General features: G+C 43.7%; 1 protein-coding gene across 1 annotated transcript; it reads right to left on the bottom strand.

Moving 5' to 3' along the window:
- Window positions 1–25,427: 25,427 nt before the first annotated feature.
- HPCAL4 (hippocalcin like 4) lies at window positions 25,428–124,762 on the bottom strand. Its single transcript, XM_077296165.1, has 4 exons — window positions 124,459–124,762; window positions 27,955–28,123; window positions 27,594–27,809; window positions 25,428–26,005 (listed from the first exon to the last, which is right to left on the bottom strand). Exons 2-4 carry the CDS (start codon window positions 28,114–28,116, stop codon window positions 25,808–25,810), a joined length of 576 nt encoding a protein of 191 aa, XP_077152280.1. The 5' UTR covers window positions 28,117–28,123; window positions 124,459–124,762; the 3' UTR covers window positions 25,428–25,807.
- Window positions 124,763–144,179: the final 19,417 nt, after the last annotated feature.

Here is a 144,179-nt window from a genome sequence, read left to right as displayed (position 1 = left end):
AAGAGAACATAGCATCAGCATATATAGGAACTAGCTCTTGGAAGATGGGAACTGAGCTGACCATGAACTAAACCTAACACACAACTAGCAGTGGCCGGGTAGCATGCCTACGTTGATTCTAGATGCCCAGCACCAGCCGGAGGACTAAATAATGCTAGCAGAGGAAAATAAGTCCTAGCTCACCTCTAGAGAAATACCCCGAAAGGAGACAGAGGCCCCCCACATGTATTGGCGGTGAATTAAGATGAAATAACCAAACGTAGTATGAAAATAGGTTTAGCAAATTTGAGGTCCACTTACTACATAGCAGAAGACAGAAAGAACACTTTCATGGTCAGCTAAAAACCCTATCAAAACACCATCCAGAAATTACTTTAAAACTCTGGCATTAACTCATAACACCAGAGTGGCAATTCCTGTTCACAAGAGCTTTCCAGACACAGTAACGAAACTACAGCTGTGAACTGGAACAAAAATGCAAAAACAAACATGGACAAGAGTCCAACTTATCTAGTAGTTGTCTAGGAGCAGGAACAAGCACAGAGAGGCTTCTGATAACATTGATGACCGGCAAGCAACTAACAAAGCAGCAAGGTTATATAGCGACTCCCACATCTTGATGGGAACAGGTGAACAGAGAAGATGAAGACACCAGTTCAATTCCACCAGTAGCCACCGGGGGAGCCCAGAATCCAAATTCACAACACCTTCACAAATAAGGCATTAGCACGCAGGACCTGAAATACCATCCTGACCTGCTTCACATGGGACTCCCAATCCTCAGAAAAGACCAAAATGTCATCCAGATACAAAATCATAAATTTATCCAGAAATTCTCGGAAGATGTCATGCATGAAGGACTGAAACACAGAAGGAGCATTAGAGAGTCCAAAAGGCATCACCAAGTACTCAAAATGGCCTTCGGGCGTATTAAATGCTGTTTTCCATTCATCCCCCTGCTTAATACGCACAAGGTTATACGCACCACGAAGATCTATCTTGGTGAACCAACTGGACCCCTTAATCCGAGCAAACAGATCAGACAATAATGGCAAAGGATACTGAAATTTGATTTGACCGTGATTTTATTTAGAAGACGATAATCTATACAAGGTCTCAGAGAACCATCCTTCTTGGCCACAAAAAAGAATCCTGCACCAAGAGGGGATGAGGACGGCCGAATATGTCCCTTCTCCAAAGACTCCTTTATATAACTCCGCATAGCGGCATGTTCTGGTACAGACAAATTAAAAAGTCGTCCCTTAGGGAACTTACTACCAGGAATCAAATTTATAGCACAATCACAATCCCTATGAGGAGGTAGGGCACCGGATCTGGGCTCATCAAATACATCCTGGTAGTCCGACAAAAACTCAGGGACCTCAGAAGGAGTGGAAGAAGCAATTGACACCAAAGGAGCATCGCCATGAATCCCCTGGCAACCCCAACTTGACACAGACATAGCTTTCCAATCCAGAACTGGATTATGGGCCTGCAGCCATGGCAGACCCAAAACGACAACATCATGCAAATTATGCAGCACAAGAAAGCGAATCACCTCCTGATGTACAGGAGTCATGCACATGGTTACTTGAGTCCAATACTGAGGCTTATTCTCAGCCAATGGTGTAGCATCAATTCCCCTCAGTGGAATAGGGAATTTTAAAGGCTCCAGGACCAAACCACAGCGCCTGGCAAACGACAAATCCATCAGATTCAGGGCAGCACCTGTATCCACAAAAGCCATAACCGAGTAGGATGACAAAGAACAAATTAAAGTAACAGACAAAATGAATTTAGGCTGTATAGTACCAACGGTGACAGGTTTAGCGATTTTTTTTAAGCGCTTAGAGCATGCTGAGATAACATGAGTAGAATCATCACAGTAAAAGCACAACCCATTTTGACGTCTATGACTTTGCCGCTCAATTCTGGTCAGAATTCTGTCACATTGCATAGACTCAGGTCTCTGTTCAGAAAACACCGCCAGATGGTGCGCAGATTTGCGCTCCCGCAAACGCCGATCAATCTGAATGGCCAAAGCCATTGAGTCATTCAGACTAACAGGCGTGGGGAACCCCACCATAACATTCTTAATGGCTTCAGAAAGACCTTCTCTGAAATTTGCAGCCAGGGCACACTCATTCCATTGAGTAAGCACCGACCATTTCCTAAATTTTTGACAATACACCTCTGCTTCATCTTGTCCCTGACAGAGGGCCAGCAAAGCCTTTTCTGCCTGGTTCTCAAGATTAGGTTCCTCATAAAGCAGTCCAAGCGCCAGAAAAAACGCATCCACATTCAGCAATGCAGGATCTCCTGGCTCCAGGGAGAAAGCCCAATCCTGAGGGTCGCCACGTAACAAGGAGATAACAATTTTAACTTGCTGAGCGGAATCACCAGAGGAACGAGGTCTCAAGGAAAGAAATAATTTACAATTATTCTTAAAATTCAGAAACCTAGATCTATCTCCAGAAAACAACTCAGGAATAGGTATTTTTGGCTCTGACATAGGACTGTGAACAACAAAATCCTGAATGCTTTGCACCCTTGCAGCAAGATGATCCACACTAGAAGTCAGACTCTGAATATCCATGTCTGCAGCTGAACTCAAAGCCACCCAGAGATTAAGGGGATGAGAGAAGCTGGACAGACTGCAGCAAAGGGAGAAAAAAAAAAAAAATTGCACTCAGGACTTCTCTTATCCCACTTCTGCGATGCATTAAACACTTTTTGGCCTGCTGTACTGTTATGATCCTTAGTGGCTGAGGATCACCGAACTGACTAGCTAAGTTACAGAACATAGAATGAGCTCTAGGGAGGTGGTAACTGGACTGACCGCAATTCTGATCCTAACCGAACACACTAAAGGTAGCCGGTGAACGTGCCTGAATTCCTAGACGTCTCGACGCAGCCTGAGAAACTAGCTACCCCTAGAGAGAAGAAAGTAAGACCTCACTTGCCTCAGAGAAATAACTCCAAAGATATAGAAAGCCCCCAACAAATAATAACGGTGAGGTAAGGGGAAAATACAAACGTAGAAATGAAACAGATTCAGCAAATGAGGCCCGCTAATACTAGATAGCAGAAGACAGATAGGAAACTGTGCGGTCAGTAGAAAACCCTATACAAAATATCCACGCTGAGAATTCAAGAACCCCCACACCAACTAATGGTGTGAGGGGAGAAACTCAGCCCCCTAGAGCTACCAGCAAGCGAGGAAATCACATATTAGCAAGCTTGACTAGGACTGATAATAAACCAGGAAACATATTGAACACTGATGATCAAAAAATGAACAAACAGAAACTTAGCTTCTCTTGGAGAGACTGATAACGAAGGTAGTCAAGAGAGATCAAAATAGCACTGAATACATTGACAGCAGGCAACAACTGAAAGTCCAGGTGAGCTAAATAGGAAACCAACCAGCAGATAACGAGACAGCTGATCCCAGCCACAGACCTGCAGAATGACAAAAAGAGCCACCAGAGGGAGCCCAAAGATAGCACTCACACAGTACCACTTGTGTGTGACCACAAGAGAGAGCCCAAAAACAGAGTTCACAACACTGCCCCCAGTAACAGTGCTTGCATCACAGCACACCTGGAGTTCCAGCAGACGGCCCTCTGTGGATAGGGGACGTAGGCAAGTGCCTTGTCTGCCTACCCCTAACACTGGCCCTGGTGTTGTGAATTTGCTTTTTGCTCCCTCTAGTGGTTACTAGTTTTTTGACTCTGGTTTTTCTGTCATTCCTTTTATCCGCACCTGGGTCGTTAGTTAGGGGTGTTGCTATATAAGCTCCCTGGACCTTCAGTTCAATGCCTGGCAACGTAGTTATCAGAGCTAGTCTGCTGTGCTCTTGTCTACTGATCCTGGTTCCAGTTATATCAGCTAAGTCTGCCTTTTGCTTTTTGCTATTTGTTTTGGTTTTGTATTTCTGTCCAGCTTGTTCCAAATCTATATCCTGACCTTTGCTGGAAGCTCTAGGGGGCTGGTGTTCTCCCCCCGGACCGTTAGACGGTTCGGGGGTTCTTGAATTTCCAGTGTGGATTTTGATAGGGTTTTTGTTGACCATATAAGTTACCTTTCTTTATTCTGCTATCAGTAAGCGGGCCTCTCTGTGCTAAACCTGGTTCATTTCTGTGTTTGTCATTTCCTCTTACCTCACCGTCATTATTTGTGGGGGGCTTCTATCCAGCTTTGGGGTCCCCTTCTCTGGAGGCAAGAAAGGTCTTTGTTTTCCTCTACTAGGGGTAGCTAGATTCTCCGGCTGGCGCGTGTCATCTAGAATCAACGTAGGAATGATCCCCGGCTACTTCTAGTGTTGGCGTTAGGAGTAGATATATGGTCAACCCAGTTACCACTGCCCTATGAGCTGGATTTTTGTATTCTGCAGACTTCCACGTTCCTCTGAGACCCTCGCCATTGGGGTCATAACAGTTTGCCAGGCCAGTATTAAATGTTTAATGCATTGCAGAAGAGGGATTATAAGAAAGAAGATTCTGAGTTTTTTTTTTTTTCTCCTTCCCCTTTACCTCAGAGTGGCTATGCTTGCTGCAGACATGAATGTCCAGACCTTGATTACAAGTGTGGACCAGCTGGCTACTCGTGTGCAGGGCATACAAGACTATGTTATCAGAAATCCTAGGTCAGAACCTAAAATACCGATTCCTGAACTGTTTTCCGGAGACAGGTTTAAGTTTAGGAATTTCGTGAATAATTGTAAATTGTTTTTGTCCCTGAGACCCTGTTCATCAGGAGATTCTGCTCAGCAAGTAAAAATTGTTATTTCGTTCTTACGGGGCGACCCTCAGGATTGGGCTTTTTCGCTGGCGCCAGGAGATCCGGCATTGGCTGATCTTGATGCGTTTTTTCTGGCGCTCGGTTTACTTTATGAGGAACCCAATCTTGAGATTCAGGCAGAAAAGGCCTTGCTGTCTATGTCTCAGGGGCAGGACGAGGCTGAAGTGTATTGCCAAAAATTTCGGAAATGGTCCGTGCTGACACATTGGAACGAGTGTGCACTGGCCGCTAATTTTAGAAATGGCCTTTCTGAAGCCATTAAGAATGTTATGGTGGGTTTTCCCATTCCCACAGGTCTGAATGATACTATGGCACTGGCTATTCAAATTGACCGGTGGTTGCGGGAGCGCAAAACCGCAAATTCCCTCATGGTGTTGTCTGAACAGACACCTAATTCGGTGCAATGTGATAGAAAAACCGCAAATTCCCTCATGGTGTTGTCTGAACAGACACCTGATTTAATGCAATGTGATAGAATCCTGACTAGAAATGAGCGGAAAATTCATAGACGCCGGAATGGCTTGTGCTACTACTGTGGTGATTCTACACATGTTATCTCAGCATGCTCTAAACGTATAGCTAAGGTTGTTAGTCCTGTCACCGTTGGTAATTTACAACCTAAATTTATTCTGTCTGTAACTTTGATTTGCTCACTGTCATCTTATCCTGTCATGGCGTTTGTAGATTCAGGTGCTGCCCTGAGTCTCATGGATCTCTCATTTGCTAAGCGCTGTGGATTTACTCTTGAACCATTAGAAAATCCTATTCCTCTTAGGGGTATTGATGCTACACCATTGGCAGCAAATAAACCGCAGTATTGGACTCAGGTTACCATGTGCATGACTCCTGAACACCGCGAGGTGATACGTTTCCTGGTTTTACATAAAATGCATGATTTGGTCGTTTTAGGGCTGCCATGGTTACAGACCCATAATCCAGTCCTGGACTGGAAGGCTATGTCAGTCTCAAGTTGGGGCTGTCGTGGTATTCATGAGGATTCCCTGCCTGTGTCTATTGCTTCTTCTACGCCTTCGGAAGTTCCGGAGTATTTGTCTGATTATCAGGATGTCTTCAGTGAGTCTGAGTCCAGTGCACTGCCTCCTCATAGGGACTGTGACTGTGCTATAGATTTGATCCCAGGCAGTAAATTTCCTAAGGGAAGACTGTTTAATCTGTCGGTACCTGAACATACCGCTATGCGTTCATATATCAAGGAGTCTCTGGAAAAAGGACATATTCGTCCGTCTTCTTCCCCTCTTGGTGCGGGATTCTTTTTTGTGGCAAAAAAGGACGGATCTTTGAGACCTTGTATTGATTATCGGCTTTTAAATAAGATCACTGTCAAATTTCAGTATCCTTTACCGCTGTTGTCTGACTTGTTTGCCCGGATTAAGGGTGCCAAGTGGTTCACCAAGATAGACCTTCGTGGTGCGTACAACCTTGTGCGCATTAAGCAAGGTGATGAATGGAAAACCGCATTCAATACGCCCGAAGGTCATTTTGAGTACTTGGTGATGCCTTTTGGGCTCTCCAATGCGCCTTCAGTTTTTCAGTCCTTTATGCATGACATTTTCCGGAAGTATCTGGATAAATTTTTGATTGTTTATCTGGATGATATTTTGGTTTTTTCTGATAATTGGGATTCGCATGTGGAGCAGGTCAGGTTGGTCTTTAAAATTTTGCGTGAAAATTCTTTGTTTGTCAAGGGCTCAAAGTGTCTCTTTGGTGTACAGAAGGTTCCCTTTTTGGGGTTTATTTTTTCCCCTTCTGCTGTGGAGATGGACCCAGTCAAGGTCCGAGCTATTATTGATTGGACTCAGCCCTCGTCAGTTAAGAGTCTTCAGAAGTTCTTGGGCTTCGCTAACTTCTACCGTCGTTTTATCGCTAATTTTTCTAGCATTGTGAAACCTTTGACGGATATGACCAAGAAGGGCTCCGATGTAGCTAACTGGGATCCTGCTGCCGTGGAGGCTTTCCAGGAGTTGAAACGCCGGTTTACTTCGGCGCCTGTTTTGTGCCAGCCTGACGTCTCACTTCCCTTTCAGGTTGAGGTGGATGCTTCGGAGATTGGGGCAGGGGCCGTTTTGTCGCAGAGAGGCCCTGGTTGCTCTGTTATGAAACCTTGTGCCTTTTTCTCTAGGAAGTTTTCGCCTGCCGAGCGAAATTATGATGTGGGCAATCGGGAGTTGTTGGCCATGAAATGGGCATTTGAGGAGTGGCGTCATTGGCTCGAGGGTGCTAAGCATCGTGTGGTGGTCTTGACTGATCACAAAAATCTGATGTATCTCGAGTCTGCTAAACGCCTTAATCCGAGACAGGCCCGCTGGTCATTGTTTTTCTCCCGCTTTGATTTTGTTGTCTCGTATTTACCAGGTTCAAAGAATGTGAAGGCCGATGCTCTTTCTAGGAGCTTTGTGCCTGATGCTCCTGGAGTCGCTGATCCTGTTGGTATTCTTAAAGATGGAGTTATCTTGTCAGCTATTTCTCCGGATCTGCGACGTGTGTTGCAGAGATTTCAGGCTGATAGGCCTGAGTCTTGTCCACCTGACAGACTGTTTGTCCCGGATAAGTGGACCAGCAGAGTCATTTCCGAGGTTCATTCCTCGGTGTTGGCAGGTCACCCGGGAATTTTTGGCACCAGAGATCTGGTGGCCAGGTCCTTTTGGTGGCCTTCCTTGTCAAGGGATGTGCGGTCATTTGTGCAGTCCTGTGTTGTGAATTCGGTTTGTGGGCTCCCCCGGTGGTCTGTTATGGTAGTGTCTCTTATTTGCCTTCCTCCATCTCTGATTACCTGTCGCCACCCTCTAGGGGAGTTTCCTATTTAAGGCTGCTTGGCTGTTAGTCACATGCCGGCCAACAATGTGCTAGTAGCATTCTGTTGCATTCACCTGCCTCAAGTTCCAGTTCAGCTAAGTTGTATTTTGTTTCTTGTTTTGCTATTTTTGTCCAGCTATCTGCAATGTGACTCTTCAGTGCTGGAAGCTCTTGTGGACAGAAAATTACTACTCCAGTGGCATGAGTTGTCACTGGAGTTTAAAGTAATTTCTGGATGGTGTTTTTGAATAGTGATTTTTAGGTCGACCGTGAAGTAACTCTTTCCTGTCCTTCTGCTATCTAGTAAGCGGACCTCACTGTGCTAAATCTGCTGTTCATCCTACGTATGTCATTTCCTCTGAACTCACTGTCAATATCTGTGGGGGCCTACTATCATCTTTTGGGGTTCCTCACTGGAGGTAAGGCAGGCCTGTATGTTCCTCTTATAGGGGTAGTTAGATCTCCGGCTGGCGCGTGGTGTCTAGGGCATCGTAGGTACATCCCCCGGCTACTGTAAGTGTTGGGTCAGGTTCAGGTCACGGTCGACCTTAGTTTCCATCACCCGAGAGCTAGTCCGTTTTGTATTTTTTTCCCATGGTCATTGGGGTAACCATAACAGTTTGGCCGGCCTGTAAAAAATCTATGTGTTAAAATATGCACTAAAGTAGGAAGGAGAAGAAAAGGTTTTTTTTTTTTTCTGTGTTTGAAAGTGCACCTTAGTTTGATCATTTGTATTCCTTGCTTAAACTGCAGTCTTCAGCCTTTTTTTTTTTCTCCTCTCCTCTTAACCTTTGAATGCTTGGGTTACACCCATTTGAAACATGGATCCACAGAGTTTAGTTGCAGGTTTGAATAACCTTGCGACAAAAGTACAGAACCTACAAGATTTTGTTATACGTGCTCCAATGTCTGAACCTAAGATTCCTCTGCCTGAATACTTTACCGGAGACAGATCCCGGTTTTTGAGTTTCAGAGAAAATTGCAAATTGTTTTTGTCTCTGAGATCTCACTCTGCTGGTGATCAGACTCAACAAGTTAAAATTGTTATCTCTCTACTGCGCGGCGACCCACAAAGTTGGGCATTTGCATTATCGCCAGGGGATCCTGCGTTGTTAAATGTAGATGCGTTTTTTCAGGCTTTGGGGTTGCTTTATGAAGAACCTAATTTGGAGATTTTGGCTGAGAAAGCCTTGATAGCTCTTTCCCAAGGGCAAGATGAAGCTGAGATATACTGCCAGAAATTCCGTAAATGGTCGGTGCTTACTAAATGGAATGAGTGCGCTTTAGCAGCTAATTTCAGAGAAGGTCTCTCTGATGCCGTGAAGGATGTCATGGTGGGGTTCCCTGTGCCTACAGGTCTGAATGATGCCATGAAATTGGCTATCCAGATTGATCGGCGTTTGCGGGAGCGCAAATCTGTGCACCATATGGCGGGGTCTTCTGAGGAAAAATCTGTGCACCATATGGCGGTATCTTCTGAGCAAAAACCTGTGCACCATATGGCGGTGTCTTCTGAGCAAAGACCTGTGCACCATTTGGCGGTGACCTCTGAAAAGGCATTAGAGCATATGCAATGCGATCGTGTTTTGTCTAGAGGCGAACGTCAAAATTACAGGCGCAAAAATGGATTGTGCTTCTACTGTGGAGATCCAGCTCATGTTATATCAGCATGCTCTAAACGTATAAATAAGGTTGATAAAAAGGTTGATAAATCTTTTTCTACAGGTACCTTGCAGTCAAAATTTCTTTTGTCCGTGACATTGATTTGTACCTTATCATCTGTGACTGTGAATGCTTATGTGGATTCTGGCGCCGCTCTGAGTCTCATGGATTGGTCCTTTGCCAAGCGTTGTGGTTTTGATTTGGAGCCGTTGGAAGTTTCTATTCCCTTGAAGGGTATTGATTCTACACCTTTGGCTAGCAATAAACCACAATATTGGACACAAGTGACTATGCGTCTTACCCCAGACCATCAGGAGATTATTCGTTTCCTTGTATTATATAACCTACATGATGTCTTAGTGCTTGGATTACCATGGTTACAGATTCATAATCCCGTCTTGGACTGGAAATCTATGTCTGTGTTGAGCTGGGGATGTTCCGGTATTCATGGGGATGCACCTTTGGTTCCTATTTCTTCATCTACTCCCTCTGAGATCCCAGCATTTCTGTCAGATTTTTATGATGTCTTTCAAGAGTCTAAAGTTGATTCTCTTCCTCCCCACAGAGAGTGTGACTGCGCTATTGAATTGATCCCCGGTAGTAAGTTTCCTAAGGGTCGCTTGTTTAATTTGTCTGTACCTGAACATACTGCTATGCGGGAGTATATCAGAGAATCCTTGGAAAGGGGTCATATTCGCCCCTCGTTGTCTCCACTAGGGGCAGGATTTTTCTTTGTAGGTAAAAAGGATGGTTCATTGAGACCTTGTATCGACTATCGACTTTTGAATAAGATTACAGTTAAATACCAGTACCCGTTACCTTTACTGACTGATCTGTTTGCTCGTATAAAGGGGGCTAAGTGGTTCACTAAGATCGATCTACGTGGTGCGTATAATTTGGTGCGGATTAAGCAGGGGGATGAGTGGAAGACCGCATTTAATACGCCTGAAGGCCATTTTGAGTATTTGGTAATGCCTTTCGGTCTCGCAAATGCCCCTTCCGTTTTTCAGTCCTTTATGCACGATATTTTCCGTGAATATCTGGATAAGTTTATGATTGTGTATTTGGATGATATTCTTGTTTTTTCGGAGGACTGGGAATCTCACGTTCAACAGGTCAGGAGAGTTTTTCAGGTTTTGCGAGCTAATTCTCTTTTTGTAAAGGGCTCAAAGTGTAGTTTTGGAGTTCAGAGAATTTCCTTTTTGGGATATATTTTTTCCCCTTCATCTATGGAGATGGACCCTGTCAAGGTCCAGGCTATTTGTGATTGGATGCAACCTACTTCTTTGAAGAGTCTGCAAAAGTTCTTGGGTTTTGCTAATTTCTATCGCCGATTTATAGCGGGTTTTTCTGCCATTGCTAAACCTTTGACTGATTTGACCAAAAAGGGTGCTGATGTTGCTAATTGGTCCTCTGCGGCTGTGGAGGCCTTTCAAGAGCTTAAGCGCCGCTTTTCTTCCGCTCCTGTGTTGCGCCAACCTGATGTGTTACTTCCGTTCCAGGTTGAGGTGGATGCTTCGGAGATCGGAGCAGGTGCAGTTTTGTCGCAGAAAGATCCTGACTGCTCAGTAATGAGACCATGTGCGTTTTTCTCCCGAAAGTTTTCGCCCGCTGAGCGAAATTATGATGTGGGAAATCGGGAACTTCTGGCCATGAAGTGGGCGTTTGAGGAGTGGCGTCATTGGCTTGAGGGTGCTAGACACCAGGTGGTGGTCCTCACTGACCACAAGAATCTAATTTATCTTGAGTCGGCCAGGCGTCTGAATCCTAGACAGGCGCGCTGGTCGTTGTTTTTCTCCCGATTTAACTTTGTGGTGTCATATCTGCCTGGGTCCAAGAATGTGAAGGCGGATGCCCTCTCTAGGAGTTTTGAGCCTGACTCGCCTGGTGATTCCGAACCTACCGGCATCCTGAAGGATGGGGTGATATTGTCAGCTGTCTCCCCAGACCTGCGGCGTTCTTTGCAGGAGTTTCAGGTGGATAGGCCTGATCGCTGTCCGCCTGGTAGACTGTTTGTCCCTGATGATTGGACCAGTAGAGTTATCTCGGAGGTTCATTCTTCCGCGTTGACAGGTCATCCTGGAATTTTTGGCACCAGGGATTTGGTGTCTAGGTCCTTCTGGTGGCCTTCTTTGTCTCGAGATGTGCGCATGTTTGTGCAGTCTTGTGATGTTTGTGCTCGGGCCAAGCCCTGCTGTTCTAGGGCCAGTGGGTTGTTGTTGCCCTTGCCTATTCCTAAGAGGCCTTGGACGCACATCTCTATGGACTTTATTTCTGACCTTCCGGTTTCTCGTAGGATGTCTGTCATCTGGGTGATTTGTGATCGTTTTTCCAAGATGGTTCATTTGGTACCTTTACCCAAATTGCCCTCCTCCTCTGAGTTGGTTCCTCTATTTTTTCAGAATGTGGTGCGTTTGCATGGTATTCCTGAGAATATAGTGTCTGACAGGGGTACTCAGTTTGTGTCTAGATTTTGGCGGACGTTCTGTGCCAGGATGGGTATCGATTTGTCTTTTTCGTCTGCATTCCATCCTCAGACTAATGGCCAGACTGAGCGTACTAATCAGACCTTGGAGACTTACTTGAGGTGTTTTGTGTCCGCTGATCAGGATGATTGGCTTGACTTTTTGCCATTGGCAGAGTTTGCCCTTAACAATCGGGCTAGTTCTGCCACTTTGGTTTCTCCATTTTTTTGTAATTCAGGGTTTCACCCTCGGTTTTCGTCCGGTCAATTGGAGTCTTCGGATTGTCCTGGAGTGGATGCTGTGGTTGATAGGATGCATCAGATTTGGGGACAGGTTGTGGACAATCTGAAGTTGTCCCAGGAGAAGACTCAACAGTTCACTAATCGTCATCGGCGTATTGGTCCTCGTCTTTGTGTTGGGGACCTGGTGTGGCTGTCTTCTCGATTTGTTCCTATGAAGGTCTCGTCTCCTAAGTTTAAGCCTCGGTTTATCGGCCCTTATAGGATTCTGGAGGTTCTTAATCCTGTGTCCTTTCGTTTGGACCTCCCAGCATCTTTTAATATCCATAATGTTTTCCATCGGTCATTGTTGCGGAGGTATGAGGTACCGGTTGTTCCTTCTGCTGATCCACCTGCTCCTGTGTTGGTTGAGGGTGAATTGGAGTATGTGGTGGAAAAGATCTTGGACTCCCGTGTTTCCAGACGGAAACTTCAGTATCTGGTTAAGTGGAAAGGTTATGGCCAGGAGGATAATTCTTGGGTGACAGCATCCGATGTTCATGCTCCCGATTTGGTTCGTGCATTTCATAGTGCTCATCCAGGTCGCCCTGGTGGTTCTGGTGAGGGTTCGGTGCCCCCTCCTTAAGGGGGGGGTACTGTTGTGAATTCGGTTTGTGGGCTCCCCCGGTGGTCTGTTATGGTAGTGTCTCTTATTTGCCTTCCTCCATCTCTGATTACCTGTCGCCACCCTCTAGGGGAGTTTCCTATTTAAGGCTGCTTGGCTGTTAGTCACATGCCGGCCAACAATGTGCTAGTAGCATTCTGTTGCATTCACCTGCCTCAAGTTCCAGTTCAGCTAAGTTGTATTTTGTTTCTTGTTTTGCTATTTTTGTCCAGCTATCTGCAATGTGACTCTTCAGTGCTGGAAGCTCTTGTGGACAGAAAATTACTACTCCAGTGGCATGAGTTGTCACTGGAGTTTAAAGTAATTTCTGGATGGTGTTTTTGAATAGTGATTTTTAGGTCGACCGTGAAGTAACTCTTTCCTGTCCTTCTGCTATCTAGTAAGCGGACCTCACTGTGCTAAATCTGCTGTTCATCCTACGTATGTCATTTCCTCTGAACTCACCGTCAATATCTGTGGGGGCCTACTATCATCTTTTGGGGTTCCTCACTGGAGGTAAGGCAGGCCTGTATGTTCCTCTTATAGGGGTAGTTAGATCTCCGGCTGGCGCGTGGTGTCTAGGGCATCGTAGGTACATCCCCCGGCTACTGTAAGTGTTGGGTCAGGTTCAGGTCACGGTCGACCTTAGTTTCCATCACCCGAGAGCTAGTCCGTTTTGTATTTTTTTCCCATGGTCATTGGGGTAACCATAACAGTCCTGTGGGACTTGTGCTCGAGCTAAGCCTTGCTGTTCTCGTGCCAGCGGTTTGCTCTTGCCCTTGCCTGTCCCGAAGAGACCTTGGACACATATCTCCATGGATTTCATTTCTGATCTTCCGCTATCTCAGGGCATGTCCGTTATCTGGGTGATATGTGATCGCTTCTCCAAGATGGTCCATTTGGTTCCTTTGCCTAAGCTGCCTTCCTCTTCCGATCTGGTTCCTGTGTTTTTCCAGAACGTGGTTCGTTTGCACGGCATCCCTGAGAATATTGTGTCAGACAGAGGATCCCAGTTCGTTTCCAGGTTCTGGCGATCCTTTTGTAGTAGGATGGGCATTGATTTGTCGTTTTCGTCTGCTTTCCATCCTCAGACTAATGGACAGACGGAGCGAACCAATCAGACTTTGGAGGCTTATTTGAGGTGTTTTGTCTCTGCTGATCAGGACGATTGGGTGACATTCTTGCCGTTGGCTGAGTTTGCCCTTAATAATCGGGCTAGTTCCGCCACCTTGGTTTCGCCTTTTTTCTGCAACTCTGGTTTCCATCCTCGCTTTTCTTCGGGTCATGTGGAGCCTTCTGACTGTCCTGGGGTGGATTCTGTGGTGGATAGGTTGCAGCAGATCTGGAATCATGTGGTGGACAACTTGAAGTTGTCACAGGAGAAGGCTCAGCGCTTTGCCAACCGCCGCCGCGGTGTGGGTCCCCGACTACGCGTTGGGGATTTGGTGTGGCTTTCTTCCCGCTTTGTTCCTATGAAGGTCTCCTCTCCCAAATTTAAACCTCGTTTTATTGGGCCTTACAAGATATTGGAAATCCTTAATCCTGTATCTTTTCGTCTGGATCTTCCTGTGTCGTTTGCTATTCACAATGTATTTCATAGGTCCTTGTTGCGGCGGTACATTGTGCCTGTAGTTCCTTCTGCTGAGCCTCCTGCTCCGGTGTTGGTTGAGGGCGAGTTGGAGTACGTGGTGGAGAAGATCTTGGATTCTCGCCTCTCCAGGCGGAGGCTTCAGTACCTGGTCAAGTGGAAGGGCTATGGTCAGGAGGATAATTCCTGGGTGGTCGCCTCTGATGTTCATGCGGCCGATTTAGTTCGTGCCTTTCATGCCGCTCATCCTGATCGCCCTGGTGGTCGTGGTGAGGGTTCGGTGACCCCTCACTAAGGGGGGGGGGTACTGTTGTGAATTTGCTTTTTGCTCCCTCTAGTGGTTACTAGTTTTTTGACTCTGGTTTTTCTGTCATTCCTTTTATCCGCACCTGGGTCGTTAGTTAGGGGTGTTGCTATATAAGCTCCCTGGACCTTCAGTTCAATGCCTGGCAACGTAGTTATCAGAGCTAGTCTGCTGTGCTCTTGTCTACTGATCCTGGTTCCAGTTATATCAGCTAAGTCTGCCTTTTGCTTTTTGCTATTTGTTTTGGTTTTGTATTTCTGTCCAGCTTGTTCCAAATCTATATCCTGACCTTTGCTGGAAGCTCTAGGGGGCTGGTGTTCTCCCCCCGGACCGTTAGACGGTTCGGGGGTTCTTGAATTTCCAGTGTGGATTTTGATAGGGTTTTTGTTGACCATATAAGTTACCTTTCTTTATTCTGCTATCAGTAAGCGGGCCTCTCTGTGCTAAACCTGGTTCATTTCTGTGTTTGTCATTTCCTCTTACCTCACCGTCATTATTTGTGGGGGGCTTCTATCCAGCTTTGGGGTCCCCTTCTCTGGAGGCAAGAAAGGTCTTTGTTTTCCTCTACTAGGGGTAGCTAGATTCTCCGGCTGGCGCGTGTCATCTAGAATCAACGTAGGAATGATCCCCGGCTACTTCTAGTGTTGGCGTTAGGAGTAGATATATGGTCAACCCAGTTACCACTGCCCTATGAGCTGGATTTTTGTATTCTGCAGACTTCCACGTTCCTCTGAGACCCTCGCCATTGGGGTCATAACACTCTGGCACTCAATAGTCACTCACATGCCATTGGAGTTGGTTGCATTGGATCATGTGAAACTACAGCCTAGTGCAGCAGGAGGCTCCTACGCCCTTACTTTCATCTACCACTAGCTAAATTTGCTTTGGCAGTGCCAGTCAAAGACCTTACAGCGAATATGACAGCCAAAATCTTCTGGAAGACTTTTTTCAACGTTATGGATATCCAGAAAACATATATATATATATATACAGTGGGGGGGGGGAGTATTTAGTCAGCTACCAATTGTGCAAGTTCTCCCACTTAAAAAGATGAGAGAGGCCTGTAACTGACATCATAGGTAGACTACAACTATGAGAGTCAAAATTGAGAAAACAAATCCAGAAAATCACCTTGTCTGATTTGGCAAAATTTATTTTTCAAATTATGGTGGAAAATAAGTATTTGGTCATTAACAAAAGTTAATCTCAATATTTTGTTATACATCCTTTGTTGGCAATGACAGAGGTCAAACGTTTTCTGTAAGTCTTCAAAAGGTTGGCACACACTGTTGGTGGTATGTTAGCCCATTTCTCCATGCAGATCTCCTCTAGAGCAGTGATGTTTTCAGCCTGTCGCTGGGCAACACGGACTTAACTCCCTCCAAAGGTTTTCTATAGGGTTGATATCTGGAGACTGGCTAGGCCACTCCAGGACCTTCATATGCTTCTTATGAAGCCACTCCTTCATTGCCCTGGCGGTGTGCTTGGGATCATTATTATGCTGGAAGACCCATCCACGTTTCATGTTCAAAGCCCTTGCTGATAGAAGGAGGTTTGCACTCAAAATTTCACGATATATGGCCCTATTCATTCTTTTATGTACACAAATCAGTCGTCCTGGTCCCTTTGCAGAGAAACAGCCCCAAAGCATGATGTTGCAAGTCCCATGCTTCACAGTAGGTATGGTGTTCTTTGGATGCAACTCAGCATTTTGTCTCCTCAAAACACGACGAGTTTTGTTTCTACCAAACAGTTCTACTTTGGTTTCATCAGACCATATGACATTCTCTTCTGGATAATCCAAATGCACTCTAAAATCTTCAGACGGGCCCGGACATGTACTGGCTTAAGCAGGGGGACTCGTCTGCCACTGCAGGATCTGAGTCCCTGGGGGAGTAGTGTGTTACTGATTGCAGCTTTTGTTACGGTGTTCCCAGCTCTATGCAGGTCATTCACTAGTCCCCCCTGTGTGGTTCTGGGATTTTTGCTCACCGTTCTTATGATCATTTTGACCCCACGGGGTGAGACCTTTCGTGGAGCCCCAGATCGAGGGAGAATATCAGTGGTCTTGTATGTCTTCCATTTTCTTAATATTGCTCCCACAGTTGATTTCAAGCTGCTTGCCTATTGCAGATTCAGTCTTCCCAACCTGGTGCAGGTCTACAATTTTGTTTCTGGTGTCCTTCGACAGCTCTTTGGTCATCACCATAGTGGAGTTTGGAGTGTTACTGTTTGAGGTTGTGGACAGGTGTATTTTATACTGATAACAAGTTCAAACAGGTGCCATTACTACAGGTAATGAGTGGAGGACAGAGGAGTCTCTTAAAGAAGAAGTTACAGGTCTGTGAGAGCCATGTTTTTAGGTGACCAAATACTTATTTTCTTGCCAAATCAGACAAGGTGATTTTCTGGATTTGTTTTCTCATTTTGACTCTCATAGTTGTGGTCTACCTATGATGTCAATTACAGGACTCTCTCATCTTTTTAAGTGGGAGAACTTGCATAATTGGTGGCTGACTAAATACTTTTTTTCCTCACTATATATATATATATATATATATATATATATATATATATACACTGTATATATGTATATATATATATACACTGCTCAAAAAATAAAGGGAACACTTAAACAACATAATATAACTCCAAGTAAATCAAACTTCTGTGAAATCAAACTGTCCACCTAGGAAGCAACACTGTTTGACAATCAATTTCACATGCTGTTGTGCAAATGGAATAGACAACAGATGGAAATTATTAGCAACTAGCTGAAGAGCCCGGCGTTGCCTGGGCATAGTAAATATCTGTGGTTAGTTATAGCACCTCACTTCTCTTATTTTCCAATCCGCCTCTCATTTTCCCCATCACATCTTTCATTTTCCCCCTCACATCTCTCATTTTCTCCCTCACACCTCTCATTTTCCCCCTCACTCCTCTTATTTTCCCCCTCACTCCTCTCATTCCCCACTAACACTTGTCATATCAACCTCACATCTGTCATTTTCCGATCACTCCACTATTTTCCCTCACTCCTCTCATTTTGCACTCACACCTTTTCATTTTCACCTCACACCTCTCATTTTCACCTCAGTATATACATGTTTGTCATCTCCCTTATATATAGTATACACCTGTATGTCATCTCCTGTATATAGTATATACCTGTATGTCATCTCCCCTGTATATAGTATATACCTGCTGTGTGTCATCTCCCCTGTATATAGTATATACCTGTATGTCATCTCCTCCTATATATAGTATATACCTGTATGTAATCTCCTCCTATACATAGCATATACCTGTATGTCCTCTCCTCCTGTATATACTATATACCTGTAGGTAATCTGCTCCTGTATATAGTATATACCTGTGTGTCATCTCCTCCTGTATATAGTATATACCTGTATGTCATCTCCTCCTGTATGTAGTATGTACCTGTATGTCATCTCCTCCTCTATATAGTATATACCTGTGTGTCATCTCACCTATATATAGTATATATCTGTGTGTCATCTCCTCCTGTATATAGTATATACCTGTATGTCATCTCCTCCTATACATAGCATATACCTGTATGTCCTCTCCTCCTGTATATACTATATACCTGTAGGTAATCTGCTCCTGTATATAGTATATACCTGTGTGTCATCTCCTCCTGTATATAGTATATACCTGTATGTCATCTCCTCCTGTATGTAGTATGTACCTGTATGTCATCTCCTCCTCTATATAGTATATACCTGTGTGTCATCTCTCCTGTATATAGTATATATCTGTGTGTCATCTCCTCCTGTATATAGTATATACCTGTGTGTCATCTCCCCTGTAAATAGTATATACCTGTGTGTCATCTCTTCCTGTATATAGTATATATCTGTATGTCATCTCCTCCTGTATTAGACCTCGTTCACACGTTATTTGGTCAGTATTTTTACCTCAGGATTTGTAAGCTAAATTGGCAGCCTGATAAATCCCCAGCCAACAGTAAGCCCACCCCCTGGCAGTATATATTAGCTCACACATACACATAATAGACTGGTCATGTGACTGACAGCTGCCGGATTCCTATATGGTACATTTGTTGCTCTTGTAGTTTGTCTGCTTATTAATCAGATTTTTATTTTTGAAGGATAATACCAGACTTGTGTGTGTTTTAGGGCGAGTTTCGTGTGTCAAGTTGTGTGTGTTGAGTTGCGTGTGGCGACATGCATGTAGCGACTTTTGTGAGATGAGTTTTGTGTGGCGACATGCGTGTAGCAACTTTTTGTGTGTCGAGTTGCATGTGACAGGTTAGTGTAGCAAGTTGTGTGCAGCAAGTTTTGCGCATGGTGAGTTTTGCGTGTGGCGAGTTTTATGTGTGGTGCCTTTTGAGTATGTGCAAGTTTTGTGTGAGGCAACTTTTGCATGTGTTGCAACTTTTGTGCATGTGGCAATTTTTCCACGTGTGCAAGTTTTGCGTGTGGCGAGTTTTCCATGAGGTGAGTTTTGCACGTGTGGCGAGTTTTGCATGTGGAGAGTTTTGCGCGTGGCGAGTTTTGAGCGGCGACTTTTGTGTTTCGACTTTTATGTGGCGAGGTTGGTGTATGTGTGGTGAAATGTGCGCTGAGGGTGGTATATGTGTTCGAGCACGTGGTAGTGTGTGGCGCATTTTGTGTGTGTGTTCATATCCCCGTGGTGGTGTGGTGATTATCCCATGTCGGGGCCCCACCTTAGCAACTGTACAGTATATACTCTTTGGCGCCATCGCTCTCATTCTTTAAGTCCCCCTTGTTCACATCTGGCAGCTGTTAATTTGCCTCCAACACTTTTCCTTTCATTTTTTCCCCATTATGTAGATAGGGGCAAAATTGTTTGGTGAATTGGAAAGCGCGGGGTTAAAATTTCACCTCACAACATAGCTTTGACGCTCTCGGGGTCCAGACGTGTGACTGTGCAAAATTTTGTGCCTGTAGCTGCGACGCCTCCAACACTTTTCCTTTCACTTTTTCCCCATTATGTAGATAGGGGCAAAATTGTTTGGTGAATTGGAAAGCGCGGGGTTAAAATTTCACCTCACAACATAGCTTTGATGCTCTCGGGGTCCAGACGTGTGACTGTGCAAAATTTTGTGCCTGTAGCTGCGACGCCTCCAACACTTTTCCTTTCACTTTTTCCCCATTATGTAGATAGGGGCAAAATTGTTTGGTGAATTGGAAAGCGCGGGGTTAAAATTTCACCTCACAACATAGCCTATGACGCTCTCGGGGTCCAGACGTGTGACTGTGCAAAATTTTGTGGCTGTAGCTGCGACGGTTCAGATGCCAATCCCGGACATAAACACATACACACATACACACATTCAGCTTTATATATTAGATTATCAAGACACACTCAATAAAGGAGTGGATCTGCAGGTGGGGGCCACAGACCACATCTCAGTACCAATGCTTTCTGGCTGATGCTTTGGTCACTTTTGAATGTTGATTGTGCTTTCACACTCGTGGTAGCATGAGACGGACACAAGCATGAGCCACTTATGTGGGTTGTAGAGTCCGTCTCATGCTACCACGAGTGTGAAAGCACAACCAATATTCAAAAGTGACCAAAACATCAGCCAGAAAGCATTGGTACTGAGATGTGGTCTGTAGTTCCCACCTGCAGAACCACTCCTTTATTGAGTGTGTCTTGCTAATTGCCAATCATTTCCATCTGTTGTCTATTCCATTTGCACAACAGCATGTGAAATTGATTGTCAAACAGTGTTGCTTCCTAAGTGGACAGTTTGATTTCACAGAAGTTTGATTTACTTGGAGTTATATTTTGTTGTTTAAGTGTTACCCTTATTTAATTGAGCAGTGTATATATGAATCTGAATTGTTCCAATAACTATGTACCCTCTATGGCTGTAAGAAAGTGCAAATATCTGCATATCATCCACAGTGTAATGGGCTGTGTGAGCAGATGAACCAGACTCTCATTGACATGTTACGTGTAATGAATAGGGTTGAGCGACCTTTAGTTTTTTAGGGTCGAGTCGGGTTTTGTGAAACCCGACTGTCTTAAAAGTCGAGTCGAGTGAAATCGGCCGACCACCGTGAAAAGTCGGGTTTCGGCCGAAACACGAAACCCAATGAAGGAATTTTTTTTTTTTTTTTTTATCTCTCTCTCTCTCTCTCCCCTCCGTCCCAGCACAGAAAATTTCGTATTGCACATTCCAAATCACTACTGCGCACAAGCGATAACATGACGATAGGCGTTCACTCCCCTAAGACCTATGTCATCACTCTGCCCATGCTCATTCATTGGCTGAAAAAATGGCGCTAAACGCGTCATACGAAACGCGACTTTAGCGCCAAGATCGCGTACCGCATGGCCGACCACGCACAGGGATCGGGTCGGGTTTCATGAGACGCCGACTTTGCCAAAAGTCGGCAACTTATGAAAATGCACGACCCGTTTCGCTCAACCCTAGTAATGAATACTCAGCAAAGAACTGACTGGCCAAATCAAATGCCAGAATTGGTCTATCTCTACAATAACAATGTCCATTGTTCCACCAGGTATATCATTATTACCTGATGTTTGGTTGACAAGGAAGACTACCAGCAGATGTTGCCTTGGAAGTGCGAGTTCTAGAGACAGTCAATCCTCTATCACACGCTGATTGGGTCACAGAGCATCAGCGATGACAAGAAGAAGCTAATGTCATTGTGGAAAAGAGAATAGAAGTTGTTCGTTGGAGACAAAAAGAGAAGCACAACTTGAATGCCAAAGTAAAACCCCTGACAGTCGGAAATTGAGTCTGACTTAAAAAGAATTATCACACCAGCAAGATGGATGAGAAGTAGGAGACTTACCCATACATTGTTTGAGCTATACCTCTGCCTGGTCTAGAAATGTACAAAATCTCTAAATAGAATGATGAGCTAACCAAGGTGGTACACCTTAGCCAGCTGAAGCTTTGCCTGACACATGATGTCCGAGATCCCTCCAGAGATGACATTACTATCCACTCACAAGATGACTTCAGAGTTGATCCCAGGAAGAATCCTGTGGAGAGTGCCGTTTGACGAGATACCTCATGATGAAAGGTCAGAGACAGCTCCAGAATGTAAAGGTAATATGTTTCCTGTTGGATGGCCGTTTGGTCCCTGTTTGCAGTGGTCCTTCCCACAACCTGTTTATCCATAGTATGAACTTGTTGATTCTCAGTCACCCCTTTGATTTGGCCTATTAAAAGAGGAAATAGCCCACTACAGGATACTGTGAAACAGCAGCCCTAATGTTCTTCATTTTCTGCAGACATTTGAATGATGTTATATTTTTTCCAAGTTACAACATTTATACAGAGACTCATGGACTCCCGATATTCCACAGTTTGCATTTTTGTGTTTTTCTCTTCCTGGTTGTCCTAAACACAGTAAAAGCTCCAGATGCATGGGAACATGCATGATTTTAAAGTGGGTGAATATGTAATGCCCCAAAAGTTGTAGTGTATGTGCCTTTAAGTTGTAGCAGACCTGGCAGCTACCTCATTATGTTTGCACTATGTTTACATTTCCTTTTGCAGATAATGTGCATGAGGATTCAGTACATAGAAGTGGTTTATATCTGCACAAAGTGATGTTCTTATTATGTTCTATTTGGAGGTTGTAAAGATTTAACAAAGAAGCTCTGCTTTCCATATATGGCCACAAGGTCAAATGGTTAGACCATATGACGGGTCCTGGACTTAGCAGTGAAGGCTAAAGAGACATTTTGTGTATGTGTGAGTCTTCCTAGTGAGGCTGAAGGAGCAGGTAAGGGAAAAGCTTTAGCTCCTGTATATGAGAAATCACAGCCTCAGCTTCAGACACCTGTATGAAAAGGACTATGCATATTAGAAGAAGATGAAGCTCAAAACTCTTTGCACCATTTATGTATCTGGCACTATCTGCATTATTATACTTGAAAGTAACTGTGATTCCTGCATAGGAATTGAATATTCAATCATCGTTTATTTGGATGTAGCTGTGTACTAGTGCAACAAGTAAAAGTTATCAACAGCCCCACTGTTCTCCCTGTTTTCTGGACTATTTAGAGTGCACCACATTACATCACGCTACCAAGAAGATGAGGTTAACTAAGTGCAAATCGCAGCGTTTTGGGCAGGAAATCTGCAGCAAATACGCAAACCTTTTTACACCTGGATTTTTGCTGCAGATTTGACTGAATTGAAGTCAACGAGTCAAAAACGCTGCAGAAACGCAAAAAGAATTGACATGCTGCAGAAAACAAAAAACGCTGCAAATATGGACAGAAATTTACTGATCATGTGCACAACACTTCAGGATTGTCATTGAATTACCTTGCTTTAATATTCCATTGCATTTCTGGACCATTTACGCACAGAAAAAAACAGCGAAAACGCATCAAAAATTCATCATGTGCACATAGCCTTAATGTTGACCATTTCTTGGTTCTTCTTCAAACGAGCTTGAACAACACATCATGAAAACCCAGTCTGCTTTGAAAGTATGCAGTGTAACTACCACGTGTATTATTGCTGAGGTCAGTCTTCTCATGGTGTATGACCTGTCACTTGAAACTGTCTTCCACCTTTGTAGAACAGTTTGGCTGTTTCCCAGGATTACACTTCCTACTCAGCTGTTTCAGTTTCAGATATGAATGTGTTTGAACCTACAAATGAAAACGATCATCACTGTCACCTGTTTGGTGTATGTATATATAGATAAATAGATAGACAGATAGATACCATACAAATATACACACTTGAGGATAGAAAAGATATTATAGATATATATATATATATACAGTATCTATCTATCTATCAGCTATTTGGTATATATTTATACTGTGTATGTCTTCTGTCCGGAAGTGTAACACTGTGAGCATTACTTTCAATTTCTTATTTTAATCAAAATGAAAAATAATGTTTTCATCATTTTAATATATTTTATTTTCAATTAGAAAAATATACCAAGTCAACTTGTACTGTTCAGACTATACACTCACACACAGATCAAGCAAGGGTTTAGGAATCTTCTGCTGGGACAGTCATGGGGACAGTTAAAGGACCGACAGGCCCAAAAGTGCGGACATACAATTTTTCGGCATAATTGCACCATGTTAACCATAGCAACACAATTAGGGCTGATTTTTTTTTTGCTTATCATTTTATTTGGCACATAAGGGAATTCATGTTCGTTGAATATTGTTGCCATAGAAGTCTTGTTACAAACAAATTTCTGAGCCTGTCTCTCAAATCACCTAGCAATGTGGTAATAATGCTTCAAATACTGTATGTATCTGCCATGCACTTGGTGGTTTGAGATCTCTATGAAAAAAGAACAGTTCATCAATCACCTATGTGGTATTTACCACAAATTCACATTTAACAACACTCAGACACTCTAAGCACTTTACACATAAAAAAAATAGTGGTAATAAATAGCATGTTTGTATTCTAACTATGTAACATGCAAATTATTCATATGTAAGCAAAATAAAAGCGCATGCCATGCATCCATAGCCAATCTATTGTGATTTATATGACATAAATAACATTCAGTTCACGGACATATTTGTAAACGTTGTTGTTTTTACCTCCTGTGTTCCCACCCATGTCTAAGGCCATGTTTCCATGTAGCAGAAATGCTGCATTTTTTCATAGTTTCCACAAATGTATGCCGCCTGCTCTGTTTATTGTATTTTTTTGTTTTAGACGTGTTTTCCTTTTTTTTATGTAGGCATTTTAGGCAAAATATTTTTTATGTGCTTTTAATGCAGAAACAATATGATTATGCACTTAAAAACGCAATTGCGATTTTCCGTGCGTTTTTTAGACTCCCCATAAGTGCATAGGGAAAAAAACCACACCAAAGAAACAGATACACTGGGTCTTTAAATGCACAATGGGTATGAGTTATGAAATCACAACCGCTTTGCTTAAACAGTTTAACATAGTGGATTTACAGCACAAAAAATGCATTTGAAAAATTGCAGCGGTACACGGGAAAGCCATGGCCTAAGTGTGATTCATTTCAAGTATATATTCACTAAATCCACTTGCCTAAATAGCAATATCTCCAGTTTGTATGCACACACATCATGTATAACAAAATTAGATCATGTATAAGAAAATTCCACTGTATCAAATAGTTTGCTATTTCCTTATACACTTTCATGAGCTGAAATGCTCATGCTACAAGCCGGAGAATTACTGTGTTAGAAGCACTCCCTGCAGGGAATTTGTTTTTCCTACGACTTTTAAGCTTCAGCTCACAATTGCTCCTGCAGCCCCATTTAAAGTCTGTTGGACTCCCTATGACAGCACTCAGGTACATCTGTCACTCTCATAGATTTTGGAGTGATGGTCCCAATGTGCACTGCTGCTTGATTCATTAACACATGGGTGTTCATATCATTGATGAAGCCAGTGCATCCGCAAAGGGCCCAAAAGGTAAAGAGGGCCCATTTCCACCTCTAAGGCATGTTGAGTTGTGCATTATGATGACCTATTTGGCTACAAAGGGCCCATGTATTGTTCTTGCACAGGGGCCCTCTCCTGTCTGTGTCCACCAGTGCATTAACACATAGGCTTTGAAAACCCTTGATCTCATGATCATGTGGGTCCCAACTATTGGACCCTTAGTGATCAACAACTTATAACCTATTCTATGGGTAAGTGCTACATTGATATTGTGGGACATCCCCTCTAAGCAATTCCCCTATTGATTCAGGTAGGGTGGCCAAATATAACCCCACACTGTAGGCTGGCCGATGGAAAGCATTACAATTTTTGATAGCAAAATAACTTCTCCTTTCCCAGTGCATAGCTTCAAGCAACTGACAAAATATATAATGTACACTGCTTATATATCAAGCGCCAAAAAAATTTCATGAATTCATCCATGACCAATCAAACAGTAAATAGAAACATTTTTACTGTGAAGACCTAGACTGTTCTTGTTACCTTATGAATTGACAGAGACAGATGGATTTACATGTGTAGTATTAAGCTAATAATATCTAAACTTTAAGCCATAAAAGATTAGGAGAGAGCTGAAATCCTTTACACAATGAAATTGTGTACCGATGTGTGTATCTTCCTGTGCGTGTATGTTACTGGTCAGCATTGTCAGTCTCATATCATCATTTGTCGAGAAGTTGATTCACCACCTCCCTCTTTCATGACAGCAGGACTGTTACTGAATAGGAAGAAAGTCCCAGGAGGATGTGGGATGGGAAAGGTAGTGAGGTGCATGCAGGGTGCTCAACAGAGCTGTGAAGGTGGAGAAGAGGCTATTTTTGCATGTCACATTGCAAAAGAAGCACTATGGAGGGGTCACTCTTTGCTGCCTCTTTAAACTCTTCCAGGGTGATTTGATCATCTCTGTCTTTGTCCATCTTTGTGAAGATTTTGTCAACTCTCTGTTGTGGAGTTAGGCCATCCTGATTCATGCGCATCATAATTACAGTGCCCACCATTTTGTAAATGGCCTAAGGGTTAAATGGGGAGAGAGAAAAGATAACAATTAATGAATTTACACATAACCCATGCTGAACGCAGATGTGAACAGAGGCTAAATAACCAGGATAGTAAATGTTTCCTATAAAACTATTCCCATCCAACCATAATATTGATGTGTGTTTAACAGTAATTGTTCCGCTAATTAATTAGTTGGGTATACATTTAATTGTAGACAAGTGGTAGGCAAAGCAAGGTTTCTATACTGGGTACAGCAATAGATGATGTTTAGTCATCAGATATGTTCTCTAGACTCGAGAAGCTCCAATTGTCTAAACTGTATATTAAACTTCAATTAGCATTCCACAACCATTGATTTTCTTTGTCTCAGATTACTGCAGTTAAACATTTTATACACTCCTCAACATGGAAATTCCAACACCAAGAAGGTAACGTCATGGAATTATTAAAATCAAGGGATTGATGAACATGTTAAAGATATGGAAATGATGAAAAATTTGGAAAAAAAATTCAAAATATCTAAATTTATTCAATATTAGGTATGATCATCACCCGCAGAAATACCGGCACTTACACGTCTTGGCCTGTTGTCAGTGAGGTTATTAATAATTGTCTGAGGAATGTTCTGCCTGCAGCTCATTACAATTGACAACCATTGATGTCCAGAGACGCTTAATGAGAGAAAAGTCTGGAGATGCTGCAGGTCATGGTAGCACGTTTAGCCCATGCAGCCTGATCACAGTAGCACGAGCAACATGTGGCCTGGTGTTGTAGTGATGAAAAACAACTCCTAGGACACTTCTGTGAAATGGCCATACCACTGGCTCCATGACCAAAACACAAAACTGTTAGGGTACCTGGAAGGAAGATTATAGGGGTTTGGCTATTGTATATTAAGCCACTCTACACCATAATCCTGTAAGTAGGATCAGTGGGACTTTAATGACATTGCCCATGTAGTCTCTAAATGGAGGCTGGAATGGAGCAATAGAGGCTGAAATGTAAGTCTCTTATGTTCAGTGATGGATTCTTCTTTTTCCATTGATAGAGATTGGTCAGGAGATCACATAGTGGCAGTAATCACCCAAACATTTCTCGACCATTATCTTGACTGTAATTATGAATGAGAAAATAATTTGTGCAGCTATATGCACTACAGAGATTGCAATAACATCTACATCCCTGTGCTTTAAGACTCCATAAAGGTTTTTCTGACATATATGAAAGCATCAGTTTTAGAAAACGCACTTAAGGCATTTAAGGTCCCATTTAAAGATTTTAAATTTAGGCCCAAAATTCATTTGCATAAAATATTTTGATTATTGCTGTAACTTGATGAATATTTAACTTGCACAATTTTCAGTTATGCAGTATAATCGTATATATTTATCATTATCGGTCTTGACACTAGAGAGTCTCTTTTTATTTCTACCTTAACAAGATGTGGTGCCATTTCCTATTAAAATCCCTATTTTAATGGCATGTTTTTCTTAGATTTGCTTTAGATAAGATAAAAAATTTATTAAATATCTGTTCATGCATTTACTTTTTTCTTCCCGTATCATTACTCAATACAATCCAGCATTTAATGTTTCATACCTCAATAATCTCAAGCATTTCCAGTCTAGTAATCTTCCCGTCTCCATCTAAATCATACATTTCAAATGCCCAGTTTAGCTTTTGTTCAAAACTCCCACGTGATGTGACACTTAAGGCGCAGATGAATTCCCGGAAATCAATAGTACCATCTCCATTTTTGTCAAAAGTACGAAAGGCATGTTGAGCAAATTTGGAAGCATCACCATATGGGAAAAACTGGAAATACAATATAAGAAGATACTTGGTAAAGTTTTATTTGGTTTCATTTACTTGCTTTCATATACAATTTTGTGTTGCAGACAAATCTGTGGTCATGGATATACTACTATATGCTATAACATGAGTAGCAGGTAATAAATACCTTAATATAAAGCTGCTGGAATTCTTGCAGGTTAAGGATGCCGGATGGACAATCCTTCAGAAATCCTTTATACCAATGCTTTAATTCTTGCTCTGAGAATTCCGTGCTTTGCACTAAATCTTGTAGCATCTCTGGAGCCAGCTTGCTATTTGGTTTTCCCATTTTGGCACTATAAAGGTTTAAAAACAAAATAATGAGATAATTGAAACAACTTTTTTCTATTTTTATTGTTCAGTATTTGTTCAATTTAACAAATAGAACAACAAATTTTACCACAATTATCAGCAGTGCCTACTTTAAAAGAACACATTCTAGGAAGTGTGGCTAGAGCTGTTTTTAATGCAAATCACATAGCAGTTTCCAGTATATGTTTCTGAATTGTATGGAACTTATTAAAAACTAGCTGTACTACCCGGCTTCGCCCGGGTTAATGACTGCTGTTAGCAAAATAGAATGTGTTAACAAAAATTTATTCTGCACACAAAAACCACAAAACAAATAGATAGAAATGTAATTATTAAAAGGCAAAAACTAAGCTAATAGAAGAATTTCACAACATATATTAGCTTTGTTATAATGAGAATGTCTTTGTTGCCTATATTAACCAATCAGAGCTCAGGTTAATTAACTGTAGCAAAATAGAAGCTGAGCTGTGATTGGTTGCTATTGGCAGCCTGATAAATCCCCAGCCAACAGTAAGCCCTCCCCCCTGGCAGTATATATTAGCTCACACAATACACATAATAGACAGGTCATGTGACTGACAGCTGCCGTATTTCCTATATGGTACATTTGTTGCTCTTGTAGTTTGTCTGCTTATTAATCAGATTTTTATTTTTGAAGGACAATACCAGACTTGTGTGTGTTTTAGGGTGAGTTTCGTGTGTGTGTTGAGTTGCTTGTGGCAACATGCATGTAGCGACTTTTGTGAGATGAGTTTTGTGTGGCGACATGCGTGTAGCAACATTTTGTGTGTCGAGTTGCATGTGACAGGTTAGTGTAGCAAGTTGTGTGCAGCAAGATTTGTGCATGGCGAGTTTTGCGCATGGCGAGTTTTATGTGTGGTGCATTTTGAGTATGTGCAAGTTTTGTGTGAGGCAACTTTTGCATGTGGTGCAACTTTTGTACATGTGGCAATTTTTCTGTGTGTGCAAGTTTTGCATGAGGTGAGTTTTCCATGAGGTGAGTTTTGCACATGTGGCGAGTTTTGCGTGAGCCTAGTTTTGCATATGGCGAGTTTTGCATGTAGCGAGTTTTGCGCTTTGCGAGTTTTGAGTGGTGACTTTTGTGTTTCGACTTTTATGTGGCGAGGTTGGTGTGTGTGCGGTGAAATGTGTGCTGAGGGTCGTATATGTGTTCAAGCACGTGGTAGTGTGTGGCGCATTTTGTGTTTGTGTTCATATCCCCGTGTGTGGTGAGTATCCCATGTCGGGCCCCACCTTAGCAACTGTACGGTATATACTCTTTGGCGCCATCACTCTCATTCTTTAAGTCCTCATTGTTCACATCTGGCAGCTGTCAATTTTCCTCCAACACTTTTCCCTTCACTTTTTCCCCATTATGTAGATAGGGGCAAAATTGTTTGGTGAATTGGAATGCGCGGGGTTAAAATTTCACCTCACAACATAGCCTATGACGCCCTCGGGGTCCAGACATGTGACTGTGCAAAATTTTGTGGCTGTAGCTGCGACGGTGCAGATGCCAATCCCGGACATACACACATACATACATACACACATTCAGCTTTATATATTAGATGTACCTGTATGTAATCTCCTGTATATAGTATATACCTGTGTGTCATCTCACCTATATATAGTATATATCTGTGTGTCATCTCCTGTATATAGTATATACCTGTATGTCATCTCCTCCTATACATAGCATATACCTGTATGTCATCTCCTCCTGTATATACTATATACCTGTAGGTAATCTGCTCCTGTATATAGTATATACCTGTGTGTCATCTCCTCCTGTATATAGTATATACCTGTATGTCATCTCCTCCTGTATGTAGTATGTACCTGTGTGTCATCTCCCCTGTAAATAGTATATACCTGTGTGTCATCTCCTCCTGTATATAGTATATATCTGTATGTCATCTCCTCCTCTATATAGTATATACCTGTGTGTCATCTCTCCTGTATATAGTATATATCTGTGTGTCATCTCCTCCTGTATATAGTATATACCTGTGTGTCATCTCCCCTGTAAATAGTATATACCTGTGTGTCATCTCCTCCTGTATATAGTATATATCTGTATGTCATCTCCTCCTGTATTAGCCCTCGTTCACACGTTATTTGGTCAGTATTTTTACCTCAGTATTTGTAAGCTAAAATGGCAGCCTGATAAATCCCCAGCCAACAGTAAGCCCACCCCCTGGCAGTATATATTAGCTCACACATACACATAATAGACTGGTCATGTGACTGACAGCTGCCGGATTCCAATATGGTACATTTGTTGCTCTTGTAGTTTGTCTGCTTATTAATCAGATTTTTATTTTTGAAGGATAATACCAGATTTGTGTGTGTTTTAGGGCGAGTTTCGTGTGTCAAGTTGTGTGTGTTGAGTTGCGTGTGGCGACATGCATGTAGCGACTTTTGTGAGATGAGTTTTGTGTGGCGACATGCGTGTAGCAACTTTTTGTGTGTCGAGTTGCATGTGACAGGTTAGTGTAGCAAGTTGTGTGCAGCAAGTTTTGTGCATGGCGAGTTTTGCGCGTGGCGAGTTTTATGTGTGGTGCCTTTTGAGTATGTGCAAGTTTTGTGTGAGGCAACTTTTGCATGTGTTGCAACTTTTGTGCATGTGGCAATTTTTCTGCGTGTGGCAATTTTTCTGCGTGTGCAAGTTTTGCGTGTGGTGAGTTTTCCATGAGGTGAGTTTTGCACGTGTGGCGAGTTTTGCATGTGGAGAGTTTTGCGCGTGGCGAGTTTTGAGCGGCAACTTTTGTGTTTCTACTTTTATGTGGCGAGGTTGGTTTATGTGTGGTCAAATGTGCGCTGAGGGTGGTATATGTGTTCGAGCACGTCGTAGTGTGTGGCGCATTTTGTGTGTGTGTTCATATCCCCATGGTGGTGTGGTGATTATCCCATGTTGGGGCCCCACCTTAGCAACAGTACAGTATATACTCTTTGGCGCCATCGCTGTCATTCTTTAAGTCCCCCTTGTTCACATCTGGCAGCTGTTAATTTGCCTCCAACATTTTTCCTTTCATTTTTTCCCCATTATGTAGATAGGGGCAAAATTGTTTGGTGAATTGGAAAGCGCGGGGTTAAAATTTCACCTCATAACATAGCTTTGACGCTCTCGGGGTCCAGACGTGTGACTGTGCAAAATTGTGTGCCTGTAGCTGCGACGCCTCCAACACTTTTCCTTTCACTTTTTCCCCATTATGTAGATAGGGGCAAAATTGTTTGGTGAATTGGAAAGCACGGGGTTAAAATTTCACCTCACAACATAGCCTATGACGCTCTCGGGGTCCAGACGTGTGACTGTGCAAAATTTTGTGGCTGTAGCTGCGACGGTTCAGATGCCAATCCCGGACATACACACATACATACATACATACATACACACATTCAGCTTTATATATTAGATAATAGAGACAATATCTCAGTAATACTATATTGATATCAAAATATATGTTTTATTGAAATAACAGCATTTACAAGACAAAAATATATCATACATACTTTAGGCAAAAAAAAAAAAATAAATTTAGTCATTTTTTACATTTCAAAAATTACAAAAAGGAAATGTCAGATGCAAATGTTTGGGCACCCTTGGAAATTTTTGTGCTCAGATTACTTTGACCAAGGTTTCAGACTTTAATTAGCCTGTTAGGGTTATGGCTTGTTCACTATCAACGCTAGGAAAGGCCAGATGATGAAAATTTTCCAGCTTTATAAAATCCATCCTCCTCTAATTTTGTGCCAAAAAGCAGCAGCCATGGGTTCTTCTAAGCAGCTGCCTAGAACTCTGAAAATGAAAATTGTGGAGGCCGTCAAAGCAGGAGAAGGCTATAAGAAGATAGCAAAGTGTTTTCAATTTACCCTTTCCTTAGGGTACCTTCACATTAAGCGACGCTGCAGCGATAGCGACAACGATGCCGATCGCTGCAGCGTCGCTGTTTGGTCGCTGGAGAGCTGTCACACAGACCGCTCTCCAGCGACCAACGATGCAGAGGTCCCCGGGTAACCAGGGTAAACATCAGGTTACTAAGCGCAGGGCCGCGCTTAGTAACCTGATGTTTACCCTGGTTACCAGCGTAAAATGTAAAAAAAACAAACAGTACATACTTACATTCGCGTCCCCCGGCGTCCGCTTCCTGCACTGACTGAGCGCCGGCCCTAACAGCAGAGCGGTGACGTCACCGCTGTGCTGTACTTTCACTTTCACTTTACGGCGCTCAGTCAGTGTGGGAAGCGGACACCGGGGGACGCGAAGGTGAGTATGTACTGTTTGTTTTTTTTACATTTTACACTGGTAACCAGGGTAAACATCGGGTTACTAAGCGCGGCCCTGCGCTTAGTAACCCGATGTTTACCCTGGTTACCAGTGTAGAACATCGCTGGTATCGTTGCTTTTGGTGTCAAACACGACGATACACGCCGGTCTGACGACCAAATAAAGTTCTGAACTTTGTTCAACGACCAGCGATATCACAGCAGGATCCTGATCGCTGCTGTGTGTCAAACTAAACGATATCGCTAGCCAGGACGCTGCAACGTCACAGATCGCTAGCGATATCGTTTAGTGTGAAGGTACCTTTAGTTCGAAATGTAATTAAGAAATGGCAGTTAACAGGAACAGTGGAGGTCAAGATAAGGTCTGGAAGAGAAAGCAAAATTTCAGTAACAGCGGCTTGTAGGATTTCTAAAGAGGCAAATCAGAACCCACGAACTCACTGGAGTTTTCTGAGCAGTTTGTGAAACCCAACATGGGCCAAAACAAAGCACAGTGGTAATAAAAGAAGGGAACAAAGCCTAGGACTCTATCCAAGACAAATAAGTGACGCTGATTAGATACAGAAGAAAGGACAGAGCAAAGAAATGTAATGCCCATGTGCTGTTGCTCTTTGCCCTTTCCTGCGCATGCTCATTACAGTACCGTACTTTGCTCTGTAAAGTTTGAGCACTCCTGATCAAAATATCTGTTATTGTGAACAGAACAGTTATGCAAGTTGAAGATGAAATGATCTCTAAAAAGCCTAAAGTTATAGATGACACATTTCCATTGTATTTTAGGCAAAAAAATATATATTGTGATGAATACCAGTAAGTGAAAATTGCCACTATGCACACAGATTAGATCCTGATGTCATATAAGACTGGCAGCGCACTAACAAACCGAGACCTTTTATGCACATATAATATACTAGTAACAGACACAGAAATGACACCAATATAAAAAAATCCTAATAAAGATATCCAAAAGTTGTTGTAATAAATGGGTCACCCATGTGCCAAAGTTATAGTGTAAGACCACTACCAAGAAGAAAGGTAACACCAAAACACAAAAAATTGGACCAAGGAAAGTGACAGGGAATAATTATCACAAAATTAATCTTTATTTTGTAGCAACAGTGACAATCATAAAATATTTAAAAAATATATATATTATAATCATATATAGTACAATACAAGAATGTGCACAGATTTAAGCCGCATATAATGAAGCAAGCCACTAAATATAGGAGATACTAATAAGAAGCAATCTATGACTAGTATTATCCTCAAATAGATAAAATTATATATGTAAGGCACCAGCAAACTATCATTAAAACAAAAAAATGTGTAAAAAAATAAAAATATATATGTGAGTGTACAAAAGTGCAATGTGCAATTTCCAAATCCCACCAGAAGGTGGTGCTATAGGACAAATCAAGAAAAATGAGATGGAAGTAAAAAAGTGCTATGTGCACATAATTAGCCGCTGGCAGCCTAGGAACTTTCCTTTGATAAATTGTAAGTAATCTGACATATTTCCTAATATAGCACTAAGCACCTTGTTTGGCCTTTGTATTGAGATGCCCTTTGTGATAAGTGATTAATCACTGCACATAGCACTTCACTTGGCACCTTACTGAGCCCAGGCCTTTTGTGATGGTTATGAGTCATTGCACATAGCACTTTTTTACTTCCATCTCATTTTTCTTGATTTGTCCTATAGCACCACCTTCTGGTGGGATTTGGAAATTGCACATTGCACTTTTGTACACTCACATATATATTTTTATTTTTTTACACATTTTTTTGTTTTAATGATAGTTTGCTGGTGCCTTACATATATAATTTTATCTATTTGAGGATAATACTAGTCATAGATTGCTTCTTATTAGTATCTCCTATATTTAGTGGCTTGCTTCATTATATGCGGCTTAAATCTGTGCACATTCTTGTATTGTACTATATATGATTATAATATATATATTTTTTAAATATTTTATGATTGTCACTGTTGCTACAAAATAAAGATTAATTTTGTGATAATTATTCCCTGTCACTTTCCTTGGTCCAATTTTTTGTGTTTTGGTGTTACCTTACATATAATATACTGTAGCTTCTTCAGGATTCTCTATTGTAGTCATTTGGGGAAAAATGCCACAAAAATCCAAATCCAGTAAGTTGTCATAAAGTTTAATTCTCCTGTGACATTTGATCTTTATGGAAACACAATATAATTGGAGTCTAAACTAAAGAGCACATAACGTTACCCTCACGGCTTGTCTGATTGCTGTTAATGTGAGCATGAATCGAGATACCCTCTGAGATATATTTTGAGGTTTCAAAGTAAAAGTAGGTAAAAAGTGGATTTATATAATCCCTGGCTATTAGGCCGGCGTCACACTCGGCGTAAGACAATACGGTCCGTATTTTACGGCCGTAATACGGAGAAATGTTCCCAAAATAGTGATCCGTAGGCAGGGTGTGTCAGCGTATTTTGCGCATGGCATCCTCCGTATGTAATCCGTATGGCATCCGTACTGCGATATTTTCTCGCAGGCTTGCAAAACCGACATCTAATGGATTTATGTGCTCAAATGTTCGGGAAAACATATATACAGTATATATATACACTCACCGGCCACTTTATTAGGTACACCATGCTAGTAACGGGTTGGACCCCCTTTTGCCTTCAGAACTGCCTCAATTCTTCGTGGCATAGATTCAACAAGGTGCTGGAAGCATTCCTCAGAGATTTTGGTCCATATTGACATGATGGCATCACACAGTTGCCGCAGATTTGTCGGCTGCACATCCCAAAGATGCTCCATACAAGGCAGGATGGATCCATGCTTTCATGTTGTTTACGCCAAATTCTGACCCTACCATCCGAATGTCGCAGCAGAAATCGAGACTCATCAGACCAAGCAACGTTTTTCCAATCTTCTACTGTCCAATTTCGATGAGCTTGTACAAATTGTAGCCTCAGTTTCCTGTTCTTAGCTGAAAGGAGTGGTACCCGGTGTGGTCTTCTGCTGCTGTAGCCCATCTGCCTCAAAGTTCGATGCACTGTGCGTTCAGAGATGCTCTTAGGCCTACCTTGGTTGTAACGGGTGGCGATTTGAGTCACTGTTGCCTTTCTATCAGCTCGAACCAGTCTGCCCATTCTCCTCTGACCTCTGGCATCAACAAGGCATTTCCGCCCACAGAACTGCCGCTCACTGGATTTTTTTTCTTTTTCGGACCATTCTCTGTAAACCCTAGAGATGGTTGTGCGTGAAAATCCCAGTAGATCAGCAGTTTCTGAAATACTCAGACCAGCCCTTCTGGCACCAACAACCATGCCACGTTCAAAGGCACTCAAATCACCTTTCTTCCCCATACTGATGCTCGGTTTGAACTGCAGGAGATTGTCTTGACCATGTCTACATGCCTAAATGCACTGAGTTGCCGCCATGTGATTGGCTGATTAGAAATTAAGTGTTAACAAGAAGTTGGACAGGTGTACCTAATAAAGTGGCCGGTGAGTGTATATATATATGTCATTGAGACACATATATATATATATAGTCTGTATTTATATTTACTACAGCGCGATATCTGTGAAAAGCCGGTAATTCAATTGCCGGCTTTTCATTTCTCCTTCCCAAACCCGACAGGATATGAGACATGGTTTACATACAGTAAACCATCTCATATCCCCATTTTTTTTGCATATTCCACACTACTAATGTTAGTAGTGTGTATGTGCAAAATTTGGGCGCTGTAGCTGCTAAAATAAAGGGTTAAATGGCGGAAAAAATTGTCGTGGGCTTCCGTGCAATTTTCTCCGCCAGAGCGGTAAAGCCAGTGACTGAGGTCAGATATTAATAGCCAGGAGAGGGTCCATGGTTATTGGCCCCCCCGTGGCTAAAAACATCTGCCCCCAGCCACCCCAGAAAAGGCACATCTGGAAGATGCGCCTATTCTGGCACTTGGCCACTCTCTTGCCACTCCCGTGTAGCGGTGGGATATGGGGTAATGAAGGGTTAATGCCACCTTGCTATTGTAAGGTGACATTAAGCCAGATTAATAATGGAGAGGCGTCAATTATGACACCTATCCATTATTAATCCAATTGTGTGAAAGGGTTAAAAAACACACACACACATGATTTAAAAGTATTTTAATGAAATAAACACAGCGGTTGTTTTAATATTTTATTGCTCTCTCAATCCATTTGCAGACCCTCGCTTGGCAAAACAATAAACCCACAATATACATACCTTCTGCTGACCCGTCACGTCACACGAGGTAATCCATCTGAAGGGGTTAAAATAATTTACAAGCAGGAGCCCTGCAAAGGCAGCTGTGCTCGTGCTTGTAATTCCCCGGCGAATGAAGGAAATGTAGGTCATTGACCTACATTTCGTTCAGTCGCGGTGATGCGCCCCCTGGTGGATGTCCTCATATGACCTGGAGCGTGGGAAAAAGTTCCCAGGCTGCAGTTCATGAGAACATCCAATTGTTTCCCAATTGAATTACCGGCTTTTCACTAACACCGCTGCGTATTTCTCGCAAGTCACACTGCTGGTCCGTGTGGAATCCGTATTTTTCTCGCCCCCATAGACTTTCATTGGCGATTTTTTTGCGCAATACGCTGACAAACGCAGCATGCTGCGATTTTCTGCGGTCGTAGAACGCCGTATATTACGGATCCGTAATATACGGCTGATAGGACGAGACCAATTGAGAATCATTGTGCCGTATGTTATGCGAGTTTTACACACGTAGTTTCTGCGCTCTTACGTCCGTAAAACTCGCATGTGTGACGGCGGCCTTACAGTTTTCTTTCAATCATCTGTCTCTATAGCTAAAAATGGAAGTATAACCTTTTAATTTTTTTCCTGCAGGCTGCCCATGTATATATACATACACCTGCAAATATGCATATAAAATGGCTGTCAGTGTTCTCTGACAATCAATATATAGAAAAATTGGTTGCTGTGGATACTAGGCAGGATGACAATACAATACTCACATAATTTGGCGTCCATTGCTCTGTCACCTAACCCACGTTTGCTGTTTGATCCTTTATTCAGACACATTTTCAAGTTTGGTAATGCTTCTTTATCCTTTATTTGGCTTTCCCTTCGATTTTTATGTCAACTGTTGTTAACATTTTTTCCAGGTGTTGTATACCTATTTGTAATACTATTGCTGTGTCTTAATGACACACGGCCAATATACTCCCGAATTATGTTATATATGTAACATCGTGGAAATATGTTGCATTGTGCCTAATAATATTATTAAACCATAAACGAGAGAAGACGCGAATGCAATATAAAATTAATTTCTGATAATTTTACATCCTCGGTTGCTAATCTCTCATGGGAAAGAGCTTTGCACTAGTATTATATTGTTAGATATCTTGATCCTTTTTGATCCCTAGGAAATCCTAATCCTTTACTAACTACTTCTTGATTCTGTAGAAAATACACTATATTTCTACGGTTCATATCAAGCAAACCCAATTTATAACATTGACTGAAATGTGTAAAAATAATATAGTGAATGGGCTATGACAAAAATTAACTAGTTTTTAAAGTTTCTTTTTTATTTTTCATATTATTGTCTATTTAGCGGGAAAAAATATGGAAACATTAAAATCATGCAGTTTTCACTATGAGAAATGAGCCTCAAAATAAACAGACAGTTAGGGATGGGCAGACCAGTGGATGTTTTGGTCCGTTGGGTTCAGCTAGACTTTATAAAAACGTTCGGTTCAGGTACTAGAACAGTACCTGAAATTGATCCCGAATCCGGATCCCTTTGAAGTGAATGGGAGGTCAGAACATCCGGCGGTTCCCACACTGTCATTTGTGTGACCACTGGGCTTGAGGTCACCTAACATAACAAAGTTGACATCAACTCCAAAATAATACCTCGCTTTCCAGCATACCAAGGCAATAGTCCCTGATGAAGCCGCATTGCTAGCGGCGATACGTGTTGGGAACTTTCCTATACCCGTGCTATTTTCAGTAGCATCCATAGTTTTGATGTCCCTCTCAAAACGTCTTGGTCATACTGGTATTGTATATCGATTTGAGGAATATGTCTCTGCACCATATCATGACTCTGCAAGTGTTTTACATCTGCCTATTGTATCTCTACATGGAATGTTCACATAGCAACCATTGTTAGACAAGTTCAGTTATAAACAGACTTGTTGAAGATCGGCTCAATGCAAACCTTGCTTTGTATGTCCAATGCATTTTAAATATGAGGTTATGGCAATACTGTTTACAATATGTCCATGTTTTGAGATTAATATACATGATGTTATGGTTGCACAATGCACTTCAGTTTGTGTATCCAGTGCACCATATGGTATAGCCATGTATTAATACTTTTTTTTTTTATCTGGAACCACGGGATAGGATCACCTGGCCTATATCTAGACCAGATTGACTGTGTACATATGGCCATCTTATGAGCTTTTCAAATGTTTTTAAAGATTCTTTGTGGCTTGTCTTTCTTGCTATTTGGTATTGATAAATACATTATAAAAATTGTTTGAGGTAATCACTATGGTCTACCTATATCTTTTTTTCTCCTTCTCTCTGATACTTGAATTGATATGTAGCAGTTAATCCCTTTTTGTTCACTAGGTGGTGCCCTCCTAAACCCGATATATACACCTGTTGGACAACAATGACAGATACAATCTTTAAATACCCTAGTACAATAGATATGGGGGATACACTATCCAGAATAAGTGATGATCACAACTCTTCCTCCCCTCCCCTGCACAATGACCTCTACCCAAGTCACAGAATAAGATTAGAAAACACTTCCACAGTCAATAAACATCTTTGGCCTATAGTAGAGCTGGGAACATTTATTACAGAGGAATTTAATTCTACTCGAATTTTACAAAAATCCACACTCTGGAGATTATAGATTTTTTGTAATTTGCTCTGCTAGAATCCAGCAAAATGGCAGCCTGCTGCGGCTGCCATCTTGCCAAGCAGTAGAAGGCTGGCAAAAGGTTAAAAAAACCATACTCTCATCACCGCTTGCCTATTAACCCATCCTTCCTGCTCTCTGCCCACTGTCCAAGCCTCTGTCGCATCACTGGCTCGTTGTTCAATCTAGGACGGGGCCTCAGACTGCGAGCAGGCCCTAGAGCATGTGGGGTGAACTCTGGGACCTACTCGCAGCCGGAAGTCTTGGCATAGAGTGAACATAGGTTATTGAAGGCCCTGGTTTTCCGAGCAGGTGACAAGTGAGCGGATCTGAGGTAGCTTCTTCTGACATAGCAAGTGGGGAACAGGTTCGCTCACCATTAGCATACTGTCCCAGGTTACAAAAATTAGGCATCAGTAATTTGTCCTGGGCAGAGTAGCCATCGATCTGAAATAAAGAGATGACCTGAAGTAAAAAAGCTGACCCAATACCTGCCCATAGTCAGGGAAGCAATAGAGGCTTGTTGTGAATTAGAGATGGTCCTGTAAGGAGATTCAAGAGACATGCTACCCAGAGAATGTTGGTGAGGGCCTTAGTGAGGATACCACTGTAAGAAGATGAACCGGACCGGGGATACCTCTCTTGCGCCGGTTCCGGAACTGTCACCATTGTTGCACGGGGGAGAGCTTTCTGGCCCGGACCGACCTTTACACTTATAAACACGAGGCGGGTCAGAGATAAAAAGGGTTGCGGGAGAAAGGCATGAGTTCTGGTGGGGAGATGGAGCGTGCAGCAGGGTGAGGTGCAAGTTGATAGCGGAGCATCTTGTAAGCTTGGGCCCACCTAGCGCAACCTCTGTAATTGTGTCCACTGCTCACGGACATCAGACAGCGACTCTTCCAACGTCAGCCGTGCCGGGAGGTTACTCACACATGAGACCAGTGACTGCTGCGTGCGTGCGGCCTAGCCTTGTACTGGTGACTGAGCCAGGACATACCAACTCCTTCCCCGCCTGCCTTGCGGAGCAGAGCCACAATTCGGTGATACCATATAAAGAACTGAGACCAGTACAAGGAAGCCGCGGGTACGGGAACCAGCCTAGTGTACCAAAAACTCTCTATCTGCATCGAGGAACCGGACCTCCGTCTATCCAGGACCACCCAGAGACATCACATGCCGCTGTTGTCGGTGCCATCATTGGAAACCAAGACGCTGCAACCAAGAAGCCGACAGACTGATAAATTGTACTCTTCTTTCCTCTTTTTGAATTTGCCTATCACCTGTTTACCCCATTCTCCCCTCCAGTTCCCATATCGTTATATCCTTTGCCTCCCATACCCATTTTCTCCCTGCGTGGAGTTCTCATCTGTTAATTAATTTGCTAACTCTTGATCTGCCTCCTGTCCGTGATGACATCCCGATCTCTGCAAGTCTTCACCACTAAGTCAAGACATATAGTTAATGTACAGACAAGGCCGGCGTTAGTGGCAAGCAGACCAGGCAGCTGCCTAGGGCCCCTGCTCCCCCAGGAGCCCCCAGCCAGTTGCCTGCCACCAGCGCCGACTGCCCCCCCACCACCGCATTGAACTATACTGGCGCAATAGACGCCGGTACAGTTCAAAGCAATGATGGAGGAGAGCGCGTCAGCTGACACTCCCTCTCCCATCATTCCCCTCTGCCTCTGACACTGCAGGTGCGCGATGATATCACTTCATCACGTACTTGCTGTGTGCTGGGCAGACTGCAGCCGCTGAGACCGGAGCCGAGCCTGGAGCAGCGCAGGGCAAGAGGACAGGTGAGGATTTTTTTTTAATATATCAATGAGTGATTACTGGACTGTGCGGCCATTCTCGGGGAGGGGGGCTGTATTAGATTAGACTTGCAGAATCCCTCAATGTCTGTCCACTATTTCATCCTTCTTCTCCGCTAGATTTCTGAAACTTAACATGGACAAAACAGAATTCATCATCTTTCCCCCATCTCACGTGACCCCCCCAACGAACCTATCCATTACAGTACACGGCTGCCAACTCTCCCCAGTCCCACAAGCTCGCTGCCTCGGTGTTATCCTTGACGCTGATCTCTCCTTCAAACCACATATCCAAGCCCTTTCCACTTCCTGCCGACTTCAACTCAAAAATATTGCACGAATCCGTTCATTCCTCAACCAAGAATCTGCAAAAACCCTAGTCCATGCCCTCATCATCTCTCGCCTTGACTACTGCAACCTCCTGCTCTGTGGCCTCCCCTCAAACACTCTCGCACCCCTCCAATCTATTCTAAACTCTGCTGCCCGACTAATCCACCTGTCCCCCCGCTATTCTCCGGCCTCTCCCCTCTGTCAATCCCTTCACTGTCTCCCCATTGCCCAGAGACTCCAGTACAAAACCCTAACCATGACGTACAAAGCCATCCACAACCTGTCTCCTTTTTACATCTGTGACCTCATCTCCCGGTTCTTTCCTACACGCAACCTCCGATCCTCACAAGATCTCCTTCTCTACTCCCCTCTTATCTCCTCTTCCCACAATCGTATACAAGATTTCTCTCGCGTATCGCCCCTACTCTGGAACTCTCTACCGCAACATATCAGACTCTCACCTACCATCGAAACCTTCAAAAAGAACCTGAAGACCCACCTCTTCCGACAAGCCTACAACCTGCAGTAACCACCGATCGACCAAACCGCTGCATGACCAGCTCTATCCTCACCTACTGTATCCTCACCCATCCCTTGTAGATTGTGAGCCTTCACGGGCAGGGTCCTCTCTCCTACTGTACCAGTTATGACTTGTATTGTTCAAGATTATTGTACTTGTTTTTATTATGTATACCCCTCCTCACTTGTAAAGCGCCATGGAATAAATGGCGCTATAACAATAAATAATAATAATAATAATAATAATAATAATAATTAGATTCTATGGGAGAGGGCTGCATTAGATTCTATGGGGAGGGCTGTATTAGATTCTGTGGCCGAGAGCTGTATTAGATTCTATGGGGAGGGCTGTATTATGTTCTATGGGGAGGGCTGCATTAGATTCTATGGGGGAGGGCTGTATTAGATTCTATGGGGAGGGCTGCATTATATTCTATGGAGGAGGGCTGTATTAGATTCTATGGGGGAGGGCTGTATTAGATTCTATGGGGGAGGGCTGTATTAGATTCTATGGGAGGGCTGTATTAGATTCTGTGGGGGGGCTGTATAAGATTCTATGGGGGAGGGCTGTATTAGATTCTATGAGGGAGGGCTGTATTAGATTCTATGGGGGCTGTATTAAATTCTATTGGGAGGGCTGCATTAGATTCTATGGGGGATGGCTGTATTAGATTCTATGGGAGGGCTGTATTATATTCTATGGGGGAGGGATGTATTAGATTCTATGGGGGAAGGCTGTATTAGATTCTATGGGGGAGGGCTGTATTAGATTCTATGGGGAGGGCTGTATTATATTCTATGGCGGAGGGCTGTATATATATTCTATGAGGGTGGGCTGTATTATATTCTATGGGGGGCTGTATTATATTCTATGAGGGAGGATTGTATCATACTCTTTTATGGGGCTACATTATATTCTATGGGGAGGTGGGCTTTATTATATTCTATGGGGGGCTACATTATATTCTATGTATTAAATTTATTCTATGTATTACATTTATTATATTCTATGAGGGGTGATTGCATCATACTCTATGATGGGGCTACATTGTATTTTATGGGGTCTGCATTATATTCTATGGGGGCTAGATTATATTGTATGGGGGGCTTCATTATACTCTATGAGGGAGCTACATTATATTCTATGGGGTGGCTGCATTATACTATATGAGTGGGCTGCATTATATTCAATGGAGTTTATGTTTACATTATATTATATGGCGGGGCTGCACTATACTCAGGGGGCTACATTATATTCTGTGGGGTGGCTGCATTATACTCTGTGGGGTGGCAGCATTATACTATATGTGGGCTGCATTATACTGTATGGAGGACTATGGAGAATACATTATACTACATGAAGAACTATGGGGAGCATTATACTATGGGAAGTGAATTGTACTACATAGATGACTATGGCTGTGCATTATACTATATGGAGCACTATGAGGAGTGTAGTATACTATATGGAGGACTGAGCAGTGTATTTTAATATATGGAGGTCTAAGAGAAGTGTATTATACTGTATGGAGGACTGAGGAGTGTATTATATGGAGGACTATGAGGAGTGTATTATACTATATGGAGGACTATGAGGAGTGTATTAAACTGTATAGAGGACTGATGAGTGTATTATACTATATGGAGGACTATGAGGAGTGTATTATACTATATGGAGGACTATGAGGAGTGTATTATACTATATGGAGAACTGAGGAGTATATTATACTATATGGAGAACTGAGGAGGGTATTATACTATATGGAGGACTATGGGGAGTGTATAATACTATATGGAGTACTATGAGGTGTGTATTTTACTATATGGAGGACTGAGCAGTGTATTTTAGTATATGAGGACTATGAGGAGTGTATTATACTATATGGAGGACTGAGGAGTGTATTTTAATATATGGAGACTATGAGGAGTGTATTATACTATATGGAGGGCTATGGGTAGTTTATAATACTATATGGAGGACTATGAGGAGTGTATTTTAATATATGGAGGACTATAGGGAGTGTATTATACTATATGGAGGACTATGGGGAGTGTATTATACTATATTGAGGACTATGGGACACATTATATTATATGGAGGACTATAGGGTGTGCATTTTACAATATGGAGGACTGTGGTGCACATTATACTATGTGGAGGACTATGGGGTGTATTATACTAAACAAGCAAAATGCTGCATATTCATCGAGTGATTGGATTGTTTATGCGGGAACAGAAATCATTGTTCTCAGCAGCACATCACCAATGAAAACTGTAGATATGCTGCTGATAACATGATACTGTATGGGGACAGATTGATCTAATAGTGATTGGTTCTGTTCCAATCATTTTTTCTCAGTTGGTGTAAAGAGGCCAGGAAACGTGTCGAACGACTTCAATATTGTCAATCACACTCGTTTAGCAGCCTGAACTCAGCGCATGTAAATACAACAGAAATGCTTCTGTGTCGACAAAGGATCATTGCACCTATTACCCAAAAGACTTGTATTGTAGGTAGACGGTGAAATCAGGTCTTATGAATGAGTGTGTGCTCCCACTACAGAGAACAGGTAGCAGAGACACTGCAGTGACAGTCTATGAGAGAGTGTGAATGATCTTTCGGTTGAACAAGATGGATGTTTGTCTTTCTTGCAATTGTATTAACTATATAATTATAAAATGACAGAGAGAAGTGGATGAATGCAGAAGTGTGTCCTGATACAGTGTGGTCCAGGGAAGGCCTTAGGCCATGTGCACACGTAGGTTCGGGTCCCTGCGGGTTCTCCCGCAGCGGATTTGATAAATCTGCAGGGCAAAACCGCTGCGGTTATCCCTGCAGATTTATCACGTTTAGTCATGTGGTTTCCGCTGCGGGTTTACTCTTATACTATTGATGCTGCATATGCAGCAATATGCAGCATCAATAGTAATGTTAAAAATAATAAAACATGGCTATATACTCACACTTTGACGTCCCGATCTCCTCGGCGCTGCACGCGGCAGTCCGGTTCCAAAGATGCTGTGCGAGAAGGACCTTCGTGACGTCACGGTCATGTGACCGCGACGTCACGGTCATGTGACCGCGACGTTACCGCAGGTCCTGCTCGCACAGCAACTGAGACCGGACGGCCGCGTGCAGCGCTGAGAGGTGAGTATAGCATTATTTTTTATTTTAATTCTTTTTTTTTACCACAAATATGGTTCCCAGGGCCTGGAGGAGAGTCTCCTCTCCTCCACCCCGGGTACCATCTGCACATTATCCGCTTACTTCCCGCATCGTGGGCACAGCCCCATGCGGGAAGTTAGCGGATCACTGCATTCCTATGTGTGCAGAATCGCTGCGATTCTGCACAAAGAAGTGACATGCTGCGGGTTGTAAACCGCTGCGTTTCTGCGCGGTTTTTCCCGCAGCATGTGCACAGCGGTTTGCGGTTTCCATAGGGTTTACATGTAAATGTAAACGCAATGGAAACTGCAGCGGACCCGCAGCTGCAGAAACGCTGCGGGTCCGCGGTAAAACCCGCTATGTGTGAACATGGCCTTAGATCCAGAAGCGTTGCAGAAACTTTAAATACAGTTATCATTTGTAACTATCATAGAAGTAAATGACTTAATCAGAGCACTGTTTGTTTAGTACTTATTAGTCTCACATCTTCTGAGCTGCCCTGAGAGAATACCCAGCCAGGGATGGTCTTACATTAGCCAGAAATTACAGCTCACTCACCAACCTATGCACTTCTTACAGGCTGATCATTTGTTGCATCTTGAAATATGTATGGAGATGTTTCTACAGTTTTAAAACCTTGTACTATTGGAGTTAGAAAGGGCAAAACCTTTGTGACTTTTTTTTTTAAAGGCACCGGGAGAGGTCAGAGAGGCCCGGCGCCTGCGCACTGCAGTACTTTGCTCTGCCCTCAACAGGACAGATAAAGTACGTCTGCGCAGCAGCCGTGGCAGGAAGAAAAGAAGAGGACGTCATCATATGAAGATGGGAGGCCCGGACCCTGACCGTGACGCCCATTGGACCCGAACCGAACCGGGACCGCCCCTGGGTGAGTATAATCTAACTCGTTTTTCTTATGTTTCTGGGTACATCGGGGGCTTATCTACAGCATTGCAGAATGCTGTAGATAAGCCCGTGATTCTGGTGGCCGCAGCTCATTCTCGAATCTTGGGGTGACTCCCTTTAAATCATTAAATCAATAACTCTAGGAACTATAATAAGCTACACAACTATGTATTGTCAGACACAGCCATTGCACAGTACACAGCAGGCGCACATTTATAACATTATCTCAGCACAGGAACATTTTATTTAACATCCAATTGTGTAATTTATTATTATTCCAAGATCTTGATTAACCCCTTAATCCCATATGACGTACTATCTCGTCGAGGTGACCTGTGACTTAATTCCCAGTGACGGGATAGTATGTCATATGCGATCGGCCGATCGGCCGCTGACTATTGCAGCTGACATCCGGCACTATGTGCCAGGAGCGGTCACGGACCGCCCCCGGCACATTAACCCCCGGCACACTGCGATCAAACATGATCGCAGTGTGCCGGCGGTATAGGGAAGCATCGCGCAGGGAGGGGGCTCCCTGCGTGCTTCCCTGAGACCCCCGGAGCAACGCGATGTGAGCGTCTCTTACCTCCTATCCCTGCAGGCCCCGGATCCAAAATGGACGCGGGGCTGCATCCGGGTCCTGCAGGGATTACTTCCGGGTCCAGTGCAGGCGCTGGTAAGCCCGCAGCGCTGTCAGTCAGATCGCTGATCTGACAGAGTGCTGTGCAAACTGTCAGATCAGCGATCTGTGATGTCCCCCCCGGGACAAAGTAAAAAAGTAAAAAAAAAAAATTCCACATGTGTAAAAAAAAAATAAATAAATAAAAAATTCCTAAATAAAGAAAAAAAATATATATTATTCCCATAAATACATTTCTTTATCTAAATAATAAAAAAAACAATAAAAGTACACATATTTAGTATCGCCGCGTCCGTAACGACCCAACCTATCAAACTGTCCCACTAATTAACCCCTTCAGTGAACACCGTAAGAAAAAAAAAAAAGAGCCAAAAAACAACGCTTTATTATCATACCGCTCAACAAAAAGTGGAATAACACGCGATCTAAAAGATGGATATAAATAACCATGGTACCGCTGAAAACGTCATCTTGTCCCGCAAAACACAAGCCACCATACAGCATCATAAGCAAAAAAATAAAAAAGTTATAGTCCTCAGAATAAAGCGATGCCAAAATAATTATTTTTTCTATAAAATAGCTTTTATCGTATAAAAACGCCAAAACATAAAAAAAGATATAAATGAGATATCGCTGTAATCGTACTGACCCGACGAATAAAACTGCTTTATCAATTTTACCAAACGTGGAACGGTATAAACGCCTCCCCCAAAAGAAATTCATGAATAGCTGGTTTTTGGTCATTCTGCCTCACAAAAATCAGAATAAAAAGCGATCAAAAAATGTCATGTGCCCGAAAATGTTAACAATAAAAACGTCAACTCGTCCCGCAAAAGACCTCACATGACTCTGTGGACCAAAATATGGAAAAATTATAGGTCTCAAAATGTGGAGACGCAAAAACTTTTTTGCTATAAAAAGCGTCTTTTAGTGTGTGACAGCTGCCAATCATAAAAATCCAATATAAAAAAACGCTATAAAAGTAAATCAAACCCCCTTCATCACCCCCTTAGTTAGGGAAAAATAATAAAATAAAAAAAAATGTAATTATTTCCATTTTCCCATTAGGATTAGGGCTAGGGTTAGGGTTAGGGCTGGGGTTAGGGTTAGGGCTAGGGTAAGGGTTAGGGCTAGGGTAAGGGTTAGGGCTAGGGTTACGGTTAGGGCTAGGGTTAGGGCTAGGGTTAGGGTTGGAGCTAGGGTTGGAGCTAAAGTTAGGGTTAGGGTTGGGGCTAAAGTTAGGGTTAGGGTTTGGGCTAAAGTTAGGGTTTGGATTACATTTAAAGTTGGGATTAGGGTTAGGGGTGTGTCAGGGTTAGGGGTGTGGTTAGGGTTACCGTTGGGATTAGGGTTAGGGGTGTGTTTGGATTAGGGTTTCAGGTAGAATTGGGGAGTTTCCACTGTTTAGGCACATGAGGGGCTCTCCAAACGCGACATGGCGTCCGATCTCAATTCCAGCCAATTCTGCGTTGAAAAAGTAAAACAGTGCTCTTTCCCTTCCGAGCTCTCCCGTGTGCCCAAACAGGGGTTTACCCCAACATATGGGGTATCAGTATACTCGGGGCAAATTGGACAACAAGTTTTGGGGTCCAAGTTCTCTTGTTATCCTTGGGAAAATAAAAGTTTGGGGGGCTAAAAATCATTTTTGTGGAAAAAAAATATATTTTTTATTTTCACGGCGCTGCGTTGTAAACTGTAGTGAAAAACTTGGGGGTTCAAAGTTCTCACAACATATCTAGATAAGTTCCTTGGGAGGTCTAGTTTCCAATATGGGGTCACTTGTGGGGGGTTTCTACTGTTTGGGTACATCAGGGGCTCTACAAATGCACTGTGATGCCTGCAGACCAATCCATCTAAGTCTGCATTCCAAATGGCGCTCCTTCCCTTTCGAGCTCTGCCATGCGCCCAAACAGTGGTTCCCCCCACACAGGGGCGTAACTACCGCGGTCGCAGCGGTCGCCATTGCGACCGGGCCCCGCAGGTCAGGGGCCCCGGATTGGCAGGTCAGTCACGCAGGGCCGGACTGGCCATCGGGCACTTCTGGCAAATGCCAGAAGTGGGCCGCTGCACTGTTCCCCCCGCCCCCCCCCAGTGCCGCCGCCGCCGCCGCATTTAACTATACCGGCGTCTATGACACCGGTATAGTTGAATGCAATGATGGAGGAGAGAGCGTCTGCTGACGCCCCCTCTCCCATCATTCCCCGCTCTGCCTCTGACAGTACACTGCGGGTGCGCGATGACGTCATATCATCGCGCACCTGCAGTGTCCTGGGGGCAGACTGCAGCCGCCGGGAGCAGCGCGGGCAAAAGGAAAGGTGAGGAGAGTTTTTTTTTTTTTTCTTTTTAACTGGACTGTGGGGCCATTATCGGGGGAGATGAGATGTGCGGGCTCTGCTGTATATATCCCTGTGCGGGCTCTGCTGTATATATCCCTGTGCGGGCTCTGCTGTATATATCCCTGTGCGGGCTCTGCTGTATATATCCCTGTGCGGGCTCTGCTGTATATATCCCTGTGCGGGCTCTGCTGTATATATCCCTGTGCGGGCTCTGCTGTATATATCCCTGTGCGGGCTGTGCTGTATATATCCCTGTGCGGGCTCTGCTCTATATACCCCTGTGCGGGCTGTGCTCTATATACCCCTGTGCGGGCTGTGCTCTATATACCCCTGTGCGGGCTGTGCTCTATATACCCCTGTGCGGGCTGTGCTGTATATATCCCTGTGGGGGCTGTGCTGTATATATCCCTGTGCGGGCTCTGCTGTATATATCCCTGTGCGGGCTGTGCTGTATATATCCCTGTGCGGGCTGTGCTGTATATATCCCTGTGCGGGCTGTGCTGTATATATCCCTGTGCGGGCTGTGCTCTATATACCCCTGTGCGGGCTGTGCTGTATATATCCCTGTGCGGGCTGTGCTGTATATATCCCTGTGCGGGCTGTGCTGTATATATCCCTGTGCGGGCTGTGCTCTATATACCCCTGTGCGGGCTGTGCTCTATATACCCCTGTGCGGGCTGTGCTCTATATACCCCTGTGCGGGCTCTGCTGTATATATCCCTGTGCGGGCTCTGCTGTATATATCCCTGTGCGGGCTCTGCTGTATATATCCCTGTGCGGGCTCTGCTGTATATATCCCTGTGCGGGCTCTGCTGTATATATCCCTGTGCGGGCTCTGCTGTATATATCCCTGTGCGGGCTGTGCTCTATATACCCCTGTGCGGGCTCTGCTGTATATATCCCTGTGCGGGCTCTGCTGTATATATCCCTGTGCGGGCTGTGCTGTATATATCCCTGTGCTGGATATACCACTGTGCGGGCTGTGCTGGATATACCACTGTGCGGGCTGAGCTGGATATACCACTGTGCGGGCTGTGCTGGATATACCACTGTGCGGGCTGTGCTGTATATACCACTGTGCGGGCTGTGCTGGATATACCACTGTGCTGGCTGTGCTGGATATACCACTGTGCTGGATATACCACTGTGCTGGATATACCACTGTGCGGGCTGTGCTGGATATACCACTGTGCGGGCTGTGCTTGATATACCACTGTGAGGGCTCTGCTGGATATACCACTGTGCAGGCTGTGCTGTATATACCACTGTGCTGGATATACCACTGTGCGGGCTGTGCTGGCACCCAACACCATTTTGCAGTGCAGGAGATTCCTGCGACAGTCCAAGGCGTATCTAGGGGAAGGTGGGGGGGGGGTTGAGGCGGGGGGACCCGGGGTGGGGTGGGGGGCCCCATTTGGAAGTTCGCACCGGGGCCCATAACTTTGTAGTTACGCCACTGCCCCCACATATGGGGTATCAGCGTACTCAGGACAAATTGGACAACAACTTTTGGGGTCCAATTTCTCCTGTTACCCTTGGAAAAATACAAAATTGGGGGCTGATAAATCATTTTTGTGAAAAAAAAAAAAAAAATTTATTTTCACGGCTCTGCATTATAAACTGTAGTGAAACACTTGGGGGTTCAAAGCTCTCAAAACACATCTAGATAAGTTCCTTAGGGGGTCTACTTTCCAAAATGGTGTCACTTGTGGGGGGTTTTAATGTTTAGGCACATCAGGGGCTCTCCAAACGCGACATGGTGTCCCATCTCAATTCTAGTCAATTTTGCATTGAAAAGTCAAACGGTGCTCCTTCCCTTCCGAGCTCTGCCATGCGCCCAAACAGTCGTTTACCCCCACATATCAGGTATTAGCGTACTCAGGACAAATTGCACAACAACTTTTGGGGTCCAATTTCTTCTCTTACCCTTGGAAAAATAAAAAATTTGGGGCGAAAAGATCATTTTTGTGAAAAAAATATGATTTTTTATTTTTACGGCTCGGCATTATAAACTTCTGTGAAGCACTTGTTGGGTCAAAGTGCTCACCACACATCTAGATAAGTTCCTTAAGGGGTCTTCTTTCCAAAATGGTGTCACTTGTGGGGAGTTTCAATGTTTAGGCACATCAGGGGCTCTCCAAACGCAATATGACGTCCCATCTTAATTCCAGTCAATTTTGCATTGAAAAGTAAAATGGCGCTCCTTCTCTTCCGAGCTCTGCTATGCGCCCAAACAGTGGTTTACCCCCACATATGGGGTATCGTCGTACTTAGGACAAATTGCACAACAACTTTTGTGGTCTAATTTCTTCTCTTACCCTTGGGAAAATAAAAAATTTGGGGCAAAAAGATCATTTTTGTGAAAAAATATGATTTTTTATTTTTACGGCTCTGCATTATAAACTTCTGTGAAGCACTTGGTGGGTCAAAGTGCTCACCACACATCTAGATAAGTTCCTTAAGGGGTCTACTTTCCAAAATGGTGTCACTTGTGGGGGGTTTTAATGTTTACGCACATCAGGGGCTCTCCAAACGCAACATGGCGTCCCATCTCAATTCCAGTCAATTTTGCATTGAAAAGTAAAATGGCACTCCTTCCCTTCCGAGCTCTGCCATGCGCCCAAACAGTCGTTTACCCCCACATATCAGGTATTAGCGTACTCAGGACAAATTGCACAACAACTTTTGGGGTCCAATTTCTTCTCTTACCCTTGGGAAAATAAAAAATTTGGGGCGAAAACATCATTTTTGTGAAAAAAATATGATTTTTTATTTTTACGGCTCGGCATTATAAACTTCTGTGAAGCACTTGTTGGGTCAAAGTGCTCACCACACATCTAGATAAGTTCCTTAAGGGGTCTTCTTTCCAAAATGGTGTCACTTGTGGGGAGTTTCAATGTTTAGGCACATCAGGGGCTCTCCAAACGCAATATGACGTCCCATCTTAATTCCAGTCAATTTTGCATTGAAAAGTAAAATGGCGCTCCTTCTCTTCCGAGCTCTGCTATGCGCCCAAACAGTGGTTTACCCCCACATATGGGGTATCGTCGTACTTAGGACAAATTGCACAACAACTTTTGTGGTCTAATTTCTTCTCTTACCCTTGGGAAAATGAAAAATTTGGGGCAAAAAGATCATTTTTGTGAAAAAATATGATTTTTTATTTTTACGGCTCTGCATTATAAACTTCTGTGAAGCACTTGGTGGGTCAAAGTGCTCACCACACATCTAGATAAGTTCCTTAAGGGGTCTACTTTCCAAAATGGTGTCACTTGTGGGGGGTTTTAATGTTTACGCACATCAGGGGCTCTCCAAACGCAACATGGCGTCCCATCTCAATTCCAGTCAATTTTGCATTGAAAAGTAAAATGGCACTCCTTTCCTTCCGAGCTCTGCCATGCGCCCAAACAGTGGTTTACCCCCACATATGGGGTATCAGCGTACTCAGAACAAATTGTACAACAACTTTTGGGGTCCATTTTCTCCTGTTACCCTTGGTAAAATAAAACAAATTGGAGCTGAAATAAATTTTTTGTGAAAAAAAGTTAAATGTTCATTTTTATTTAAACATTCCAAAAATTCCTGTGAAACACCTGAAGGGTTAATAAATTTCTTGAATGTGGTTTTGAACACCTTGAGGGGTGCAGTTTTTAGAATGGTGTCACACTTGGGTATTTTCTATCATATAGACCCCTCAAAATGACTTCAAATGAGATGTGGTCCCTAAAAAAAAATGGTGTTGTAAAAATGAGAAATTGCTGGTCAACTTTTAACCCTTATAACTCCCTAACAAAAAAAAATGTTGGTTCCAAAATTGTGCTGATGTAAAGTAGACATGTGGCAAATGTTACTTATTAAGTATATTGCGTGACATATCTCTGTGATTTAAGGGCATAAAAATTCAAATTTGGAAAATTGCAAAATTTTCAAAATTTTCGCCAAATTTCCATTTTTTTCACAAATAAACACAAGTTATATAGAATAAATTTTACCACTATCATGGAGTACAATATGTCACGAGAAAACAATGTCAGAATCGCCAAGATCCGTTGAAGCGTTCCAGAGTTATAACCTCATAAAGAGACAGTGGTCAGAATTGTAAAAATTGGCCCGGTCATTAACATGCAAACCACCCTCGGGGCTTAAGGGGTTAAAATTTAGTTTTAGGTGGGACAACCCCTCTAATGAATCAGGCACATCATAAAGTTTGATGCACATCCATGTGCCTTGCCACAAATCTTACTCCAGTCAGAGACTGTAATAAGATTTGTGGCATAAGACATGCCACACCTTGTAATGAATTTGATGAGCTGTGGCATCATGAACCTCATTCTGTCATGTCCCACCCCATCAATTCCCCTTTTAGCAGAGCTGGGGAAACTGGCATGAAAACACCAAAATTCTGAAGTTGCACAAAACTTGTGTGATTTATCAAAGTGTTTTATGTCAGATTTCTGGTGAAAACACTTTGATGAGTCAGAGCCTATGTCCCCAATTTTAAATACAATGGGCCTGATTTATTATTGCATGTGCACATTTTTTGTCTATTTTCTTCTGGTTTTAGCCTGTTTGTGACTTGCATGAAATTCTTATTTTTAACTTGCTTCTTTTTAACCCCTTTACTCCCAAGGGTGGTTTGCATGTTAATGACCCGGTCAATTTTTACAATTATGACCACTGTCTCTTTATGAGGTTATTACTCTAGAACGCTTCATCGGATCCCAGTTATTCTGACACAGTTTTCTCATGACATCCTGTACTTCATGATAGTGGTAAAATTTATTTGATATGACTTGCGTTTATTTGTGAAAAAATGGTAATTTGGCGAATATTTTGAAAATTGCGCAATTTTCCAACTTTGAATTTTCATGTCCTTAAATCACACAGATATGTCACACAAAATACTTAATAAATAACATTTCCCACATTTCTACTTTACATCAGCACAATTTTGGAACCAACATTTTTTTTGTTAGGGAGTTATAAGGGTTAAAAGTTGACCAGCGATTTCTCATTTTTACAACACCATTTTTTTTTTAGGGACCACATCACATTTGAAGTCACATAGAGGTGTGTAAGGCCGCTTTCACATTTGCGGTTGTGTCCGCAGCGTTTCTTCCGCAAATATCCGCATGCGTTGTGTATTCCTATCTTTAACATTATCGACGCATGCGTTTTTGTTTGTTCGCGTTTTGCCGCGTTTGACGATGCATGCGTCGTCTAGTCGTCTGCGCCTTGGCATGGAAATGCAACATGTAGTAATTTTTAAAGGCACCATTTTGCCGCCTGGAAACGTATGCGGCTGATTGCGCAAGGTTTGCGCCAAAAAAACGCATTGTAGTCTATGTAGACGCATGCGTTTTTCTGCACATGCGTTTGCTTGCGTTTGCCGACGCATGCGTCTCAATTGAGAAAAACATGTCTAGACACTGATAAGCCACCCCCCACATACAAGGTGATAAAGGGAGGGAGTGGACATTTGCAGTTCACTACTCATCAGTCTGTCTTGCAGACTAGACGCCTCACAACCTCTTGGAGCAGCAAACAAGCAAACAAGCCTCAGAACTATGTGAGTATATCCTATCCAATGCATTTCTTTTCTATAAATCTGTGTCTATATGCCCTAATTTCTGTCATTTCTTTCTTTCTGCACACATCAGAATGTCTTCTTCTTCTGATGAGGAAACGCCTGGGCCTGCACAAGGGGAACATGTCAGCGAAGTGAGTATTCACCTCCTCAGATTGGTAAGTATTCACTGTCACATCTACACATATGACAATGTATATTTTCCTTTTTTCAGACCACTTCTTCTACAGCGGAAGAGACTGGGCAGGAGACTGGGCAGGAGCAGCGTAGTCACGGTCGGGTGGCACGGCGGCATCATGTAAGTATACCTGGCTGACTGTTTATTGTATCCTCACTTTATAATTCTTGAATCTTCATTTCTTTCTACTTCTCTCTTTCTTTCCCTTTTGCTTCAGCACCAGTGTTTTTTTTATTTCAATATTCATGCCATTCCTCTGATTCTGTTTTCTGTCTTCCGTATGTGAATGCCTCCAATATTAATGTCCTTTTTGTTTTTAGGTTCCAGAAGGGGATGAGGACCTCATTGAGAATGAACACCTCATCTCCCTGGTCCATGAGCGAGTCCCATTGTGGGACACCCGGGATCCATTGCACGCCAACAACGTGACAATCCGGAGGCTTTGGAATGAGGTGGCCACAGCGTTGTGGGATGGCTGGGCCAATGCCCCGGCTCGGGTCCGTTCTGCATTTGGTAACTATCACAATGCAGTGTGCTGTATTCAATACCTTGGCCATGCTTACACAACTGTGTATGATGAGAGAAAGTCATTACTTTTTCACAGCACACACAGTTGTGTGACCACGTTCAAAAGACCATTGTCCTAACAATTATGTTTTGTTTTGTCAACAGTGTCAAAAGTCAAAACACGTTGGCGATCGATGAAGGACCGCTTCAACAAGGACCTGCGCCAAGAGAGCCGGCTTCCAAGTGGTTCTGGAGCAAGGATACGAAAATACAAGTACCACCGCATCCTTGCGTTTTTGAGACTGGTCCTTGCATGAAGAACGTAAGTATATTGGTTAAAAAAGATAAAAAAAAGTTTTGTATAATGCTAGCTTTTTTGGGTCACTATTTTGAATCAGTATTTGGAATCTAAAACCATGAGTGATTGATACATGCAGAAGTGGGGTACGTGTTCTTTGAATACTTTTCCTCACATAGTTCCTCTCCAGGTTTTGACTTACCAATACTGATTTGAAATACAGAGCAAATACTGACAGTGTGACAGCAGCCTACACAACAGATCTATACTCATCAAGTCAGGTGTCAGAAATAATGAATTCAGGATGCCAATGGCTCCTCAATTCATTTTTCCTGGCACTTGTCCTGGTGAGTATACATATGGCTCGTATGACCTCCATCGTCCATTCGTATTTTCCATCAGTATTTGGAATCCCAAACCATGAGTGATTGATACATGCAGAAGTGGGGTACGTGTTCTTTGGATACTTTTCCTCACATAGTTCCTCTCCAGGTTTTGGCTTACCAATACTGATTTGAAATACAGAGCAAATACTGACAGTGTGACAGCACAACAGATCTATAGTCATGAAGTCAGGTGTCAGAAATAATGAATTCATGATGCCAATGGCTCCTCAATTCATTTTTCCTGGCACTTGTCCTGGTGAGTATACATGTGGCTTGTATAGAGATATGGCTTGTATTGCCTCCATCGTCTCTTCATATTTTACATCATTTTTTTTAATCCATAACAAGGAGTGGTTGATGCATGCAGAAGTTGAGCATGTGGTTTTATGAAACTTTTCTTCCTACTGTTGTACTCCTGGCTTGCAAATTCTGATGTAAAATTCACTCCAAATAGTGCTAGTGTGACCTTTCCCTATCTGAATGTTTATATAACTCTTGAGTTATCTTTTTGTAAATGTTTTGTATTAATTTTTATTTTATTTTATTTTTTTCACAGCACTTGGAGCTCCACTGTTGGCCCAGGTTCTGGAGCGGTCCTTCATCAGTCAGCCACGGACCCGTCCCAGCCATCCTCCAGCGCTGCAGCAAGTGGGCCTGCCACACAACCTGGAGACCAGGAAGCTGGTCCATCAGGTGTTCCCCTTCCCCAGTCCTCTGCCTCTAGCCAATTTTTTATGGGCTCCTCCCGGCAGCGGCAGAGGGCCGCGGACAGGTCACTCATGCCCGAGTTTTTGCACTTGAGCTCGGTCTTCCACGAGGGACTCAAGGCGATGGGTGACCGACTGGATACTGCCATTTGTCATATGAGCACACGTATCCAGGAGGTTACCACAGCCCTTGCCCAAGTGAAAGCATGTCGGAACACATTAGTCCCGAGCTCCAGATTACTGTTATGCAGGCCTGCAATGCTGCTTACGTGCAGGCTATGCAGCAGAGTCGGTATTTTCAGCAGACAGTGGGGGCATTTCCACCAGTGCCCACACTGTCACTCTTTACGTCAATGCCGACATCTGCTGCATACCACTGCACGGCCACCTCCATTCCAAACACTGCCGGACCGTATTATAGCACCACCACCATGCCCAGTGCAGTGGGTCAGCCCACCACCACCACCATGACAACTGCTGCTCCTGTTTGGGCCTCCTCCACTGCCACCACCATGCTGCCGCCGCAGGACCCTGGCCTGGCGTTTCCCGCCACCACCACAAGACTGCCGTTGCCGGACCCTGCCCTGGCGTTCCCCGCCACCACCACAAGACTGCCGTTGCCGGACCCCGCCCTGGCGTTCCCCGCCACCACCACAAGACTGGCGGTGCCGGACCCTGCCCTGGTGTTCCCTGCCACCACAACAACTAACCCGTGCCAACCAAAGAAAGGGAAAGGCAAAACAAAGCAAAAAAAACCCATAGCTATCCCTCCCCCCTCACCTCCCAATGTGTCTGTAATGTCTGGTTTGTCTCACCCTTCCAGTGTGTCTCAGCCCTCTCATGTGTCTAGCCCAATCCCTGAATTTCCTGACCCCAGCAGTTTTATAGCACCTTCTCCTGCCACCCCTATGTCGGCTACAATAAGCCAGACCTCACAACTCGACATCCCACAATATTGGCACTCAACCCCAAGCAGGCGCAGTTAATTTTTTTTTTTGTTTGTGTTTAATAAACCTGTGTTTTGCCCCAATAAGGTTTCGTTAATTGTGTATTTCGCCGCCGCCACCACACACCATGCGCCAATAACAAAAAATGCGTCGAACACTTTTTTGGGGGACACCTCCAACCTCCAGTACTTACTTAGCAGAACACTGAAGCTTGGTGTGTGTTTGGTTGAGAGATATGAGGTTGACCCCAAAAATAACACTTGTATTTTCTCCAAAAACACTTCTTTCTATTTACTCCGTGACTTTTGGTCGCACACAGAAGACAAAATGGTGGTAATACACAGCACTACTATACTCAAGAGGTCTTATCAGAAACATTATTTATGACCCCTGACCTACTGATTTGAGAAATGCATTGTATTACCTCCATTTTATCTTCTTGGTACATACATATATTTCACAGAAAGTGAAGGAACAATGTACGTCATACATGGCATATCTATACTCACCCGGACAAGTGTCAGGAAAAATGAATTCAAGAGCAATTAGCATCATTAATTCATTAGTTCTGACACCTGACTTGATGACTATAGATCTGTGGTGTAGGCTGCCGTCACACTCTCAGTATTTGCTCAGTATTTTACAGCACTATTTGTAAGCCAAAACCTGGAGTGGAACTATGAGAGGAAAATTTCAATAAACACATATGCACCACTAAGCATTTAACTACCACTCCTGGTTTTGGCTTACAAATACTGATGTTAAGTACTGGACAAATACTGCAACACCCAACAGCCATCGCCTATACAGTCTGCGGCAAATAGCTACTGGTGAACCAAGACAGGACGCAATGACGTCAACAACCTAAGCCCAAAAACCCTAAGTGGTTTGTTAAGGAAATAGATAGGAGACATGGTGAAGAAAGTAAAACACAATTATTTTATTAGAAAAAACATTAACATTTCAAACATAACTTTACAGACCCGAAGCCACCAGTACATTTTACACCATATTGTCCTGCCATGGCACACGCCCAATGTCAGAATCAAAAAGGGCAGCAAATTGGTCCCGCATGTGGCCTACTTCAACTGTTGACCGCAGCGGGTGATGACGGTAATCAGGCAAAGGGTTTGCAACAGGTTCATCAAGTTCTATGGTGGGTCGCTCCTTAGCCAGAATGAAATTGTGGAGAACCACACAGGCTTTAACCACCTCATCCACTGTCTCCATTTTTAGATTTATGGCAGTTGCTAGAATGCGCCATTTGGACACCATAATCCCAAAGGCACACTCTACTGTTCTGCGGGCCCTGGTTAGTCTGTAGCCCGACTTGAATAGGGCTTCAGGAGATTTTCACTCATCTGAAAGGCCTCATCCCCAACCATTACAAATGGCAGCGGTGGGCCTTGAGTGTAGGGGAGTGGTCGTGGCTGTGGGAAATTAAAATTTTTGCCATAAACACGTCGGCCCATATCAGAGTTTTTAAAAGTTTGTGAATCGTTGCCACGGCCAAAAGCACCACAGCATGTCCACAGCAATGAAGCGACAGTCCGCATCGGCTATTGCCATGAGAACTACTGAAAAATATTTCTTGTAGTTGAAGAACTGTGATCCCGTTCTGGCTGGTTTGATAATCCGGATGTGCTTCCCATCCACCGCACCCAAACAGTTGGGAAAATCACAAACAGTCCAAAATTAGTCAGCAATTTCTTTCCACATGTCCTCCGTGGGTATGGGTATAAATTCCTCACGGAGAATGGTCCATAAAGCCCAGCAGGTGTCAAAAACAATTCCGGACAGCGTGGAAATTCCAAGGCGGTACTGGAAATGAAGGGATGACAAGCTCTCTCCAGTTGCTAGAAATCTGTAGAAAGAATAAATAATTTACAAAAATGCCAAAAATACATGTCAGACCTGCAAAAATTATGGCTAGCTTTTGTTTAGAATTATTATGTACCTTAAGGTAACCAGGAGATGTTCCTCTGGTGGAATGGCTCTACGGAGCTGTGTGTCCTGTCTCCGGATGGCTCCTTGGACACGATCAAGCAAATCCCGGAAAGAGTCTTGTGACATCCTTGTATATTCTGGGAATTTTTCTGGGTTCTCATTGAGCTCACCATACAGGGTGTGATATGCACCACGGCTCTCCCGCAGTTCTACTATGGGGTGTTGCCAAAACCGCCTACGCCGTGTCCTTCTCTGTCTTTCCCGGTTTCGGTGTTGCTCCCAAGCAAACGCACACGCCAGAAAAATCTTGATGCTCAGATCCAGTTTGAAGTAAAAGCTATCCATGTGAAGATCCATCTTGTCACAGGATACAGGAGCAAAATCTGAAGATTTCAGCTGTCCTAGGGTCTATGTATAGATATCCCATAATACACGCCCTCTGTAGTCCCATTGGCTGTTTCTTGTGATCTAGATTTTTCTCCTGTACATTTTTTCAACATGCGCACAAAAAATGCAAACGCATGGAAAACGCAAGCAAAAGCATGTAAACGCAGCGTTTTAATGACGTAACCGTAAGCGGTTTTAAAATGCTGCGTTTACACGCGTTTTCTTGCGTTTTTTGTGTCCTTGCGTTTGCGGATTAAACGCTGCAGATTAAAACGCAAATGTGAAAGTAGCCTAAATGATATAAAATACCCACAAGTGACACTATTCTAAAAACTGCACCACTCAAGGTGTGCAAAACCAGATTCAAGAAGTTTATTAACCCTTCTAGTGCTTCACAGGAATTTTTGGAATGTTTAAAAAAAATTGAACATTTAACTTTTTTTCGCAAACAAATGACTTCAGATCCAATTTTTTTTATTTTCCCAAGGGTAAGAGGAGAAATTGGACCCCAAAAGTTATTGTGCAATTTGTCCTAAGTACGCTGATATCCCATATGTGGGGGGAACAACTGTTTGGGCGCATGGCAGAGCTCAGAAGGGAAGGCGCACCAATTGACTTTTTCAACGTAAAATTGGCTGAAATTGAGTTCGGACACCATGTCGCGTTTGGAGGACCCCTGATGTGCCTAAACAGTGGAAACCCCCCACAAGTGACAACATTTTGGAAACTAAACCTCCCTGAGGAACCTATCTAGATGTGTGGTGAGATCCCCCTGGGCTTCACAGAAGTTTATAACGCTGAGCCGTAAAATTAAAAAATCATATTTTTTCCACAAAAATGATCTTTTCACTCCCAATTTTAATTTTCCCAAGGGTAACAGGACCACAAAAGTTATTGTGCAATTTGTCCTGAGAACGCTGACACCCCAATTGTGGGGGTAAACCACTGTTTGGGTGCATGGCAGAACTCGGAAGAGAAGGAGCACCATTTGACTTTTTCAACGCAAAATTGGCTGGAATTGAGATCGGACGCATGTCGCATTTGGAGAGCCCCTGATGTGCCTAAACAGTGGAAACCCCCAACTAGTGACCCCATTTTGGAAAATAGACCCCCCAAGGAACTTATCTAGATGTGTGGTGAGAACTTTGAACCGCCAGGTGTTTCACTAAAATTTATAGCGCCCGGGCTTGAAAATAAAAAAATCATATTTTTTTCCACAAACATGATCTTTAAGTTCCCAATTTTTTTATTTTTTTTATTTTCCCAAGGGTAACAGGAGAAATTGGACCCCAAAAGTTGTTGTGCAATTTGTCCTGAGTATGCTGATACCCCACATGTGGGGGTAAACCACGAGCTCGGAAGGGAAGGAGCACCGTTTGACTTTTTCAATGCAGAATTGGCTGAAATTGAGATCAGATGCCATGTCGCATTTTGAGAGCCCCTGATGTGCCTGAACAGTGGAAACCCCCCAATTCTAACTCCAACCCTAACACCAACACACCCCTAACCCTAATCCCAACCCTAACCCTAATCCCAATGCTAACCCTAATCCCAACGCTAACCGTAATCTTAACTTTAGCCCCAACCTTAACCCTAAATTTAGCCCCAACCATAACCCTAACTTTAGCCCCAACCCTAACTTTAGCCCAACCCTAACCGTAACTTTAGCTCCCACCATAACCCTAACTTTAGCCCAAACCCTAACCCTAACTTTAACCCCAACCCGAACCCTAACTTTAGCCCCAACCATAACCCTAACTTTAGCCCAAACCCTAAACCTAACTTTATCCCCAACCCTAAACCTAACTTTATCCCCAACCCTAGCCCTAGCTTTAGCCCCAAGCCTAAACCTAAATTTAGCCCTAACCCTAATGGGAAAATAGAAATTAATAACTTTTTTAATTTTATTATTTTTCCCTAACTAAGGGAGTGATAAAGGCGGGTTTGATTTACTATTTATAGTGGGTTTTTATAGCGGGTTTTTATTTTTGCCAGCTGTCACACGCTAAAAAGACACTTTTTATTAAATAGTTTTTGCGTCACCACATTTTGAGAGCTATAATTTTTCCATATTTTGGCCCACAGAGTCATCTAATGTCTTGTTTTTTGCAGGACGAGTTGAGGTTTTTATTGGGCACATTACATTTTTTGATCGCTTTTTATTCCGATTTTTGTGAGGCAGAATGAACAAAAACCAGCAATTCATGAAACTCTTTTTTTTTTTTTTTTGGGGGGGGGGGGGGTGTTTATACCGTTCCGTGTGTGGTAAAATTGATTATGCAGTTTTATTCTTTGGGTCAGTACGATGACAGCGATACCTCATTTATATATTTTTTTATGTTTTGGTACTTTTATACAATAAAAACTATTTTATATAGAAAATAATTATTTTTGCATCGCTTTATTCTGAGAGCTATAACTTTTTTATTTTTCAGGTGATGGAGCTATATGGTGGCTTGTTTTCCTGTGGGACAAGATGACGTTTTCAGCGGTTCCACGTTTATTTATATCCGTCTTTTTGATCGTGTGTTATTCCACTTTTTGTTCGTCGGTATCATAATAAAGCATTGGTTTTTTGCCTTTTTTTTTGTTAATGGTGTTCACTGAAGGGGTTAACTAGTGGGACAGTTTTATAGGTCGGGTCGTTATGGACGCACCGGTACTAAATATGTGTACTTTTGTTGTTTAGATTTGTTTATAATTCAAATATTTATTTATTGTTGGAATAAATATTTTTTTATTATTATTTTGGATTATTTTTAAAAAAATATATTTACAATTCTTAAAAAAAAATTTTTAAAATTCATCCTTACTTTTACACTGTGTCCCACTATGGGACACTCATTTTGTGCAGGCTGATCGCTTCTATAGCAAGCAGATCTGCATGCTATAGAAGCTGTTAGCTCTGCAGCTTCTGTGCACTGACCTTAGAGACTTCCTGACATGTGTGGTGCCCCAGGGTCCTGGTCGTCACAGTAGCATTGCTTTCCTCACGGGGAGAGTGATGTTACGCTTGAAGGCAAGAAGGGATAACTGTGACCAGGTAACCACAAACATGCAACACATTCACTCTCCAGGCCACCAGGGGGAGCTTTTGATCCTATTTACTAGGTGACTCCCCATATATATATCTGGTAGTCTGTAGAGAGAGTTAGTCAGTTCTTGCCAGGAGACAGACTGGAACAGTCTGAGGCAGAAGAGGGTTTATGGAGCTGTGTAGCTGCAGTGCTAACATCACCCCAGAGGACCCCTTAAAGCAGTGTCGGTCCCCACTGACCGAATACCACAGGTGGCGTCACAAACATGAACTTTATTCCCTTTAAAGACCTTCCCCTTTTACATGGGTGACCTGGGCCACGGACCGGGTCACCACAGTGACATCCCCCTGTGAAACGCCGGACCGAGTACCCCACGGCCCTGTGGGCGCGTCACATGCACTGCGCATGACAGGAAGTCTCTCAGCTCTGGAGACCCAGATGTCGTCATGAAAACATCGGGTCTCCGTGGCAGCGATCGGGTCTCCGATTCAAAGGCAGGGGGGCTGTCAGTCCCTCTGCCAGCTCCGGAACACTGTGATCATGTTTGATAGCAGTGTTTCGGGGGTTAAAGTGCCAGGAGTGGTCCGTGACCGCTCCTGGCACTTAGTGCGAGGTGTCAGCTGTGACAATCAGCTGACACCTGGCCGCGATCAGCCGTGCTCCCCCCGTGAGCGTGGCTGATCGCCTATGGGAATTAAGTCCCAGGTCACAAGGATGGAATAAGTCCAATGCCAGAAAGGGGTTAAAGAAAATGTTATGTGTTTGCTTATGTGTTTGCTTATTGTTTTTAGGTTATGCTTTGTATGCCTACATGCGTGTGGTTTTTGTTTTCCAGATTTGTGGTTAATCCATCAATTGCGACTTTTTAAAAAGTCGCAATGGTTTTGTGCACATCACTACAATCCCGGAGTGATTTTACTCACGCCAGCAATTTTTTTTTCACAAATGTTGTAGCAATTTATTGGGACATGCAAAATTCATGAACCATGTGCATTATTTTGAAAAATTTGGCCCCCAAAAAAGCACAAACCAAAAAAAGAAGAGATACTTAAAAAATCCAAACAATGAATTGGCCCAATGCTTTCATGTATCCATTATGGTTGCTCACACTGATGTAAGTCCAGATGCAGTGGCATGTAAAACTTTGAACTCCCCTGGTCAAAATTGGTGTTATCATGAACAGTTAGGCAAGTTGAAGATGAAATGATCTCTAAAAGTCCTAAAGTTAAAAATGACAGATTTGCCTTGTATTTTCGGCAAAAAAATAAATAAATAAATCTACTATATAATTGTCTAAGGGTCACTTCCGTCTTTCTGTCTGTCTGTCTGTCTTTCTTTCTTTCTGTCTGTCACGGATATTGATTGGTCGCGGCCAATCATCGACGGCCACAGTCCGATTAGTCCCTCCCTACTCCCCTGCAGTCAGTGCCTGGCGCCCGCTCCATACTTCCCGCAGTCATCGCTCACACAGGGTTAATGCCAGCGGTAACGGACCGCGTTATGCCGCGGGTAACTCACTCCGTTACCGCCGCTATTAACCCTGTGTCACCAAGTTTTTACTATTGATGCTGCCTATGCAGCGTCAATAGTAAAAAGATCTAATGTTAAAAATAATAAAAATAATTAAAAATCATTATATACTCACCTACGCCGCCTTTCCCGCTCCTTGCGACGCTCCGGTGACCGCTCCATGCAAGCGGCAGGTTCCGGTGGCAAGGATCTTCCATGACGAGAAGGACCTTCCATGACGTCACGGTCATGTGACCACGACGTCATCACACCCTGGGACCAGAAGCTGCCGCCTGCACCGCACACAGGCGACAGAACTACAAGGGTACCCTCGGAAGGTGAGTATATGTTTATTTTTTATTTTTTAACCTGTGACATACGTGGCTGGGCAATATACTACGTAGCTGGGCAATATACTACGTGACTGGCCAATATAGTACGTGGCTGGGCAATATACTACATGGCTCTGTGCTGTATACTACGTCACTGTGCAATATACTACGTGGCTCTGTGCTGTATACTACTTCACTGGGCAATATACTACGTGGCTCTGTGCTGTATACTACGTCGCTGTGCAATACACTACGTGGCTCTGTGCTGTATACTACGTCGCTGTGCAATATACTAGGTGGCTCTGTGCTGTATACTACTTCACTGGGCAATATACTACGTGGCTCTGTGCTGTATACTACGTCGCTGTGCAATATACTACGTGGCTCTGTGCTGTATACTACATCGCTGTGCAATACACTACGTGGCTCTTTGCTGTATACTACGTCGCTGTGCAATATACTACGTGGCTCTGTGCTGTATACTACGTCACTGGGCAATATACTACGTAACTGGGCAATATACTACGTTGCTGGGCAATATACTACGTCACTGGGCAATATACTACGTCACTGGGCAATATACTACGTGGCTGGGCAATATACTACGTGGCTGGGCAATATACTACGTGGTTGGGCAATATACTACGTGGGCTGTGCTATATACTACGTGGGCTGTGCAATATACTACGTGGACATGAATATTCTAGAATACCTGATGCGTTAGAGTCGGGCCACCATCTTATATATATACATACATATATATATATATATATATATATATATATATATATATATATATATATATATATAGTGGGTACGGAAAGTATTCAGACCCCTTTAAATTTTTCACTTTTTGTTTCATTGTAGCCATTAGGTAAGTTCAAAAAAGTTAATTTTTTTAACATTAACCCCTTCACCCCCAAGGGTGGTTTGCACGTTAATGACTGGGCCAATTTTTGTAATTCTGACTACTGTCTCTTTATGAGGTTATAACTCTGGAACACTTCAACGGATCTTGGCGATTCTGACATTGTTTTCTCGTGACATATTGTACTTCATGATAACTTGCGTTTATTTGTGAAAAAAACGAATATTTGGCGAAAATTTAGAAAATTTTGCAATTTTCCAACTTTGAATTTTTATGCCCTTAAATCACAGACATATGTCACGCAAAATACTTAATAAGTAACATTTCCCACATGTCTACTTTACATCAGCACAATTTTGGAACCAAAATTTTTTTTTGTGACGGAGTTATAAGGGTTAAAAGTTGACCAGCAATTTCTCATTTTTACAACACCATTTTTTTTTAGGGACCACATCTCATTTGAAGTCATTTTGAGGGGTCTATATGATAGAAAATACCCAAGTGTGACACCATTCTAAAAACTGCACCCCTCAAGGTACTCAAAACCACTTTCAAGAAGTTTATTAACCCTTCAGGTGTTTCACAGGAATTTTTGGAATGTTTAAATAAAAATGAACATTTAACTTTTTTTCACACAAAATTTATTCAGCTCCAATTTGTTTTATTTTACCAAGGGTAACAGGAGAAAATAGACCCCAAAATTTGTTGTACAATTTGTCCTGAGTACGCTGATACCCCATATGTGGGGGTAAACCACTGTTTGGGCGCATGGCAGAGCTCGGAAGGAAAGGAGCGCCATTTGACTTTTCAATGCAAAATTGACTGGAATTGAGATGGGACGCCATGTTGCATTTGGAGAGCCCCTGATGTGCCTAAACATTGAAACCCCCCACAAGTGACACCATTTTGGAAAGTAGACCCCCTAAGGAACTTATCTAGATGTGTGGTGAGCACTTTGACCTAACAAGTGCTTCACAGAAGTTTATAATGCAGAGCCGTAAAAATAAAAAATCATATTTTTTCACAAAAATGATCTTTTCGCCCCCAATTTTTTATTTTCCCAAGGGTAAGAGAAGAAATTGGACCCCTAAAATTGTTGTGCAATTTGTCCTGAGTACGCTGATACCCCATATGTGGGTGTAAACCATTGTTTGGGCGCAGGGCAGAGCTCGGAAGGGAAGGAGCGCCATTTGACTTTTCAATGCAAAATTGACTGGAATTGAGATGGGACGCCATGTTGCATTTGGAGAGCCCCTGATGTGCCTAAACATTGAAACCCCCCACAAGTTACACCATTTTGGAAAGTAGACCCCTTAAGGAACTTATCTAGATGTGTGTTGAGCACTTTGACCCAACAAGTGCTTCACAGAAGTTTATAATGCAGAGCCGTAAAAATAAAAAATCATATTTTTTCACAAAAATGATCTTTTCGCCCCCATTTTTTTATTTCCCCAAGGGTAAGAGAAGAAATTAGACCACAAAAGTTGTTGTGCAATTTGTCCTGAGTACGACGATACCCCCATATGTGGGGGTAAACCACTGTTTGGGCGCATAGCAGAGCTCGGAAGGGAAGGAGCGCTATTTTACTTTTCAATGCAAAATTGACTGGAATTAAGATGGGATGCCATGTTGCGTTTGGAGAGCCCCTGATGTGCCTAAACATTAAAAACCCCCACAAGTGACACCATTTTGGAAAGTAGACCCCCTAAGGATTTTATCTAGATGTGTTTTGAGAGCTTTGAACCCCCAAGTGTTTCACTACAGTTTATAACGCAGAGCCGTGAAAATAAAAATTCCTTTTTTTTTTCACAAAAATGATTTTTTAGCCCCCAGTTTTGTATTTTCACAAGGGTATCAGGATAAATTGGACCCCAAATGTTGTTGTCCAATTTGTCCTGAGTACGCTGATACCCCATATGTGGGGGGGAACCACTGTTTGGGTGCATGACAGAGCTCGGAAGGGAAGGAGCGCCATTTGGAATGCAGACTTAAATGGATTGGTCTGCTGGCGTCACGTTGCATTTGCAGAGCCCCTGATGTACCCAAACAGTACAAACCCCCCACAAGTGACCCCATATTGGAAACTAGACCCCCAAGGAACTTATCTAGATGTGTTGTGAGAACTTTGAACCCCCAAGTGTTTCACTACAGTTTATAACGCAGAGCCGTGAAAATAAAAATTCTTTTTTTTTTTCACAGAAATGATTTTTGAGCCCCCAGTTTTGTATTTTCACAGGGGTATCAGGATAAATTGGACCCCAAAAGTTGTTGTCCCATTTGTCCTGAGTACGCTGATACCCCATATGTGGGGGGGAACCACTGTTTGGGCGCATGACAGAGCTCGGAAGGGAAGGAGCGCCATTTGGAATGCAGACTTAAATGGATTGGTCTGCAGGCGTCACGTTGCATTTGCAGAGCCCCTGATGTACCCAAACAGTACAAACCCCCCACAAGTGACCCCATATTGGAAACTAGACCCCCCAAGGAACTTATCTAGATGTGTTGTGAGAACTTTGAACCCCCAAGTGTTTAACTACAGTTTATAACGCAGAGCCGTGAAAATAAAAATACTTTTTTTTTTCACAAAAATGATTTTTTTAGCTCCCAGTTTTGTATTTTCACAAGGGTATCAGGGTAAATTGGACCCCAAAAGTTGTTGTCCAATTTGTTCTGAGTACGCTGATACCCCATATGTGGGGGGGAACCACTGTTTGGGCACATGACAGAGCTCGGAAGGGAAGGAGCGCCATTTGGAATGCAGACTTAAATGGATTGGTCTGCAGGCGTCACGTTGCATTTGCAGAGCCCCTGATGTACCCAAAAAGTACAAACCCCCCACAAGTGACCCCATATCGGAAACTAGACCCCCCAAGGAACTTATCTAGATGTGTTGTGAGAACTTTGAACCCTCAAGTGTCTCACTACAGTTTACAACGCAGCGCCGTGAAAATAAAAAAATCCTTTTTTTCCCACAAAACTTATTTTTTGGCCCCCAGTTTTGTATTTTCCCAAGGGTAGCAGGAGAAATTGGACCCCAACAGATGATGTCCAATTTGTCCTGAGTACGCTGATACCCCATATGTTGGGGTAAACCCCTGTTTGGGCACACGGGAGAGCTCTGAAGGGAAGGAGCACTGTTTTCCTTTTTCAACGCAGAATTGGCTGGAATTCAGATCGGATGCCATGTCCCGTTTGGAGAGCCCCTGATGTGCCTAAACAATGGAAACCCCCCAATTATAACTGAAACCCTAATCCAAACACACCCCTTAACCTAATCCCAACAGTAACCCTAACCACTCCTCTAACCCAGACACACCCAACCCTATTCCCAACCGTAAATGTAATCCAAACCCTAACCCTATCTTTAGCCCCAACCCTAACTGTAGCCCCAACCCTAGCCCCAACCCTAGCCCTAACCCTAGCCCTAACCCTAGCAATAACCCTAGCCCTATCACTAGCCCTATCACTAGCCCTAACACTAGCCGTAACACTAGCCCTAACCCTAGCCCTAACCCTAGCCCCAACCCTAGCCCTAACCCTAGCCCTAACCCTAGCCCCAACCCTAGCCCCAACCCTAGCCCTAACCCTAGCCCTAACCCTTGCCCTAACCCTAACCCTAGCCCTAACTCTAGTCCTAACTCTAGCCCTAACCCTAACCCTAATGGGAAAATGGAAATAAATACATTTTTTAATTTTTTTTATTTTTCCCTAACTAAGGGGGTGATAAAGGGGGGTTTGATTTACTTTTATAGCGGGTTATTTAGCGGATTTTTATGATTGGCAGCCGTCACACACTGAAAGACGCTTTTCATTGCAAAAAATATTTTTTGCGTTACCACATTTTGAGAGCTGTAATTTTTCCATATTTGAGTCCACAGAGTCATGTGAGATCTTGTTTTTTGCGGGACGAGTTGACGTTTTTATTGGTAACATTTTTGGGCACGTGACATTTTTTGATTGCTTTTTATTCCGATTTTTGTGAGGCAGAGTGATCAAAAACCAGCTATTCATGAATTTCTTTTGGGGGAGGCGTTTATACCGTTCCGCGTTTGGTAAAATTGATAAAGCAGTTTTATTCGTCGGGTCAGTACGATTACAGCGATATCTCATTTATATAATTTTTTTATGTTTTGGCGCTTTTATACGATAAAAACTATTTTATAGAAAAAATAATTATTTTGGTATCGCTTTATTCTCAGGACTATAACTTTTTTATTTTTTTGCTGATGATGCTGTATGGTGGCTCGTTTTTTGCGGGACAAGATGACATTTTCAGCAGTACCATGGTTATTTATATCAGTCTTTTTGATCGCGTGTTATTCCACTTTTTGTTCGGCGGTATGATAATAAAGCGTTGTTTTTTGACTAGTTTTTTTTTTTTTCTTACGGTGTTTACTGAAGGGGTTAACTAGTGGGGCAGTTTTATAGGTTGGGTCGTTACGGACGCGGAGATACTAAATATGTGTACTTTTATTGTTTTTTTTTATTTTATTTAGCTAAAGAAATGTATTTATGGGAATAATATTTTTTTTCTCTTTATTTAGGATATTTTTTTTTTTTTTTTTTTTACACACATGTGGGGAATTTTTTTTTTACTTTTTTACTTTGTCCCAGGGGGGGACATTACAGATCATTGATCTGACAGTGTGCACAGCACTCTGTCAGATCTGCGATCTGCTGTGCAGGGCTGCAGGCTTACCAGCGCCTGCTCTGAGCAGGCACTCGGTAAGCCACCTCCCTCCCTGCAGGACCCGGATGCCGCGGCCATCTTGGATCCGGGACCTGCGGCGAGGAGGGAGGTAGGAGACCCTCGGAGCAACGCGATCACATCGCGTTGCTCCGGGGGTCTCAGGGAAGCCCGCAGGGAGCCCCCTCCCTGCGCGATGCTTCCCTATACCGCCGGTACACCGCGATCATGTTTGATCGCGGTGTGCCGGGGGTTAATGTGCCGGGGGCGGTCCGTGACCGCTCCTGGCACATAGTGCCGGATGTCAGCTGCGATATGCAGCTGACACCCGGCCGCGATCGGCCGCGCTCCCCCCGTGAGCGCCGCTGATCGGTGGTGACGTACTATCCCGTCGGTGGTCATACGGGCCCACCCCACCTCGACGGGATAGTACGTCAGATGTCAGAAAGGGGTTAATGTACACTCTGCACCCCATCTTGACTGAAAAAAACAGAAATGCAGAAATGTTTGCAAATTTAATAAAAAAGAAAAACTGAAATATCACAGGTTAATAAGTATACAGACCCTTTGCTCAGACAGTCATATTTAAGTCACATGCTGTCCATTTCCTTGTGATTCTCCTTGAGATGGTTCTACTCCTTCATTGGAGTCCAGCTATGTTTAATTAAACTGATAGGTCTTGATTTGGAAATGTACACACCTGTCTATATAAGATCTCACAGCTCACAGTGCATGTCAGACCAAATGAGAATCATGAGGTCAAAGGAACTGGCCAAGGAGCTCAGAGACAGAATTGTGGCAAGACACAGATCTGGCCAAGGTTACAACAGAATTTCTGCAGTACTCAAGGTTCCTAAGAGCACAGTGGCCTCCATAATCCTTAAATGGAAGAAGTTTTGGACCACCAGAAGTCTTCCTAGACCTGGCCGTCCAGCCAAGCTGAGCAATCATGGGAGAAGAGCCTTGTTGAGAGAGGTAAAGAAGAACCCCAAGATCACTGTGGCTGAGCTCCAGAGATGCAGTAGGGCGATGGGAGAAAGTTCCACAAAGTCAACTATCACTGCAGCCCTCCACCAGTCGGGCCTTTATGGCAGAGTGGCTCAATGGAAGCCTCTCCTCAGTGCAAGACATATGAAAGCCCACATAGAGTTTGCTAAAAAACACATGAAGGACTACCAGACTATGACAAATAAGATTTTCTGGTCTGATGAGATGAAGATAGACCTTTTTGGTGATAATTCTAAGCGGTATGTGTGGAGAAAACCAGGCAGTGCTCATCACCTGCTCATTATAATCCCAACAGTGAAACATGGTGGTGGCAGCATCATGTTATGGGGGTGTTTTTCAGCTGTAGGGACAGGACAACTGGTTGTCATTGAAGGAAACATGAATGCAGCCAAGTAAAGAGATATCCTGGATGAAAACCTCTTCCAGAGTGCTCTGAAACTTGGCCGAAGGTTCACCGTACAACAAGACAATTACCCTAAGCACGCTGCTAAAATAACAAAGGAGTGGCTTCAGAACAACTCTGTGACCATTCTTGACAGACCCAGCCAGGGCCCTGACCTAAACCAAATTGAGCATCTCTGGAGAGACCTGAAAATGGCTGTCCACCAACATTCACCATCCAACCTGATGGAACTGGAGAGGATCTGCAAGGAAGAATGGCTAACGATCCCCAAATCCAGATGTGAAAAACTTGCTGCATCATTCCCAAGAAGATTCATGGCTGTACCTAGCTCAAAATTATGCTTCTACTCAATACAGAGCAAAGAGTCTGAATACTTATGACCATGTGATATTTCAGTTTTTCTTTTTAAATAAATTTGCAAAAATTACTACATTTCTGTTTTTTTCAGTCAAGATGGGGTACAGAGTGTACATTAATGAGAAAAAAAAAAGAACTTTTTTGAATTTACAAAATGGCTACAATGAAACAAAGAGTGAAAAATTTAAAGGGGTCTGAATACTTTCCGTACCCACTGTATATCTATATATATAATTGTCTAAGGGTCACTTCCGTCTGTTTGTCTATCTGTCTGTAACTTCCGTAACGGAAATCCCGCATCGCTGATTGGTCGCGGCCGGCCGGGCGCGACCAATCAGCGACAGGCTTAGTCCGGCCTTCGAATTGGCCCCTCCCTACTCTCCTCAAGTCAGAGCCCCCTCCCTACTCCCCTGCTGCCTATGCAGCATCAATAGTAAAAAGATATAATGTTAAAAATAATTAAAAAAAATTAAAAATTGTGCTATTCTCACCTTCCGACATCCACTGATGCACGCGATGCTGCCGCCAGCTTCCGTTCCCAGTGATGCATTGCGAAATTACCCAGATGACTTAGCGGTCTCGCGAGACCGCTAAGTTATCTGGGTAATTTCGCAATGCATCACTGGGAACAGAGCTGGCGGCAGCATCGCGTGCATCGGGACAGCTTCGGTGGACGCTGGAGGGTGCGTATATAACTATTTTTTATTTTAATTTTTTATTAACAGGGATATGGTGCCCACACTGCTATATACTACGTGGGCTGTGTTATATACTGCATGGGCTGTGTTATATACTACGTGGGCTGTGCTATATATTACGTGGGCTGTGTTATATACTGCCTGGCTGCTATATACTAAGTGGGCAGTGTTATATACAGCGTGGGCTGTGTTATATACTACGTGGCCTGTGTTATATACTGTGTGGGCTGTGCTATATATTACGTGGGCTGTGTTATATACTGCGTGGGCTGTGTAATATACTATGTGGCTGCTATATACTACGAGGCTGCTATATACTTCGTGGCTGTGCTATATATGACGTGGCTATCTGTGTTATGTGAGCTGTGCTATATACTATGTGGCTGCTATATACTATGTTGCTGCTATGTACTGCTTGGCTGTCTGTGTTATATACTACGTGGCTGTTTTATATACTACGTTGCTGTGTTATATACTGCATGGGCTGTGTTATATACTACGTGGCTGCTATATACTACATGGCTGCTATATACTATGTGGCTGTCTGTGTTACGTGAGCTGTGCTCTATACTATGTGGCTGCTATATACTATGTAGCTGCTATATACTACGTGGCTGTCCTATATACTACTTGGCTGTGTTATATACTACGTGGCTGTGTTATATACTACGTGGCTGTGTTATATACTACGTTGCTGTGCTAAGCGCGACGTACATACATACATACATATTCTAGAATACCCGATGCGTTAGAATCGGGCCACCATCTAGTATATATATAATTATATAAAGTGATAAAAGATTATTTCTCAACAACAACAGCTGATATGAGACATACATGTAGGAATGTTTTTAGCATTCTATAACCTGTATGCCTATATTAATAGTTTAAATAGGTCAAATGTGGTGACTGATTTCCTTTTTAAACATATGGCTCTTCCACAAATAATAAGTTGTAATAAAAAATCTAAGATAACCTTCAGCAAAAAATACATTTTGCTCCATATTTTACTTGAGCTATATTCCTGGAATAAACTGAAGTTGAAGCAGCTGCATCTAGAACAAAATCTTCTTTAATATTTTCCAAAGGAGTGCTTGGTAAAATACATTCTAAAAATAAATTCCCTATGTAAATCTCTAAAATACATGATTCAAACGGAACCCCACAGTGGAAGATTCCCTATAATGAGGCAGATGGAGTCACTGTGAACGCCGTCTGACTTGTGATCTGGCAGTGTCCATCTTAGGCGTGCATAAAAGTGCTGTCTGCTACAGTTTTGTGCACTTCTGAAAAGGACACTGTTGAACAGAGGCCAGACAGAGTCCAGAGTAACTCTAGCTGCCTCATCATAGTGAATGGATCCCTTGGGGGTTTCATCTGAATCATGTCACTAGTAGATTTAGATGGAAATCCCGATATAAGCGCTTAGTGTAGAGCGTAGGATAAATGTGATCTTAAATGTTATGTAAGCTTCAACTCAAACTACAAGAAAAGCCCCAACTCAGGTATGTGAACTCTCAATGGAAATATACGGGACTTCCACATTACTGATAGCACAAAGGCTCTGGAAAAGCTAAATGGCTCCTCGCCCCCCAAGAGAAATTCACCAAATGCTGTGCTCCGTACTGGGCACTACAACATATTGGGGACTACCACATACTGGGAACTTCAATGGCAGTTTGAAGTTTTCACTCAACAACATCCACTGCTGCTTGTTTCTGGAAGACACACATGGAGTCAAAATCATCACTACACCTATAGATAAATTACCAAAAGGGTATAATTTCCAAAATGGGGTCACTTGAGGGGGGATTATGCTCTTCTAGCACTTAGGAGCTCTGCATATGGAGTCTGCAAACTATTCTAGAAAAATGTGCGCTCCAGGAGGCAAATAGCTCTCCGTCCCTACCGAGTCTTGCCGTATGGCTAAACAGTACTGTTTAGCCACATAAGGGGTATTTCCACGTTCAGCAGAAATTGTGAGACAAACTTTAGTGCCATTTACATCCACTTTCCAATGTGAAAATGTAAAATCTGGGGCTAAAAGAACATTTCACTGGTAAAAATCTAATTATTTTTTCTTCACTGCCCAATGGTATAAAATTCTGTGACACATCTGTGGTGTCAATATGATCACTGCAACCCTAGATGAATTCATTGAGAGGTGTAGTTCATAAAATGGGGTCACTTATGAGGGGTTCTGCTATTCTGGCATCTCAGGGGCTCTCCCAGTGGGTCATGGCACCTGCAAACCATAACAGTAAAATCTGCAATATAGTATGGCACTCTTTCCCATCTGAGCTTTAGACTGTACCTGAAAATTATTTCCTGATTACATTTAGGGTAATGGTGTACTCAGGACAAATGTGTACAACAAACTGAGGTCCATTTTGTCTTATTAGCCCTTAGAAAAATTTAAAACTTGGGACTAAAACAAAATGTTTTAGTGTTAAAAATGTAATTATCCTTTCTTCACTGCCCAATGGTATAAAATTCTGTGAGGCACATAGGGTGCCAATAGAATCACTGCAACTCTAGATTAAGTCATTTGGGGGGGTGGGGGTGTAGTTTGTAAAAGGAGGTCATATATGGGGTGTCTCTGTTGTTATGGCACCTCAGGGGCTCTACCAATGTGACTTGGCACACTCAAACCATGTCAGCAAAATATGAACTCCAATATGGCGCTTCTTCCCTTCTGAGCTTTGCACTGTGCCTCAAAAGCAGTTTTTTTTTAATCACATATGAGGTAGCAGTGTACTCCTGCGAAATTGCATAACAAATTTTGAGGTTCATTTTCTCCTGCTCTCCTTGTGAAAATGAAAAAAAAAATTGGGGCTAGGACAATTTTGTGGGAAAAATAATATTTTTTTACACAGATCAATGTAAAATTCTGTGAAGCACCTTGGGGTTCAAGGTGCTTACCACAGATATAGATACATTTCTTGTGGGGTCTAGCCTACAATAGAGGGTCACTTGTGGGGAGGTTCCACTGTTTAGGCCATCTCGGGCTATTTAAATGCGACATGACATCCGAAGACCATTCCATAAAGGTCTGCGTTCCAAAATGTCACTCCTTCCTTTCTGAGCCCTGATGTGCACCCAAATGGTAGTTTTTCCCCACATATGCGGTATCTGCGTACTCAGGAGAAATTGCACAACAAATTTTGGATTCAAATTTCTCCTGTTACCCTTGTGAAAAAAAATTGGGGCTAAAATAAAATTTTTGTGGGAAAAATGTAGTTTATTATTTTCACAACTCAACATTATAAACTTCTGTGGAGCACCTGGCGGTTCAAGGTGCACACCACACATCTAGATACATTTCTTAAGGTCTAGTTTCTAAAATAGGGTCACTTGTGGGGGGATTCCACTGTTTAGGCACATCAGGGGCTCTCCAAATGGGACATGGCATCCACTAATTATTCCAGCAAATTTTGCATTAAAAAAGTCAAGTGGCACTGTTTCCTTTCTGAGCCCTGCTGTGTAGTTTTCCCCCACATATGGGCTATTGGCGTGCGCAGGAGAAATTGCACAACAATTTTGGTGGTCCATTTTTTCCTGTTACCCTTGGTAAAATAAAACAAATTGGAGCTGAAATACATTTTTTGTGAAAAAAAGTTAAACGTTCATTTTTTTTTTAAACATTCCAAAAATTCCTGTAAAACACCTGAAGGGTTAATAAACTTCTTGAATGTGGTTTTGAGCACCTTGAGGGGTGCAGTTTTTAGAATGGTGTCACACTTGGGTATTTTCTATCATATAGACCCCTGAAAATGACTTCAAATGTGATGTGGTCCCTAAAAAATATTGGTGTTGTAAAAATGAGAAATTGCTGGTCAACTTTTAACCCTTAACCCTTATAACTCCCTAACAAAAAAAATGTTGGGTTCCAAAATTGTGCTGATGTAAAGTAGACATGTGGGAAATGTTACTTATTAATTATTTTGTGTGACATATGTGATTTAAGGGCATAAAAATTCAAAGTTGGAAAATTGCTAAATTTTCAAAATTTTTACCAAATTTCAGGTTTTTTCACAAATAAACGCAAATTATATCGAAGAAATGATACCACTATCATGAAGTACAATATGTCACGAGAAAACAGTGTCAGAATCACTGGGATCCATTGAAGCGTTCCAGAGTTATAACCTCATAAAGGGACAGTGGTCAGAATTTGTAAAAATTGGCCCCTGTCATTAACGTGCAAACCACCCTTGGGGCTTAAGGGGTTAAAGCAAACCTCTTGAAAAAAGGTTAAATGTTCATTTTTTTCTTCCACATTGCAAAAATCTCTGTGAAGCACCTGAAGGGTTACTAATTTTTGAATGTGGTTTTGAGCTCCTTGAGGGGTATGGTTTTTAGAATTGTGTCCATTTGGGGTATTTTCTGTCATATAGACCCCTCAAAGTCACTTCAAATGTGATGTGGTCCCTAAAAAAATAGTTTTGTAAATTTTGTTGGAAACCCTTTTTACCCTTTAAACTCTTCTAACAAAAAAAAATGCTTCAAAAATTATGCTGATGTAAAGTAGACACGTGGGAAACAGTAGCGTAGCTACCGGGGGGGGGGGGGGCAGAGGGTGTGAGCGCCGCGGGCCTGGAGCTCAGAGGGGGCCCACCTGGAGCTACGCTACTGTAACTGTATCGGCGAGATACAGTTACATTGTGCAGCAGAGCAGGGAGAATCGATCTCCCTGCTCTGACGCCCGTCCGCTATGGGGCCCCTGAGCCAGCAGTGGGCCCCCCGCCGTCATCGTCATTTAGCCGATACAGCTGATCGCATTGATGGGAGAAGGAGCGCTACGCTCCTTCTCCCATCATCCCCTTCTCAGCGTCTGATGTCACCGACGCAGACACTGACAGGGGGCACGATGATGTCACTAGCTGGCGCCCGCTGTCAGGAGATGAGCTGACGCCTAGAGCTGCGGAGGAAGAGAGGTGAGTATTTATGTATTTGTTTATACTACAGGTGCTGCCTTATATTACATGATCTGCCTATAGGGGGCTGCCTTATACTACAGGATCTGCCTATAGGGGTACTGCCTTATACTACAGGATCTGCCTATGGGGTGCTGCCTTATACCACATGATCTGCCTATAGGGGGCTGCCTTATACTACAGGATCTGCCTATAGGGGTACGGTCTTATATTACAGGGTCTGCCTATAGGGGTGCTGCCTTATATTACAGGATCTGCCTATGGGGATGCTGCCTTATACTACAGGGTCTGCCTATAGGGGTGCTGCCTTATACTACAAGATCTTCCTATAAGGGGGCTGCCATATACTACAGGATCTGCCTATAGGGGTACTGCCTTATACTACAGGATCTGCCTACAGGGGGGCTGCCTTATACTACAGGATCTGCCTATAGGGGGGCTGCCTTATATTACAGGATCTGCCTATAGGGGGGCTGCCTTATACTACAGGATCTACCTGAGCGGGTGCCCAGAGCTGCAGAGGAAGAGAGGTGAGTATTTATTTGTTTTTTTACGGATGCTACCTTATACTACAGGTGCTGCCTTATATTACAGGGTCTGCCTATAGGTGTACTGCCTTATACTACAGGATCTGCCTATAGGTGTACTGCCTTATACTACAGGATCTGCCTATAGGGGGGCTGCCTTATGCTACAGGATCTGCCTATAGGGATACTGCCTTATACTACAGGATCTGCCTATGGGGTGCTGCCTTATACTACAGGATCTGCCTATAGGGGAGTGCCTTATACTACAGGATCTGCCTATAGGGGTACTGCCTTATACTACAGGATCTGCCTATAGGGGGGCTGCCTTATACTACAGGATCTGCCTATAGGGGTGCTACTTTATATTACAGGGTCTGCCTATAGGGGCACTGTCTTATACTACAGGGTCTTCCTAAAGGGGTGCTGCCTTATACTACAGGGTCTGCCTATAGGGGTACTGTCTTATACTACAGGGTCTGCCTATGGGGGTGCTGCCTTATATTACAGGGTCTGCCTATAGGGGTGCAGCCTTATATTACAGGGTCTGCTTATAGGGGTGCTGTTTTATACTACAGAATCTGCCTATGGGGGTGCTGTTTTATACTACAGGATCTGCCTATGGGGGTGCTGCATTATACTACAGAGTCTGCCTATGGGGGGTGCATTATACAATATATAGTAGGCCTATGGGGAGTGCATAATACTATATGGAGGCTTATGGGGAGTGCATTATACTACATTTAGGACTATCTAGGGGGCCATCATACAGTGTGAAGATTACAGTGTGGGGGCCATCGTACAGTGTGGGGATTACAGTGAGGGGGCATTATACTGTGTTGGAGCCATCAAACAGTTTGGAGGCTACTAAGGGGTCAGTATACTGTGTGGGTGGTACTATACAGTGAGGGGCATTATACTGTGAATAAGAGAGCATCATACTGTGTATAGGGGAGCTGTACAGGGGGGAGACTCGGGACATTATTAAATGTAAAGTGGGCATTTATTGTTATAGGGGAACTCAGGTTACTGTGACTTTCAAAGGGGCACACAGGGCTTTATTACTTTCTAAGGGGAAAATATGGGCACTGTTTTCTAGGACACTTGCACCCGGCATTACTATATTATAGAAGGTTGCTTTTTGAATTTAGAAGGCACAGAGAATCACACAGCAGGTGGAGTAATAGGGACACATACGGCAGCAGCGGCTCAGTATTGGGGTATCAGGCTCCAGTAATAGGGACACATATGGCAGCAGCGGCTCAGTATTGGGGTATCAGGTGCAGTAATAGGGACACATACAGCAGCAGCGGCTCAGCATTAATGTATCAGGGGCAGTAATAGGGACACATACGGCAGCAGCGGCTCAGTATTGGGGTATCAGGTGCAGTAATAGGGACACATACGGCAGCAGCGGCTCAGTATTGGGGTATCAGGGGCAGTAATAGGGACTAGTGATGAGTGAGTATACTCGTTGCTCGGGTTTTCCCATGCACGCTCGGGTGATCCGAGTATTTGTTAGTGTTCGGAGATTAAGTTTTCATTACCACAGCTGAATGATTTACAGCTACTAGCCTGCTTGATTACATGTGAGGATTCCCTAGCAACCAGGCAACCCCCACATGTACTCAGCCTAGCTAATAGTTGTAAATCATTCAGCTGAGGCGATGAAAACTTAATCTCCGTACACTAACAAATACTTGGAGATCACCCGAGCGTGTTCGGGAAAACCCGAGCAATGAGTACACTTGCTCATCACTAATAGGTACACATACGGCAGCAGCGGCTCAGTATTGGGGTATCAGGTGCAGTAATAGGGACACATACGGCAGCAGCTGCTCAGTATTGGGGTATCAGGTGCAGTAATAGGGACACATACGGCAGCAGCGGCACAGAATTGGGGTATCAGGTGCAGTAATAGGGACACATACGGCAGCAGCGGCTCAGAATTGGGGTATCAGGTGCAGTAATAGGGACACATACGGCAGCAGAGGCTCAGTGTTGGGGTATCAGGGGCAGTAATAAGGACACATACGGCAGCAGCGGCTCAGCATTGGGGTATCAGGTGCAGTAATAGGGACACATTCGGCAGCGGCTCAGTATTGGGGTATCAGGGGCAGTAATAGGGACTCATACGGCAGCAGTGGCTCAGTATTGGGGTATCAGGTGCGGTAATAGGGACACATACGGCAGCAGCAGCTCAGTATTGGGGTATCAGGTGCAGTAATAGGGACACATACGGCAGCAGCGGCTCAGTATTGGGGTATCAGGGGCAGTAATAGGGACACATACGGCAGTGGCTCAGTATTGGGGTATCAGGGGCAGTAATAGGGACTCATACGGCAGCAGTGGCTCAGTATTGGGGTATCAGGGGCAGTAATAGGGACACATACGGCAGCAGCAGCTCAGTATTGGGGTATCAGGTGCAGTAATAGGGACACATACGGCAGCAGCGGCTCAGTATTGGGGTATCAGGGGCAGTAATAGGGACACATACGGCAGCAGCGGCTCAGTATTGGGGTATCAGAGGCAGTAATAGGGACACATACGGCAGCAGCGGCTCAGTATTGGGGTATCAGCAGGATGAGGAGTTTGTGCAGGTTGGGAATAGATGGTGATGGGGCTTGAATATGAGAAGTGAAACGTGTCTTTGTTGTATTCTCTGCAGCCGAGTCCTGGCTGGAAGAAGTTATGTTGGTCTGGGCCAGATGAAAAAGACAGGAAAAGTGAACGATTCCATCAGAAAGATCGTCACCGGTAAGTCACTATCTGTAACTGTGCTGTGATTAGTGTTGAGCGATACCTTCCGATATTTGAAAGTATCGGTATCGGATTGGATCGGCCGATATCCCAAAAATATCGGATATCGCCGATACCGATACCCGATACCAATACAAGTCAATGGGACACAAATATCGGAAGTGATCCTGGATGGTTCCCAGGGTCTGAAGGAGAGGAAACTCTCCTTCAGGCCCTGGGATCCATATTCATGTAAAAAATAAAGAATAAAAATAAAAAATATGGATATACTCACCCTCGGACGAGCCCTGGCTGTCACCGCTGCAACCGGCAGCCTCCGTTCCTAAGAATGCAGAGTGAAGGACCTTCGATGACGTCGCGGCTTGTGATTGGTCGCGTGACCGCTCATGTGACCGCTCACGCGACCAATCACAAGCCGCGACGTCATCGCAGGTCCTACACTCACTGCATTCTTAGGAACAGAGGCTGCCGGTTGCACCGATGAGGTCCAGGGTCTGTCGGAGGGGTGAGTATATCCATATTTTTTATTTTTATTCTTTATTTTTTACATGAATATGGATCCCAGGGCCTGAAGGAGAGTCTCCTCTCCTCCAGACCATGGGAACCATACGCACCGCACACGCCTGGGAACTTATAGGAACTTCCGATTCCGATTTCCGATATCACAAAAATATCGGAACTCGGTATCGGAATTCCGATACAGCGAATATCGGCCGATACCCGATATTTGCAGTATCGGAATGCTCAACACTAGCTGTGATCTCTTATATGTTCTGTAGGACTGGTATCTACCACTGACCATATGGCGGTAATATCCATGTTGGTCTTTATATAGAGATTATCTTCAGTAATAGTGCGGTCATCTGCTGAGGTTCTCCTCCACTATTAAGATGCGTCACCCAGTTGTACTCAAGGTTACCTGGTTAGGGGCCCACTCAGAAGCTTCGCCCCCCCCTGAACCAAAACCCTAGCTACATCTCTGGTGGGAAATGATATTTATTAACAATTTGGTGTGACATAACTCTCTGGTTTAAGGGCATAAGAATTAAGTTTGTAAATTGCAAAATTTTTGACAAATTTCAGATATTTTCACAAATAAATGCAAGTCATAGCGAACAAATTTTACCACTATGTCACGAAAAAAAATTCTCAGAATCAGTCAGATCCATTGAAGTGTTCCAGAGTTATTGCCTCATAAAGTTACAATGGTCAGAATTGTAAATTTTGTTCTCATCAGGAAGGTGAACACAGGCTTGGAGGGCAAAAAGGGGTTAAGCTCACTTTCGATGCTGAAGACTCAGTGCTGGACCTATGGATGGTGAGTAAACAGACTCACTTTCTTTATAACAAATTGTAGCCGGGTGACATAGGTTCTCTGCAAACCAAAAACCTCTTTAAGGCTGCATTCACGACACATCCATGTATTTTTACATTGGTGCAAAACAGACTGTCTATCCCTATGCACACACGCAGGGACAAACCTGTCACTCTAGGACAGTGATGTCAAACTCAAATACCCAAAAGAGGGCGAAAGTTAAAAACTTAGACAAAGTCAAGGGTCAACCTTGATATCTATTTAAAAAAGGTCTATAGTTGAGGACGCTTTTTCCTTATCAAATATAACAATGAAACTTTCATATGAAAAGAAACTTAAAGGGATTGTCCCACAAACAAAGTGTCATATTTTTCAGACCCAAAGACGAACCGGACCATAAGATGAACCTAGGTTTTAGAGGAGGAAAATAGACAAAAAAAATGTGAAGCACAAAATGTTGTAAAATAGTTAATAACATGTCTGCTGACATTGTTATGGAGGAGATGTGCTGCTGGAGGGCCACAAGTTGTGCAACACTCTTGTATGGGGACAACAGTTTTGCACAACCTGTGTGGCTCTGCAGCTGTTGCCAAACTACAGTTCCCTTCATCCCAACCTGTTCAAGCATGATGGGAGTTGTAGTTTTGCAACAGCTGCAGGGCCTCTTTGGCAGCTGGCCTTGCAGTGAAAATTGAAAAAGGAGGATTATACAAATTGTGATGGGTGAAGCAGAGCGAAACACATGGTGAGTAGATTGGCACTTAGAAAGCATGGAAGTGGCCACGTAACACCCTGTAATACCTTCAATACATTATAATGGCCCCACATAGTCCTCAATACAGAATAAAGGGCCCCACATAGTCTTCCATATAGTATAAAGGGCCCTGCATTGTCTTCCATATAGCATAATGGCCCCACATAGTCCTTCATACAGAATAAAGGGCCCCACAAAGTCCTCCATATAGTATAAAGGGCCCTGTATTGCTTTTCATACAGCATAATAGCCCCACATAGTCCTCCATACAGTATAATGGGCCCTGCATTGGCCTCCATACAAAATAATGCTACCGGTACTTGTGGATCAAACAGCATGTCTGGAAAAAAACCTATATATATTTAGTATCACTGTAATAATATTCACCCGGAAATCATTTTGCCAAATCACAATTCACTAACATTAAGAGCGCTGCAAAATCAGCACAATGCGATCTTTGGTCATGTAGCCATCCCAATATTATGTGCATCCCTGCAGTAAAAAGCATTCAATGCAATTTATGTGCAGCATTTTACTGTGAGTCACTGCAATAAACAGCATTAATCCCTTACATAATTTTAAGGCAGGGAAGAAAAATCTAGATTAAAAATGACTTCATTCTGAAGAGGTTAAAAGGAACCTGTCACCCCCAAAATGGAAGTTGAGCTAACCCACCGGCATCAGGGGCTTATCTACAGCATTCTGTAATGCTGTAGATAAGCCCCCAATGTATCCTGAAAGATGAGAAAAAGAGGTTAGATTATACTCACCTGGGAGGCGGTCCGATCCGATGGGCGTCGCGGTCCGGTCCGGGGCCTCCCATCATCTTACGATGACGTCCTCTTCTTGTATTCACACTGCGGCTCCGTCGCAGGCGTACCTTGTCTGCCCTGTTGAGGGCAGAGCAAAGTACTGCAGTGCGCAGGCGCCGGGAAAGGTCAGAGAGGCCCAACACCTGCGCACTGCAGTACTTTGCTCCTCCCTCAACAGGGCAGACAAAGTACGCTTGGGCCGGAGCCACAGCGTGAAGACAAGAGGACGTCATCCTATGAAGATGGGAGGCACTGGACCTCGACACCCATCGGAGCGGACCGCATCGGGACAGCCCCTGGGTGAATATAATCTAACTTCTTTTTCTCATCTTTCAGGTTACATTGGGGGCTTATCTACAGCATTACAGAATGCTGTAGATAAACCTCTGATGCTGGTGGGCTTAGCTCACCTTCCATTTTGGGGGTGACAGGTTCCTTTTAAGTGATTATTTTGTTCTCCTGAAGTCTGTTTTACACAATTATTTGATTTCCCATGAAGCTGTTACCGGTTGGAGGGGTATTTCTACACAGTTTGATACTGCCCAATCAGTGCTGACGGTCAGTGTCAGGGGGCAGCATAATGCACAGTTGTAAGAAAAGATCTTCATGTTGCTTTATGAGGAGAGCTGATAGGCCCTTTATAACTATTGGGTTACTTTTGTGGTATGTTTTGGCCATTATATCTCTCACTGTGAAGCATTGTCTTATTCGTTTTGCAATATTTTACTAAATCTGATAAAAAGTATAGCCCTATACACTTTACAATTCATTCTGCTACATTTATTCCCAATAAAAAGTCAGTTTACACAAGTGACTCAGTTCTACAGTACTGGCAGCCATACATGCCCATGCCACCACATACCCTCCATGTTTGACAAATGATGTAGTAAGCTTCATCTCATGAGGCTTTCCTTTTCTTCTTCATTGTGTTCTCTTCTTAGCAATCTGGTACACATTAAGCTTGGAATCATCTGTCCATAGAATATTGTTCCAGGACTGTGCTGCTCTTTCACATGTTTTTCTAGCTAAGATTAATTTGCCCTTTTTATTCTTGAACGTTATTAGTGGTTTGAATTTTGAGATAAACTACCTTGATTTACATTCATGAAAGTGTCTCTTGATTGTACACCTTAACATACCGGTACTTCCTTAATATTATGAAAACGTTTTTATTTACCAAGAGATTTCTGTGATAATCCAAATTAAAGGAAATCTGTCAGCAGATTTTGCTATGTAATTTGACAGCACCACGATGTAGGGACAGATTGAGACCCTGACCCCTGGGATGTATCACTTAGCTTATTGTCTTCTGTCCTCAGCATTGATGCTGATCTCGTCAGTGCGTTCCTTCTTCATAAGAATGTACTAAAATTGTTGGACACTGAGGTCAAAAGAGTTTTCTGAGGCATTGAAAAAACTATATTTTTGAAGCAGAAACCAGATCAGGAAACTCCGTTTTTAGGGAGTTTTTGGAGGAGTTTATTGTTTCCTGAAACGTTTTGGAAACATTTTTTCCTGAAGACTTTTTTGCAGCCCTTTTATTTGACAGTGGTTAGTTTGGAGCGGATTCCATCCGGATCTACTACGATGAAGGAACATGCACTTTTTGCACTTTTTTTATTCACCTTCCTTTGTTTAAAACCTGTTAAAAAAAATGCTCCAAAACTCCTCATATAAACAGCAAAGTGGATTTCCCATAGAAATAGGAAGCGTCTTCTAAGGAATTATTAAGTAGTTTTTGCAGTAGACTGTAGAGCACATTACCCTTAAAAAAACTCCTCAAAAAACTATGTAAACATAGATTTAGTTTCTCTCATACTAAGTAATAGAAAAAGCGGCACTCACCACTCTATAAAAATAAACAGTCCTTTATTCCAATTCACTGGGACATATGGGCGGTGAGCAGGGGGTGTAGAGAGATTGATGGACGATTGACGCTTCACATTGGTTTGACGCTTCTATGGGTCCAGGCTTCTACAGGTCCCAGTGTATTAAAAAAAGGAACTGTTTATTTTAACTCTTTAACTCCAGGAGGTATTTTCATTTTTGTATTTTCGTTTTTCGCTCCCCTCCTTCCCAGAGCCATAACTTTTTTATTTTTCTGTCAATATGGCCGTGTGAGGGCTTGTTTTTTGTGGGATGAGTTGTAGTTTTGAGCGACACCATTGGTTTTACCATGTCATGTACTAGACAAAGGGAAAAAAATTCCAAGTGCGTTGAAATTGCAAAAAACTACCAATCCCACACTTGTTTTTTGTTTTACTTTTTTACTAGGTTCACTAAATGCTAAAACTGACCTGCTGTTATGATTCTCCAGGTCAGTACGAGTTCATAGACACCAAAAAATGTCTAGGTTCTTTTTTATCTAAGTGGTGAAAAAAAATCCAAACTTTGTTAAAAAAAAAAATTGTATTGTGGTACCGTGTTAGCCAGAAAAATCAATGTGAATATTTTTCTGTCCAATGATGACAGAAGTATTCTAGGAGTGATACCTTTTGTAATCTTGCCTGAAGAAGGAGCCACTGTGCTCTGAAAGCTTGCAAACATATTATTTTCTGGTTGGCCAATAAAGGTATCACTCCTAGAATACTTCTGTCATCATTGGACAGAAAAATATTCACATTAAAAAAAAAAAGAAATTCTGCCATTTTCTGAGACCAGCAGCATCTCAGTTTTTCTTGATCTGGGGTTGGTTGAGGGCTTATTTTTTGCGTGCTGAGCTGACATTTTTCATGATACTATTTTGGTGCAGATACGATCTTTTGATCGCCTGTTATTGCATTTTAATGCAATGTCGTGGTGACCAAAAAAACCGTAATTATGGTGTTTTTACTTTTTTCTTGCTACGCCGTTTAGCGATCAGGTTAATCCTTTTTTTATTGATATATCGGGGGATTCTGAATGCGGCGATACCAAATATGTGTATGCTTGATTTTATTATTGTTTTATTTTGAATGGGGAGAAAGGGGGGTGATTTGAACTTTTATATATATATATTTTTTTTAAATATTTTTTAAAACATATTTTTTTACTTTTGGCATGCTTCAATAGTGTCCATGAGAGACTAGAAACTGCCATAACGCGATCGGCTCAGCTACATATAGGGGATGATCAGATCGCCTATACAGTGGGGAAAAAAAGTATTTAGTCAGGCACCAACTGTGCAAGTTCTTCCACTTAAAAAGATGAGAGAGGCCTGTAATTGACATCATAGGTAGACCACAACTATGAGAGCCAAAATGAGAAAACAAATCCAGAAAATCACATTGTTTGATTTGGCAAGATTTATTTTGCACATTATGGTTGAAAATAAGTATTTGGTCATTAAAAAAAGTTCATCTCAATATTTTGTTATATATCCTTTGTTGGCAATGACAGAGGTCAAACAATTTCTGTAAGTCTTCACAAGGTTGGCACACACTGTTGGTGGTATGTTGGCCCATTCCTCCATGCAGATCTCCTCTAGAGCAGTGATGTTTTGGACCTGTCGCTGGGCAACACGGACTTTCAACTCCCTCCAAAGGTTTTCTACGGAGTTGAGATCTGGAGACTGTCTAGGCCACTCTAGGACCTTCATATGCTTCTTACGAAGCCACTCCTTCGTTGCCCTGGTGGTGTACTTGGAATCATTATAATGCCGAAAGACCCATCCACGTTTCATCTTCAGTGCAATTGCTGATGGAAGGAGGTTTGCACTCATAATCTCACGATACATGGCCCCATTCATTCTTTCATGTACACAGATCAGTTGTCCTGGGCCCTTTGCAGAGATACAGCCCCAAAGCATGATGTTGCCACCCCCATGCTTCACAGTAGGTATGTGTTCTTTGGATGCAACTCAGCATTCTGTCTCCTCCCAACATGACGAGCTTTGTTTCTACCAAACAGTTCTACTTTGGTTTCATAAGACCATTTGACATTCTCCCAATACTCTTCTGGATAATCCAAATGCTCTCTAGCAAATTTCAGACGGGCCCGGACTTAAGCAGGGGGACACGTCTGGCACTGCAGGATGAGTCCCTGGCATTGTAGTTTGTTACTGATGGTAGCCTTTGTTATCATGGTCCCAGCTCTATGCAGGTCATTCACTAGGTCCCCCCGTGTGGTTCTGGGATTTTTGCTCATCGCTCTTGTGATCATTTTGACCCCACAGGGTGAGAACTTGCTTGGAGCCTCAGATCGAGGGAGATTATCAGTGGTCTTGTATGTCCTCCATTTTCTTATTATTGCTCCCACAGTTGATTTCATCACACCAAGCTGCTTGCCTATTGCAGATTCAGTTTTCCCAGCCTGATGCAGGGCTACAATTTTGCTTCTGGTGTCCTTCAACAGCTCTTTGGTCTTCACCATAGTGGAGTTTGGAGTGTGACTGTTTGAGGTTATGGATAGGTGTCTTTTATACTGATAACGAGCTCAAACAGGTGCCATTACTACAATTAATGAGTGGAGGACTGAGGAGACTCTTAAAGAAGAAGTTACAGGTCTGTGAAAGCCAGAAATCTTGCATGTTTTTAGGTGACCAAATACTTAATTTTCTACCATAATTTGCAAAATAAATCTTGCCAAATCAAACAAGGTGATCTTCTGGATTTGTTTTCTCATTTTGACTTTCATAGTTGTGGTCTACCTATGATGTTAATTACAGGCCTCTCTCATCTTTTAAAGTGGCAGAACTTGCACAGTTGGTGGCTGACTAAATACTTTTTTCCCCACTGTATGTAGCTGAATTACTCACTTGCTATGAGCAACCATAGAGGTCTGCAGGAGACCTCTGGTTATCATGCCAACCCACCTGTGACCTGCGATCACGTGACGGGGGTCACCGGAGGGCAGATTTCCGGCACAATTGCCAGAAGTGGTTTTTAAATGCCAGCTTTGACAGTGACATTTAACGGGTTAATAGCCACGGGTGGATTGCGATTCCATCCGCGGCTGTCCCGGGCACATGTCAGCTGTTCAAAATAGCTGATATGTACCGGGAAAGATGTAGGCTCACCGCCGGAGTCCACATCAAAGGGAGAGAGTCCGACATCAGCGTAATTATACACTCAATGTCGGAAAGGGGTTAATGGAATGGTGAGTGCCGCTTAGTCTATTACTTACATGAGCGACACACTGCTTTTAAGCTGAGCACCACCATAATTCCTATATTTATACCATCTATGCTCACAGAAAGGGAGGACTTATTTATTCATTAATTGTTTTAGTTGAATGTTGCCGAAGTCATCTTTTAGATCATATATTTAGTTTTTGCTCTTTCACTGATAAATGTTTTTTTTGTATACTAATAACGGCCTTTTTCACTTGCAATTTTTGGACCACATATTGAGAGTTCCCAAGAACAGCTACCAAATGCAAAGTTAACACTTGGAATCAAGAAACCCTTTATTCCTTATATCCTATGTAATCTTTTTTTTAACAGGAAATCTGACTCCAGGTTACCCCATCGGATAGCTGCACGATGTAGGGCAGAGGCACTGATTCAAACGATGCATCACTTACTGAGTTGTTTGCTGCAGTTTTGATTAAAAACTGTTTCATTTTCAGAAGTCGCCGACTTTTGGCAAAGTCGGGTTTCATGAAACCCGACCCGACCCCTGTGTGGGGTCGGCCATGAGGTCAGCGATCTTCTGAATCTGGTATCGGAATTCCGATACCGAGTTCCGATATGTTTGCGATATCGGGAATCGGTATCGGAATCCATATTTAAGTGTAAAATAAAAGAATCAAAATAAAAAATATTGATATACTCACCCTCGGACGCGCCCTGGTACTAACCGGCAGCCTTCCTTCCTAAGAATGAGCGCGTGAATGACCTGCGGTGACGTCGCGGCTTGTGATTGGTCGCGTGAGCGGTCACATGGGCGGTCACGCGACCAATCACAAGCCGCGACGTCATCTAAGGTCCTTCACGCGCTCATTCTTAGGAAGGAAGGCTGCCGGTTAGTACCAGGGCGCGTCCGAGGGTGAGTATATCAATATTTTTTATTTTGATTCTTTATTTTACACATTAATATGGATCCCAGGGCCTGAAGGAGAGTTTCCTCTCCTTCAGACCCTGGGAACCATAGTATCCCATTGCACTGCATTGGGTTTCGTGTTTCGGCCGACCCTGACCCCAACTTTTTTATAGGATCGGCCGATTTTCACTCGACCCGACTTTTGAGAAAGTCGGGTTTCGTGAAACCCGACCCGATCCTATAAAAATAAAAGTCGCTCAACCCTAGTGAAGAGGGTTCAACTTACATTTCACCTGCCAAGATCTGTGGTCTACGGCCAAACCTAATTAACCATGTATTTTATAAACAATGCACGCAGGGTCCTAGATTTGCTAACAGCCATGCAGTCTTTGTGTCCTATCAATTTGGAATGGTACTTTCCGTGGGTAATGTTGTTCAGACGACAGGAAATAGAGAATCAGGGTTCTATTTCTTCACGTGATCTCCTCTCCATCCTTGTGACTTAGTGGCAACAAATGACCCTGCTGAATGAAGAATCTGTATTGGAGTACTGTGTCTGATGTCACACCAGTAGAACCAGGAATAGATACTGCATCACCAAAAGAATGAGCCACTACTAATGTAAATTCAATTCTATTAAACCTAAAGCTGGCCATACACATTAGATGGATGTCAGCCAAATGATGCTTCGGCTGATCATTCGGCTGTCAACATCTCAGCTCATTCTTCCATACACAGTAACGCTTGTTCAGCCAAGAACACCTGTGTTCTCTGTGAGTAAGCCGCCAACTGACATGTCTGCCAGCTGATTATCTGTATGGGATCAATGCGATCAGCAGTCTGAAATCAGACATGTATGATCAACATCTCCCCCAACCATCAGAAGGTGGAGGCCTTGGAGTGTGAACCTAAAGTGTCCATATCTGTGGGATTGGCTGACATTAGTCTAATGTGTATGGAGGCCTTTAATCCCTTCACAACCAGAGGTATTTTGGTTTTTGCGTTTTCGTTTTTCCCCCCCCCTTGTTCCCAGAGACATAACTTTTTTTATTTTTCAGTCAATTTTGTAGGACAAATTGTACTTTTGAACAACACATATCGTGTACTGGAAAATGGGAAAAAAATTCCTAGTGCGGTGAAATTGCAAAAAAAGTGCAATTCCACAGTTGTTGGGTTTTTTTTTTTACTATGTTCACTAAATGCTAAAACTGACCTGCCATTATGATTCTCCAGGTCATTACGAGTTCATATACACTAAACATGCATACATGTTAGTCCAACAACACCCTAAGCTACACGCTAGAGGTACACATTCCGCATAAAACCTTGTGTGTGTGTAAACAAAGCCAAATAAATCAATGGCACAAGGAATGTAGAGCAAAATATACAATAATTTTATTCATACAAAATCATAAAAAATCATGTCAATATATATATATATATATATATATATATATATATATATAGATAGATACCTCTAAATAGAACTAGAGAGAGACAGCAACACTAGGCACAGGGACAGTCTTTTCAAATTCAATAAGTGCTATATGGCGCCAGTAAAATATCACCACAGCCAAATGCCAATAAATACTATATTAGTAGCTCATACAAGAGCGCTTAATCATGACAATCTTTGCACGCTGCAGACCAACTGTAAGCCTAACTGGCAGACCATAAAATAGTGCATATAGTAGATGTAATACCTGTAATGTGCCCTAAACACTAAACATGTCTAAGTTCTTTTTTATTTAAGTGGTGAAAATAAAATCCAAAGTTAGTTAAAAAAATAAAGGTGCTATTTTCCAAGACCTGTAACGTCTCCATTTTTCATGATCTTGGGCTGGGTGTGGGCTTATTTTTTGCGCCCCGACCTGACGTTTTTATTGATACTATTTTGGTGTAGATACAATCTTTTGATCACCCATTATTGCATTTTATTGCAATGTAGCGGCGACCAAAAAAAGTACTTCTGATGTTTTAAATTTTTTTCTCGCTACGACGTTTAGCGATTAGGTTAATTCTTTTTTTATATTGATTGATGGGGCAATTCCGAAAGCGGCTCTTTCCATAGATTCTCGATTGGATTGAGGTCTGGACTTTGACTTGGCCACTCTAACACCTGGATACATTTATATGTGAACCATTCCATTGTAGATTTTGCTTTATGTTTGGGATCATTGTCTTGTTGGAAGACAAATCTCCGACCCAGTCTCAGGTCTTTTGCAGACTCCAACAGGTTTTCTTCAAGAATGGTCCTGTATTTGGCTCCATCCATCTTCCCATCAATTTTATCCATCTTTCCTGTCCCTGCTGAAGAAAAGCAGGCCCAAACAATGATGCTGCCACCACCATGTTTGACAGTGGGGATGGTGTGTTCAGGGTGATAAGCTGTGTTGCCTTTTACGCCAAACATATCGTTTGGCACTGTTGCCAAAAAGTTCGATTTTGGTTTCATCTGACCAGAGCACCTTCTTCCACATGTTTGGTGTGTCTCCCAGGTGGCTTGTTGCAAACTTTAAACAACACATTTTTATGGATATCTTTGAGAAATGGCTTTCTTCTTGCTACTCTTCCATAAAGGCCAGATTTGTGCAGTGTACGACTCACTGTTGTCCTATGGACAGATTGTCTCACCTCAGCTGTAGATCTCTGCAGTTCATCTAAAATGACCATGGGCCTCTTGGCTGCATCTCTGATCAGTCTTCTCCTTGCTTGAGATGAAAGTTTAGAGGGACGGCCGGGTCTTGGTAGATTTGCAGTGGTATGATACTCCTTCCATTTCAATATGATCGCTTGCACAGTGCTCCTTGGGATGTTTAAAGTTTTGGAAATCATTTTGTATCCAAATACGGCTTTAAACTTCTCCACAACAGTATCATAGACCTGCCTGTTGTGTTCCTTGGTCTTCATGATGCTCTCTGTGCTTCAAATAGAACCCTGAGACTATCACAGAGCAGGTGCATTTATACGGAGACTTGATTACACACAGGTGGATTCAGTTTTTGAATTTCCACAAAAATTTAAAATAACCAATAAATTTCGTTCCACTTGTTGTTGATTCTTCACCAAAAATTTACATTTGGTATCTTTATGTTTGAAGCATAATATGTGGGGGAAAAGGTTGAAAAGTTTCAGGGGATCGAATACTTTCGCAAGGCACTGTAGGTATATTTGATTTTTTTATATACTTTTATATATTTTTTATATTTTTTTTTTTTTTAAATTTACTTTTTGCATGCTTCAATAGTCTCCGTGGGAGACTAGAAGCTGCAATACTTCGATCGCCTCTACTACACAAAGGCGGTGTAGCAGAAATGCTCACTTGATATGAGCGCCGGCCACGGGGCGGTGCTCTTAGCAATCCGGCAATGAGAACCATAGAGGTCTGCTGGAGACCTCTGGTTGTCATGCCGACCCATCGGTGACCCGCGATCATGTGACCGGGTCACCGATAGGCAGGATTTACAATGCGCTTCTGGTAAGCGTGAGTTAAATGCCGCTTTCAGATATTGACAGCAGCATTTAACTAGCCAACAGCCGTGGGTGGATCACGATTTCATCCGCAGCTGTTGCAGGCCTATGTCAGCTGTATAGATCAACTGGCATGTGCCCAGAAAGGTGCGGGCTTGGCGCTGGAACCCACACCAAACGGAGGGAGTCCGACACTGGCGTACTATTACGCCCGATGTCAGAAAGGGGCTAAACCCATGAAGAAGTGATGCCTTCTCAAGATAACTAGTGATGTAACTAGTGATGATCGAGCATTAAAATGCTCGAATGTGCGGTACTTGATTCGAGTAGGTCGGACGCTCGGACGGGCTTGACTTGAGTAACAAGTATGATGGAAGTCAGTGGGAAACTCAAGCATTTTTCTAGAAGACGCTAACAGGAGGGCTGTGGGGGCAAGAAAATCGCTGAAATTGATGGAAACTGTGCTCAAATGGAATGGGAACAGCATGGTGAAGATGCCTGGACGCATCCCTGACTCCCAGGTTGCTGCTCAGAACAATGTTGGCAGAGTATGGACGAATTGACAATAAAACCTACAAAATATAAAAGGGATTTTACAGGAAAAAATGTTAATAAACATTCTTTCCTGTATAATGACTTGTATATAGTGATGAATGAACCTGAACCGAAAAGTTTGGGTTTCGTAATGAACTAGTGTCCAGTACTGGAATCGACAAGCTTTAAGGCTGTAGGCAAGTAATGGCATGGCTGTGATTGGACGAGGCAAAAAAAGTGACCCGAGGTGACAGTAAAAAAAAATATAATTAAAAAGACAACAACGTGCAGTCCCCTTCATTTTTAAAACCAGCCAAAGGAAAACAGACAGCTGTGAGCTGGTATTTTTAGTATGGGAAGGGTCAATATCCATGCGGCTTCCCAGCTTATTTATATCAGCCTGTGGCTGTCTGATATGGTTAGCTGGTTATTAAAAATAGGGGTTACCCTGAAAAAACTGATGTGGGGTCCCCTTATTTTTTAATAACCAGCTAAGGCAAAGCAGAGAGCAAAATACACACACAAGAAAAAAAAACATTTTATTTGCATAAAGTCTCCACACACATTCCCTGGTTTACCCATTTATTGATTAAAAAAAATTATCTGCAGATCCAACACCAAACAACTAGAGAACAAGACTGTACAGTAAAATACACACCCAAGGTAACCTTAGTTTACAGCCTTCAAGTGTTCCAGCAGCTGGAAACTCCAGGAACCTTAAAGTTTCTGGGGACTCACAGCTGCCAGGAGACCAAGTGGCTGTGAACTCTGGTAACTTTAAGGTTGCCTGACTTCACAGCCACCAGGTTTTGCGGCAGCTCGAGTGCCAGAGTGCCGAGTGCCGGTCTCGGGGTCGTGCATCTGTTTCACACCTAAACGCAATTTGTAAGCAAACATATTGTGAGTAACACGTCTGCATAGATGTCATCTGCTCAGTGCATCATCCAGAATTGAACCAGAAAGTAACTGGATATAAGTAACTGTAAAAAAACGTTTCTGTTTGTTTCCACTCTCACCCGCATAGTCCTTCTCTAATCCCCACACCTAGTAATGAACTGGTCATTGCTCCCTCCATCCCCCCATCCATCTCACCTCATTCTTAGAACTGTACCTCAACATAAAATCCTTTGTCTCCAAACACAGACAGCCAATTCATGCCCTTTTCCGCTCCCTCCTTCTTACACTTTCTCTGCTCCTCCTCACTGCCGGTGATATCTCTCTAAATACTGGTCCTCCTCATCACATCCTCACAGTCACTTCTACCTTCCATCCATGATTGATCACGAATTTCCTCAAGCTTTCTAACCTCATACCCATTCTCCCAGCCCCCACTAACAGGAGCTCAATGGAATGCTTGTTGTGTGTGCAATAAACTTTCATACATCCATGATCTTTTTATCACAAGCAAACTCTTCTTCCTCGGCATCACTGAAACCTGGCTCACCCCCTCTGTCACAACCTCTTCAGCTGTACTTTCTTATGGTGGATTTCCATCTTTCTCACCCCCACTCCAACAATAACCATGGTGGAGAAGTTGGTTTTCTTCTGTCAAATAACTGCTACTTCACCTAAATTCCACTGCCGCCCTAGGTTACTCTCCCTTCTTTTGAGGTGCACTCTGTGTGCATTTACTCCCAGTCCAATCTCCAACTGGCTGCCATTTCCCGCACCCCACGTCCAGACACCACCTTTTTTGACCACTTCATCACCTGGCTACTTTATTTTCTTTCTGCTGACATCCCCACTATCATCATGGGTGACTTTAACATCCCCATTGACTCTTCCTCCTTGAGCCTTGTTCAATGGTCTTCCACAGCCACTCCCATAGATGGCCATACACTGGACCTCATCTTCGCCCACCTCTGTTCCCTATTTAACCTAACTCACCTCTCTTTCTGTCTGACCACAACCTAGTCGCATTCTCTTCCCTCTGCTCCCCAGGTGTACAATCCCCATTCCACAAACTTGCACATCCTCGCAGAAATCTCACCTTGATTTACACTCACTTTCTGAGTCCCTTCTCCCTCTTGTAGACATAGATTCTTTACAAGATGCAGATGCTGCTGCCGCTTTGTATAACACAACAACAGCTGCAGCTCTTGAATCAGTCGTCCCCCTCACACATATCAAAGCCAACACAATCAACATGTACCCTTGGCACACCTGCCTGACTGGTGGGCTTTCAGGGTTGCTGAGCAGAGATGGAAAAGATGCCATTTCAATGGGCACTTCATCACATTCAAACAGTCCCTTACCACTTTCAAGTCCACAGTTACTGCAACAAAAAAACTACTTCTCATCTCTCATATCCTCCCTGTCACACAACCCTAAACAGCTATTCAATACTTTCAATTCTCTCCTCTGTCTCCCAGAAACTCCTTCCTCTCATCTCATTTTAGCTTTAGATGTTGCCTCATTCTTAAGCAGAAGATAGATAACCTCAGAAGAACCTTTGTTCTACAATTCCCACAGCCCCTCCTCATAACTACTCAGCCCTTCTCTTCAAAACCAGCTTCTCCACAATTACAGAAGACCAACTTTCCTCTCTATTCTCCAGATCACATCTCTCCATCTGTTCACTTGACCTGATCCCATCCCACCTCATTCTAAATCTCATCATTGTCTTCATCACAACCCTAACCCAACATATCACTAACAACTGGTGTCTTCTTGTCATGCTTTAAACATACCTCTATCACATCCATCCTCAAAAAGACCTCCCTTGACCCATCCTCAGTGTCTTAAAATGGCCCTATATAACTTCTCCCCTATGCTTCAAAACTACTTGAACAACTTGTCCGTCTTGAACTGTCCTCCCACCTCTTCTCCTTCTATATTTTGATGACTTACAATCTGGCTTCTAACCACATAATATTACTGAAACTGCCATGACTAAAGTCATCTTTAAGAGGGTGGTGCTGTTATGGACAGTAAGGAACACGCTGTCACTTTAAGAGACTGCACCCCCTTGTCTGACATGATGGAATGTTCTGCTTCTCCCCTGCAATAGACTGTGTGAAGGAATTGGACTGAGCAGAGGGTGGGGGTGGAGCCTGGACAGTGTGTGAGAACTGAAGCTGCTGCAGAGAGAACTTTGTGCTGTTTGCTACAAGAGAGGACCTGCAGCCTGTAACGGAGTGGACTTGTGAAATTTGAAAGACTTTTCCGGGTGCAGCAAGAGTGGCTGTCCTGTGTTAGTTTGAGAAGCCACGAAGATACTGAGAAAGGGATTTACAGTTTCCAGGAGCACCTCCAAGACCCCAAAGCAAGGAGAATACCACGTTTCATGGAGCTGGCAGAAAGCCGTGCGCACCACTGTACTAGACTGCTGGGGGCCCCCTGGGACTGGATCTGAGTCCCCAACATCACCGTCAGTTTGTTCCTGTTTTGTGCACATGTCAGGGCCTAGTGTAGACTTCAATAGTGATAACACGGCAGCCGTGAGGCCTGCTTAGTAAAGGCCAGGGAGGTTATACGTAGAGTAGCATTATTCTTTGTTTATTGTTTGCATTTACTTGTGTGACATATATTGAGTCTGCAACAGTTGGAGCACCGTGCTATGTTATGGACAAGCTAAAGAATACAATTCTTGTAAATTATCTTTTGCCATTGCATACCCCTGTTTGCATCTTCCTCAACCACTTCATTCCTTGCCTTCCAATAAATCTACCATTTGTTGGTTGCACCTCATCTTGTGTACGGTAGTCTTCCGGCACCGTGGTGGTCTCCCGGCCATCGCTTCACATCAACGACCTACTAACTGCCAAATCCAAGTGACACTACTCTATCTTCCTTCTCCTGGACCTGTCCTCTGCCTTTCACACGGTGTATCATTCCCTCTTACTACAGATTCTCTCATCTCTTGGCATCACAGACTTGGCCCTATCTTGGATCTCTTCATACCTAACAGACTAGACATTCAGCATCTTCCACTCACACACCACTTCCTCATCTTGTCCCCTATCTGTCGGTGTCACTCCAGGTTCAGTTATAGGACCGCTGCTCTTCTCCATCTACACTCTCGACCTGGGACAGCTCATAGAGTCCTAAGGCTTTTACTATCATCTCTATGCTGATGACATACAGATGTACTTCTCTGTACCCGATATCACCTTGTTACTAACCAGAATCCCAAAATGTTTGTCCACTATTTAATCCTTCTTCCCTGCTCAATTTCTAAAACTTCACAAGGACAAAACCGAATTCGTCATCTTTCCCCCATGTCACTCAACCCAGATGTACCTATCAAGTCAATGAATGCTCAATCTCCTCAGTCCCGCAAGCTTGCAGTCATGGGATAACCCTGGACTCTGATCTATCCTTCAAACCACGTATCCAAGCCCTTTCCACTTCCTGCCGACTCCAAATCAAAAATATTTTCTGGATCCATACATTCCTTAATCAAGAATCTGCAAAAACACTAGTGCTCGCCCTCATCGACTACTGCAACCCCCTGCTCCGTGGCCTACCCTTTAGCACTCTCGCACTCCTCCAATCTATCTTAAACTCTGATGCCAAAACTAATCCACCTGTCCCCCTGCTATTCCCCAGCCTCTCTTCTCTGTCAATCCCTTCACTGGCTCCCCATTGCCCAGAGACTCCAGGTCAAAACTCTAACAATGACATACAAAGGTATTCACAACATGTCTCCTCCATACATCTGTTGCCTGCACGAAACCTCCAATCCTCACAAGATCTCATTATCTATTCCCCTCTTATCTACTCTTCCCACAATCACATACAAGATTTTTCCCTTGCATCCCCATTACACTGGAATACTCTACCTCAACATATCAGACTCTCGCCTACCATGGAAACTTTCAAAATGAACCTGAAGACTTACCTCTTCCGACAAGGGTACAACCTGCAGTAATCCTCGTTCCACTGTACCTGGGAGGGGCCACCTCTATGCTCACCTACTATATCCTCACCCATCCCTTGTAGACTGTGAGTCCTCACTGGCAAGGTCCTCTCTCCTCTTGTACCAGTTGGTGACTTGTATTGTTTAAGATTATTGTACATGTTTTTTATTATGTATACCCCTTTCACATGTAAAGCGCTACGGAATAAATAGCTCTATAATAATAAATAATAAATAATAATAATTGCCAAAAATTAGAAGGATGACGGACTCCAATACACCATGTATTAGACATAAAGGAGGGCCTCTTACACACACTGTTAAAATTGTTAGCTTGAGGTTACTCCTAGACTCATAAAGCCTATGCACTAAGTGCAAGAGCTGCCACAAATTAGAAGGGATTACAATACACCCTGGAAGACAAGAAGAGGAGGGCCTCAGAAAACATGTTTTTCACATTTTTAACCCCTTTCTCACATCGGACATAATAATCTGTCCATGTGAACTGGACCTATTTGACCAGGGATGGATTACTACGTCCACGCAATCGCACATGGGTGGTGTGTGGGCGATTGCCGCCAGATGTCAGCTGATTCTGATAGCTGACACCCAGTCACGCACCGCTCCTGGCACTTTAACCCCCCGAAATGCTGCGATGGAACAGCCCCTCTGCCTTTGGATCATTGCCATGGTAACCGAATGTTGTCATGAGTCACCAGAGCTAGGAAACTTGCTGATCATGCGCAGTGCATAATCAGCAACTTTCCCTGTCAGTGCAGAGCTGACAGTTTGTACAGTATCAGGATGCTGCTGCATCCCCATGCTGTAGAAGCAATCATCCTGCAAAAAATGATAGTCCCATAGTGGAACAAAGTAAAAAAGCAAAAGTAAAATAATTGTAAAAATAGTTTTAAAAAAACTAAAGTAATAATAAAAAATCAAAAGATATTGTATCCATAAATAAATATTTGTGTGAAAAAACAAAACAATAAAAGTATATATATTTGGGATTGCCGCATCCGCAATGACCCGCCCTATAAAACTGTCCCAAAAGTTAACCCCTTTAGCGATCATCATAAAAAATAAATAAAAAACAATGCAAAAAACAGTGCTTTATCATCATACCACTGAACAAAAAGTGGACTAAAATGTGATCAAAAAGACATAACATAGTAACATAGTAACATAGTTATTGAGGTTGAAGGAAGACTTTAAGTCCATCTAGTTCAACCCATAGCCTAACCTAGCATGCCCTAACATGTTGATCCAGAGGAAGGCAAAAAAAACCCGTGGCAAAGAGTAAGCTCCACATTGGGGAAAAAAATCCCTTCCCAACTTCACATACGGCAATCACACTATTTCCCTGGATCAACGCCCTATCAAGAAATCTAGTATATATAACCTGTAACATTATACTTTTCAAGAAAGGTATCCAGTACCCTCTTAAATTTTAGTAATGAATCGCTCATTACAACATCAAACGGCAGAGAGTTCCATAGTCTCACTGCTCTTACAGTAAAGAATCCGCATCTGTGATTATGCTTAAACCTTCTTGCCTCCAGACGTAGAGGATGCCCCCTTGTCCCTGTCTCAGGTCTATGATTAAAAAGATCATCAGAAGGGTCTTTGTACGGATATAAATAAACATGGTACCGCTGAAAACGTCATTTTGTCCAGCAAACAAACAAGCCACCATACAGCTCCATCAGTGGTAAAATAAAAAAGTGATAGCTCTCAGAATAAAGCGGTGCAAAAACTATATAAATGAGATATCGGTGTAATTCTACTGACCCGTAGAATCAAACTGCCTTATCAATTTTACCACACATGGAGCGGCTTAACCCCCCCCAAAAAAATCCTGAATTGCTGTTTTTTGTTCATTCTGCCTTCCAAAAATCAGAATAGAAGGTGATCCAAATATCATGATGCAAAAACTATTTTTTGCAATAAAAAGCGTCTTTTAGTGTGTAACAGCAGTGAAACATCAAAACTTGACATAAATCTGGTATCGTGGGAATCGCATCGACCCGAAGAAAAAAGGTCACTTACACTGCACGGGGAACGGCGTAAAATATAAATAAAACCAATTCTTCACCTACTGTTCATTTTTTCATTCTGCCTCCCAAAGATCGCAGTAAGGCTAAGTGCTCATTTATCCTGCGCTCTGCATTGAGCGCTTACACTGGGGTTTTCGGGGAAATCTCTGAAATACATGTGTGGCGCCCCAGGGTCCTGGTCATCACAGTGGTATTGCTTTCCTCCAGGGGAGAGTGATGCTGCGTTCGGAGGCAAAGAAGGATAGCTGCATCCAGGTATCACAAACATGCAACACATTCATACTCCAGGCCACCAGGGGGAGCTTTTGATCCTATTTACTAGGTGACTCCCCATGGATATATAACTGGTAGTCTCTAGGGAGGTCAGTCAGTCCTTCAGGGAAGCTGTTCCTGGCAAGAGCAGATTCCTGTCAGAGGACGGAGGAGAGGCTCCACGGAGCTGTGCATGCCCTAAGAGCTGCAGCTTCCAGAAAGAGACATTTCAGAAAGCAGAATTGTATTGCAGCGAGCGTGAAGGAAACCAAGGCACAGGAGAGGATGCCAGAAGGGGACCAGCCAGGAGCAGGCTGCCTTCTTCTGAGGCGCAGAGTACTGGTAGCCGGAACACCGAGGTAGTAAGGACCTCTATGCCTTACTTCAGAGACTTACAGGACAGCTAATTGCACGTTAATTGTCCGCACCTACACCCAGGAGGCACGTGGCACCCCTCAGAGGCCGGGGAGTGTTAGAGTCCCTATAAACAGCCTCAAGCCACCAGTCATACGCGTTTTGTCCTATCCGACTACGGGGGACAGAGAGAGAAACACCACATCTGTGAGGCCCTTATTTGAAGCTTATGCAGTAAGGGACTACACCACTACAGCGCAAGGGAAGGCTATTGATTTCCACCTGGACAAGGGGACTCTGGAATTGCCTCCAAACCGGCCGGACTCTACCTGCCCTGTGATCTGGTGCCCTGGACTGTGGCTGCTGAAACCAACAGTAAACAAGGTAAAGAGACTGCAATCTTGTGTCCTCGTACTTCACTGCACCTCTCACCATTCTACCATCTACACACTGGGAAGCCCTGGGGATATACTTCAACTGTGGGAAGGTATACCATCTAGCTGCCATAACATCACCCCAGCGGATCCTTAAAGCAGCGTCGGTCCCCCTGACCGAATACCACAGGTGGTGTCACGAACACAAACTTTATGCCTTTTAAAGACCTTTCCCTTTTATACTGACGTCCCAGGGCCACGGACTGGGTCTGCCACCGCGACATCCCCCTGTAAACCGCAGGACTCGGTACCGAGTATCCCCTTTGCCCTGACGGGGCGCTCCACATGATTTAGACTGTACATCTGGCGGAAGATGGAGGCACTGTTGATGCCGTCTGACCTGTGATCTGGCGGTGTCTGTTTTTTTAGGACTGCATAAAAGTGCTGTCGGACACAGCTTTGTGCACTTCTGAAAAGAAGGACACTGCTGAACAGAGGCCGGACAGAGTCCAGAGTAACTCTGCTGCCTCATAATAGTGAATGGATCCCTCAGGGATTTCATCTGAATCACGTCACTCAGAGATTTCATAGATCTCAGAGATCTGTTAACGAAAATATAGGGGCTTCCACGTTACTGGTAGTACAAATGCTCTGGAAAAGCGAAATGGCTACATAACTCTCCAAAAGAAATTCAGCAAATTCTGTGCTCCCAAATCCAAGTGACCCCTCCCTTCTGAGCCCCACAGTGTACCTAAACCACATATAGCATCCACATGTTTGGTATTTCTGAAGTGATGAGAGCCCCCCTAACTTACGGGTGCATGCCCCCGAAGCATGGGCGTACTTGTCACTGCAATGGGAGTTTGCAATTTTCACTCGACAACATTCATTGCTGCTTGTTTCTGTAAAATACCCATGGAGTCAAAATCAGCACTACACCTGTAGATAAATTCCCAAAGGGGTATAAATGGGGTCACTTGAGGGGAGATTCTGCTCTTTTAGCAATTAGGGGCTCTGTATATGGAGTCCGCAAACTCTTCTAGGAAAATCTGCTCTCCAGGAGGCAAATAGCGCTCCATTCCTCCTGAGTCTCTTCGTGTGGCTAAGAATTACTGTACAGCCACATATGGGGTATTGCCATGTTCAGTAGAAATTTGTGGGTCAAATTTTGGTGACATCTTTACACACTTCTAGATGGGGGCTGGAACAAAGCACAGCTGGGTGGAGGCCCCCCATGACTGCTTTGAGCCGGGCGGTCTTTTTGAATAATGCTGCGGCTGGGGATAGGAGGATGGCAAGGGGGGGAGGAGTTAGGAAGGGGGGAGGTAGTAGGGAAAGTGCGGGAAAACCGCCATTCCCTACCTTAATTCAGGAAGCAGAGGACGTGCAGTATGGCGTCGGCGGAATCAATGATGTCGCAGCTGCGAGAGATGGCCAGGTCCAGGAGAGGGGGCTGGCTTGAGGCCCAGCTGGCATCCATCATCGGCGCTGCAGGAGGATCCGGGCAGAGCTCACGGGGCAGGAGGACCAGGCCCCCAGAGAGACTGTCCCCTGATGTCCCGGCGCGTGGCAGGCGCAGGCTCCGGAGCCCCTCCAGGGACCCTGCGGGCGGTGAGTCCGGCGGCGCTTCCCCCTCCGGCCGCTCCCGCTCCGGCAGGAATCCAAGCACCCGGCCTCCAGGCGCCGGGCGTCGGGCCCAGGACACCGCCGCTGCTGCTGGGAGCGCTGGACCGGAAGTGCGGCCTGCGCGATCCAAGCAGAGCGCAGCCGCAGCTTCCTCCGCTCCTGTCGGGTCCCCCGCACTCAGGGGGCGCGGGGCCGCCGCTCTTCCAGCCTCTCCTGTTACACCGGTGTCCAGAGGGAGAGCGGCCGCCGCTCCCCCTGCTCCCAGCAGACCCACAGCGCTCAGGCGGCGCTCAGCGGCAAGAAGAGGCAGAGCAGCGCTGCCAGGAAGAGCAGCACAAGCAGGAAGAGCAGCACAAGCAGGAAGAGCTGCACAGCCAGGAGGAGCAGCACTGCCAGGAGGAGCAGCACTGCCAGGAGGAGCAGCACTGCCAGGAGGAGCAGCACGGCCAGGAGGAGCAGCACGGCCAGGAGGAGCAGCACGGCCAGGAGGAGCAGCACGTCCCGGAGGAGCAGCGGCAGCAGCAGCCAGGAATCCGGACCCGTTACCTGGGGCAAGCACCCACAGCCCATTACCTCCCAGGGTGCCTGCTAGGATGACCACAAGGAGTGCACAGGCGGCGGACGGTCAGCGGTCGGGAGATATGCTACGTCCCGCTTGTACGGAACTGCGCAGCAGAGGGAGAGACGCAGGCAGCAGTGTCGAGCTGCCTGATCAGGAGCGAAGAATGCTACACGACCGGGCGGGCTCGCCTGGGTCAGCACACGGGGATCGGTCAAGGTCGCCCAGGAGGTCTCCAGAACGCAGAGCAGCGTTTACCCGTTACCCATCGGACGGTGGGGTGGCGGGGTACACTGACCACGGACGGAGGAGCGGGTCGGTGCAGCAGCTACAGCACGCTCGGGTCCCCCCTGGTGACGAGGAGGCCAGGGGCGCGGGCCTGGGGCAGAGAGGGCTAGCGACGCAGGAGTTCCAGCACGCTCGGGTCCCCCCTGGTGACGAGGAGGCCAGGGGCGTGGGCCTGGGGCAGAGAGGGCTAGCGACGCAGCAGTTCCAGCACGCTCGGGTCCCCCTGGTGACGAGGAGGCCAGGGGCGCGGGCCTGGGGCATCAACGCGGCGACGAGAGGTTGGAGTCCAGCGGTGATCGTCGCGTGAGGTCGGAGCGCCAGGGATCCGGAGGTCCGGCTGGCGGGGACACAGCACCCGTGCAGCCTTGTGAGTATGCCTCTATGTCTGGTTTGTCGCCCGCAGGGGCCGGGTTGCAGGAAATTAGGAGGGGTCGGGTGGCGGTGTGTGAGGAACGGCAGAGGAGTGGGCCGATTGTGGCGGAGGTGCCAGGTATGCAGGACTTATTGCAGGGTATGTCGCAAATTTTGCGAAGATTAGAGGGAGGGTCGGCAGCTGGGGTTGCCGCATCGCCGGTTGAGGCGTGGTTGTCTGGTCGAGGGGTGGAACCCCAGGCGGGTTGTGGTTTGTTAACCCCTGGTCAGGTAGTGGAGGTTGCATCGTCAGGTGTATCAGTTTCGGTTCAGACGGAGAAGGATAAAGGCGATACGGTCAAATTAGATGACAGAGCAAAAGGGGAAGTTTATGTGTGTTTTGAAGGGCCGTTGGGAGCGCATTTAAAAAAGGAGGTGAAGGAGAAGATTTGGAGAGACGAGTATGTGGAAATTTTTTCCCTGCTTCCGTTGGAAAAGTTTAACTTGGATAAAGGAAAAAAAGACGATAGCAAAAAGGAGGAGGAAGAAAAGCGGAGGTGGCGGCTAATTCCGCAGACGTTTTTGAACTGGTTGCAGGCATTTGCAATATTGGCGAGCGTAGTGGGGGAGAAGGCGCCTGAGAATTGCTCGGGTTTGTTTTGCTATTTAGACTCGATTGGGGAGGCTCATCGTACATATGGCGGTCAGACGTGGCTGCGGTATGATGAGCAGTTCAGGCAGCGTAAGGCGGTAAGGCCGGAAATTAGGTGGGACCAGAAGGATATAGGCCTTTGGCTGAAGGTTATGGCCCCAGCCAGACATGGGCAGTCCTTTCATGGGTCCGGGGGTGGTGGCAGCCAGCAGTCGGGACACGGAAGCAGTAGTCAGGGTGCGCAGGGAGCAAAGGAGAAGTCTGGAACCTGCTGGCAGTTTAACGACGGGCAGTGTAAATACGGTAACACCTGTAAATTTAAGCATGTGTGTTCCCACTGTAATGGAAGTTCACACGGGGCTTCCAAGTGTTTCAGGAAGGGAAAAGGAAAGCCAGCTTTGGGTGCCGGTCAAGGGGGAGAGCCCGGTGAGGCTTCACGAGATGGCCCCCTTTCTAAATAGGTACCCTGATCAGTTGAAGGCGGGTATTATTTTTAATGGTTTTGCGGATGGTTTTAGGATTCCTCCCCCGAGTCACGAGGTTCCTTTTTCGATTAAGAATTTGCGGTCGGCAATGTTGCATGCCGAGGTTGTTGATGTTAAACTGAAGAAAGAAGTGGAGTTGGGAAGGATGTCGGGGCCGTTTTTAAACCCGCCGATTGAGGGTATGGTGGTTTCCCCATTGGGGGTGGTGCCTAAGAAAGAGCCGAATAAATTTCGGTTGATTCAACATTTGTCGTATCCAAAGGGTCGGTCGGTAAATGATGGCATCGCCCAAGAGCTGTGCTCGGTTGAGTATACATCATTCGATGCGGCGGTGCAGTGGGTGAGAAGGCATGGCCCTGGGGCGCTGTTGGCAAAGACGGATATTGAATCGGCCTTCCGTTTGCTTCCGGTGCACCCGGACAGCGTTCCGTTGTTAGGTTGTTTTTGGAATGGTGGTTACTATTTGGACAGATGTTTGCCAATGGGCTGCGCCATTTCTTGTTCCTTGTTTGAGACGTTTAGTACTTTTCTGGAGTGGGTGGTTAGGGACGTGGCGGGAGTTCAGTCGGTTATCCATTATTTGGATGATTTTTTGTTTATCGGGCCGCCTGATTCCACGGTATGCCGTAATACGTTAACGGCTATGTTTTGGGTTGCAGAGCTTTTTGGAGTTCCATTAGCGACGGATAAGACGGAAGGTCCTGCTACGGTGTTGAGTTTTTTGGGAATTTTAATTGACTCCGAGAGAATGGAGTGTCGGTTGCCGGAGGATAAGCTGGCCCTGCTGCAGCAGGAGGTTGATAGAGCTAGAAAGAGGAGGAAGCTGACTTTGAAAGAGTTGCAGTCTCTTTTGGGTAGATTGAATTTTGCATGTCGGATCATACCCATGGGCAGGATATTTTGTCGCAGGTTGTCGGTCGCGACGGCAGGTGTGAAAGAGCCGCACCATTTTATTCGCCTGAGCAAGGAACACAAAGACGACTTGCTAGTGTGGCAACGTTTCCTGTGCAACTACAACGGGCGGTCGTTGATTCAGCAGGAGGTCTTAACAAACTTTGATTGCGAGATATATACGGATGCAGCTGGTTCGGCTGGTTACGGGGCCTATTGCGGTGGTCGTTGGTGTGCCGGACGGTGGCCGGGCCAATGGAGGGAGTTGGGCCTTACAAAAAACCTGGTCTTGTTGGAATTGTTCCCTATCGTGGTTGCGGTTTCCATTTGGGGGGAAATGTTTGCTAACAGGAGGATTCGTTTTCATTGCGACAACATGAGCGTCGTGTCAGTGATGAACAGTTTGTCGGCCTCATCTCCCCCGGTGATTAAGTTGGTGAGGGAGTTGGTTTTTCGGTGCTTGGAGCTGAATGCTTGTATTTCGGCAGTGCATGTGCCGGGTGTGCAGAACTCAATAGCAGATGCATTGTCTCATTTCCAGTGGGACCGTTTTCGGGAATTGGCGCCGGACGCGGAGATCTCGGGAGAGGAATGCCCTTTGCATCTTTGGAGCGTGATTATGGACGAGCGGGCCGGTTGATTCAGGAGTCTGTTACGAGACAAACATGGGCATCATACGAAGCATCTTGGCGAGTATGGCAAAGTTGGGTGTCGGTGTGGGGCCAGTTGGTGTCTGACGAAGATAGGATGTTGGCAGTGTTATTTTTGATCGGGAAGGCGGCCGAAGAAGGTTGGTCGATTTCGAAGGTAAATAAATTTGTTGCTGGATTGGCTTTTGCTTTTAAGTTGCAGGGGTTGGTGGACGCGACGAAACATTTTTTGGTCAGGCAGGCACTTAGGGGTTTTAGGAGAGGTAATCAGACGATTGACCGTCGCCGCCCCATTTCGTTTAGCCTTTTAGAACGGTTGGGTGGAGTCTTGGAGATTATTTGTGGTTCGAGTTTTGAGTTGGCGTTGTTTCGTCTTGCTTTTTCATTAGCATTTTTGGGGGCTATGCGCGTTGGGGAGCTGGTGTCAACGTCCAAAGTTAGAGCAGGGGGTTTGTTGGCGGAGGACGTGGAAGTATGGACGGGGGGTATCGTTTTTTGGATTCGGCGTTCGAAGACTGACCAAATTGGGAGAGGAAAACGTGTTGTGCTGGGGAGGGTTAACGGGTCTATGATGTGCCCTCGAGGTTGTCTGGAAGCGTACTGGCAGTTATGGTCTGGCAGATCCGGCCCTTTGTTGTGTCACGCAGAGGGGTCCTTTTTGTCACGCTTTCAGTTCATTGCAGTGTTAAGAAGGGGCTTGCGGGAGTTGGGCCTTTCTCCAGATTTGTTTGGGTCGCATTCTTTTCGTATCGGGGCGGCATCAGAAGCTGATAGTTTGGGTTTGGGCGCGGAGGACATTTGTAGGATTGGCAGGTGGACTTCCAATCGTTACTTAAGTTACGTCCGTCATTAATTTAGTGGTGTGGTTATGATTTTGTATTTGACCTCAGTGTTTTTTCTTCATGCATCTTGTTGCAGGTGTGTCCCCTTACTTAGCCTGGATCTTCGGACATTCGTTCGTTCATTGGGGGGCGCTGCGGGCCGAGGTCAGGCCGGACGGTAGGCAACTGGGGTTTAGTAGGCGTCAGGTTGTCATTCGGTGGTTGGGGTATAGGGGGATGGTGTGGAGCAGGGCCCTTCCTGAATTTTCCAAGGCGGTTCGTTTAGACAGACAACCTGACATTTTAATTGTGCATTTGGGGGGGAACGACTTGGGCGCGCGGCCTGTCATGGAGTTGATTAGGGACATACGGTTTGATTTGTTGAGGTTGCAGGTATCATTTCCTGGGGTGTTGATTGTGTGGTCAGACATTGTGCCTAGGAAACGGTGGAGGGGGGCTAGATCTTTGAAGGGTATTAATAGGGCTAGGGTCAAGTTGAATAGGGCAATAGCAGGTTTTGTTTCCAGAAACGGGGGGATTAGCGTTAGACATTTTGAATTGGAGTCGGGGCTTGGTAACTACTGGTTAGAGGACGGAATTCATTTAAACGCGATTGGGATTGATTTGTGGACTTTGGCATTGCAAGAAGGAGTTGAACGGGCGTTGGTGGCGTTGGGGCACTCACGAGCCTGAGGTGGTCAGGGCTGTTCGTGTGTGGTGGGGGGGTGGGGGTTCTTGGAGTTGACGCTGATTGGTTGGGGGAAGGAATTGGAGCATAATTGCTGGCAATTTAAAATGTGGTGGGGTTGGATCTGGCATTTTTGGTATGGGCTCTGGACGGGGTTTTTACCCTGGGAGCTGTTGGTGGTTTTTTCTCTTCCCGGAACGGGATGTACGGTGCCCTCGAGCTGGTTTTCACGGCTGAGGGTAATATGGTGGTCGATCTTCTTTTGTGGGGTTTTGCCAGATCTTTTTAGCTCCAAGAACCCTCCCCTCGAATTTATACTGTTGTATTTATGTTTATGTTAATTTTGTTAATAAAGGTTGGCCGCTGTGGCCAAAATATCCAAATTAATAATTGGTTATGTTTTTATTTAAGGAAAGGGGTTGGGTCGGTGGGCAGTTTCTGGTGGTTAGGTTACATACGTAGGAAAAGACCCTACTCGGCATACGCGGTCAAGATGGGGGCTGGAACAAAGCACAGCTGGGTGGAGGCCCCCCATGACTGCTTTGAGCCGGGCGGTCTTTTTGAATAATGCTGCGGCTGGGGATAGGAGGATGGCAAGGGGGGGAGGAGTTAGGAAGGGGGGAGGTAGTAGGGAAAGTGCGGGAAAACCGCCATTCCCTACCTTAATTCAGGAAGCAGACCCACCCACCCTCCCTTGTTGGCTTGTGCTTAGGGGGTTTTTTAATGGGGGGGGGAATTGTCGTGAAGAGTTTATATATCAATATGGCGAGGGAAGTTATATATTTATGTATAGTTATAAAAAAAAAAAAAAATAAATAAAAATTTGGGGTTTGGGATTTCAATTTGTATGCGGGTGTTTGGTTCATTATTTACATTTTATTCGTTTATTGTCACAGTGGCGGTGGGGGGGTGGGGGTTCTTGGAGTTGACGCTGATTGGTTGGGGGAAGGAATTGGAGCATAATTGCTGGCAATTTAAAATGTGGTGGGGTTGGATCTGGCATTTTTGGTATGGGCTCTGGACGGGGTTTTTACCCTGGGAGCTGTTGGTGGTTTTTTCTCTTCCCGGAACGGGATGTACGGTGCCCTCGAGCTGGTTTTCACGGCTGAGGGTAATATGGTGGTCGATCTTCTTTTGTGGGGTTTTGCCAGATCTTTTTAGCTCCAAGAACCCTCCCCTCGAATTTATACTGTTGTATTTATGTTTATGTTAATTTTGTTAATAAAGGTTGGCCGCTGTGGCCAAAATATCCAAATTAATAATTGGTTATGTTTTTATTTAAGGAAAGGGGTTGGGTCGGTGGGCAGTTTCTGGTGGTTAGGTTACATACGTAGGAAAAGACCCTACTCGGCATACGCGGTCATGTGTGAAAATTTAAAATCTGGGGCTAAAACTAAATTTTGATGCTAAAAATGTAGTTATTTTTTCTTCACTGCTCAATGATATAAAATTCTGTGATACACCCTTGGTGTTAATAAGATCACTGCACCCCTAAATGAATTCAATGAGAGGTTTAGTTTGTAAAATTGGGTCACTTATGCATCTAAATACATTCCTTGAGGGCTTTACTTTCCAAAATGGTGTCACTTGTGGGGGATTTTCACTGTTTAGGCACATCAGAGGCTCTCCGAACACGACATGGCGTCTGCCAATTGTTCCATCAAATTTTGCAATCAAAAAGTCAATTGGTGATTCTTCCCTTCCGAGCTCTGCCGTGCACCCAAACAGTGTTTTTCTCCCTCATATGGGGTACAGGAATGCTCAGGAGAAATTAGGCAACCGATTTGGGGGTCCAGTTTTTCCTGTTACCCTTGTCAAAACAAAAAAATTGGATCTGAATTCAATTTTTCATGAAAAAAAGTAAAACGTTAATTTATTAACATAGCGGGCCCAACTTTTATCAGGGTTTCAATCTCCTCACATGCCAGTTCCTGTCTCTGCTCCTCCTCCTCATCCTCAGCTGAACTAGCGTCCCCATCACTCCCCAGCTGGGAGCTCTGCAGCACTGCCCACACGCTGGAATTCAACCTTTCATATGTTGACAAGACTTAGTGAGCAGCAGATGGCAGTGTCTGAATTCCAGCTTCTCAATGCCTGTCAGAGTAATAATAATAATAATAATTTTATTTATATAGCACCAACTTATTCCGCAGCGCTTTACAATTATAGAGGGGACTTGTACAGATAATAGACATAACAGCATAACAGAAATCACAGTTCAAAACAGATACCAGGAGGAGTGAGGACCCTGCTCGCAAGCTTACAAACTATGAGGAAAAGGGGAGACACGAGAGGTGGATGGTAACAATTGCTTTTGTTGTTCAGACCAGCCATAGTGTAAGGATTGGGTGTTCATGTAAAGTTGCATGAACCAGTTAACAGCCTAAATATGTAACAGTACAGACACAGAGGGCTAATTAACTGCAGAAAGTGTATGAGAACATGATGCGAGTAACCTGATTATGGTTTAAGTTTTTTTAATGGGCCACCCAGGGATAGTTAGGTTAATGCGTTGAGGCGGTAGGCCAGTCTGAACAAATGCGATTTTAGGGCACGCTTAATACTGTGAGGATTGGGGATTAATCGTATTAACCTGGGTAATGCATTCCAAAGAATTGGCGCAGCAAGTGAAAAGTCTTGGAGACGGGAGTGGGAGGTTCTGATTATTGAGGATGGTAACCTCAGGTCATTAGCAGAATGGAGAGCACCGGTAGGGCGGTAGACTGAGACCAGAGAGGAGATGTAGAGTGGTGCTGAGCCATGGAGTGCTTTGTGGATGAGGGTAATAGTTTTGTACTGGATTCTGGAGTGGATGGGTAACCAGTGTAATAACTGGCACAAAGTAGAGGCATCGGTATAACGATTGGTGAGGAATATGATCCTGACTGCAGCATTCAGGACAGATTGGAGAGGGAATAGTTTGGTAAGAGGGAGGCCGACTAGTAGAGAGTTACAATAGTCCAGACGAGAATGAATAAGTGAAACAGTAATCGTTTTTGCAGAGTTGAAAGTAAGCAAAGGGCAAATTCTAGAAATGTTTTTGAGATGCAGATAAGAAGAGCGAGCCAGTGATCGGATGTGGGGGGTGAATGAAAGCTCGGAATCAAGTGTGACCCCAAGGCAGCGGGCATGTTGCTTGGGAGTAATGGTGGAACCACACACTGAGATGGCAATGTCAGGCAAATGTAGGTTAGTAGAGGGAGAGAACACGAGGAGTTCAGTTTTTGACAGGTTCAGTTTCAGATAGAGGGAGGACATGATGTTAAGAGAAGGTGGTAAGACAATCACTGGTGTTTTCTAAAAAGGCAGGCGAGACATCGGGAGAGGAGGTGTATAATTGGGTGTCATCAGCATAGAGATGGTACTGGAAACCAAATCTATTGTTTGTCCAATAGGGGCAGTATACAAAGAGAAGAGGAGGGGGCCTAGGACTGATCCTTGAGGAACCCCAACAGTAAGGGGAAGGTGAGAGGAAGAGGAACCAGAAAAAGATACAGGTGAAAGAGCAGTCAGAGAGATAGGACGAGAACCAGGAGGGAACGGTGTCCTTGAGGCCAATGGAGTGTAGCATAGTGAGGAGGAGCTGATGATCCACAGTATCGAATGCAAGAGAATTAGCATGGAGTAGTGACCATTAGATTTTTTTTTTTTAATCATATATTTTTCATTAAAGTTTTCAGAACATAACAGAACTTTCACCGAACTACCCCACAATCTTTCCCCCATTCCCAACCGCTCCCCCCCTACCCAACAGTGACCATTAGATTTAGCTGTTAGTAGATCATTAGAGACTTTAGTGAGGGCAGTTTCAGTAGAGTGTAAAGAGTGTAAATCAGATTGAAGAGGATCGAGAAGAGAGTTATCTGAGAGATAGCGGAGAAGACGGGAGTAGCCAGGCGTTCGAGGAGTTTAGAGATGAAGGGAAGATTAGAGTAACACTCAGCCCTCACACATAACAACTCCTGAGTGGGTGTGGATCACTTACATATGTGAGGTTCTTCAAAACTTTGAGAACTGTACCAAGATGGAGAGCACTGACTGATGACGTCATTACCAGCGTAACCACACTGCTGCTCTGTCTATCAAAACGATCGCTGCAGAATCTCAAAGAGGCAGCTTTGAATGCCGAGCAGGTGGCTATGGAGCAAGATTTCACATTGGCTGATACCACACAGCCCAGCCTCAGACAATATTCTCAGACCACATTGGGTGATGACAAGGAACAGGAGGAGTAGGATGCGGAGGAACAGAAGTTTTTGGTCTGCGCTACAGAGGGGACTCCCAATCTCAGCTTCATGCCTGTACAGCATGGATGGCCTGAAGAGGAGGAGGAGGTGAGGCGTCGTGAGGAGGATAGGATGGTTAGTGCTCATCCTGGTGGGGACACTGAACGTTTGACTCTTTGTAGTCTGCCACACATGGCACAGTTCATGTCCAAGACCATTGCATGAAAGACATTTTGTCCACCATGAAATACTGGCTGTGCACCTTTCTTGACCCATGGTACAGACCCCTTGGGTAATTTTTGGAAACCTTTCTACATTGTGCAATGGTGAAACTTGTACTTCCTATCTCTAGCAATTATAATAACTACAAAATTTATTGTGAGATTCCCATCACGGTTAGTGATGAGTGAATATACTCATTACTCGAGCTTTCCCGAGCATGCTCGGGTGTCCTCCGAGTATTTTTTAGTGCTCGGAGATTTAGTTTTCATTGCCTCAGCTGAATGATTTACAGCTATTAGCCAGGATAAGTACATGTGGGGGTTGCCTGGTTGCTAGGGAATCCTCATATGTAATCAAGCAGGCTAGTAGATGTAAATCATTCAGCTGCGGTGAAGAAAACGAAATCTCCGAGCACTAAAAAATACTCGGAGGACACCCGAGCGTGCTCGGGAAATATTGAGTAACGAGTATATTCGCTCATCACTAGTCACGGTCTCTTTCAGCATATATGATACAGACCCCTTAGGTCAGGGGTGTCAAACTGCATTCCTCGAGGGCCGCAACCAGGTCATGTTTTCAGGATTTCCTTGTATTGCACAGGTGATAATTTAACCACCTGCACAGATAATGATTCCTGCACCTTGTGCAATGCTAAGGAAATCTTGAAAACACGCATGGTTTGAGGCCCTCGAGGAATGCAGTTTGACACCCCTGCCTTAGGTAATTTTTGGAAACTTTTGTACATTGTTCAATGGTCAAACTTGTACTAGTCCCTATATCTAGCAATTATAATAACTGCTAATTTATTGTGAGGTTCCCTTCACTGTCTCTTTCAGAGTGTAAAATACAGACTCCTTGGATAATTTTTGGAAGCCTTTGTACATTGTGCAATGGTGAAACTTGTACTCCCTATCTCTAACAATTATAATAACTACAAAATTTATTGTGAGGTTCCCATCACGGTCTCTTTCAGTGTATGTGATACAGACCCCTTGGGTAATTTTTAGAAACCTTTCTACATTGTGCAACGGTCAAATTTCTACTCTCAATCTCTATATATTCTATTATTATAACACTTTTTTTATTGTGTTGCTCTTTTCACAGTCTCTTTCAGTGTGTATGCGGGAGCCTGATGTTGATTTTTGGGTCTGCACTTGGACATTGTGGAACATCAATGCATTAATATGCTCCACACACTTCTTCAGGTTTCAGCCTTACCTAAAATAATAATATGAGTAATGAAACATGTTCTATATATATGCTTCTAGTTCTAAACTCTTACCTACAGATCCCTTTATAAAGGGAAATTCGACATAATAACTCTTTTAGCATACACACATACTGGTGACATACGCAGCACCCCAGTAGGTAGGCGGAACGCCTGCGTACAAAATCTGTGTTAGATGGTGAAACCACTGGCCCTTCCTCTGTGTTATATCCTTCCCAATCTGCTGTCCAGGTAGCAGTTGCACATACAGTTAGAATATTCAACAACCACGTTCACTTTTTGTTCCCAGCGCAGTGTTCAGTTTTCCGTTGTCAGCATATATGTCTCTTCTCAAATTGTTGGTTAGATAGGGCATACATATTCATTATCACTTTATATTGTCCGGTGCTGGCTAAAGACCAGTCCTGGCTTTTTCAGGCTCATAAATGAGACTTGTATCTCTTTATTAAACCGTTGCTTCCCTTAAATTTTCTAAATTTTGGTAAAAAAAAGATGGTGGGGTAGTGGCCAGTTTCTGTACATTTAAATCAGGTCTAAGAGACTGGGATAATATGCTCCACAGACCTATTCAGGCCGCAGCCTTACACATATTGGAATATGGTCATTGCCACACTACGGTCTTTACCTGAGCTCTGTAGCACTGCCTAATACCTGAGTAATACACTCCACAAACCTTGTCACTCTCTGGGACATATCATGTGAAGATTTCGTTGTTGCTCCAAACCATGCAAAAGATACATTCTGCCTGGTTGGGTAGTTTCCATAAGAAGTGAGTAGGCTTGTACTGATTGGTCAATGGCACTCCTGTCTCTTTCCCTTGAGGAGGCTGCTTCAAAATAATATGAGGATTGTACATGTTCCTGACATGGGTTTTAGACCTGACAGACTGAGCATATTCACCTCATAGCGGCTTCACCCGCTATGACAGTTGCTCCATTGGAATCCAGTGGTCAAAATGAACTGTGGGGTTCACAAAACTCAGGTTTCATGGCACCTGCTGGCCCTCTGAAAATGTGAAGAGAGGGCCGCATAATGACATGGCGGTGGACATGGGCGAAGCCCAAAATTCAAATGTGCATGTTTTAGCTGGCATTGTAAAGTGCTGGTGAATATGCATTCCACTATCAAGCTAACAATTTTGAATGAGGGAGGGAACTCCCAAATGTAGGAGTGAGGGCCCTCACAAATGTAAAAGGAAAAACTAAAGCCAAAATGCTACATGTGAATATATGCTAAAGGGGAGGTATAATTTTTTTTAATTATTTTTTTTATTTTGCACTATATACAAGTAATTATGAAGGAAAAAAATGTTTCTTAGCATTTTCCCCTGTAAAAAAAACAATTTAGAAATGCATAAAACCAGCACAATAGTCTGACAACATTATTCCCACATACAGTGGGGAAAAAAAGTATTTAGTCAGCCACCAATTGTGCAGGTTCTCCCACTTAAAAAGATGAGAAAGGTCTGTAATTAACATCTTAGGTAGACCACAACTATGAGAGTCAAAATGAGAAAAACAAATCCATAAAATCATCTTGTCTGATTTGGCAAGATTTATTTTGCGAATTATGGTAGAAAATAAGTACTTGGTCACCTAGAAACATGCAAGATTTCTGGCTCTCACAGACCTGAAACTTCTTCTTTAAGAGGCTCCTCTGTCCTCCACTCATTACCTGTAGTAATGGCACCTGTTTGAACTTGTTATCAGTATAAAAGACACCTGTCCTCAACCTCAAACAGTCACACTCCAAACTCCACTATGGTGAAGACCAAAGAGCTGTCGAAGGACACCAGAAACAAAACAAAACAAAATTGTAGCCCTGCGCCAGGCTGGGAAGACTGAAGACTGATAGGCAAGCAGCTTGGTGTGATGAAATCAACTGTGGGAGCAATAATAAGAAAATGGAAGACAGACAAGACCACGGATAATCTCGCTGGACAGAGCGTGGTGGCACCCGGCAGCAACAGGGGACAGAGCGCGGTGACAGCAACACCCGGCAACACCGGAGACAGAGCGCAGCGGCAGCATTGGATACCAGCAGCGGCACGCCACACATCGGAACACCCCCTCTTCCCAGCCTGCATCCTGCAGCAACGTTCCACTCCTGCCTCCTCCAGCAGCGACCCTGGAACGCCGCTTCACAACAGCCACCACCTCCAGTAAGCAATAAGACGCTTGGATTATAAGAAGCACCAACATTTTATTAAAAAAAAAAAAATTCCCTACTGTTCTGCTCAAAATTTGGGGTGCGTCTTATAATCCGGAGTGTCTTATAAAGTGAAAAATACGGTAAATACTTTTTTTTCCCCGCTGTACCATATGTGAGTCAGAAAGGCAAGCAGGCATCTTCTCCATGCTGTTCCCATTTAGTTTTAGCTCTTTCCCATTAATTTCAGCTTTTTTCTCATGCCCCCAGACCTGTCTGTTGGGTCCAGCAGAAAAATATTCGGCTTTCCCATTGACTTGCAATGTATTCGTTATTTGGTACGAATACATGGATATTAAAAATTATTAGGGCCGATTTTCCCAAATCCAAATATTTCACTATTCGATCATCACTAGCAGGCTCGGACTGGCCCACAGGAGAACAGGAGAATCCTCTGGTGGGCCCCCATGCAGGAGTGGGCCACCATCCACTTATATGAGCAGTACTTGCCACAATACACTTGATTCACTATGTACAGAGAAAGTCAGCATCTAGGAGTTGATGTTACCGGTGGGCCCCTGGCATCCCAGTCCAACACTGATCACTAGTAACTGTAATATTGGAGTATTGCAATAAGTGTGGAAAAAAATTCAACATTTCTTAAAACACACACTTTCTGAGACTTAAGTTTCTAGAATGTTGAGATTTTTTTGTTGTCTTAAAAAATACCTTTACAAAAATAATTCAAAAACATATATCACATATGACCTGTGGCTTATTGCTTATTTCTCAGACACACAAATCTTGTTTTCAATATTTTTCTACAGTAGGAAAATTAAGACTAAGGGAATTTAAACTGCATCCTTTTTTGTAGTATGTCAAGAATGAAAAAAATGAAAAAATTAAGGTGTTGTAGTGTTGTACTGCAGTATTTCAAGGATAAATCAATTCACATTCATACTGACTGCAGTCCGGCACCCCGCTATCACTTGAATCTGTATAGTCTTATTCACAGGCTGAGGCTACTATCATTTTCTATGTTCTTCAGTGCTGCAGTAGTACACCCCACTCTGATTTAGGACTTTCTACCCCTACCAATAAGCTGTTTGCCCTGACCTCCTATCATTAGGCTGTAAAACTCTAAAATGGCCACTGTTTTTTCTTCCCTCATCTTTTATAGTGCCTGTGTTAGTCCCCTCTAATTGACTGCGAAAGACCATGTGTTGTGATAGCTGCAATGATTACTGGAGAAGCCTGTGCCTGACTTCATGTGAGCCTACTCTCTGGCTGAGGCTGGAGTCACACTTAAAAAAATTGGTCAGGTTTTAACGGCCGAGAATTGCACAAGTGTTCTCCGTATGGTCATCCGTGTGTAATCCGAATGCAATGCAATGATGCGATTTCCTCGCATCTAGTATTAGTATGATATCTGTATGCAATCCGTATGCAATGCAATTTTAACATGAGCTTATACATACAGCAATTCTCTGTATGTAAAAACTCATGTTAAAATCGATGTGGGTCCCCCTATAATTAATAACCAGAAAAGGCTATACAGACAGCTGCGGGCTGATATTCATAGCCTAGGAAGAGGCCATTAATATTTTCCCCCCTGGCTACAAGCACCAGCTCTCAGCTGACCCAGAAATGGCGCATCTCTAAGATGTAGTTTGCAGCTGGGGCAGTCACATATTGCCACCGTCCCGGGTGCAAACTGTATTTTCCCCAGATACAGTTAGGTCCATATATATTTGGACAGAGACAACATTTTTCTAATTTTGGTTATAGACATTACCACAATGAATTTTAAAACAAAACAATTAAGATGCAGTTGAAGTTCAGACTTTCAGCTTTCATTTGAGGGTATCCACATTAAAATTGGATGAATGGTTTAGGAGTTTCAGCTCCTTAACATGTGCCACCCTGTTTTTAAAGGGGCCAAAAGTAATTGGACAATTGACTCCAAGGCTATTTCATGGACAGATGTGGGCAATCCCTTCGTTATGTCATTCTCAATTAAGCAGATAAATGGCCTGGAGTTGATTTGAGGTGTGGTGCTTGCATTTGGAAGGTTTTGCTGTGAAGTAAACATGCGGTCAAAGGAGCTCTCCATGCAGGTGAAACAAGCCATCCTTAAGCTGCGAAAACAGAAAAAACCCATCCAAGAAATTGCTACAATATTAGGAGTGGCAAAATCTACACTTTGGTACATCCTGACAAAGAAAGAAAGCACTGGTTAACTCATCAATGCAAAAAGACCTGGGCGCCTACGGAAGACAACAGTGGTGGATGTTCGCAGAATAATCTCCATGGTGAAGAGAAACCCCTTCACAACAGCCAACCAAGTGAACAACACTCTCCAGGAGGTCGGCGTATCAATATCCAAATCTACCATAAAGAGAAGACTGCATGAAAGTAAATACAGAGGGTTCACTGCACGGTGCAAGCCACTCATAAGCATCAAGAATAAAAAGGCTAGACTGGACTTTGCTAAAAACAGCTAAAAAAGCCAGCACAGTTCTGGAAGAACATTCTTTGGACAGATGAAACCAAGATCAACCTCTACCAGAATGATGGAAAGAGAAAAGTATGGTGAAGGCGTGGTACAGATCATGATCCAAAGCATACCACATCATCTGTAAAACACGGCGGAGGCAGTGTGATGGCTTGGGCATGCATGGCTGCCAGTGGCACTGGGTCACTAGTGTTTATTGATGATGTGACACAGCACAGAAGCAGCCGAAAGAATTCTCAGGTATTCAGAGCCATACTGTGTGCTCAGATCCAGCCAAATGCAGCCAAACTGATTGGTCGTCGTTTCATACTACAGATGGACAATGACCCAAAACATGAAGCCAAAGCAACCCAGGAGTTTATTAAAGCAAAGAAGTGTAATATTCTTGAATGGCCAAGTCAGTCACCTGATCTCAACCCAATTGAGCATGGATTTCACTTGTTAAAGACTAAACTTTAGACAGAAAGGCCCACAAACAAACAGCAACTGATAACCACCGCAGTGAAGGCCTGGCGAGCATCAAAAAGGAGGAAACACAGTGTCTGGTGATGTCCATGAGTTCAAGACTTCAGGCAGTCATTGCCAACAAAGGGTTTTCAACCAAGTACTAAAAATGAACATTTTATTTAAAATTATTGAATCTGTCCAATTACTTTTGGTCCCTTTAAAAAGAGGGTGGCACATGTTAAGGAGCTGAAACTCCTAAACCCTTCATCCAATTTTAATGTGGATACCCTCAAATGAAAGCTGAAAGTCTGAACTTCAACTGCATCTGAATTGTTTTGTTTAAAAATCATTGTGGTAAAGTCTATAACCAAAATTAGAAAAATGTTGTCTCTGTCCAAATATATATGGACCTATCTGTATAGATTACTGCGTGGGACACAACACTGGGTATTTTGTTGCTTTATTATTTTATGTTTATTACAGGAGAACGAGGGCATTGCATGGATTAGCTGAATAATAAAGATGGGAAATTGTATTTAATGTTTTATTTCATTAAAATAATTTATTGTGGCTGTGTCTTTATTTAAACCTGTAACAACTACAGTTAGTCCTCGGGTTACAACGGTCTCGAGTTACATCGTTTCGTGGTTACAACGCTTTATACAAAGCCTCGTTCCGACTTACACGGTTTGCGTCGTAAGTCGAACTACATGCAATAGAGTCCAGTACTGTACACTGTACCTGGTTACACGAGGAAAACGAGTCTCCTGCACGCCATAACACCCTAATTATGTAGGGTACTGTGTTAGGATAGGTGTTTGGATAGGCTAAGTGTTTGCAGTACTGTACTGTTATTATGGTACAGTACTGTATGAATGTATGATCCGACTTACATCGAAATTCGGTTTACGACGCCGTGTAAGAATGGATCAACGACGTAAGTCGAGGACTACCTGTATAGGATTAGTAATGGATAGGTGCCTTATTGACACCTCTCCGCTACAAAGCCGGCTTGATGTCATCTTACAATACAAAGGTGACATCAACCCCACAACTATTACCCCACTTGCCACCACTACAGGGCAAGTGGGAAGAGAGAGGCTAAGTGTCGGAATTGGCGCATCTTAGAGATGTGCCATTTCTGGGGTGGCTGGGGGCAGATGTTTTTAGCCGGGGGGGCAATAACCATGGTTCCTTCCTAGGCAATTAATATCTGCCCCCAGTCGCTGGCTTTCCCTTTTCTGGTTTGAAAAATTGGGTGGGAGCCCACGCCAGTTTTTCTCCCCAAAATAATCTTTTATTAATCACATACATGTCCCCTAATTTTCACACACACTGTACTAATTGTATTGATCACTGATATCTATATATCTTCCTATTCTACATCTATTTACTGTATGTAAACCATGTCTTCTATCCTATCGGTTCCTGCATTGATTTTACAGAAGCCGACAAAAGAATTACCGGCTAATCTTCTATCTTTCTCTCTATGAAATATAAAGACATACATATGTGTATCACTGACATATATATACATATATATATATATATACACAGTATATATACCTATTCTATGTGTATATATGTATTCTATCTATTCTATTCTAACCTGTCAGTGTGATTTTTACAGTAGCCGCATATGAATTGCCGGCTTTTCAAAGGAAACTAGTGCGTAAAAATCAGACAGCACTCGCAAGGTGCGGGTGCTGTGCGATTTTTTTTCTCGCACCCATTGACTTGCATTGGCGAGTCTCAGCCAATATACGAGTGAAATCGCAGCATTCTGCATTTTCTCTCGCACATATAATAAGGCCGAGAAAAAAAACCGTGATGTGAGCTGCCCCATAGATTAATACTGGTCTGAGTGCTATGCGATTTTTTCTCGCTTAGCACTTGTCCGTATTCCTCGCTAGTGTGACTCCGGCCTGAGGCAAACTTCAGTTAAGTGTGAAATGTCTCCAGGCTTTTTTGGGGGGGCCATCCATGTGTATGGAATCTCAAATTGCTCAAATTCCTCGGACCTGTGAATTTCATGAAAGTCAAATCAAATTCAATTAGCAGCCAATCGATTTAATCATGTCTACTTATTAGTCAATTGTTCTATTAGTTTTTAGCTTCCAAGAATAGAGACACTATGAAAAACATTATTACCGTTCCTAAATATTTGATGTTTGAAATCCATTGTATTGATATATAATGCTACATTAGGAAAATACTGTCATTGTCCAAATACTTGTGAACCCAAATGTCTATGTGAATACCTGTGTGAATAAGCAGGCAGTTTAAAAAATCATTTGCCTTGTTTGAAAAATATATCATATGGATGACCTATCTAGATTTCTATTCTATTTCAGGCAGAGTTTATTGAAAAGAATGGCTCTGCTTGAAAAAATGTAAAACGATTTTTAAATCTTGGACAGTACCTGTAAATGGATTGTCTGGGGTGTAACATTTTTTAACAAATTACTCAGAAAGGAGTAAAAAAAAACCACATCAATACTTACTTTAAAAACCTTCCACCTCTCCCATCCTAATACTGCCCAATTTCCCTTCCAGTCTCTACATCTTGACTGTACTGGCTGCTGTGATGAACTGCTGCAGCCAATGATTGGCTGAAGCGGTCATATGATTCAATAATTCAATAATAGTGGTATAAACCTGGATGTAACAAATGTTCTCAGTGACAGCAACAGGCAGAAAATAAGATATTATTGACGCATATGGGTATGCGCCCACTGACAGTTTTAATTCTGTTATTTTGCACCTCCATAGGAGCACAGCTATTGAAAAAATGACAGTGCTGGACCAAAAACTGATTACGAAAATGGGGAAAACAGAACTAATTAGGGAAATTGATCCTTTTCAAAAGGAACACAAACTGAATTAGAAAAGAACTATTGACTATAATGGGGTCCAAGTAGTTTTGCCTGTGTTTTTTAACAGACCATAACGCGCAGCTTGTAGGACTTTTTGTCCTTGTCAAAAAAATGGCCACAAAATAGAATCCATCCAGACTCCATTATAGTCTTCTGCTTCAGTTTGGATCTGTCATCAAAATGGACCCATTCCCCTAATACATTTTTTCTAATGAGTTTTGTAACTCAAAACCCTTGTGTGAACAGAGCCCTACAGCTTCATGTATTTGCTTAAGAGGCTATGCACTGTTAGAATACATGATTCACAACTATATAAGGCCCCTGTGACATCATAAAGTTGTTTGAGGCCTAGTCTCTAGGTCTCACGTGACTACAAGGTATGCATTGTAACATCATATGGGCCTTCAAAATGCCGAATACCAGCATTCCGGTGATGGACTAGGTACCAACAAGGAACTCGGACCAGGGTCATGAAAATCTATTTCCTCTTTTCTACTCAGTTTAACGTTCTTATTCTTAGAAAGAAGATATGATTATTTTTTAAAGCTTCCTAATAACTAATTGCCCAAAGCAACCAATCAAGGCTCAGGTTTACGTTCTTAAACTGCTGTGTAAAGATGAAAGCTGGGCTCTGATTACTTGCTATGGGCAACGAAGTTTTGATAAATGAAGTTGAACATACTGGGATGTTGCATAAGTTTTCATTCTACAAATATGTTTTTTCACGTAGGCATTTACAACTGTTTTAAAAGGGTTATCTTGCTCGTACACCAAATTTACAGTCAGTGGAGATGTGTGAAAAATAACCTCTGAAAATGTATCGCAGTTTGCTTTGGGAGGTCTGACCTGGGACAGGAGGCTATGACATCCTGATCTTCGGTCACCGGACAGCTGAGGCCTCTAATTGGCCATTAGTGGCATATCCAGTAATACGCCATTTCAGCTGCTGCACCCAATCACAGGCCTCAACAGTCACATGACCAAAGAACAGAATGTCATTCCTCCCTGTCACAGCCTGCCCTGAATCAACCGGGGTGAGAGCAGGAAGGTATGCCTGATTTTATTATTTGGCAGCCGTACATTTGTGTAGAAGTGAGACCACCCCTATATGTAACATTTTTAGAATGTTTCTGGACAGTGCCGTTATTACTCCTGTACTCTGAGCATGCATATGTTGGATAAATGCTCCTATTCTGTGATTGCCACTGCTCAAATAAACTAGCTCCTTATGGTCCAATCCGTCTTCTGCTTTGTCTCCATCACTCCCATCTTCTGTCCTGTGTAAGTGTGAGCTGGTGCTGAGGTGGTTTCCATGGTAACTGCTGCCTGGTACACACAGAGCTCCCAGAGTGCATTCTGAGGGTGTTTATATGCCTCACTTTCCCCGCAAAGCATTGTCACCCCCACCCCCTCTGTGAAATTCACAGAAAGCCCACACGGTTATGTCAATGGAGGATCTAGCCTTATGTTTGTTTATGTATGGAGAGCAAATAATAATACCACTATTTGTTTCTAAGATGTCTATGCATCAATGGAGACAAATGCATCTTCTTGATCATTCCGATCAATATGCGTCGTATTGTGCTGAAATTAGCCTGTTGGTATTTTTCTCACCTGTTGAATGCTCCATTATTTGATGGGGGGGGGGACAATTACGTTTTCTGATTCTGGAAATTCTCATTCCCCTAGAATTATTGAGATGATGTGTCTATTGTAAAGGAAGCGGTTAACCAGTCACACGCCGGATGTATAAAATAATCTGCATTGTGACGGATGAAGGCTGGTGGATAAAAACCATTGCTAAGAGTTCTAGTGTAGGAGGACTCGTGCCCAGGTAGCAGCCATATGGCACAGTGCACACCCTCTCTTATACAACACTCACATGCAAAGCGTTCAGTAGAAATGGACTCACCTTACAAATTGCTAGCCTTCTGTCTTGAATTTCTCCCACTCTCCTGCTCTCGTTGTTGGTTCTTGTGTCTGAGATCTCTCTAATGGTCACGATGAGCTGCTTTTGGGGGGCAACAAAACAGAACCTGGATCACGATGTTTCTCAGTCACTCATTTGCATAGTCCCACCTCTTGCACAGATTAGCTTCACTCATTGGTGGGTCTATCAATCATTCAGGTGTGATGGCTTTGTGGCTCAGTATTACACTTGCAGGGGCAGGTTTGGCTATTGGTAGCTTAGGGGCTTGCAAATGACTGTTTAGTTCAGTAAGGGTATTAGGAGGCTGCACACATTGACTTGTTTCCATGGAAACAGAATCTGTAAGAAAAATGTGCAGCGCTCCAATGGAATGATGCAATTGATATTCACATGGGTACACGTACGGAGATACATGATTTCCACATCCACCCAGATATAGCAGCTCAGCACACCCCAGTGTAAGCTCCATGTATCTAGAGGTGAGAAGTAATGTCAATATATACAGTAACAGAAGCATTTCTCTTTTTTATATGAAACAGACCTCTATGGGGAAGAAGCTTAGCTTCCATATGATGTTATGACGTAAGTCGTAAAGATGGAGCACTGCTGTGTATGAGAAGCAAATATATGGATCTCAAAATACTTCTTGGGTGTAAGGTTCTGGTTATACTATGGCTTCCATTTTTATAAAAACCATGACAGATGCGTAGCAGAACAACATGAACCCCAATGGCTTGTCATGAGCCTGTCGGATATTCTTTACTATCAGCTGGATAGAATAGCACAGCATAAATCCACTATTACAGCTGTTACAGAACAATGGAAATCTGAAGGAGAAGAATGGAAATGTGCACGTAGATTTAATGTACTCTTTGTGCGTATTGCCCCTGCATAGGTCATTTTCCATTTCATTAACTGAATCTGCTTTTAAAAATCAATTTGGGGAGAAAAAAACATAACACAAGGCTTCCAGCTTCTAGGATACAGTCGGCAGGCTTTTACACTGACGAATAAGATGCTGCCATTGAGAATTTGCTTTCTGTTAGAGCTCCCAATTTCCAAATCATTACCTGAATTGCTGTTTGATTCTAGTCACTTTTCACCGTACAACTTGATGATGCATTTGCTTATTTTTTACTTCAATGTATTACCATTTTTGACCTCCCTATTGATAACTGAGGCCTCATTCAAGATTCCATATTTCACATACTGTGTTTTTCACAGATAGGACACATACTCATTATATACTGTACATACCCATGATCATTGTCCCCATTGGGGCTCACAATCTAGATTCCCTATCAGTAAGTCTTTGGAGTGTGGGAGGAAACCCACGCAAACATGGGAGGAACATACAAACATCTTACAGATATACCCAGGACGTAAATGCTGCAAAGCAACAGTGCTAACCACTGAGCCACCGTACTACCCTGCTTACAAGGTATACTTCATAAGGCTATTCAGTTGTCTATGATCTTTTTTGTGGACCAAGTGTCCACAGAAAAGAAAACAATCGATGGAGGTATCTCAACCAGTAATGATGACGAGTGAAAAACAGACAGTACTATGGTTCAACTTGGGTGCCATCAATGTGCTGTCTGTTTTTCATAAATCCATTGACTTGAATAGGTAAGTTTCATCACTGAGGGTTTCTCCACAGGAACGTATTTTCAATCCAAGTGTCCATGTAGAAAGCAGACCACACATGGACAGCACACTTACCAATGCTAATCAATATGTTAGTTTACATGAACACTTTTCCACATGAACTAACGGTCTTTGTGAAAGAACTCTCAGCATGCACTAGTCCTATCCATTTTTCTGGTGAGCTTCTCCTACACATTTCAGTGAACAATAAAAAGCTACAAACATCATCTGTTAAGGCATCCATTTTTAAAAGATCCATTGCAAATATTAACATTGGATTTGGCCTTTTTAATAATTCTTTCAATTATTGATGTGTAAAGACAGATGCAATCTGGATGTTAACCCCTTTACCCCCAAGGGTTGTTTGCACCTTAATGACCGGGCCAATTTTTACAATTCTGACCACTGTCCCTTTATGAGGTTATAACTCTGGAACGCTTCAAAGGATCCTGATGATTCTGTCACTGTTTTCTTGTGACATACTGTAGTTTATGACAGTGGTAACATTTCTTTGATATTACCTGCATTTATTTGTGAAATAAACGGAAATTTGGCAAAAATTTTGAAAATTTCGCAATTTTCCAACTTTGAATTTTTATGCCCTTAAATCACAGAGATATGTCACAAAAAATACTAAATAAGTAACATTTCCCACATGTCTACTTTACATCAGCACAATTTTGGAAACAACATTTTTTTTGTTAGGGAGTTATAAGGGTTAAAAGTTGACCAGCAATTTCTCATTTTTACAACACCATTTTTTTTTAGGTTTTTAGGAACCACATCACATTTGAAGTCACTTTGAGGGGTATATATGATAGAAAATATCCAAGTGTGACACCATTCTAAAAACTGCACATCTCAAGGTGCTGTAAACCAGATTCAAGAAGTTTATTAACCCTTCTGGTGCTTCACAGGAATTTTTGGAATGTTTAAAAAAAAAATTAACATTTAACTTTTTTTCACAAAAAATTTACTTAAGCTCCAATTTGTTTTATTTTACCAAGGGTAACAGGAGAAATTGGACCACAAAAGTTGTTGTACAATATGTCCTGAGTACGCTGATACCCCATATGTGGGGGTAAACCACTGTTTCGGTGCATGACAGAGCTCGGAAGAGAAGCAGCGCCGTTTGACTTTTCAATGCAAAATTGACTGGAATTGAGATAGGATGCCATGTCGCGTATGGAGAGCCCCTGATGTGCCTAAACATTGAAATCCCCCACAAGTGACACCATTTTGGAAACTAGACCCCCTAGGGAACTTATCGAGATGTGTGGTGAGCACTTTGACCCACCGAGTGCTTCACAGAAGTTTATAATGCAGAGCCGTAAAAATACAAAATCATATTTTTTCACAAAAATGATATTTCACCCCCAATTTTTTATTTTTCCAAGGGTAACAGAAAAAACTGGACACCAAAAGTTGTTGTAAAATTTGTCCTGAGTACGCTAATACCTCTGATGTGGGGGTAAACCACTGTTTGGGCGCATGACAGAGCTTGGAAGGGAAGGAGCGCCGTTTGACTTTTCAATGCAAAATTGACTGGAATTGAGATAGGACACCATGTCGCATTTGGAGAGCCCCTGATGTGCCTAAACATTTAAACCTCCCACAAGTGACACCATTTTGGAAAGAAGACCCCCTAAGGAACTCATTTAGATGTGTTGTGAGAATTTTGAACCGCCAAGTGTTTCACTACAGTTTATAACACAGAGTCGTGAAAATAAAAATTCTTTTTTTTCCACAAAAATTATTTTTTAGCCCCCAGTTTTGTATTTTCCCAAGGGTAACAGGAGAAATTGGACCCCAAAAGTTATTGTCCAATTTGTCTTGAGTACACTAATACCCCATATGTGGGGGGGAACCACCATTTGGGCGCATGGCAGAGCTCGGAAGGGAAGGAACGCCGTTTGAAATGCAGACTTAGATGGATTAATCTGCAGGCGTCACGTTGCATTTGCAGAGCCCCTGATGTACCTAAACAGCAGAAACCCCCACAAGTGACCCCATATTGGAAACTAGACCCCCCCCAAGGAACTTATCTAGATGTGTTGTGAGAACTTTGCACCCCCAAGTGTTTCACTACAGTTTATAACGCAAAGCCGTCAAAATAAAAAATCTTTTTCCACAAAAATTATTTTTTAGCCCTTAGTTTTGTATTTTCCCAAGGGTAATAGGAGAAATCGGGCCCCAAAAGTTGTTCTCCAATTTGTCCCGAGTATGCTGATACCCCATATGTGGGGGGGGAACCAGTGTTTAGGTGTATGGCAGAGCTCGGAAGGGAAGGAGCGCCGTTTGGAATGCAGACTTAGATGGATTGGTCTGCAGGCGTCACGTTGCATTTGTAGAGCCCCTGATATACCTAAATAGTAGAAACCCCCCAAAAATGACTCTATATTGGAAATTAGACCCCCCAAGGAACTTATCTAGATGTGTTGTGAGAACTTTGAACCCCCAAGTGTTTCACTACATTTTATAACAGAGCCGTGAAAATAAAAAATCCTTTTTTTTTCCACAAAAATTATATTTTAGCCCCCGGTTTTGTATTTTCACAAGGGTAACAGGAGAAATTGGACCATAAAAGTTGTTGCTCAATTGGTCCTGAGTACGCTGATACCCTATATGTTGGGGTAAACCCCTGTTTGGGCGCACGGGAGAGCTCGGAAGGGAAGGAGCACTGTTTTACTTTTTCAACGCAGAATTGGCTGGAATTGAGATCTGACGCCATGTCACGTTTGGAGAGCCCCTGATGTGCCTAAACAGTGGAAGCCTCCCAATTCTAACTGAAACCCTAACCCAAACACACCCCTGTTGTGAATTTACCTTTTTGGCTCCCTCTAGTGGTTACTAGTGATTTGACTCTGGGAATGTCTGCCATCCCTTGTATGCTCACCTGGGTCGTTAGGTCAGGGGTGTTGCTATATAAGCTCCCTGGACCTTCAGTTCAATGCCTGGCAACGTTGTAATCAGAGCTAATCTGTTGTGCTCTTGTCTACTGATCCTGGTTCCTGCTAGATTAAGCTAAGTCTGCTTTCTTGCTTTTTGCTATTTGTTTTTGTTTGCATTTTTGTCCAGCTTGTACATAATCTGTATCCTAACCTTGCTGGAAGCTCTAGGGAGGCTGGAGTTCTCCCCCCGGGCCGTTAGACGGTTCGGGGGTTCTTGAATTTCCAGTGTGGATTTTTGATAGGGTTTTTGTTGACCATATAATTTATCTTACTACATTCTGCTATTAGTAAGTGGGCCTCTCTTTGCTAAACCTAGTTCATCTCTGTGTTTGTCATTTCCTCTTACCTCACCGTTATTATTTGTGGGGGGCTTGTATCCAACTTTTGGGGGTCTATTCTCTGGAGGCAAGAGAGGTCTTTGTTTTCCTCTTCTAGGGGTAGTTAGTCCTCCGGCTGGCGCGAGACATCTAGCGACCAACGTAGGCATGTTCCCCGGCTACTTCTAGTGTTGGCGATAGGAGTAGATATATGGTCAACCCAGTTACCACTGCCCTATGAGCTGGATTTTTATACTTCGCAGACTTACTTGTTCCTCTGAGACCCTCGCCATTGGGGTCATAACAGTTTGCCAGGCCAGTATTAAATGTTAAATGCATTGCAGAAGCGGGATTATAAGAAAGAAAATTCTGAGTTTTTTTTTCTCTTTCTCATTTTTTTTTCTTTTCCCCTTTACCTCTGAGTGGCTTGTGTTTGCTGCAGACATGAATGTCCAGACCTTGATTACAGGTGTGGACCAGCTTGCTGCTCGTGTGCAGGGCATACAAGATTATGTTACCAGAAATCCTATGTCAGAATCTAAGATACCGATTCCTGAACTGTTTTCCGGAGACCGATTTAAATTTAGAAATTTCAGGAATAATTGTAAATTGTTTTTTTCCCTGAGACCCTGTTCATCTGGAGACTCCGCTCAGCAAGTGAAAATTGTTATTTCTTTTTTACGGGGCGACCCTCAGGATTGGGCCTTCTCGCTGGCGCCAGGAGATCCGGCATTGGCTGATATTGATGCGTTTTTTCTGGCGCTCGGTTTGCTTTATGAGGAACCCAATCTTGAGATTCAGGCAGAAAAAGCCTTGCTGGCTATGTCTCAGGGCCAGGACGAGGCTGAAGTGTATTGCCAAAAATTTCGGAAATGGTCCGTGCTGACCCAGTGGAACGAGTGTGCATTGGCTGCAAATTTCAGAAATGGCCTTTCTGAAGCCATTAAGAATGTGATGGTGGGTTTTCCCATTCCCACAGGTCTGAATGATTCCATGGCCCTGGCAATTCAAATCGACCGGCGGTTGCGGGAGCGCAAAACCGCAAATTCCCTCATGGTGTTGTCTGAACAGGCACCTGATTTAATGCAATGTGATAGAATCCTGACTAGAAATGAGCGGAAAATTCATAGACGCCAGAATGGCTTGTGTTACTACTGTGGTGATTCTACACATGTTATCTCAGCATGCTCTAAACGTCTTACTAGGGTTGTTAGTCCTGTCGCCATTGGTAATTTGCAACCTAAATTTATTCTATCTGTAACTTTGATTTGCTCACTGTCATCGTATCCTGTCATGGCGTTTGTTGACTCAGGTGCTGCCCTGAGTCTGATGGATCTGTCATTTGCCAAGCGCTGCGGTTTTGTTCTGGAGCCATTAGAAAATCCTATCCCTCTTAGGGGTATTGATGCTACGCCTTTGGCAAAAAATAAACCGCAGTTTTGGACACAGGTTACCATGTGCATGACTCCCGAACATCGGGAGGTGATACGTTTTCTTGTTCTGCATAAGATGCATGATTTGGTTGTTTTGGGTTTGCCATGGTTACAGACCCATAATCCAGTCTTGGACTGGAAGGCAATGTCGGTGTCAAGTTGGGGCTGCCATGGAATTCATGGAGATTCCCTGCCCTTGTCTATTGCTTCTTCTACGCCTTCGGAAGTTCCGGCGTATTTGTCTGATTATCAGGATGTCTTCAGCGAGTCTAAGTCCAGTGCACTGCCTCCTCATAGGGAATGTGACTGTGCAATAGATTTGATTCCTGGCAGTAAGTTTCCTAAGGGGAGACTGTTTAATTTGTCGGTACCTGAACATACCGCGATGCGTTCATATATCAAGGAGTCTCTTGAGAAGGAGCATATCCGTCCTTCTTCTTCCCCTCTTGGTGCGGGATTCTTTTTTGTGGCCAAAAAGGACGGATCTTTGAGGCCTTGTATTGACTATCGGCTTTTAAACAAGATCACTGTCAAATTTCAGTATCCTTTGCCGCTGTTGTCAGACTTGTTTGCCCGGATTAAAGGTGCCAAGTGGTTCACCAAGATAGACCTTCGTGGTGCGTACAACCTTGTGCGCATTAAGCAAGGCGATGAATGGAAAACCGCATTCAATACGCCCGAAGGTCATTTTGAGTACTTGGTGATGCCATTTGGGCTCTCTAATGCACCTTCAGTTTTTCAGTCCTTCATGCATGACATTTTCCGGAAGTATCTGGATAAATTTTTGATTGTTTATCTGGATGATATTCTGTTTTTTTCTGATGATTGGGACTCGCATGTGGAGCAGGTCAGGATGGTTTTTAAGATTTTGCGTGAAAATTCTTTGTTTGTTAAAGGCTCAAAGTGTCTCTTTGGTGTACAGAGGGTTCCCTTTTTGGGGTTCATTTTTTCCCCTTCTGCTGTGGAGATGGACCCAGTCAAGGTCCGAGCTATTCATGATTGGACTCAACCCTCGTCAGTTAAGAGTCTTCAGAAGTTCTTGGGTTTTGCTAACTTCTACCGTCGTTTTATCGCAAATTTTTCTAGCGTTGTTAAACCATTGACGGATATGACCAAGAAAGTCTCTGATGTAGCTAACTGGGCTCCTGCTGCCGTGGAGGCTTTCCAGGAGTTGAAACGCCGGTTTACTTCGGCGCCTGTTTTGTGCCAACCTGACACCTCACTTCCCTTTCAGGTGGAGGTGGATGCTTCGGAGATTGGGGCAGGGGCCGTTTTGTCGCAGAGAGGCCCTGGTGGCTCTACTATGAGACCTTGTGCCTTTTTCTCCAGGAAGTTTTCGCCGGCAGAGCGAAATTATGATGTGGGCAATCGGGAGTTGTTGGCCATGAAGTGGGCATTTGAGGAGTGGCGTCATTGGCTCGAGGGTGCTAAGCATCGTGTGGTGGTCTTGACTGATCACAAAAATCTGATGTATCTCGAGTCTGCTAAACGCCTGAATCCTAGACAGGCCCGCTGGTCATTGTTTTTCTCCCGTTTTGACTTTATGGTCTCGTATTTACCAGGTTCTAAGAATGTGAAGGCCGATGCTCTGTCTAGGAGCTTTGTGCCTGATGCTCCTGGAGTCGCTGAACCTGTGGGTATTCTTAAGGAAGGAGTTATCTTGTCAGCTATTTCTCCTGATCTGCGGCGTGTGTTGCAGAGATTTCAGGCTGGTAGGCCTGACTCTTGTCCATCTGACAGATTGTTTGTGCCTGCTAAATGGACCAGCAGAGTCATTTCCGAGGTTCATTCCTCAGTGTTGGCAGGGCACCCGGGAATTTTTGGCACCAGAGATCTGGTGGCCAGGTCCTTTTGGTGGCCTTCCTTGTCAAGGGATGTGCGGTCATTTGTGCAGTCCTGTGGAACTTGTGCTCGAGCTAAGCCTTGCTGTTCTCGTGCCAGCGGGTTGCTCTTGCCCTTGCCTGTCCCGAAGAGACCTTGGACACACATCTCTATGGATTTCATTTCTGATCTTCCGGTGTCTCAGGGCATGTCTGTCATCTGGGTGATATGTGATCGTTTCTCCAAGATGGTCCATTTGGTTCCTTTGCCTAAGCTGCCCTCCTCTTCTGATCTGGTTCCTGTGTTCTTCCAGAACGTGGTTCGTTTGCACGGCATTCCTGAGAATATTGTGTCGGACAGAGGATCCCAGTTTGTTTCCAGGTTCTGGCGATCCTTTTGTGGTAGGATGGGCATTGATTTGTCGTTTTCGTCCGCTTTTCATCCCCAGACTAACGGACAAACGGAGCGAACTAATCAGACTCTGGAGGCTTATTTGAGGTGTTTTGTCTCTTCTGATCAGGATGATTGGGTGACCTTCTTGCCGTTGGCTGAATTTGCCCTTAATAATCGGGCTAGTTCCGCCACCTTGGTTTCGCCATTTTTCTGCAACTCTGGTTTCCATCCTCGTTTTTCCTCGGGACATGTGGAGCCTTCTGACTGTCCTGGGGTGGATTCTGTGGTGGATAGGTTGCAGCGGATCTGGAGTCATGTGGTGGACAACTTGAAGTTGTCACAGGAGAAGGCTCAGCGTTTTGCCAACCGCCGCCGCGGTGTGGGTCCCCGACTTCACGTTGGGGATTTGGTATGGCTGTCTTCTCGATTTGTTCCTATGAAGGTCTCCTCTCCCAAATTTAAGCCTCGCTGCATTGGTCCTTACAAGATATTGGAAATCCTTAATCCTGTATCCTTTCGCCTGGATCTTCCGGTGTCGTTTGCCATTCACAACGTATTTCATAGGTCCTTGTTGCGGCGGTACGTTGTGCCTGTGGTCCCTTCTGCTGAGCCTCCTGCTCCGGTGTTGGTTGAGGGCGAGTTGGAGTACGTGGTGGAGAAGATCTTATATTCTCGTCTCTCCAGGCGGAGGCTTCAGTACCTGGTCAAGTGGAAGGGCTATGGTCAGGAGGATAATTCCTGGGTGGTCGCCTCTGATGTGCATGCGGCCGATTTGGTTCGTGCCTTTCACACCGCTCATCCTGATCGCCCTGATGGTCTTGGTGAGGGTTCGGTGACCCCTCACTAAGGGGGGGGTACTGTTGTGAATTTACCTTTTTGGCTCCCTCTAGTGGTTACTAGTGATTTGACTCTGGGAATGTCTGCCATCCCTTGTATGCTCACCTGGGTCGTTAGGTCAGGGGTGTTGCTATATAAGCTCCCTGAACCTTCAGTTCAATGCCTGGCAACGTTGTAATCAGAGCTAATCTGTTGTGCTCTTGTCTACTGATCCTGGTTCCTGCTAGATTAAGCTAAGTCTGCTTTCTTGCTTTTTGCTATTTGTTTTTGTTTGCATTTTTGTCCAGCTTGTACATAATCTGTATCCTAACCTTGCTGGAAGCTCTAGGCAGGCTGGAGTTCTCCCCCCGGGCCGTTAGACGGTTCGGGGGTTCTTGAATTTCCAGTGTGGATTTTTGATAGGGTTTTTGTTGACCATATAAGTTATCTTACTACATTCTGCTATTAGTAAGTGGGCCTCTCTTTGCTAAACCTAGTTCATCTCTGTGTTTGTCATTTCCTCTTACCTCACCGTTATTATTTGTGGGGGGCTTGTATCCAACTTTTGGGGGTCTATTCTCTGGAGGCAAGAGAGGTCTTTGTTTTCCTCTTCTAGGGGTAGTTAGTCCTCCGGCTGGCGCGAGACATCTAGCGACCAACGTAGGCATGTTCCCCGGCTACTTCTAGTGTTGGCGATAGGAGTAGATATATGGTCAACCCAGTTACCACTGCCCTATGAGCTGGATTTTTATACTTCGCAGACTTACTTGTTCCTCTGAGACCCTCGCCATTGGGGTCATAACACACCCCTAACCCTAATCCCAACCATAACCCTAACCACACCCCTAACCCTAATCCCAACCATAACCCTAACCACACCCCTAACCCTAATCCCAACCCTAATCCCAACCGTAAATGTAATCCAACCCTAACTTTAGCCCCAACCCTAACCCTAACTTTAGCCCCAACCCTATCTTTAGCCCAAACCCTAAATTTATCCCCAACCCTAACCCTAACTTTAGCCCCAACCCTAATCCTAACTTTAGCCCCAACCCTAGCCATACCCCTAACGCTAATCCCAACCCTAATCCCAACCGTAAATGTAATCCAAACCCTAACTTTAGCCCCAACCCTAACCCTAACTTTAGCCCCAACCCTGACCCTAATGGGAAAATGGAAATAAATACATTTTTTAAAATTGTATTATTTTTCCCTAACTAAGGGGGTAATGAAGGGGGGTTTGATTTACTTTTATTGCAGGTTTTTTTAGCGGATTTTTACGATTGGCAGCCGTCACACACTAAAAGATGCTTTTTATTGCAAAAAATAGTTTTTGCGTCTCCACATTTTGAGAGCTATAATTTTTCCATATTTTGGTCCACAGAGTCATGTGAGGTCTTGTTTTTTGCGGGACGAGTTTTATTGGTACCATTTTCGGGCATGTGACTTTTCTTATCGCTTTTTATTCCGATTTTTGTGAGGTAGAATAAACAAAAACCAGCTATTCATGAATTTCTTCTGGGGGGGCCCTTATACCTTTCCACGTATGGTAAAATTGATAAAGCAGTTTTATTCTTCGCGTCAGAACGATTACAGCGATACCTCATTCATATCATTTTTTTATGTTTTGACGCTTTTATACGATAAAAACTATTTTATATAAAAAAAATGATTTTTGCATCGCTTTATTCTGAGGACTATAACTTTTTTACTTTTTCGTTGATGACGCTGTATGGTGGCTCGTTTTTTGCGGGACAAGATGACATTTTCAGCGGTACCATGGTTATTTATATCCGTCTTTTTGATCGCGTGTTATTCCACTTTTTGTTTGGCGGTATGATAATTAAGTGTCGTTTTTTGCCTATTTTTTTTTTATACGGTGTTCACTGAAGGGGTTAACTAGTGGGACAGTTTTATAGGTCGGGTCGTTACGGACGCGGCAATACTAAATATGTGTACTTTTATTGTTTTTTTTATTTAGATAAAGAAATTTATTTATTGGAACAATTTTTTTTTTTCTTTATTTAGGAACTTTTTTTTTACACATGTAAATATATTTTTTTTTACTTTTTTACATTGCCCCGGGGGGACATCACAGTATAGTGACAGATCGCTGATCTGACACTTTGCAATGCACTGTGTCAGATCAACGATCACACAGGCACTGCAGGGAGGCTCCCGGGCGCCTGCTCTGAGCAGGCGCTTGAAAGCCACTTCCCTGCAGGACCCGGAAGGCCCCCCGTGGCCATTTTGGATCCGGGCCTGCAGGGAGGAGGAGGTAGGAGGAGGAGCAGGAGCAGGGAGGAGGTCTTTTTCATATTTTACTACTGTGCAAAAAAGAGAAAAGAAAAATACTAGTGATGAGCGAGTGTACTCGTTGCTCGGGTTTTCCCGAGCACGCTCGGGTGATCTCCGAGTATTTACGACTGCTCGGAGATTAAGTTTTCATCGCCTCTGCAGCATGATTTACAGCTATTAGCCAGCTTAATTACATGTGGGGATTCCCTAGCAACCAGGCAACCCCAGCATGTACTTATGCTGGCTAACAGATGTAAATCATTCAGCTGCGGCGCTGAAAACTAAATCTACGAACACTAACAAATACTCGGAGGTCACCCGAGCGTGCTCGGGAAAACCTGAGCAAGGAGTACACTCGCTCATCACTAAAAAATACAAACAAAACAAAGTGTTCTTGAACTCAGGCTGTTTTTCTCTGCCAGTTTTTTATTCACAGTTTGTACGGAAATGATAAAAGTCCTAATCACGCACAGGATTTGGTTTCTGAGATTCGGTTGCTTTTGAAACCACAACATGCCTATCACTATTCCACACCGTATTCATGACGTTCCCCATTGTTTTTATTGAGAAAAAGACATTACACTAAAAACCCTTGCAAAAACTCCGATCATGGTATCACAATGCATTTTTTCATCAAAGTTGTTTTAGGAACATTTCTTAGAGCTACTTCTTTAAAGGGAACCTGTTAGCAGATTTTACTACCACAAACCAAACACGTCTAAGTTAGGTCGCAGTAATCCTGAATAAATCCATACCTTTGTTTTTGTAATCTTTCTTTGTATTTCAAAGTCATGCACTATTCAGTGGTTGCAAGTGCAGGAGGCTTGGTTCTTCTGCGCTTACAGTTTTCCATCCTCTTTCCAGATTTCCCCGCCTGCTGCCATTCTTTCCTCCCTGATTGACAGGTCACTTTTGGTCTGAGTGACTTGCTCATCCCTTCTGGAAATCTTGTGCAGGTGCTGCCACTACTAGTACATGCTCAGCCCCCTCTGACAAGACGACTGATGCATTAAGAAAACAAATGCAGTTATCTAAATGCACTGGCTAGGACACTGTAGAATTACCCTGCTAAAGTTATATTTTGTACGGTTTATTATAGTTTCAGCAATAAAGTTTATTCACCTTATAAAGAAAAGTTACACCAACCTCCAATATAGGTTTTTTTTTTCAATTTTTCATAGTTATCTAGATCTCCGATTGCAGCCTTTCATTAGGAATCTTCAATGTTTAGTTTCCAGTAGATAAAAATCTATCTTGATACCTGACAAACTACAGTTCTGATATCTATACCATAAGATAAGGAGTCATCACTTTCCTTAAGCAAATTTTTTTCCTCTCTGAATCTATACTGCGGACGCTTTGTATCAGCCCTTGTAGAACTCCAAGTTCTCCCCTTCATGGATTACAAATAGTACACATGTCAACATTACCATCATTGTGCTTAGGAGAGAAAATGAATTCATAAATATTGATTATTAAAAAATATATAAAAATAGTGTTTGGGTCAGAAAATAAATACTAAAAGAAAGTTTTGATTTTCTTTCATCTATTCCAACTAACATCACTGAATACTTTTTCTATTGCAGTTCTAATTTCTAGATGTTAACAGAAGCATTTGTAAGAGTGGTGGACCATCCTAATGTGTTCCAACCCCTGAAGTCACCAATCGCGTCATGTGTATAGTGTTCCGAGTCTTTTGTATATCTTGGTAATGTATAGTGCATGAGTATTGTAGAGGTAATACACAAGTGAACATGTATACGGTGAATAGACTGTGTTATGGTAGTGTACAGCACAAGGTATAGATTAGGACTAGTGATGAGCGAGTGTACTCGTTGCTCTGGTGACCTCCGAGTATTTGTTATTGCTCGGAGATATAGTTTTCATTGCCCCAGTTGCATGATTTACGGCTTCCAGATACGCTGAATACATGTGAGGAATGCCTGTTTGTTAGGGAATTCCCACATGTATTCAGCGTATCTAGAAGCCGTAAATCATGCAACTGAGACGATGAAAACTATATCTCCGAGCAATAACAAATACCCGGAGGTCACCGAGCAACAAGTACACTCGCTCATCACTAATTAGGACATAAGATAAGGACAATAGGCATAGTACGTACTGGTATAAGATAGTAAATGTAGTTAGCTGGGGACGTAGGATAAGGTACAGTTAATATTTGGGACTAATCCACAATGGGATGGGGCTACTGCTAGTATAAAGCAGACCACCTCCTGATATGAGTCAGATAGGTCAGTACAGTGACCAAGATCAAGTTCAAGTGCAGTGGGTTGCTGGCAGCAGCATGAAACTATCGTTGATGGCAGTGGGAAGCCTTACTATAATCCCTTGAGGACATTCCTGCAACGTTTGGAGCTCAGGGATCGGTATAGTTACTAGCATAACGGGGACAATGGATGCAGAACCACAAAAGGGGAAGGTAACAGATCCTGGGTGCACTGAGGGACCGGACAGGAAATCCCAGTGTCCAGTATCGGACTGGGATGTCATGGGCCCACTAGTGACATTGATTCCGAGGGGCCCACCATTCAACTACATGGCATATGTTCTGATCCTTTTTCACAAATTTGCCTATTCTTGTATATAATAATAAGCTGGGTAAATTATAAATGAATGATGAGATTCTTGTACATGTACATGTTGCAGAAAGGGAACTGTCGCAAATAATGCTCATTTAGGATTATGGGGGTCCACTGGGGGTTTACTGTCATCCTGTGGGCCAGTCCAAGCCTGACAGTGGCAGACAGGAATGGCCAATGTAGGGATAGTCCAGGAGGAATGGATAGTAATGGTGGAAACAGATTATGATAAGGAAATGGACTGTGTTAAGGAAAGTAGGAACAAGAGGTGTTGTGCCCAATACTGATGACCTTGAACTGTCCTGTAAATTGTTGTTGGTTAATATGTAATAGAGTGCAGGGTTGAGTATGTCACCACGGAACAGACAGACCAACTGTTGAGGGGAATTTATTAACAGGAGTAAGATTCTCCTCCCAGGGAGTAAACATTAATAATAGAGGTAAATCAAACAGTAAACAGTTACGTGAAAACAAAAGGGTTAACGAGTGTTCTTGTAACTTTTCAGTCCAGGGAGGTCCTGACTGGAGGGTCCTAATTCCAGCATGGGTACAGTCACCAGCAGAGTCCGCTTTCATGTACTCACAAGATGCAGTCTTTAGCTTTTACAGCACAGCCAGGAATCAGGGGCTCCACACTGTTAAGTCTCTCACCAAGAATCACAGTGTCTGTACTGATACTGCGGGGACCAGGGGATCGAAGTCTCTTCTCTGTTTCCTGGTAACTGGAAACTCCGGGGTTAAGACTTTTCTCCCAGTGAAGCTGCAAGCAGGAGGTCACACAGCCACTTTGCTGTGAGTCTCTGTACACCAGGCTGACAGTCTCTCTCTGCAGCACGAATACACACACACTGAGCAGTTTCCTTAGTCACACTCAGGGGTCCTGGCTTGTCAGTGTGGCCACCAGGGCTGCGCGCTCAGGTCACTGTAAGGGGATACGTCATCTCTGATAATGGAGCCTTCCAAGTCCCCACTCTCAGTCCAGCCTTAGTGCCCTCACGGGGAGCACTCTGTCATGGGAAGCGCGGCACTGCAGCCTGCTTTCTCCCTGGCACGCTGTCCCCTCTGTCTGGCGCGCTCTGCTCTCCCGCACTTTTCTCACCACGCCCCCCCTCTCTTCCTCTCTCCCCCTGCAGTCACATGGTCCCTTCTGTCCAGGGCAGAAGGTCTTCCCCCCGACAACCCAGCTGTTAGTGGTTCCAGGTAAGGAGCAAGGAAAGCAACCTCCTTACAAATACAAACTGTGTGTCCCCTGAGTTATGTGCGGCAGCTCCGGAAGATGGAGGCCTGGAAACAGCGGAGGCCTGTGGCCTACATGTGAGTGTGATGCACCCCACACTGGGCAGCACATTGAGACTGGGACATGATTTTCCTGTAAAGTGGTGGGGAGATGTGAAGCAGCAGCTCAGTGATGGTAGAATGGACATCAGTTTTAAAGAATGGATAAGAGATTTTATGTAATATCTAAGCAAGTAATTAATTTGTGAGAGCTTCAGATACGTAGCAGTTTGTAGTGCTATGTAGTTGTAGTAATATCAATTACCAGCAGATGGCAGACAACAATGTCTTTTCATTACTGAGGACTTTTCAGGAATAATTTATCATATAGTGAATCAGGCCACCAGTAATACATTTTGCCACACCTCACTGTTAATATGTAGAGCAGTTTGTACATACAGTATGTATGAGTACTGCTTACATTGCTAAAATGCAATGGCTATTATGTAAAATCTATTCTGTTTTATTTTATTTTGGCCTTATATAGTGTGGAGGCACATGCTCTCCAATCACTACCAAAGTTTTTCTTTCCTCTTGAACGGCATTTTTTGTCAAGCTATCATATGTTTTTATGCGTTTTTTAATATGTGATTATTTTGTTTTTTTTCTTTAGATGGCGTTGATGTCGCATTGGAGTGGACTGAGGACATGGGGAATGATCATCAGAAGATGTTAGAGATATGATAAAGAGAAAAATTGTTATATATATTTATATTAAAATAATTTTTTTTATATATATGAATAGGTTTTTGCTATATTAAATAATTTTCCCCATGCCTTCTCTCTGTTCCATGTTTTGACATCTGATGCTAGTTTTGGTCTGTTGTGTTAGAATAACCCTATTTTGGATTGTCATTTATAAACTAATAATCATTGAATGTGATATATGGAGCCGGTTCCTGAATGTTTGATTAGTGATATTGATGATCTTGGCGCTTTTCTATTTCTATATTGTAGTAGGTCTCGGAGTAGCCCAATGATTGAGTTGCAGGACCCAGGTTGCTAGGGAGATAGCATGGCGCTCCTTTTATTATTTACCAGCTATGCGGCCGGGAGCGGTAGCGTGGTCATGTAACTTGGTCACGTGACACGCTGGAGCCGGCGGCCTCACGCGCATGCACATTAGCAAGATAGGAACTATAGCGGCGAATGGGAGCTGCTCTTATAGGACACTGGATTGAGTGAGTATCCGTGATTGGCTCTACATTAGGTGGTTTTACGACTTGATTTATTTGGATTATGATAGGTTCTGGCTCTGTTTACATCAGATAGTTGAGCCTGATAGGTTTTAGGTTTCTATGACTACAGTGATGCCTGGCTAGGATAGGTGGGTCGATATATAGGGAGTTAATACACATTAGTTCTTTCTGTATTTATTGTTTGTTTTTGTTTTTTTTTTCTTTGATTTGCAATTGGTGTTTTATGATGCATATTTCATTTGTGATATTAGTTTATTTTTTGTATGTATTTTGTATGTATTTGACAATGGGCGGAACTTTGGTAGTGATTGGAGAGCATGTGCCTCCACACTATATAAGGCTGCCACTATGTGTATTATGTATGCTTGATAAATACCTTTTTGGGTCGAAACGTTGCATTATCGCGGAATAAAGCTATTGAATTTTCTTCATCACCTGGACTGGATGCTGTTCCCATTATTTCTAAACTCAACAGCCTTCCATCCATAGATTCTGTCAGTTGCTTGATCTGTTTACGATCAACATTGTGTGCAGCAGCCACCACAGCCTCCCAGACACTGTTCCGAGAGGTGGACTGTTTTCCCTCCCTGTAGATCTCACATTTTACGAGGGACCACAGGTTCTCTATGGAGTTCAGATCAGGTGAACAAGGGGTCCATGTCATTATTTTTTCTTCTTTGAGACCTTTACTGGCCAGCCACACTGTGGAGTAGTTGGAGGCATGTGTTGTCCTGCATGAAAATCATGTTTTTCTTGAACGATACCAACTTCTTCCTGTACCACTGCTTGAAGAAGTTGTATTCCAGAAACTGGCAGTAGGTCTGGGAGTTGAGCTTCACTCCATCCTCAACCCGAAAAGGTCCCACAAGTTCATCTTTGATGATACCAGCCCATACCAGTACCCCACCTCCACCTTGCTGGCGTCTGAGTCGGAGTGGAGCTCTCTGCCCTTTACTGATCCAGCCTCTGGCCCATCCATCTGGCCCATCAAGAGTCACTCTCATTTCATCAGTCCATAAAACCTTTGAAAAGTCAGTCTTGGCAGCTTCACTCTTGATTTTCCTCAATTCATGGGCAGTTATTTTGTGCCTTTTTTGCCCAACACGCTTCCTGCGACCCTGTTGGCTATTTGCCATGAAATGCTTGATTGTTCGGTGATCACGCTTCAAAAGTTTGGTAATTTCATGACTGCTGCATCCCCTTGCAAGACATCTCACAATTTTGGACTTTTCAGAGCCCGTCAAATCTCTCTTCTGACCCATTTTGCCAAAGGAAAGGAAGTTGCCAAATAATTAAGCACACCTTATATAGGGTTTCAATGTCAATAGACAACACTCCTCCTCATTACAGAGATGCACATCACCTGATTTACTTAATTGGTAGTTGGCTCTCAAGCCTGAACAGCTTGGAGTAGGACAACATGTATAAAAAGTATCATGTGATCAAAATACAACTTGCCTAATAATTCTGCACACAGTCAGGGCCGTATTTGCCACTAGGCACTTGAGGGCACGTGCCTAGGGCGGCGGGATGCGGGGGGGCGCACTTGACCTAGGGTTTTTTTTAAATAAAACTCCGGGGTCAAGTGCCCCCTCCCTCCCTCCTTCCCGCCCCCCTCCCTCCTTCCCGCCCCCCTCCCTGAAGACTTAACTCACCTTCCTCCAGCGGTGGCTGCAACTGCGTCTCAGTGCCGGCAGCGCGTCCTGTCTTCAGCGGTCACATGGTACCGCTCATTAAGGTGATGAATATGCGCATATTCATCACCTTAATGAGCGCTACCACGTGACCGCTCATACAGGAAGGAAGACGCTGCAGAGATGCCAGGAAATTCTGCGCCGCACGGTGAGAGGTGAGTATGACGGGGAAAAAGGATGGGGGAGCCATGCACGCAGGGTGGGAGGATAGGGGAGACATGCACGCTGGGTGAGAGGATAGAGGAGCCATGCATGCAGTGGAGGAGGATGGGGAGCCATGCACGCAGGGGAGGAGGATAGAGGAGCCATGCACGCAGGGGAGGAGGATGGGGGAGCCATGCACGCAGGGGAGGAGGATGGGGGAGCCATGCATGCAGGGTGAGAGGATAGAGGAGCCATGCACGCAGGGGAGAAGGATGGGGGAGCCATGCACACAGGGGAGAAGGATGGGGGAGCCATGCACGCAGGGGAGAAGGATGGGAGAGCCTTGCACGCAGGGGAGAAGCATGGGGGAGCCATGCACGCAGGGTGAGAGGATAGAGGAGCCATGCATGCAGGGGAGGAGGATGGGGAGCCATGCACGCAGGGGAGGAGGATGGGGGAGCCATGCACGCAGGGTGGGAGGATAGGGGAGCCATGCACGCAGGGGATGAGGATGGGGGAGCCATGCACGCAGGGTGGGAAGATGGGGGACCATGTACACAGGGTGGGAGGATGGAGTATAAATATAGAGTATAAATACTGGGCCCTATATTGGGGACACAGTGTAAGAGGACAGTGTGAAGAGGGGGCCGGTATGGAAAGGAGAGGTCAGTGTGAAGACTATGTACCATAAGAGGGACAGTGTGGGGGTCATATTTTGTGCAGACAATATAGTGAGGGGCAATTTTTTATTCAGGAGCATTATAATGACACTTGTATCTTTAAGGGCATCATGTGGAGATTTTCTGCAAAAGAGCGGAGAAGATGGAAGTCTGCAGAGACAGCTGTGGATGAGAAAACTCATCATGGGATCTGGACAAGATGAAGACAAGAAGAACGGCTCCAGAGGCGACGTCATCTATAAGGTACCTGGATGTAAATGTTATTTGTGATGCTAACTCTCATGTTTTTATTTATGTTAGGAGCATTAAAGGGGATGTCCAGGTTTGTAATGAGTCTGTAGTCATTCTTTGTGACTGCAGACTTCTGAATTCTCACAGTGCGCACTGCACGCTGTCAGGATTCTCTCATGCTGGGGATTTACATTAATGCGGTCA

Source organism: Ranitomeya variabilis, chromosome 3, assembly GCF_051348905.1.
Source record: "Ranitomeya variabilis isolate aRanVar5 chromosome 3, aRanVar5.hap1, whole genome shotgun sequence".
NCBI classification, from domain to species: Eukaryota; Metazoa; Chordata; class Amphibia; order Anura; family Dendrobatidae; genus Ranitomeya; species Ranitomeya variabilis.
Note: the sequence above shows the minus strand (reverse complement) of the source record. Positions and strands in the feature narration are given on the sequence as shown.

What these genes read in the sequence shown, in the direction of transcription:
- HPCAL4 (XM_077296165.1), bottom strand. Translation starts at nt 28,116, where the DNA reads ATGGGAAAACCAAATAGCAAGCTGGCTCCAGAGATGCTACAAGATTTA. An exon ending in TCCAGCAGCTTTATATTAAG is followed by an intron (nt 27,810 to 27,954) that starts GTATTTATTACC and finishes TTGTATTTCCAG; the next exon opens with TTTTTCCCATATGGTGATGC. An exon ending in AAATGCTTGAGATTATTGAG is followed by an intron (nt 26,006 to 27,593) that starts GTATGAAACATT and finishes TTTAACCCTTAG; the next exon opens with GCCATTTACAAAATGGTGGG.